Genomic DNA, 144,179 nt, shown 5'->3' with positions numbered 1-144,179 from the left:
CTAGAAATGGTGGCGCCTAACCAGCACTGCTTAAATGCAAGCCTGAGCTGTTACTAGGATAGGGTGTCAGGCTACCTTGAGCAACGGCTCTAGAAATGCTAAGCAATGCTAAACTCTAGCGGTGACGCAAGACGTACCATGGGTAACTCTGCAAGCGCACAGGTACTACTGTAGCACTTCAACCGTGGTGAGTATCCGCGGTGTCGTAATTTATAGTTCGCTCACGGGAAGTGGACTAAGACTCTCTTAATAAATATATGGATGGATATCTGTGGTTTGTGTCTACTCAATCTAAGTTCACTAGTGCTAATAAGGGGGGTAAGAATAGCAAGATAGAATAATAGATAAGTCAGATAAAGGTAAGTAAAGATAACTGGTAGTGAGCTAGCTAGGTGGGAGGACAACGAGTGAGTAAGGACTCCTATGTATCTAACTCTACTTCTGTGTTCTAATCCTAATGAATGTAAATGACTCAACTAGACTAGTATCCAAACAGTCTTGTGTGGTGGGAAGTCGACTGCAATAGGAGGCCGAAACTCCTATCTAAGCAGACCTTTGTCTTATGGGCGCCTACACACCGTACCCGATGTAAATAGAACCTACTAGGAAGCAGAGGCCTATCACACTTCGCCGCCGTCCGCTAACACGTTTGATACGGTGGCATCCACTAATAAGCACTAGCCAAAGCACCTCGCTTACACTAGTCTTATAACTTCAACTATCACGTAAATAGCCAAAGCCCCTAATGGTAGTGGAACACACACAAGGTGTTGAAGACGCTAATCTAACTAAGGCAACTACACTAATAAGACTAAGACAGAACACTACTAAAAGTATAGTAATGCACTAAGCAATACTCAAAGTAAAGACTTGAAGTAAATACTTAGTAAAGTAAAGAAATACTATATTAATATAAAGAATGTAATACAAGAGAAAAGGTAAAAGAGCTATACCAGACTCTCCAGAAGATAGCTCCGAAGACCCGAGCTTCGCTCGACTCGACTCGACTCGACTCTAACTCTCACTCTAGACTAGACTACACTACACTTGATCTCCCAAGTGGGATGTGGAAATGAAATGATAGATGGAAGATATGAGAGATGTCTCTTGGGAGATGGAGGACCCTCCTTATATAGGGGTGAGAGAGGGGGTGCCACGTCAGCGATCCGCGTGCTCCTTCCTTCTCGACCCTTGGATGCACCGACTTTCCAACCGCCTTAGATGGACGGTTGGAGCATTGCCACACATGAGGAAGGTCAGTGGGAGTGAACCGACTCCAAATGGGGCCCACATGTCGGTCAGGCGACCTGCCCTTTGGCTGACAGTGGGTCCCACTGACCTTCTAGAAGATCCTTAAGTCGGTGGGAGGTTGGGCCAGGTGGCATAACCCCATTGGTCGGTCGGCCGACTAACCTTTGGAGCCCCTGGCCCACGTTTGGCCTCCTGGTGGTGTCCCCACTTGTCATGTGAAGTGTTGTCCAAAATTGAGTCTAGTTGCACACTTGCTTGCTTCCATGTAGGCCCAAGGATCCATGTACTAAGTGTTTCAACCGTTGAGAGCAAGCACACTTGGATCCAAGGGTTGGGATTGACTCCTTGGAGTATGCCATGACTCATGCCATGGAGGGGTGCCCCTAGTGGGCCCATACCATGGTCGGCCGACCAAGGTTATGGGGCCCACAGGGCTCATTTCCTTCTTCCCTGCATTGAACAAGCTAAGAGTATAAGTGGAACTTTATTAGTGATAAATATGTTCATGTGATTCTTATCTTCCTTCAATCAAGGACTGTTGACTGGCTTTCAAGTATATAGAACTGGGTCTTATTTCCCGTCAATAGCCATGTGGAAAGAGGAAGAAGAAGATCCCCTCGAAGAAAAGCCGCCAAAAGACGAACCTCCGACCGAGGAAGAACCCCGGTGGTTTTAAGGTATGTTTTACTCTCTCTGCATTTAAATTCTGCATTTTCATTCTGCATTTTTGCTTTTAAATCGTGCATTGCATTTAGATTATGTTTATCCTTCCACTGCATTTAGAACTAGGGTCATTTTAAATCATTGCATGTAAACAAATGATTAAAAAAAATAAAAGTTTAGTATGCAATTAAAAAATATTATATATATATATATTTATAATAATAATATAATAAAGAAATAAATAACAATGAAATAAAAAAACAAAGTCCATAAAACAATCATGAAGGGAGTAAGGGACTTTATGTTATCTCATTTTGTTTCAAATACAATATTAATAGCCTTAAGCTATATCAATAAGTAGTAGTTAGGTTTCCCTCATAATCTAATAAATAAAAACAAAGGATATTAGTCTGAGAGAAGAAACTCTATACCCAGCAACAAGCTAGCTTGGGGGAGGTCATCTCCCGACTAAGGTACATTCTTATTATTGCTCCTTTACTTTCCTACCTTTACACTCATTGTTATATCTCAGTAAGGACATGGTTAGCTTGATCATATATATTGTCATTTATTATGCTTAACCAAAAAGGTAATCTTGATTTAATTCATGTTGAACCCATGTTAATAAGTTGGAAATGATGAATTATTGCTCTAAAAACGATGCACAAGTCTGCTATGTAGTCCCTGCTACTATAGTTTTGGAGTGAATAAAGTCCGCTATAAATCTAAGTTTTGTGGGTTGCATATGCTTGATCATAATTATGCTTGGTAAGATTAGGTGTAGTAGAGTCAGAGTAAATCTTTTGACTTGCTTGAAGAAGAAGTTAAGGTAAAGTTTGGAGTTTTATTTTAAAAAAATCACAAACCCTGCCAAAGTTCCTCTATGGTGTTATTTTTCTGTCCTACCACTAGCCATATTTACACTCATTAGGTAGGGAGCCACCATAAAAAGTTCTTGTTAGTGTGAGTTTTGTTAGACCTTATATTGATCTAAGTAGAGAAATTTGCCATGCCTTTTTTATCAAGATCCCACTTACACCTATCATTATTTCCTACTATCTATTTCAAAAGTTTGCAACCACCAAATTATTGCTTATTCTCTACCCTAGAGATCTGCAAAAGTATCCACATATCTCATTTCTAGCCCATGCTATTTCTACACTGGAAATATGCATTTGTCCTTTCCTTTTTACTCCATATAGTTGAGACATGCAAAAGATTCCTCAATAATCAGTCTTTAAAAGGGAGATGGATATGGCTTGCTAAAAAAGGGGAGAGAAAAAGATATCTATATGAGGTGTATAGCCCAAAAGAAATGTGAGGACACATTTTTGTCCTTATTATTTATCAAAAAAAAAAGAGAGTTATCCATAGCAACCATATCCCCCTTCAAGAGACAGGGGAAGTCTCAAGGAGTATTTTTCCTTCATCCCTTTCCCACCTTTCATTAAACCAACCACCTTCACCATATCTTGATCATTTCTGCATGACCTGTTGCTCCTAGCGATCTAAGTGTCTAGCTTAACAATATACACCACACAAGTTTGCTTAGTTTTTGCCTCCCATAGCTCCACATATCATCCCATTAGATGTAGGTAATAAAGGCTATCACTTCTGGCCTTGGTGAGGTTTACAAAACACCACTGAGTGATCAAGTGAGCCATTTCAGAAACTAAAGCAAGCTTTGTTTTTCAAATTTTCAAAACCCTCCAGACGTAGTCTTAGCTTAACTAAAGCAAGGTAAGAAGTTTTTGCCTATTATCCTTGAATACTTCATGAGGTTGGCTGGCTAGCGAAATCGAGCCTCAAACCTAGCCCTGCAGATCACCTCGTGGAAGACGCGGGGACCTAGGGGCTTGGGTGATGGGCTGCGGTCCTGCTCAGGGTCGTACCTTCCACCTTGTCGTGGTCAGTACCTCCAAGAATCGCCCTCATCCTTATCACGACGTCGAGCATCAAGGATGGCTTGTGCATCATTGTTTGTTCCAACGCATTCATGGATAGACTTGCCCTTGTCATGCCCCTGGGGGTTCAGGGGCTCGAGTGAACCGAGGCTGCCCTCTCTGCGCGTGGTTGATTTCTAGGCTATTCGACCCATGAGTCTAGGTGTCATGAGGCAGAACTCTCAGCGTTCTGCATCACGACATGCTCCAAGAGCCCATGGAGCCCCCTTCACGAACCCTCCTCCCCTTGGAAGTCAATGGCTCGAGCATCGCCCTGAGGAGGAGAGCGGCAGCTACCATGTTCTGACTGGCTATGCTAAAGAGGGGAGGATCTTCCCTTGTGTCCTCATTAATGTGGCGGTTAACGTCGTGGGCATGACATCGAGCTGCTCCTCCATCTCCCTGAGTTGGTTGCTCTTGCTCAAGGGTCGTGTGCAACTACTGCAAGCGCCTACGATCTTCCTCGAGTTTGGCCTCGAGCTCTTTTAGCTGTTTGAGCTTAGGGTGGTGGTGTCCCTCAGGGGTCAAGGCTGCCACTTGCGGCTCTTGATGGTCCACAAAGAGCGTTTCTCATGGAGGGATGGCGTCTCTAGGGCCAGCCGGCCCGGCATCCTCATCACCTCCTGAAAGCGCTGCCGCGGCCTCGAGGTGGAAGCACTCTATTGGCGGTCCTTAATGCTCACATTTAACCGTCAACTAATCATGGAAAAGGACCTATACGCAACCAACATCCGAAATTAGGGTTTCATCTGACAGAATTCCATGAGTTTTGGTGTTTGTCTATTTCTGCAGGGGGTTATCAGGAAACATGGAGGAAAGGCCCACACGTCGGGTTTACATAAAGATATTAACGTGTGTGTGCCAATTTTCTATATTCTAGAAGACTCAAGAAGCCACGGGAACGAACGGGAGGCCGAGCGGGCCCGGGGGCTGGGCGCCCGCCCTCCCCCCTTGGGCACCCGCCCTGCCCTGGTGACCAATCAGGGCAGGTCTCGCGGATCGTGCTCCACCGCCTTTGAGGATCAAGGAAAACCGTGCGATTAAGGTCGGTTTTATCCAACGGCCCATGTTCATTTGGAAGGGCTATATAAGCAGGCCCCCTGGCCCCTAGAGAACATACCTCTTCTATAGAATCAAAGCTAGGGTTTCAATTATTCATCCAAGTAGAGCGGATCCCTCTAGTTCACCTAGTTCTAGTTCTAGTTCATCTAGTTCTAGTTCTAGTTAGTTCTAGTTGTAATCTAGAAAATAGGGAGAGAGAAGAGGAGAGCGGAGGAGGAGCCGGATCTGTCAGATCTTCCTCAACATTGTACTTTTGCAGCAACTGGTTCGTTCTTCATCGTTCTCCAAGTTCTTCAATTCATAATTTCTGAGTTCTTTAATTACTTTTATTTACATTCAAGTTATTTATTGGATTCTCGCTTGCATCAAGTGCTCTAGTTTTTGAAACACTAGAGTAGTAATTAATAGAATAGACGTGGTGTTTAGTCTTGCAATTACCTGTAATTGCACCCAATCATGCGGATTATTGTGGTATCCCTAGGGTAGTGACAGCCCTAACGGTCGACGTATTCCACCTCGTTCGGATCGGTGTTTGTAGGACTGTAGTCAGAGCTTCCTAGCCCCCTTCTCATCTCTTTCTGTGGTTAGTGTTCTGATGTCCCGAATTAAATAATCTTTGAAGTAATTCTTGATTCTTAGATCAACTAGAGAACTCTCAGGAAACTTCCTCTCTTCCCACCAAAAATAATTATATAGTTATCCTTGGGCGATCTTGAATCTTAATTAGTACACTCACGTTCCCTGTGGAAAATCGATACTCTAGAATACTCCCGGGTGAAAGCTACATCGATATCCATGCGCTTGCGGATTTTTTCTGTTTGCGTTTAAAATACCCAACAAGCTTTCTGGCGCCGTTGCGAACCAAGTCGTCCGTGCTAGTTTCGAACCAAGTCGTCCGTATATCCTTTTTCTTTTCTTTTTTTACCACACTCACCTTACCATTTTCACCACACCATATGGATTTCACTCCAAACATTAATGAGAATGGAATTTATTTCATAGCCACTTCGTTTACTCCATACTTATATGCAACATCTTCCCAATCTATTGGTCTCTCCAACATCACCACATTCGAGATCTCCAACCCCCTCTTCCTTTCTATTTATAAAATCTTTAAAAGGGCAGTTGTCGATGCATATCTCTATAATAAATATTGTAGATCTCGTTGAGTTGATATAGGTCAGCGTTGGAGGGGAAACCACTTCGCCGACATAAATTGATGGTTTCCCAAGGACAAGCTTAGTGTCCTAAAATAAGCACTGATCAGATCGTAACATGAGCTTTTAATTATTTGCAACATTACCTTGTGTGTTGAGCATATAAGGATAATTGTAAAAAAATTCCTTTGGGTATTCTTGTCACTAACCTTTCCAGGATTGGAGCAAGAAGATCGGATGAATGACAAGCACAAGGTATGTCCACCCAATCATCATACAACATTGAATTAAATTCATCCAAACTTGAATTTTGCAAAATTCAAGCTTTGGGGAGTACTTTACATAAATATATCCTTTGTCATGTTGCTATGTTGGTTGTCCCTACCTTTGAGACATGCTCAATTTGTTAAATACTAATCACACTACTTCATCTCCACTTGAGTAGATCTCTATAAATGCTCTCATGCTACCTTTATTTGCTTTAGTATATGTCTAGGTTTGGAGTAGTTTCATTTATCTCTTAATTAAGCATGGTGCTTAGTTTAGGAATGATGATCTTACTTCTAAGGGATTTTAAATTAAGCTTGGTGCTTAGGTTAAAATGCCCTCCTAAATCAAATTAGACATGGTGTCTAGGTTGATTTTTGAGCCGATAGTATGCTATAGTAGATATTGGATATTTTGTTGGACTAACCCCTACAGGAAAATTTTCAATATCGACCTGGGAAGTCCTGAGATAAACTCACATTGGAGACAAAGAGAGACACATAAAGTTTAACAATTTACACAAAGAAGACATAGCTCATAAGAGATTATCCATGGAGGGTGCCACAAACACGTTGCACAACCACTAAGAAAGGAAAGTTTCCACAAGGTGATACTGTACCATCACTCTTCAAGTAAGGTAACATCTTAAGGTACTTGACTATCACTTTTATAAGCTTCTCCTTGGTTCTGGCGTTCACATGAATAAAAGAGACAAACATGTATGATTTACAACTCTAGATTAACCAACCCAATCGATTCAACATGTTTAGTCCTTCCACCTTTGTGATCCCACACTCCTAATCATATGAGCTAAAATGTTGCACACTCAATATTTGGAAGATATATAAAAAACCATAAGTATAGATAGATTATCTTTCCATTAGGTTGAGCGATCTGATCTGACAAATGTTTTAAATGCTACACTCATGATTTTATTATCCATCAACTTCGTCTTGCTCACTATGCTTAAGGTTAGAGAAGAACAAATACACTTTTGGTTCTGTTGCTGTTTTCCACCAACAGGGCCCATGCACTTGATCTCTGCCTTGTCTCTATGAGCAGGTACACTTCGAGCAAAACATGGAGGAGTTTTACAGCTCTCAGACTCCACCAAGTGAAGGACCTGGATCTATGAGCACAAACATACTGAACAGGATGCTGCCAACGCCGCACTTCGAACTGTTGGGCAAATGAAGAACATGGGTCACACCGTATCAAGAGGTGCAGACGTCAAGGTCCACGCTGTTGGGTATTTTAAACGCAAACAGAAAAATCTGCAAGCGCACGGATACCGATGTAGCTTTCACCCGAGAGTATTCCAGAGTATCGATTTTCCACAGTGAACGTGAGTGTACTAATTAAGATTCAAGATCGCCCAAGGATAACTATATAATTATTTTTGGTGGGAAGAGAGGAAGTTTCGTGAGAGTTCTCTAGTTGATCTAAGAATCAAGAATTACTACAAAGATTATTTATTTCGAGACATCAGAACACTAACCACAGAAAGAGATGGGAAGGGGGCTAGGAAGCTCTGACTACGGTCCTACAAACACCGATCCAAACGAGGTGGAATACGTCGACCGTTAGGGCTGTCACTATCCTAGGGCTACCACAACAATCCGCAGGATTGGGTGCAATTCCAGGTAATTGCAAGACTAAACACCATGTCTAATCTATTAATTACTACTCTAGCATTTCAAAGACTAGAGCAATTGATGCAAGCGGGAATCCAATAAATAACTTGAATGTAAATAAAAGTAATTAAAGAACTTAGGAATTATGAACTGAAGAACTTGGAGAACGATGAAGAACAAACCAGTTGCTACAAAAGTATAATGTTGAGGAAGATCCGACAGATCCGGCTCCTCCTCCTCTCTCCTCTTGTCTCTCCCTATTTTCTAGATTACAACTAGAACTAACTAGAACTAGAACTAGATGAACTAAAACTAGAACTAGATGAACTAGAGGGATCCTCTCTACTTGGATGAATAATTGAAACCCTAGCTTTGATTCTGTAGAAGAGGTATGTTCTCCAGGGGCCAGGGGTCCTGCTTATATAGCCCCTCCAAATAAATGTGGGCCGTCGGATAAAACTGACCTTAATCCTTTAGGTCGGTGGAGCATAATCCGCGAGGCGGAGCCTGATTGGCTCCTGTAGCAGGGTGGGCGCCCAAGGGGGGAGGGCGAGCCTCCTCAATAAATGTTACTCTCTAAGAGGAAGTTCAACATGATAACGACTAAGAGATTTTATGCTAACACTTACCCAGCTCCACAAAGCTTTGTTGTCTATTTGAGCTCCACAAAATTCAAGGATCAAAGAACACTAGCAGACGGAGGACATCCTAATCGCTGTCAGGGTGCTGCCGACATTCAAATACACCTCCGCCACCTGCTAGCAAGATCAGAAGAAATTACATCAAAATCCAGCTTGGGGGAGAGCACCCACATTTATCCAGCTAAGTGTTCTACTCACGTTTATACTTTACTCAAATAATAAAAAGATGCATAATCATAAAAACCCAAATAAAGATTTTGTGCTTATATATATATCTTTGCTTAGTTTGCTAAATAAATAAATAAATAAATAAAGTTTGCTATGAACCCTCATGATAAGCTCTCACATGGAAATGATGAATAGTTGCTCTGCCATGACTAGTTCTCAAAATTGAAATCTCTCTCAAGTTTAGGCATGACTGTTATTAATTAAGATTTGCTCTAAACCTGAACTTGTGGGAAGAGTACTTGATCTAAAGTCTAAGTCGTTAACGGATACGATATGGGAAGGTTGAGCTTCTGTTTATCTGTTCCTAGAGATGCTAGAATTCTGGAGAATTTTATCTTTGAAAATCTTTAAAATGTTGCATAATGAGTTCCTGTATGATGAGAGTTTAAAATCCTACCACAGCCATATATACATGCTTATTAGACTATGAACCATACATTTACTTTTTACTGCTTATGAGCATTGAGTGTGGTCAAGCTGTGTAGACCCTTAGGAGCTTGTCATGTGGTTAAAATCAAGATTCACTTGCACGTTCACTCATACATGCTGCTTCTACTCCGAAAGTACGCATCCACATACATCCACTCATTTCCATATCCAGATTCACCTAAAATTATTCTACTCCTATCTAGGAGAGAATAGCCAAAAACATTATCCTATCCGTGTTATTCCCCATGAAATAAATGCTCAAGATATTTTGGTTACTACCACTTGCTACATTATTCCAGGAGGGTGAGTGCTCTAAAAAAAAGTGAATACGAGGAAATAACAAGGGACAAGTGCCCGAAACCTCGGAAGAAAAAAAAGAGAAAAAAGGAGAGAAGAAAAAGTGAGACGAGAGGTAAAAATGGACAAGTGTGTGACAGTAGAATTAGGGGTACAAGATACCCACCTGAGAGAAAAGAAAAATAAAATATAGAGCATCTCATTCCCCTCAAAAGCCTCAAGTGCAAGGAAGGTATGTACCCCCTCAAAAGAGCAAAAGTAGAATTAGACTTTTACCATTATTTTCACCATTATCACCATTCATTCGCCACACATGCACATCTTGATTTGACTTATTGACTTGTTCTTGTGGATCCATGGTTTGACTATGCAATAAATGTCTTGTAAGTATGTATTAGCTGTCTCTCACCTATGAGCTCCAAGATATCAAAACCTTATTAGAGTAGGGTGAGAGAGAAGGTAATGCCACTATGCCTCATACCAAAAATACCACATACTTTGAGAGAAGGCATACACCATTACTGCCTTGGTAAGGATCTAGAAATACCACAAAAGAGAGACTAGAGAGAGTCATACAAGGAATCTCTGAGTTTTATTTGAAAATCTACAAAAACTCCAGAGCTATAGTTAATCGAAGAACAAGAGACATGGCGCTTGACTAGACCGTTCTATCTTTTAACTGCTCAAGACACAAGTTACGGTTGCAAGCCCCATGGTCGAAGGTAAAATGAGTAAGTTTAAATCTTAACAGTTTACCCTAACCTAGAGATGAGATCTTGTTTGAGCATATGTGTACCTTTAAGGCATGAAACCACTGCAGAAACTCTTGAGTCCATCCTTGCTCAGGGACGAGCAAGAGGTAAGCTTGGGGGAGCTTGTTGACGGTCCTTAATGCTCACATTTAACCGTCAACTAATCATGAAAGAGGACCTATACGCAACTAACATCCAGAATTTGGGTTTCATGTGATAGAATTCCACAAGTTTTGGTGTTTGTCTATTTCTGCAGGGGGTTATCAGGAAACATGGAGGAAAGGCCCACACGTCGGGTTTACATAGAGATATTAATGTGTGCGCCAATTTTCTATATTCTAGAAGACTCCAGAAGCCATGGGAACGAACGGGAGGTCGAGCGGGCCCGGGGGCTGGGCGCCCGCCCTCCCCCCTTGGGCGCCCGCCCTGCCCTGGTGACCAATCAGGGCAGGTCTCGCGGCGATTAAGGTCGGTTTGATCCGACGGCCCATGTTCATTTGGAAGGGCTATATAAGCAGGCCCCCTGGCCCCTGGAGAACATACCTTTTCTACAGAATCAAAGCTAGGGTTTCAATTATTCATCCAAGTAGAGAGGATCCCTCTAGTTCATCTAGTTCTAGTTCTAGTTCATCTAGTTCTAGTTCTAGTTCATCTAGTTCTAGTTCTAGTAGTTCTAGTTGTAATCTAGAAAATAGGGAGAGAGAAGAGGAGAGCGGAGGAGGAGCCGGATCTGTCGGATCTTCATCAACATTGTACTTTTGCAGCAACTGGTTCGTTCTTCATCGTTCTCCAAGTTCTTCATTCATAATTCCTGAGTTCTTTAATTACTTTTATTTATATTCAAGTTATTTATTGGATTCCCAATTGCATCACTGCTCTAGTCTTTGAAACACTAGAGTAGTAATTAATAGATTAGACGTGGTGTTTGTTGACGGTCCTTAAGTACTAAATTTAACCATCAACTAAATATGGAAAGGATCAATATGCACCAAACATCTAGAATTAGGGGTTTATCTGACAGAATTCCACGAGCTTTGGTGTTTGTCTATTTCTGCAGGGGGTTATCCGAAAATATGGAATGAAGGCCCACATGTCATGTTTACAACGAGATAATTACGTGCCGCGCAATTTTCCTTAATCTACAAGAGTCCAGAAGCCACAGGAACGAACAGGAGACCGGACGGGCTCGAGGGCAGGACGCCCGCCCTGGCCTCGGGGCTAATCACAATCAACTTCGTGGATTATGCTCCACCGACCTAAAGGATCAAGGAAAACTATGCGATCAATGTCGGTTTGATCCGATGGCCCAAATTCACTTGAAAGGACTATATAAGCAAGGCCTCTCCACCCCAGGAGAAGAGAGGAGAAATCATTATCAGAGGAAGTCATCAAAGTTAGGGTTTAGAACTTCTCTCCCACAGAGAATTAGAATTAGCTACTCCCTAATCCTTCAAGTTTTAGAGGATTGATTAGATAGAATTAGAGAAGTAGAGCGTAGCGCTCTGGATTCGGATCTTCGTTAATAAAGATTGGTATTATTTCATATCTTTCTCTACTACATTATTCTAATTGCATTATGTCTCTATTTATTATGATCTTAGTTTGCTCTAGTTCTATATTTGATATAGTTATGATTGATAATGAGTTTATGTATAAGTTTGCAAAGCGCTTAGCTCTTGACGCGCGGGAGTTAAGTGGTAGATCATATGTGGGCGTGGTGCTTAGATGTTATTTACCTGCAAATGTATCCTATTGGCCGGGTCGTGTGGTAGTTCGCGATAGTGACAGCTTCGTTGATTCTTATATAGTCCACCCTCCGTTGATAGGACAGGCAAAATTTGTATTGCAGAGTAAGTCTTACGATGTTCTGATTTACTTTAGCAATGTTCTTTATACATGAATGAAGAGTCTTTTATGCTATATATGATCTTGTAGATAACTAGAGTAGATTGTGACTTAGTAGATAGTAGATAACTTAGAATCCATTCTCTAGCTAATCCGACGTCACCTTATATATATGAGGAGTAGTCTATTTTCTAATCGATGTGTTATCTACCCATGAGCTTATATTTCATTATCATTATTATTATGGCTTACCCCCTACCGAAGTAAGTGACTGTGTGACGAGTTCCTCATTAGTAATCATGTTCTTGCAAGCTTATCTCTAGTTTATGCATTGATAGATTTTATTTACCTCCACCGTTCTCTTAAGAAAAATTATAAATAACGATACCTGGAATACTTTTCCTGGTGAAATGCTACAATGAGGTATTTTATCTGTGCGCTTGCGGATAGAATAGATTATTTTCTAGAGAGCCTTTACATTCATAAATACCTTTGTACACTCTGGCACCATGCTGGGGATGACAACCTAGTATTCAAGTGGTGTTAGCTAGTGTCAACAAGCATTTCTAGCGCCGTTACCGGGGAGCTAAGGAAAGTCAGGAAATCAGTCAAGGTTATTCACATAAATATTAGACTAGACTATGGAGAAATAATTGCATAAAGACAGCTACTAAGTGAGAAATCATAACAAAGCACCTCTGCTTTGGCAGGTTCACCCTGTTGTTTTACTATGTTTATATTTTTATACAGGGTATATCAGGATTGACTTTAGTACATTCAACTCTTTATCATCAGAACCAAAGCAATCAAGAAAGAAAGAAGAAGCTACCTACCAATTGCTGAAGCTATGGCACAAAAGACCTTGCAAGAATTCTCTGCTCCAAGTCTTGAGAACATTCCAACTGGTCCATGGTCCAAGATTTGCAGTAGAAGAAGGAGCACCCGAGTTTGAGCTCAAGGCAAGCCTCATCAATCAGGTACAAGCTGCACAATTCAGTGGAAAGGCACATGAAGATGCTAGTGCACACTTGCAAAATTTCTTAGAGATTGGAAGTAGAATCCGCATCAACGGAGTTGACAAAGACGTCATACTACTTCGCCTCTTTCCATTCTCACTAGAAGGGAAAGCAAGGAAGTGGTTTTACACTCATCAAGATAACATCAACAACTGGACGAACTTATCAGATGCCTTTCTATCAAAGTTTTTCCCTATAGGCAAAACAACTGCCTTAAGAGGAAATATTGTCAGTTTCCAACAGCAGAAGACAGAAACCATTCCAGAAGCATGGGAGCGTTTTCAAGGATACATATCAGATTGTCCTCATCATGGAATGGCCAGATGGCTACTTATGCAGACCTTCTACCATGGATTAACCCAAAAGGCTCGTGAGTGCCTAGATGCATCTGCTAAGGGATCATTCTTGGAGCTTACAATTGGAAAAGCAGAGATACTTTTGGATAAGATAGCAGAAAACCAAAGGTGGTTCCAAGATAAAGCTCAACAATGTCATCAAACTGAAGAAATACCAGAAGAAGTAAATTCATTATCAACCAAGATGGAAAATTTGCTCCATTGGATTGACCAGAGGGCCAAGTTCAAAGAAGATCAAAGGGCCATTGAGACAGCATATAAATACCAAACCACTTCGAGTCAACCCAATAGCAAAGGTATGAATTCAGGTAACACTTTCAAGCAACTTTCATTAAAAGAGATAATTGCTCAACAAACCAAAACTAACGATGAAGTTAAACAAAGGCTAGATACAAATAAATCATCTCTAAAAGATATACACAATAAAATGGATTTTCTATTAACTGCCTTTGATGAGCAGAACACTCTCAATAAAAAGGGTAGAGCTTAAATTAATAAAGCTAGCTGCTGCATTGCCTGTTGCCACTAACATTGAGCAGGTAAAGAACATAACTACTAGAGGAGGCAAAGCCACCAGGGATCCCCCATACCCAAAAGAGAAACAAAGAACATCAGCACCAGTGCAACCAACAGTGATAGAAGAAGAAAGCCCAGTTGAAGCAGAAGATCTGCTACAACCACCAAGAACTGTAGAAATAAGGAAAGATTTTTACGACACCAACTATTTGCCATTTCCCAGAAGAAACAGAGGACTGCAGTCGGATGAGCAGTTTGGTAAGTTTGTAGAGGTCATTCAGAAATTATTTGTCAACATACCTCTACTTGATGCCATACAGAGATATTCAAGCTGAGAAAAGAATTTAGTGCAAAGTACATCAGAGATATTCTTAACAAAAAGAGACCACTGCCCACCACTGAGGTTATCAAGCTGAGAGAAGAATGTAGTGCGGCCATCCTCAATAAACCACCAAGGAAGAAGAAGGATCCAGGATGCCCCACCATTAATTGCTCGATCAGAAACCAACACTTCAGCAATGCAATTTGTGATCTCGGAGCAAGTGTCAGTGTGATGCCAACATCAGTCTATAATAAGCTTGAGCATACGACCCTAGAACCAACATCAATGTGCCTACAACTAGCGGATCAATCAGTTCGACACCCGTTGGGCATCGCTGAAAACATTCCAGTCAAGATCAGAGATTTCCTTGTGCTAGTAGACTTCATGGTACTGGACATAAGTCCCGACTCAAAAGTGTCCATCATCCTTGGAAGGCCATTTCTAAGCACTGCCAATGCCCACATCGATGTTGGAAAGGGAGAAATCAAGTTCAACATAAACGGAAAAGAAGAACATTTCACATTCAAGCCCAGACCAGAGAGAGACTCTACAGTGAAGGAAGTTCATGAAGAAGAACCACTGGAGACACCATCTCCGGAGGAAGGTAATTCAGAAGATTAAAAGATTTGGAGGTCCAGCTTGGGGGACCTAAAAATCCCAAACCCTGGCCGGGAGGTAAATCGGTATTTATCCGCATCATTAATTCCTGCATTATCCATATTTATTCATAGCATTATTATAATAATTAACAGCCCCATATAAATAATATTTATGGTGTGTGACAACCCATATTTATTAATTATTGTGGAGGCACCAAAAAAATTATTTTCCATTATCATTTTAATAAGTTTCAATTCTCACAGATTTTCCTGCATTATATTTAATTATAGCAACCTTCTAGAAGCATGACCCACACTCTTGGGTCCCACTTGTCATACACCACACCTCACACACATCCCATCACATTATTTGATCCACCATCATAACTCCAGTCACCAACACTTTTCCACCGACCAACCACCACCCATGAACTATTATTCTACGTAAGAGTTAAGCAAAGGAGGGGATAGAAAAATTGCAGCCAGGATGGCCTACAAAGGTGGGCGCCCGCCCACCTACAGAGGGCGCCCGCCCTGTCCCCCCTTCCTCCTATAAATTGCCACTTTCTGCCTCCAACTTCTTCACACAAGCATTCCAGAAAACCACGCAAGTTTCAGTTTCCAAAAAAGAAGCTCTTGTAGTGAAGTAAGAAGGAGAGTAGAGAGGAAGAGAAGAGTGGAAGAGAGGTTGGTAGTCTTTGAGTGAGAGAGTAAGGTTCACCCAGTAAGTAGTGATCCCGCTGTCTAGAGCGGAAGTAAAAATTGTTTAGGGGGAGGTGCTGCCAAAATAAAAACTTGTCTTGAATGACTAACCCCTAGACTACTGACATTTCGGACAGCTGATCACTAACATTTTTCTCTCACATTTTCCACTAGTTGTGTTTGTGTCAACTTTTGTTTGCAGGATGTTCAAAAAGGTAAAGAACGCGGGCAAGGCCTTCAAGAACATAGGTACGAGGAGTTCGTCCCGACACTCCTCGCACTAGTCAGAGATGAGTATTGACCCAACGCCCACACAAGCTCCGTCATCTTCATCTGATCAGCAAGTCAAGGTCCTCCTCAAGATAGGAGACCTTGGACTGAAGACCCGCAGGGAGAAGGAAGTTTACCAGTAGCTAAAGAATAAGGATTTCATTCACGCACCCACTCTTGATCCTATCTTGCTACAAGAAACAGGTATGGATACTGAATTCGATTTGATTTTCCAGATGGTGGGATGGACAAATTTTTGGAACATAACTGAGTTGGGTTTCCGTCTTCTCACCCTTGAATTTCTTTGCACTTTACAATATTATGAGGGGGGAATCGCATTTTGGATGTTCAAACAGGACATTATGTTGTCTTAGAGAGAACTGAGCGACCATCTCGGTTTCTCTTCAAGATGCATCCTGGACATTGACTCCGACTTACCCAATTTTGAGAGACACCAGTTCTGGAGAGAGATATCTAGAGATGAGTTTTATAGCCAAGCCCGAACCAGCGACATGGAACACCCCACTCTTAGGATGTTCCACAAATGGCTTGGGTACAATCTTTTCCATCGTGATGATATTAGAAAAGTAAGAATAGGAGATTTGCAACTTCTATATGCTGCTATAAATAAAGTACCCACTTCACCTGTTACACTTTTGGTTTCTCATTGGCTTAGTATACCTAGTCTTTAGGGACCTGTCGGTTGTACTTCACTCGTCACTCGTCTAGCCTCTAATCTTAATTTGCTAAAAAACTCATCATTGGAATTCATTGACGAGTTACGAATTTATCATGGCTATGACACATTTAGGCAAGCTCGGATGTTGAAAAAAGAGGGGAACATAATGTATATGTTATATGATAATAAAGGCAAGATTCGGTTATCTAACCCGAACCTTGGCCTCTATGTTGTTCAAAACTATTTGATTGAGATTGCAGTGACACCGGTAAACCAGAGAGCTCCACAACGAGTGGCATCTAAAAGGATGACCACCCATCAAGAACGCACCTGGTATGGAGCTGATCCCGGGCCAGAAGAAGCAGCGCACCTGCATTATTGCGACTACAACCCCCGAGTCCTTCGAGACCCATGGGTTCGACATGCTCAACCACAAGAGCCAACACAGGAGACATGGCCGGAGAGCCAAGATCACCAGTGGACAAACTCGCCTTTCCATACGGGCAGGTACTCCACTGATCCATATGGAGCTTCAGGGTCCAGACCTCCGCCCCAATTCGATGCAGGACGATGCTCTGATGCCTCTTATTCTTTCACGAACGACTACTACCAAGAGGCCGGCGCTTTCTTCACCCGTACCGACAACACCCTCCTCGACATCCAGAATACGCAAGCGGAACATGGACGACTCCTGGAATAGCAACAAAAGTGGAACCAGGACCACGCCACTGCAGAACAAGACTGAGACAAGACACCACAACAATGAACGACAACATCACCCCCATGATGCGATTCTGGAACATTGGGTAAGACCGACAACAACATTCAGCTTGGGGGAGTTCCTCCCCACTTTATGAAGTAAGTTTTTATTTGCTCTTCTTATTTATTCTTTTCTGTTTTAGTGTTTTATTTATCTTAAAGAGAAAAACTTAGAAAATCCAATAAATATTTTCTTGCTTTACTTTACTACATTCTATAAACATGAAAACAAAATAAAAAGAGTGTGTAGATAAGTGTGCTTTATTTTTCCTGCTAAGTGTTAATCTCTAGAAAAATAAAAGACAAAAAAAGATGCATGATGGAAATAATGAACAGTTGCTCTGTTTGCTTACTTTCGAGTACCTAGCTTTTGTATTAGAGTTCTTCCAGGAATTACTAAAACAAAAATTTACTATCTATGGGAAGCATGAACCTAAAACTAAAGTCTAAGTAAGAGAAAGGCATGATATAAAGTTTGAGCTATTGTTCCTACTACACTAAGTTCTGGAGATTTATTTTGAAAACTTGCAAATTACATGATGAGTTCCTAGCATGACAAAATTCCTACCACAGCCATACTTGCTATAACATCTTTTGCTACTTATATTCACATTGAGTTTGATCGAGCTGTGTAGACCCTTAGGAGCTTTTCATGTGGTTAAATTAAGATATTCGCTTGCACACATCTACTACACCATCCACCACCATTCATTAAAATTTTATCACTCACTATCCCGAGTGTTGTTATTCTCTCTCTCCAAAAAGATTCAATGCAGAAGAGGCATGGGTTATGAAAAAATATGCGAGGAAATAAAAAGGGGCAAGTGCCCGGAACCTCGAAAAGGAAAGAAAAAGAGTGAGACGAGAGGTAAAAATAGACAAGTGTCCGGAGTAGAATTAGAGGTACAAAGATGCCCACCTGAGCGGAAAAAATGGACAAGTGTCCGACAGTAGAATTAGGGGTATCTACTACCCAACTAAAAAAGAGAAAAAAGAGAGATAGCCCATGTTCTCCCAAAGCAAAGATCAAAGAAGAGGAGAGATAGCAATATGAGGAGCAATGAGAAGTAAGTTTCATCATTACTTATATTTCCACCATTACTATCATTTACTCCACCACACATGCACATCTTGATTTAATTATATGCTGAGTTCCTTTGGATCCATGGCTCGATTAGACAACATATGTATGAGCTGTTTCTCACACCTATGAGCTCCACTTAAATATTCTATTAGCTATAGGTAAGTAACATTTTTGGTAAGGATCCACAAATACCACATATAGAGAGACTTGAGAGAATTATTGCTGGGAACTTTGAGTTATATTTTTGAAAACTTATGCAAAACTCTGGAACAAAGGTGAAGTACAAACAGGAGGAATAGTGCTTGACTTAATTATTTTGTCTTTCAATTACTTAAGACTTAAGCGCAGGTACTAAGCTTCATGACACTTCACTCTAATCTGGAAGAATTTTTATGTGAAAGCATATGTGCCTGTCAGGAAAGAAAACATCGAAGCAACTCCTGATCCATCTGAGTTTAGCTGTTTGCTCAGGGACGAGCAAAGGGTAAGCTTGGGGAGTTTGTTGACGGTCCTTAAGTACTAAATTTAACCATCAACTAAACATGGAAAAGTATCAATATGCACCAAACATCTAGAATTAGGGGTTTATCTGACAGAATTCCACGAGCTTTGGTGTTTGTCTATTTCTGCAGGGGGTTATCAGAAAATATGGAAAGAAGGCCCACATGTCATGTTTACAACGAGATAATTACGTGCCGCGTAATTTTCCTTGATCCAGAAGAGTAGAAGAGTCCAGAAGCCACGGGAACGAACGGGAGACCGGACGGGCTCGGAGGCAGGGCGCCCGCCCTCCCCCCTTGGGCGCCCGCCCTGGCCTCAGGGCCAATCACAATCAACTTCGTGGATTATGCTCCACCGACCTAAAGGATAAAGGAAAATCGTGCGATCAATGTCGGTTTGATCCGACGGCCCAAATTCACTTGAAAGGACTATATAAGCAAGGCCTCTCCACCCTAGGAGGAGAGAGGAGAAATCATTATCAGAGGAAGCCATCAAAGTTAGGGTTTAGAACTTCTCTCCCACAGAGAATTAGAATTAGCTACTCCCTAATCCTTCAAGTTTTAGAGGATTGATTATATAGAATTAGAGAAGTAGAGCCTAGCGCTCTGGATTCGGATCTTCGTTAATAAAGATTGGTATTATTTCATATCTTTCTCTGCTACTTTATTCTAATTGCATTATGTCTCTATTTATTATGATCTTAGTTTGCTCTAGTTTTATATTTGGTATAGTTATGATTGATAATGAGTTTATGTATGAGTTTGCAAAGCGCTTAGCCTTGACGCGCGGGAGTTAAGTGGTAGATCATATGTGGGCGTGGTGCTTAGATGGTCGGGTCGTGTGGTAGTTCGTGATAGTGACAGCTTCGTTGATTCTTATATAGTCCACCCTCCGTTGATAGGACAGGCAGAATTTGTATTGCGGAGTAAGTCTTACGATGTTCTGATTTACTTTAGCAATGTTCCTTATACATGAATGAAGAGTCTTTTATGCTATATATGATCTTGTAGATAACTAGAGTATATTGTGACTTAGTAGATAGTAGATAACTTAGAATCCATTCTCTAGCTAATCCGACGTCACCTTACATATATGAGGAGTAGTCTATTTTCTAATCGCTGTGTTATCTACCCATGAGCTTATATTTCATTATCATTATTATTATGGCTTACCCCCTGTCGAAGTAAGTGACTGTGTGACGAGTTTCTCATTAGTAATCATGTTCTTGCAAGTTTATCTCTAGTTTATGCCTTGGTAGATTTTATTTACCTCCACCGTTCTCTTAAGCAAAATTATAAATAACGATACCTAGAATACTTTTCTTGGTGAAATGCTACAATGAGGTATTTTATATATGCGCTTGCGGATAGAATAGATTATTTTCTAGAGAGCCTTTACATTCATAAATACCTTTGTACACTCTGGCACTATGCTGGGGATGACAACCTAGTATTCAAGTGGTGTTAGCTAGTGTCAACAGTGTTTAGTCTTGCAATTACCTGGAATTGCACCCAATCCTGCGGATTGTTGTGGTAGCCCTAGGGTAGTGACAGCCCTAACGGTCGACGTATTCCACCTCGTTCGGATCGGTGTTTGTAGGACTATAGTCTGAGCTTCCTAGCCCCCTTCTCATCTCTTTCTGTGGTTAGTGTTCTGATGTCCTGAAATAAATAATCTTTGAAGTAATTCTTGATTCTTAGATCAACTAGAGAACTCTCAGGAAACTTCCTCTCTTCCCACCAAAAATAATTATATAGTTATCCTTGGGCGATCTTGAATCTTAATTAGTACACTCACGTTCCCTGTGGAAAATCGATACTCTAGAATACTCCCGGGTGAAAGCTACATCGGTATCCGTGCGCTTGCGGATTTTTTCTGTTTGCGTTTAAAATACCCAACACACTCCCAAGAGGGATCGTAATCACCTTCGTCAGAGTCGAAGTAGCCAAAGAAGTAGTTGCTTGTAGCGAGGAATCGACAGAGAGTCCTTGGGTCACCAAGCCCAGAAAAATCTGCACCAGCCCAAGTGTCGTCCTTCGAGGAGCTAACCACGAGGTATGTGGACGTTGGTGGTGTGGCAATGAGGTCGAGGGTAGACCTCAGGTGGTGGCCAGGAAGATCTGCATACGCACTGAAGGAAGTGCTTGCAGAGGAGGCATAAGTCGTGGCGGCATTCCTCAGTCCATACAGATGTGAGGATGGCATGTTTGCCTGCTCCCTTGGCATCAGGTTCGGTCCCAAACGCGACGATGGTGGGGCTCTAGGCCATGACGTCGACGCTCCCAATGTCCCTTTCCCAAGGTGTGGCGGGTCGAGTCGACTGACTACCAACCGAGGTGGACTGGGAGGTCGTGCTAGGCCCCTTCTAGGACCTAAGGCGGAACTAGTGGCCCCTCGAGGTTTCCCTTTGGCCTACCATGGACTAGGGGTGCCGATCGTCACTCGAGGAGGAACAATAGGGTGTGTTGGAGCGCTCTTAGCCCCAGTGGTGGGGCTAGAGTGCCCGGTCTCTGTCTCGCCCGTCGGGCATGTTGAGAATGATGTCTCGAGCACCTCTCGTGCACTGGCTAGGGGGGAGAGGCTCTGGCTAAGGCTCGGGCTCGGTACATGGTGAGAGGACCATTTCATACCTAGAGCCGAGTGACATGAACTCCAAACTCCCAAACCTCATAATTGTACCGAGACAAAGTGGGTGGAAACCGTCACCCATCTAGGCTTTCCCAAAGGAAAAGGTGTGACACGCAGAAGGCCCCTACCTGGCGCGCCAACTGTCGGTGTCTGGACCTGCGGTCTAGGCACTAACGAGTAATACGAGTATGCATGCCTTGGAACCTAGATGGTGATACAAGAAGAACACAAGAGGTTTATACTGGTTTGGGCTAACGATGCCCTACGTCTAGTGTGAAGGCAGAGACTTGTATTATACTGCACCTGAGGTGCTTGTAGTAGTGGTTACAAGTGAGCTGCGAGAGAGGATACATAGCCCAGGTCTCGGCTGAAGGTGTGGTTATATGTAGGTGTGTCCGAGTGTCTTCATGTGTTCGTGTGAACCGTCGTCCCTTTGTAACGGTCCCTGCCTCCCCTTTTATAGTTACAAGGGGAGGTTGGGTTTACATGTGCAGTGTTATAGTTTATTCCTAGAGTACATGTTGGGGGATGGTGTCGGTGCAGTGGCGGTAGGGTGCCCCATTCTTGGAGTTGTAGCCTCGGCGTGGTCATCCCTGTTGATTATGCCGGACCATCCCTGATACTTTGGACTCGATGTTTGGCCCTGTTTTTGTCTTGCTGAGCCCTTTTTAGTGTCCTGGCCTGCTTTTCTAGGGCCTCTTCCCTGACCCGTTCTTCAAATACAGTGGTGGTCGTCATGGCTGCAGTGCTTAAGACTTGATCTCGCCCATTCCTGTGTCAGTGTCGTACGTACAACGACAGGTGTCAGATGCTGCAGTGATGGGAGTAGGTAGCTAGCACAGCGTGCGCCATCCTCTGCAGTGGTATGGGCAAAGGCGTGCCCCATGTTCCATCCACCGTTTGGTTATCGTGCGCGTGGAATCCAGGAACAGGGGATGTAGCCCAAGACCAGAGCTCGGGCGAGGCGGAGAAATCGCCCGAGGCTAAGGCTCGGATGAGGCCCAAGACCCAGAGTAAGTCTCGGGTGAGTTGAGGAGGAGTCTCCTTCACTCGGGGCCTGTCTTGGGCCAAAAGAGAGTAGCTTTGGCCCAGCCTGGGGACGCTTCGTTGGATGCTTGGGCCTTAAGAAGGCAACTTTGAGTTTTTTATGCTGTTGTTGCATGAAGAAATAGAATGATACATCAGCCTGAACAATTAGATTACATTTGAAGATGATAATGCATGCAGTACATAAATAGGAAATTTGCGACCAGGTGAGCATATATCAGCGGACTTTTTTCAGGTGGGTCTAAGATCAGAAAGTCGAGGTGGGCTTCAAATGTTGTATCATTTTTCTGTTGACCAGCAGCATCCATCCATCTAATCTCTTGCATCATATTTAGCAACCTTTGCCTCTTACACAATGAGGCATAAAAGATGAAGCCATTGTCATATAACAATAAAATATTTTTTTATCTTCATATCCACAAACTCATCCAAACTAATACGATTTTCCATTTTACGAAGTTCTCATCTCAGTACTGTTTGTTGAGCCTCATCAATTCCAAGAATCTATATACTACATTTGTCTTTATTATGCTAGTAACTAGCATAGTACAATCTATATCCATTTGTCCTTATCAGTTAACAGCAGACAATCAATATATAGATTGAGATTATTTGGATTTGCTTGTTTCGCTTGTAATACCAGAAAATAACAGCTTAGTTTGATTTGGTAATCTGTATATAACACCAGCTGACTTACATTTAAGAGAAAGCTTAAAGTGTTTCCCTACTGGGGGTCAAACACAATGGTTAATCTTTTTGCCCTTACTAAAATTGCAATATTTTTAACATGCCTTTTGCAATTGGCACATCGATCTCATAGACTAAAGTGCAGTAGTTAATGTTTTCTTAAGGTACTAGCAGTACTTTTAACATTCCTGGTCCGTTACAAATCTTTGATGGACATCGAGCAGGACTCATGTTGATCTCTTCGCAGCAAGCTCTACCATCCGTCCACGCCGACAATTCATAGGTTGCACCTTTGATGCAGGATCTCCACTGGCTTACATTAAACAGTTAAATTGGCGCTGCGTTAACTTGATATGGGCTCGCCTCTCCACTGGGCAAGCTCCCGCGCAAGTTTTCTAGTGGGAAGGAAGAGGCACTCACGGTTTAATTCATCGAGGTGGAGAGAACTAGAGAAGCTGTAGTCCTTTGGTGATGTGGCTTCACTAAATTTTAGAGAATTCGGCTAGTGAGGTTCTCCTATTTAGGTATAGAAAATTGGCGAATCAATATGAAACTTCATTTATTTCTGTATCGATGTCAGTACATCATGGCACCCTACCGGCTACCACCATGGCCAGTCAGTACCCATTTTGTTGTTAAAGGGATGGAGGGTCTACGTAGACTGCGCACACGATGCGCTGGCAACCTCCAGCAACGCAATGGCCCTGCACGTAGCAAGACGAATGATCCGGGCACCGAGCTCCACCAGCGGTGAAATCTTTCTTAGCATTTTCATGGCAAGTTTTGGGGTCACATGCTTTACCCTGTGGCGGGATCTTCTTAGACGTACAAACTTTCTTGAGCGCGACAGCATCTGTAAAGAACACCAGTGGAAATAATAGAGAACAACATTCAGTATGCTATATATATATATTCGATTCAAGTTGCTGAAACAATGAACTATATATAGGAGAACAAGAAATTAGTGGGCACCGGAAGCCAGCATGAGGAAGCCAACAGCCAGGAGCAGAACCATATTAGCCCTCCTCATCTTATTCTATCTAGATGTGTTGCTCTAATAACTGTGGTTGGCTAGTTAACTTGTGATTATTTGTGATGGAGAATAATAAACGGAATGACAAACATTTATACTATATAATGTGTCGTAACGAGTTGCCCAATAGATTAGTTCTAAAACTGGGCCAGAGGAGTTCAAACCGTATTAATAATAATCATTAAGTGCATTGATTTGTAGATAGATATAAAGACATGGATTGTAGAAGAGTAAGGTTTTGACCAGGATTCTAAACTTACATATCGGAAGATGAACTAGTAAATAATTGTGTCAATTTTAGAATAATAGAATAGAATTGGTAAAAATTAATTGTGTTAATTTTGTGGGGAATCTTTTTTGAGCTTTGTTATAGTGTTGGAAGAGTGTTACTTTCAAATAGTTTTTGCTGACCGTTGATTTCACACAAGCAAATAAAAAAATAAATTTATACAATTAAGAGTATTTTAGAAATTAATACCTCCCACATATTCTTGGCATGTTGCCGACGGCTCACCATATATAGATTTCCAAATGGGCTAGGCACGATGGACCAACATGAGGCTAGCCTAAAAAAGCAAGACACTAGCATGGCACGGCATGATCTAGGGCCGTAGGTTCGGCCCGCAATGTCAGCACGGACACAATACAATTAATGGCCTGACATGATAGTGGTCTGATTATTTTAGATCGTTGGATTGATTTATAGTATTTTTTATTGAGAAATTGAGTTGCAACAAATATGACCATAAAAGCAACTTTCACTCATTTCTTCCCCAACTGCAGAATCCTCTCGAGGCCTCTCCACCTCTCACTCCCTAGCCTACGGTTGTCGGTCCCAGCCCTCCCCCACTCTGTCTTCTCCTCAAGGCACGGCTGGCAGCGGCGCGAGACACAGCTGCAGCTGCACAATGGCGTTCTCACAAGGCATGGCTACCACGACGCGAGAGTGCAACGGGGTCGAGTGGCTCGATAATGGCGCCTTCATCGTGCTGGCAACGAGGCGCGGCGCAACGAGATACGGTGAGTCACCAGCACGGCAATGCTAAGGAGCCATAGTGTCATGCCTGACCTAGAGTTCAACACGGTGGTCCGAGACGGTACGGCACGGTAGAACATTGAGCCGCATATTGCAGTGCACCACTAGTGTCATGTTGCATAGTGCAGTGCACTAATAATGTCGTGTCACATAGTGCTAGGGCCGGGCTAATGCTGGGTGGCTCGTTTGGCCATGTATATTTGGATTTGGATGTCCATAATCATTTGACCTAACAAAATTTACAATTTATTAGGAATTAATTCAAAATCCAAAAATTGCGAACAATTTTGATAAACTTTTTTAAAGTAAAATGCATGGATAGTTCATTAACTTGTGAGGGTGTGTCGATTTTGGTCCATCAACTTTGAAAGTGCATTTTTTGTTACAAAACCTTGATCATCGGTGCATAAAGAGTCCATACCCTTTCATTTTATGTCTATCTCTATTATAATAGAACACTCATTAAAATGTCATCCGCTGAGAGTCTCCTACCCTTATGCATCCAGAAAAATGTACACAAGAAATCATATCCATTAAAGTCAAGGGCTACAAAACATCTTTCCTAGGCATCAACCTAATCATGCGGCCACCATCGCTCCCAGTCTTCAACGCGCGTCCACCTGCAATTCAACGGGGTAGCCCACGATTGAATCCACTAATCTTCGAATAAAAAAACACTGTTAAGATCACTCATGACCACACCCTTCGCGGAGGGGAATCACCGGCGACCATGCCGAAGCCGCGGTGCCTGTTGTCGGCGCCTCGAAGGCGGCCATCGCAAATGCCCGCGTCAACTAGAACAAGACCTCCCCGGTGTGAAGGAGCAGGTCATGTACCGCCGCCGTGCCGATAGCAGGCCAAAACCCTAGCAGCACGAGCGACTGTCGGCCACCGATCGCTCATGCTGATGCCATGTCCCAGGGGTGGATGTACAGTAGTAGCATGGGGGTACAGCTATCTCTCCAAAATTTCTTGAAAAACATCTAGTATATATTACCCTTTAATAACATGTACATGTATGATATATTATAATATATAATTGCCAGTCTGCTCAGCCCATACAATAATCTTAAACTCTACATTCACAACTATTTTATTACTGTTTAGTGATCTAATTATGTTATGTCTATATTAATAAACTATATCGTTTTCATCTATATCCCTATGATTAAAATCGTACATCCGCCACTGCCATGTCCATCGCCCGCATCCGCATCCATCGTGCCGCCACCGCGCCCATCGAGTAAATCTACTGCCCGCTGTGCCATGCTGATCACAAGCCAAGAACCCTACCGGCCATAGCGGCATGACCGTCTGCTGGCCGCGCGGCCATAACCCCGACACCGTGACGAACGCACAGGCAAACAATTCTACGCTTTTCTCTTGCATCGCCTTGCTGAAATTTTGAGTACTCCCGCTACCTTAATTGGGATGATGTTGTGTGTTTCTGATGTGTCTTATTCTAACAGCTAATTTGCCTGCTTGTACCTAGGTTCGCTCATGCATCGAATGGTGAAGGCGAGGATCGACATTTATTTAGTCCTCCAGCGTGGCCCTGAAACATCCATGTATGTTGCCAAGCTTGCTTCAAATAAAATCTCTCTTTCATCAAAAGATAAAATAAAATCTCTCTTGACGTCATGTTTTCGTGAGTACAGTTGCATTTCGGAGTTATTAATAGATATAGTCACTTCTTTTCCCTAACTAATTCTGTTCCTTAGAACTGTTCTATAATTTCATATATGCATATTCTTTTGGGTGCCATACTATTCTTAGCTTCAACTCCATTGTCCTCAGCATCTTACATGTTGCTTTGTTCATGTTAGATTTACCTTTTATTGCTGCTCTCACCTGCTCTTTTCTTTCTATATTATTTTTATGCCAAAAGCTATGCTATTTATTTATAACTCTACAAACTAGGTGAGGTTCTCTAATGGAAGCCATGTCCACGTCACCTGAATTTTTTTTGGTTCTTTGGATTTCCTGATCTTACGGTTCAGGTTAACCCCGCATGATTCGGATTATGTTTGCTTCTGATTCTACTGTTCCAATCGTCTGCTTCCGGCCTACTTCCATTTATCGGTGGCGTGTAAGTATGGATTCTCGACGTTACATACGGTACAACTAGATACACTTCCGAATCTACTTTTTGTCGCCTCCTATCCATTCCCGTTGTTGGGTCTGTCTTCCTCCAGTTCCCCATTCTCCTCGCTGCTTCCGTTCTCACGCAGACTCGCCTCCTCGTCACTGTCGCCTGCCTTTGCTTGCCGCCCTTCATTTTGGCGGCTCTATGTCCACGCCGACCTTTGGTTCCTGTCCTTCCTCCTGATGCCGGCCTCAACGCCCTCCTGCACCAACACGCTTTGCCGCCTTCGGCACCTCCTCGTCTCCTGCGGTCCAACCCTAGCTCGATTTGCCCAGAGCCCTCTTCCTCTCTCATCCCGACTGCCGTAGCTCCAGGTGCTGCGCACGCAGCGTGGTCCTGACGGCGTCCGGCGGGGGTAGCGTGGCCCTTCGATGGCGAGGACCACACCAGGTGGGCCTGTCCCTTCTCTTTTTTTTTAGATAATGCCTGTCCCATCTCTTGCTTCTCTGTTGTGCGAGAGTGATATATGGGTTGCTCTACTTCGAGATTTTCCCTTCGATTTTGGCTTTCTATATTTGATTTGCGATTCACGTTCACAGATCTGATGTATCTACATAGAGATTTGACCATTTAGGCCTTCAGATGTGGAGCGACAAACCCTTATCTACACTTTTTGTCTTCATTTCCTAATCTTACCCCTATTTGATTTGCCCAGGTTTTTCCTGGCTGCGGATGGATGAAACTGATGTCTGATCTTTGCCTTTCTGATTTGATCGTTGGGTCAGTATTTTTTTCTTGTGCACGAACACTTTTTTTCTTGTGCCCATGTTCGTGCTGTACTGTTTCAGTTTGTCAGCTTCCTAATATTTTTCTTCTTTACTCTTGCTAACTGCACTTCTAACTTTTTTTTTGTTGTGCAGGGTATAGACTTAAAGGAAGCTAGGTTCCTCTGTAGAAATTGACCTACGCTCAAAAATCTGGAGCTAGAAGTAATCCATTCATAGTTGCACGGAGTTGACGTTAACAGTTCTTAGTTACAACGTAGGTCACTGTCTTAGTCTACTTTTGTAGAAATTGTGTTTTTGGGTTCAACAAGTTCAAAAAGCTTAGGATTGTTGTTAACCAAATCAGTCTTCATCTATTGCAGGGGTGTGGTGCTTGTGACATGATTAATGCTACAATGATTTTGTGATCCTACCATGTACTCCTGGAGGTAATGGTCCTTCCATTAGTTTGTGATGTTTCATAAGTCAGTTCTCTCATATTTCATAGGTCAGTTCTCCCATGTCTCCTACTGTAATAGGCCTTTCTCCAATTATGAAAATGATGATAGGCTTCGAATCATGTATTTGTTTACTTTATGGAAACAGAAGAGCAGAAACCTATGAAACTTTTGACTTTTATCTTTCTAAATTGCATTTCACCTTGTTGATTAGAGGTGCTAATGCAAGATTCTAACTCCAGAATGCAATTTCATCCAGGCTATTCCAAAAAAGGTGAAAATCCATCCTTGTTGGTCCAGTTTTTCCTTGTCTGCTAGTGCATTTTAGTTTGCTCCTATTAAATCTGATACATTCCTGCCTCATGTTCTAAGGTTGGAAACTATTGCATGATGTGTTTCCACCAAGTGAATGGAATTTAGGATTTTGGTAATTAGATCTCATGCACAATTTCTATCAGTACAAATTGAAGCCGGACCAGCTGGACAAAGATCTTCTGATGGCCAAACCTTCACCCAAGAAACGAGCAGTGGGCCGGCCCAAGAAGCCAATGGAAAAAAAAAAGACTCCCCCCAAAGATCGGCGTGACAGTGGGGATAAAGGGAAACAACCCAAGAAGTAGTCTTCTACTTTTCGCTCTTTTGCTACTTTGGTTATCTAAAGCAGCTTTCTAATCCTTTAGGCTATCATACTTAGTTTTATGGCTGTTAAACACTAGAGAATACTTAGTTGGAATATCAGGGGTATCAACTCAGAGAAAAAGTGGAATGCTATTAGAGATAGAGCTATGGAGACAAATTGTGATGTAATTTGTCTTCAAGAGACAAAACGTGAATCTTTTGATCAGACATATCTTAGATTCTTCTGCCCCCCCCCCCTCTTTTGACTCTTTTGACTTCCTTCCATCAATTGGGGCCTCTGGAGGGTCTATCATCATTTGGAAAAGTTCCATCTTTCATGGACAATGTGTTTTCCAAAATGCATATGCATCCTCTATCATGTTCACCTCTATGATCAATAACTCTTGCTGGATCTTAACTAATATTTATGTGCCTTGCACTGATCCAGGAAAAGCTGAGTTTATTCATTAGTTCAAACACATATCTATGCCTGATATAATTGACTGGATAATAGTAGGAGACTTCAATCTTTACCGTAATCTAGAAGACAGAAATCGAGATGGAGCTAATTATCCTACTATGCTTATGTTTAATGATGCAATCAGCTCTTTAGGTCAAATAGAACTTCCCCTTAAAGGGCAACGCTTTACCTGGTCTAATAAGCAACATCCTCTTCTTCTTGAACATTTAGATTGGTTTTTCACTTCTGTTAGTTGGACTATATCATACCCCAACACCTCAGTCAGCACTCTTACCATGGAAACATCAGATCATGTCCCTTGTCTCATTTCAGTTTCTACTGCCATTCCAAAGGGTTCCATCTTTCGTTTTGAAAATTATTGGCTCAATCATGATGACTTTCTTACCCAAGTTCAACAGGGGTGGTTTACTAATATCCATCATTCCGATGCGGCTAAAAACATTACTGCAAGATTCAAAAACCTAAGAGGTGTTCTTAAATCTTGGAAACAAACCCTCTCTAACCTGAACACTAATATCAGTAATGTCAAACTCCTCCTTTCCCTTCTCAACTTCCTAGAAGAGCATAGGGATCTGAGTATCGTAGAGTGGAATTTCAGGAATTTATTGGAGCAAAAACTCATATCTCTCCTTCAACAGCAAAAAACCTATTGGAAGGAGAGAGGAGCTATAAAGTGGGTCACCCTAGGAGATGCCAACACCAAATTCTTTCATGCCCATGCCACTATCAAATTCAGGAAAAACTATATTTCTTCTCTTCAGGATGACAGTGGTTTGGTTTGGACTGAGCATCAAGACAAGGCTAACCTCATTTGGAATTCCTTTAAAGAAAGATTAGGATCTTCTAATTTAACCTCTATTGGTTTTGACCATTCTGCTTATCTATCTCCTAACCCTCATCTAGAATCTCTATCTTACCCCTTTTCTAAGGAAGAAATTGACTCTGTGGTTAAAGCCCTCCCTTCTGATAAATCCCCAGGTCCAGATGGATTCAATACTGACTTTATTAAAAAATGTTGGCCAATCATTTGAACTGACTTCTATAATCTCTATTCTAATTTTCACTCTAACCCTGAATCAATCTGTTTACAGAGTATTGATGGATCTTACATAACCCTTATTCCTAAGAAAGATGGTGCCTCCAAAGTTAATGACTATAGACCCATCTCTCTTCTAAACTCTTCTATAAAAATCCTCACTAAAATCCTGGCTAACAGACTCCAGAGTGTGTTGCCCTCTCTCCTTCATAAAAATCAATATGGATTCATTAAAAATAGATCAATTCAAGATTGTATAGCCTGGGCCCTTGAATATCTACATTCTTGTCATCAATCAAAAAAATGAACTACTCATCCTCAAACTTGATTTTGAGAAAGCCTTTGATAAAGTTGAACATGAGTTCATGATCCAAATTATGACCCACAAGGGTCTTCCAGCCAAATGGATTCAATGGATGTCATCTATTTTCAATTCTGGTACCTCATCTGTTATCCTCAATGGACTACCTGGGAAAGTCTTTCATTGTAAAAGAGGGGTTAGGCAAGGGGACCCTCTCTCTCCTCTTCTGTTTGTTTTACCTGCTGATTTCTTACAAACTCTTCTCAATCATGCGGTTTCTTCTGATACTCTCTCTTTGCCCATCTCTATTACTGATCATGAGTTCCCTATTCTACAATATGCGGATGACACCCTCATTTTTATTAAAGCCTGTCCCATTGAACTTGCGCAATTAAAAGATATTCTCTCTTCCTTTGCTAAATCTTCAGGCCTTAAAGTAAACTACTACAAATCTATGATGGTACCCCTCAATGTTTCCCCTGCTACATCTCAATCTCTTGCCCAAATTCTAGGTTGCTCCATTGGTGATCTTCCCTTCACCTACTTAGGGCTCCCCCTTTCCCTTTATAAACCTTCAGTAGCTGATTTCTGGCCTTTAACCACTAAGTGTGAGAGGAGGCTTGTTGCTTTTTCATCCTTTCTCAATGAAGCAGGAAGATTACAACTCACTAACTCTATTCTAACTGCCTTGCCTATGTTTGTAATGAGCAGCTATCTCCTTCCTAAAACCATAGTTGAAGAGATTGATAAATTCAGAAGACATTGCCTTTGGAGGGGTTATGACACTAGTAGCAAAAAACCTCCCAAAGCTGCTTGGCCCAAGTGTTGCTTGCCAAAAAAAGAAGGAGGTTTGGGCATCATTAATATCAACAAGCAAAATGAAAGTCTTCTTTTCAAACATCTCCATAAATTCTTTAATAAAGACACTACTCCCTTGGTTCAACTTGTCTGGGACAAGTATTACTCTAGATCCAAACTTCTATCTTCAGATGTCCCCTTCAGAGGATCCTTTTGGTGGTGTGATATTCTAAAATCTTTGGACTCTTTTAAAAATCTTGCCACAATCACGATCAGGAGTGGATCTACCTGTCTCCTTTGGTACGACTCCTAGACTAATGTTCCTTTAAAACAACAATACCCTAAGCTTTTTTCTTTTGCAATTAACCCAAAAATCTCTTTGGCCACTGCTTCCTCCTACGCTAATCTCCACTCCCTTTTCCATCTCCCCCTCTCCTCTGAGGCTTACCTTCAATATCTTAACCTGTCAACAATCCTTCAAAATTTACAGCTCACAAATGAGTGTGACATCTAGTCTTATAACAATGGTCATACAACCTTTTCATCCCATAATGCATATCTCCACCTTGTTGGTCACCATAACCCTCACCCTGTCTTTCACTGGCTTTGGAATTCTTTTAGTCAAAATAAAAGGAAAATCTTCTTCTGGCTTCTTCTTAATGACCGTCTTAATACTAGATCCCTCCTTTGCACAAAGAATATGCACCTCCCTTCCTATTGTTGTGTCCTTTGCCATCTAAATGTTGAAGAAGATCTTACTCACCTTTTTCTTCATTGCCCTTTTTCAATTGCATGCTGGTGGAGTCTTTAGGTAACAGTGCCAAATAGTACTAATGTTTCCAAATTATGGAAAGTATTAAATCTCAGCTTCCTGCACCTTTTTTCATGGATGTAATTATAACAATGTGTTGGGCAATCTGGTCCTCGCGCAATGACAAAATTTTCAGAGGCTTTGACAATTCTATTCGCTGCTGCAAGGAGATCTTTAAGAAAGAGTTTGCTCAGGTTATCCTAAGAGCAAAGATTGATATAAAATCAATGTTGATGACATGGCTACAAGCTTATGTATAATTTATTTTATCTTTTTCTACTCTTTCTTCGTCTCCTAAACGAGGCTTGTAACTCTCTGTACTGTTTATTTATTGTTTTAATAAAATCTAGTAGGGGGTAAAACCCCTCCTGTTCCCTCAAAAAAGAACAGTTTTGGCTCCTAATTACTTCTTTGTTCTTTGGATGGCCCTCGCATGTGCATTGATGATGGCTGTGTTGTCAGTGACTTTGTTGCTCAAGTAAACATGCCCACTGGCTGTTTATTCTAGCTATAGAACCCAAAAGATATGACAATTGGTCTTGTATCACTGAAATTAAGTACACACGATTATGGTTATAGGTACTGAGAGGAAGGATCCCTTGACAGTTTATTGGCGTCGTGGATGTTGGGGTCAGCGGAGAAGGTGACGTTGCCGCCGGCTTCATTGACAAACTGGTGGAAGGTTGTGCCCAACGACTGCATGGTGGACCTGATATATGGCCCGCGTGTGGACACGCGCGCTCATCGGGAGTATGTTGAGGGCTGAGCAGTGACGAAGCTAGAGCAAATTAGAGGGTAGTTTTCTAATAGATATAAAATTTTAAGGTATGACAATGGTGAAATTTTGATTGTAATAGTAGGTTTTTAAATTTTTATAGGTGCATGTGCACCCACAACCATGAACCTAGCTTCGCCACTGGGGCTGAGGTAGTCGTGCTGCGGCGAGGTCGTGCTCGACCTCGATGGCTGGCGGGTGAGTGCGCACTAGAGCGCTTCCTGCTCGGATGGGTCCCGCTGCGTTGACACGTGGAAGAAGATGTCCATTCACGCGCCGCGCGTACACACATTTCATGCTTGGCTTGTAAACGAGCTCGATCGGTTCCATCATGGCCGCCTTTCACGCAGCTAGTCGTGATGCCATCAAGATGTACATATGTGGTGCCTCTAATTCTCTATTGTCTATTCACTAACTATAATATATTGATTTCATACCATGCCTGTAATCCCTCTTTACTGGCTTATGTGTTGATTTCTGCTCATTTCAGGTTCATGCATGCTGCACCCCAGCGGGAACACGGCCTACTTGGCGCGCGTGGCCTGCAGCACGTCGGAGGACCGACAGTCAAAGCAGAAGACTTCTGAGCAACTAGACTTTGGAGAAAAAGACAAGTACAGACACCATTTGATCATTTTGCTCCTATACCTTTAATGTTATTTACTTTCATTGTATGTGTCTAATTAATGCAAACTCTAAGGATCCGACTAGTTTTCATTTATCATTCCTTGAACACCTAGGGTTATGTGTATGGGTAGACTAGGGTATATTAGTTATGCTTAACTGTTGTACTCACCTAGTACACAAGTTTAATAAAGAATAATCTCTACTTAACTTGATGCTTAATACATGCTGGATAATGGTCACTGCGGTGATGGATATGTTGGATGCTTGCGAGCATCATGATGGTGGTTGTGACAGGGGAGCGGGTATTAGTGGTTGGCCTAGTTGCCGGACGTACCCGTCTGCCCTCCATAAGGACTTAGTCATAGAGCGGCCACCTAGGACATACATTGCAACTCCAAGCTATATGGCTCTGGCTTGACTAACTATCAGGACCTCCACTAGTGGAGTGTTACTTTTCGGGTAGGCGTAAGGAAGTAACTTGGGTAATGGATATTAAGTTGTCGGTTGTCCGGCGCGCCATGGCTATGGACACGGCCACCGAGCGCCCCGGCCAAAACTTACGAGTGGCATCCTATTAGTTGGACCCTGTGAAAGGTCTCGTAGTAAAACCCTGCCTGCTCACCTTGGTAGTGTTTTGGAAAATTATGAATCTGGGCAAATGGGAATCACGACTTGAAATAAAAGTGCACACCTCTGGAGAGTATAAAACTGATATATCAGTTGTGCTCACGGTCACGAGCGGCCGAGACTCATATGATGAGCAAATTGGATTCACATAAAACTTGGAGAATGATACTTGGTTGAGGTGGCTACCTCATGTTTGGCAGGATTGCTATCCTGTGTTCTTATTTAGGATTGCTATCCCATGACCTTAATAAGGTTACTATCCTGAGTTACTGTCTGAGGTTGCTACCTCGGTAATAATAATACTGACAATGATTAATAATATTGTTAATTTACTTCCATCTAATTAAGGCTTGGAATGCTTCACCCATAAATAGTAATAGGTTGTTTTAATAAAATATTTGTTACAATAAAAGTTTACCAACTTAAAAGCTCATCCGTAGTCAAATAGTGTCAGCTATTTTCTTGTTTTAAGCTTTGCATGTCATTACTTTCTATCTGTGCTTGCTGAGTTCGACATGAGCTCACCCTTGCTATTTCCCCTCACACCCTCGGTGTGTAGTAAAGTACTGCTCAGAAGAAAGACAAAGATGTCATGGAGTTTTCTAGAAGCATATCAGAAGTGCTTGGCATATGGAGCCCTCAGTCAGTCGTCCCTGAGAAGAATGGAGCCTAAGGAAAAAAGTTCAGTACACATTCCGCGATACTCTGATAATTGTAAGTGTTAATATAAATATGAATTCTGTTATATATTACATTGTTTCTGATATTTCTATTCTTTTATTGTATGTGTGGACTTCCTAGGCACACATATACCAGGGTGTTATAACCACCACTAGGAGGGTCACGCGACCAAGAGAAAAGCTTACAAGTGGCCATGGGCAAGAAGTTGTGTGTGTGTGCGAGAGGAGAGAACATAAAAACATTGGTAGCCACATTTGTTGGGCCAACAGATGTTAGAGCAACTCTAACAGTTTTGTAAATAGGTTAGGCATTCTTGTTTTTTTTGCCAAAACCCTTAAAATCTCCTATCCAATAGTTTGACAATTGGGCTTGGCATATATAGCAAGTTAGCAAATTCTCCTCCTTTCTTGGCATTTATGCACGCCTAGAATAGGCTTGGCATACTACATGCGTGTGTTTTTTTAGCAAGATGACAACCTGATGCTTCTTCATTGATCTCCAAAACCAACAGATATTTTTTGCCAAGTCAAAATTGCCAAACATTTGGAGATGCCCTTTTTGTTATCTCCCCATATCATTTTGGGAGTTGGCAAATAACAACATTTGCCAAACAAAATTTGCAAAACTATTGGAGTTTCTTAGTGGGAGGGAAAATCCAACAAATTTAGGTAGACTGATAGGTAGCCTGCTAGAGTGTATTTTGTGTCATCCACTACCCCAAATATAGGATAAGTAGTCTGTTTAGGTAGTCTATTGGAGATGCTCTTAACAAGGCCCCACTCGTTAGGTCCTTCTCCCACCTCTATCTAACCCATTCCTCTCTAGATGCAGAAGACGCTTGTCTAGGGCTCCACGATCGAGCCTTCCCTCATACCACTGTGATCTCCGCGCATCCTGACCCAACCATGCCCCTCCTTTTCCTTCCTGATGTAGTTTAATGCCCCCTCGCCCACCGCCTTTTCATGGCATGCAACAGAGCTTTGTGATCCTACCCTCTTCTTCCTTGTTGTCCCTATAAAAGCCACCCAGAGCTTCATAGAAGAGCACCACAACCACTTTGCCCCTCCCTGAGCCCTCTCCCTCTCTCCATCGGCTACATTTGCCATGGCCGCCACCATGGCCAAGCACAGCTTGACCTCGTTGATCTCCCCTTACACACCACCTTTCTCCACCTTGTTTCCTTCTTTGGCACTGCAAGGACACTAAGTGTAATACAAACCCCTCAAAGGCACCAAGTTGCACCTACATCGCCATTCTCGAGCTCCATTGCAAGTCTCCATGGTTGTCGAGCCCCGCTGCTCTCCGTAGACCTGCCACCCCGGCTTGCCCAATCGACAAAGAACAACACTACCGACTTTGTCATGGACTCCTCCCCTTTCTTGCCACTCATCGGAGCACCATCCTAGCTACCCAAAGCCAACGACGACGCTACCTTCGGGTGTTCCATCCTAGCCTGTAACGCCCTGATGGATGCAGTCACTCCCTTAGCCATCAGTTCCAAGATGAATGGCTAGGATCGTCTGTTGATCTCAGTCAACCAAGTCAACTCCTTGCACCAAGTTAGCACCTCCAACCAGTCCTAGGCTGCCACATCATCAGTCCATGTCCATCTCAGCAAGTGAAGACCCTAGTCAATAGACTTCTTGCGTTCTTGTCCCTAAGTTAACCGGAATTATTTACTATTATATGAGTCTACACAATCTCTTTTGATCGAGCCTCTGAAAGCTATGTTTAATCCTGGTTTTGGCCCTGGCAGAAAATGAAATGAGCTTGTTTTGTTTAAAAATGTGTTTATTTGTTTCATTTTATTTAAAATGGTTAATAATGTTAGAAAAAATTCTGAAATAATAACATAAGATGGAGCTTGGTTAAAGTTTTTGAGAAGTGCTAGGCGTGTATACCCTAGTCAACCATCCCTATGGTATTTGGAGGCTTCAATTGAAGATTAATGTTAAGTTTCTAATATTCTGGTAAATATCTTGTCTCTATGTAACATTGTTGTTTATTATATACTTCATCTCAAATTATAAGATGTTTGACTTTTTGATCTCAAGTTTGACCACTCATCTTATTTAAAAAAAATTTGTACAAACATAGTCTTAAGTCATTCTTGAAGAACTTTTTATTAATAAACCAAGCCATGATAAAAGAAGTGATAATTTGCACAAATTTTTGAAAAAGATGAATGGTCAAAGTTGATGTCAAAAAAGTCAAACGTCTTATAATTTGTAATGAATTGAGTAATAAATTGTCTCTTGATAATATTGTAATTTGTTGTCTTATCTGTGTGATTGATATGTGGACACATATAAGATATTAAACTTGATTTTATTCTTAGGCTATCCTCAACGGAGGACCTAGTTTCCAATACATGCGTATTTTAGAAATAGTGCAGAAGAGTTTCATCCCTATGAAACTCCCTCTACTCCTATAAATATCTTATCACCTCTCTCTTCATTAATATAATGTCATATCAACATATTTAATATTTATAAAATTCTGATAAAACATCATTGAGACTAGCCTTCAAATCAGTTGTGACAGCTATATTATTATTTAATAATTATTAGATGATGCTATGATCAAATGTGGTGGACCAAATTCGTATAGCCTCATAATTGTCAATTTTTTTTCTTTCCAACAGAAGTACTCCCTCTGTCTCTTATTATATGTCATCAGAGGCTCAGCCCATTTATCAATGAGGAAGGCAAAAGACCATGACCCCTCGTAAATACACTATGCAGTTGGATAGACATACCATCAATGCTACTCACTGTATCATTTTTTATAATAAATAAATTAACACTGACATCACCTTTTTCACAGTTAAACATGCAATACAGATAATAATGTATTTGTCGGCTCTCTGGTGCGGTACAAAGACACAACTAAAGTCTAATGGGTTAATAAGCAACGACAAATATTTTAAGACACGCTACTGTCACCCTGACAACCCATAATATGGGACGGAGGAAGTACAATCAATTAAGTTTGCACACGGCACAGGCAAATTTGGTCGCCACATAGGTGGAATCTGTAAGCCCAGGTAAAAAGTTCCGCAGTTCCGCTCCTGCTGCATCGGTGGAAGCTGGGGCACGCTGAACACGGCATGGACGCAGGAGGTCCGCGCCCTTCCTCCGGCCGCTCCGCGAGGCAAAGCGCGCTGATTCGACCCCAACGTGATTCTTGCACGCCGCTGCGCCGATTCCAGCCGGCTTGAGGGGTGAGGAATCTGACAGGTGGGGTGGGGCGGCAAACTTCTTTGACCCTTTGAGCTTCTCCTCGTTTTTTCCCATTCATCAAAACCCTACCTCACTCACTCCAGTTACTCCCATCGTTTCCTCTTCGCATAACTCCTCCGCCTCTTCGTTTTCTCCTCTCGCATCAACACCGCACCGGCACCGCCTTCTCAGTCCTCACATTGCAGAAACTTTCTTTACTCTCAGTTCCAAAGAAACCAATTTCCTCTCCCTGCGTTTGGGATAGCAGTCGTTTCCGTGTTCTGAGCGAGAGCCGCGGCGGCGGAAGCAGCTTCTCACGCAGGTGACTATGATCTTCCTCTCTTTTTTTTTTCCTTTTTTGTCGACTTCCTTTTTCTCCTGCTGGGAATTTGAAGTCGATCGAAGCGAAAATATTTGTTTCTTTGATCCTCCTCAGCGGGGTTTTCTTACCTTCGTTCGATTACTGTGCGTGGAATTTTTGTTCTCGCTGCGCTCTGTGTTTGGGGTTTTCGTCCCTCTTCCTGCAATAGATAGCTCTTGTGTCGCGAATATGATCGAAGCGAATTTTTTTTGGTTTTTTTTATCTTGCTCGGCGGGGTTTCCTTACCTTCATTCGATTACGGTGTGTGGAATTTTTGTTCTCGCTGCGCTCTGTTTTTGGGGTTTTCCCCCTCTTCCTGCAATGGATAGCTCTTGTCTCAGAATTCAGAAATATTTATGATTGAAACGAAAATATTTGTTTTTTTAATCCTGCTTTGCGGGGTATCCTTACATTCCTTCGATTGTGGTGCGTGGAATTCTTGTTCCGGCTGCCTCTGTTTTGGAGATTTTCGCCCCTCTTCCTGCAAGGATAGCTCATGTTTTGGAAATATTTGTCATTGAAGCGAAAATATTTCTTTTTTATACTGCTCGGCGGGGTTTCCATATTGCCTTGTTGGTTTGGCTGATATGTACTGTTTGTTTGCTGCTGATTTATCGTGAGAGAAAAACACTGCTGAATGCTGCTTGGAATTCTTGCTGTCGCTGCGCTCTGTTTTGGAGCTTTTCGCCCCTCTTCCTGGAATGGATAGGTCTTGTGTCGAAATATTTGTGCTAGAAGAGAAAATATTTGTTTTTTATTTTGCTCCGCAGGGTTTCCTTACCTTCGTTCGATTACTGTGCGTGGAATTGTTGTTCTTACAGCGCTCTATTCTTACTCCTCAGGTTTTGCTGTGGGATGGCAAATGCAAGCAATGTGTACAGGTTTCAGGTCTTGCTGCCAAGTGGCTTGAGCAGTATGCTCACGTTCCATAACCCTGGTTATGAAATATCTGTTTCTGATCTCTTGCTTAAGGTTAAGGGGGAGTTGGGCAATACACAATGGGATGTCAATGGCAAAGTTTATCTAACAGACTTGCTTGACCGAATAATAACAGACAAAATCAAGTTGAGCAACTTTGACACCAAGAGTGTCAATATATTAAAACTCCATGTAAGCCCATAGCCTTTTTTTTTGTTATAACAATGTGTTATGTTTTGATTAATGAGATGGCTCGGCATACTATCGCACACTTTATTTGATAATATATCTGTTTGTTTTACCAGGATGGAAAAGGAGGATCAGCCAGTATATATGAGGTGAGTTATTTATGCAATGCTATTCTGCACTTTAAACTTGATTTACCTATTCTTCATACAAAGTACTGATCAGTATAAACTTCTTTAAGAAATAATGCACACATCTGATCATGCTAAGATACAATTTCTGCATAATCATATCGTCGAGATCCCAAGATCCGTTTTTCTTTTTCAATAAGGCTCAAGATTCTTGTGTTCGTGTTGTGTCACAAATATTCATTATTCAGTTGAGTAGATCAAGCTGTAGCATAGATAATCCATATAATATTTCTTTTGAAAAGTTGTTGCATTGTCTGCAGAATATGTGGGACCTTACCCCTCAGACTGATCTGCTTGAGGAGCTTCCAGCAGAATATAGCACTGAGAGTGCTCTTGCTGATCTTACTGTTAGTTTTCTTATTAGAATCCTATATATTCTGATTTTTGGCTCTTTCTGATGGTGTCCCTTCCATTTGCCTTTCTTATTCCTTTCCCTTACCACAGGATAATGCACTACAAGCTTTGTGGTCAAATGGCCATGGAGAAAGAAAGCTGATCAAGTTAGTACCCATGCATTTGTATATTACCATATTAGGGTCTAAAAGAATAAACCATTGTTTCCTTTATCTCTATCTATATCCTCTTGTAGTTATTAAGCTGCTTTTAGCATGTAATGCTAAAAGAAAAGGCTAATTGATACACCAGCACCACCATCTTAATACAGTTAGAAAGGATGAGTTGAACAGTTAGAAAGAATGAGTTGAACATTATAAAAGCTACTACTGCTGGTAGAAGTAGTGTGCAAGGTTCTCTTACTGTGTTAGGTTAACAGATAAAAAAGTGTTGCTGTGCTGCACTTTGTTTTTAGCTTGTTTTGTTTTTCCATTGAGTACTCAACATGAAGGGAGTGAGTTGAATGTTAGTTTTAATGTTATCCTCAAGTAAAGTTAATAGGGCATGATGCTCTTTGCTGTCAGTGTTTATGGGTAAAGTTTTGTGACTTTACATTATTCAGAGTTTTGTCCTCAAGTTTACATACAGTTACACTACGCATTTTCTCCACCTTGTTTGTGAACTTTATTACTTGCTCTGCAGTGCTATTATTTATTTTCTTGAGCATACATGTCTTTTGGACTGCAGACTTGGTATTGTTACTGAAATTTGAACCTTATTGTAGGATAACTCTTGACAAAGAAAAGATCGTGATTTTTGACACTGGTAGGGGCATGGATGGTTCAGATGGGAACTCTATCTCTAAATGGTAACTTGGGTAGCTCAATCACCATATAATTTGATTGGTATTTTTTCATTTTGTGAACCATGGTGGGAGTTCTAGGGTGGTGTAGTAAGTGTCATTGAATAATATTGGGATACAAGCTCAGACTTCTTAGTAAACGCTCCAATTTTGGATTGGATATCTAGATTACACACTTCTATGATTTTTTCTGCCCAATTGACACGAATAATAGCTAATATACATGAGCACTTCACTCCTTTTCCTTTATTTGCTTCTCAACAGATCTAGATTACACACTTCTGTGATTTTTTCTGCCCAATTGACATGAATAATAGCTAATATACATGAGCGTCACTCCTTTTCCTTTATTTGATTCTCAACAGATCTATGTTTGTTGGAAGTATCCTTGAGAAGAAAAAGATTTTCGTCCATGTTATGGACATTTTTGTAGCATTCTTCCAAGTTCCAATACATGAAATATATGAACCTCACTAGTACTTGCATTTATGTTTATTCATACATTCTCACATATTGTGCAGGGGGACAATGGGTTCTTCAAACCATAGAGTATTTCGGCGAAAAGGTATTGGCCAGAAAGCGCCATACTTAGTGGTGAGAACACTTCACTGATGGCACATTGATTTATTTCAGTTGCATTGCATTGTATATGAAAAAATAAGGCTATTATTGTTTGGATAGCATCCTGGCAGTGCAAATGTGCAGATTTGAAGGTGACCAAATTGGTGGACAGTAGACTTACATCCACATTTGGTTGTTTGGGTTAGGGTTCTGGAAATCGGAATAGGAACAAAACCAGATACTGGCAACCTCACTGTAGAAAGCAGAATGAGGTTGGAGGAATCACCGCACTCCCATTGTGGGGGTTATAGCCTTCTGTTGTACCATCCCTGTACATGGCAATATATATGAAAGGCACCCCCACAATGGCAGTGGTCTCCAATTTCATTCTATTTTCTACATGGTATCAAGATCCCAGGACTAGGTCCCCTCGCCAACCCCAAAGCCTAGCGCCCCCCCCCCCCCCCCCCTTGAGCATGCCCCTCCTCCCTCTTGCCGCCACTGCCAACTATCCTAATACTCACCCCTAGACTATGTTTGAGGCTCTTCTAGAGTTGTAGCATTGATCATATTTTCTTGTTTCTCTGCTAGTGTGAACTCAATTAAAAATCCTTCGTGGTGGCAGTTGATTTGGTGGTGGGTGGTTGTGCCACTAGTGTGTTTGAGGGAGGATACGGTGCTTGGGCAGTGGGTGTTGACACCCCTATAGCTAGCAAACTGAGTCCAAACATGATGCATAATGGGCCGTGAGCTGTGAGAGATACATGGATGAGGAATGCGGACATGGATTTTCATGTGGACACCAGATGGGCATGTTGTTGCCATGTTAGGCAAAACCATGGTGGATTAGCATGATACGCGATGGTTTGGAAATGTGGTTGCCTTTTGGACTTGGTCAGTTGGGCAACAGTTGAAGGTTGAGCATTGAACTTGGTAAAATTGGTGCATGTATGGTACAAACGCTGCTAGTGTGATAAAATATATACTCACATATTAGACGCAAGGGTTAATAGTGTGTTTGTGGGTTAATAGTGTGTTTGTGGCACGTGCGTTATGTGTGGTGGAACTGTTTAAGATGATTTTGGCGACTATAAGACAGACATTATCACGAAGTAGGTGCTCCACAATGTCGATCACCTAAGCCACTAGCGATAGAGCCTCATCACAGAGAATCTGGTGTCACTTCTCGTGAATATAGTTAGCGTCTTCTGTTCTTGAACTTTAATCGTCTATCTAATCATGCCAAGGTAGTTTTTTCACATGAGGATGATTGCTGGTTTACAACATAAATCTTGTTTACTAGTATTAGTTCATAAGCTTGTAGGACTGGAACCATGGTGTTTCTCTGTTTTTGCAGCAAGTACTTTGTTCTTGGCCGATATTATGACTGTATAAGTTTGTATTTGCACTGAATGGTGATCAACAGTTTGTTGTCAGATGCTGGAGTGATAGAATAGGGTATTGATAGGATTGTGGACTTGTGGTCATGGTTTATCGTATGAATATTGCTACTCAATTTTATCAACAAGTAGGCCAGATGGAAATAATATATCTTCTCTGTCCAAAATAGAAGGTTGGAAATTTATAGTGCGAATGTGATAATCTTTTGTAGATTGCAACCATTCTACTATTGTTCAGGTTTTATTTGGGATGTTCATTCTGGTTGGATTATTGTTAATTCTAGCACCTAACTGATGAGTATGTATTTTGCTATATTAGCAATGTTTGGACCTTATATGCATCAATTTACTAAGTTGTACCTATTTGACTGATTTACAAGTTGTTTGACCAGTTGCACCCACCTGTCAAGTTGTTGTATGGTGGATGCAATTTACTCTTTAAATATATCCAAATTATGTCCTGTAGGGAAAAAGAATATTGGTAGTCCAACCTTTTTTAAACAGGGTATAATATACTTGTTCTCTACATTTCATATTATTTGGCTGTTGAAAGATGGATGCATTGCAGTCCTTGTTGATCCTGTTTAGCATTACATATTTCATGGCAACGGCTTGAGTTAAAGAAATTGCTTGGCTCCGTATTTTACAATTTCCTTTTTAATATGCCTTTTCATATGTAAATATACTTAAATCTTTTTAATTTTTGTAGATAAAACTTAATGAATATTTTATAACTTGAAAAAAATGTGATACAGTTAAAGAATCCAATGTGTAGGCTGCTCATGTATTAATTAAACCAGTTATCCTCGTACCTACACCAGGCTTTTAGATCCCCTGATATTTCTTATATTGATGCCTTTTGTATTTTTATATGTTGTTCCTTTTTCTGTCGTATTAATTGCTCATGTTGGGTTTCATCTCTAGTGTAACCAGCTTGCTTGGACTAAATGGCTTTGTTACTGTTGTACTTATGTATTGATTTTGTTACATATTTGCAGCCCTTCTTTGGCATGTTTGGTTATGGTGGAACTATTGCCTCAATGCATCTTGGAAGGTATGCATTTGTCACATAATCTTAGATAGTTTTTCTTTTATGCTTCATGAGCTTGTTCTGTTTCTTCTCTGCAACAGAATTGCTATAGTTTCCTCTAAAACCAAGGAATCAAAAAAAGTGTTTACCTTGCACCTTTCAAAGGAAGCCTTGCTGAAAAACCCATCGTCTAAGAATTCCGAGCACACTTGGAAGGTTTCTGTCTCTCTCCAATTTTTACTTTTTTGCTATTGTACTTGCTGTAAGTTGCAAAGTAGATTAGATCGGTACCCTCTGGATTGCAGACTGCTGGTGGACTTAGGGATCCATCTAAAGAGGAGATCTTGTTGTCACCACATCAAAGTTTTACCCAGGTGAACTACTTTCTGAATTTCTGGTGTCCTCAAACAGTGTCATGCATTGAATATGTTCTCAAAAGAAATTGTTGCGATAATTCAGTCTTAAATAGGAAATTCCAATACCAATTTTCTAAGATATATGTGCTCACTTAATATTTCATGGAGAAGTGTCCTTTCTCTGTGACATTCATCTTCTAGTGAACTCGTTAATTGATATATATTGTGATATACAATATTTAAACACCGTCATGACTGGTTGGTAAAGTATTTTAGAGCGTGTGTGTTGTGTGTGTGTGTGTGATCCTATGATTGTCTCACGCCCTCCTATGTAGTAGAAATGAGTGAACCTTCCCCTACTGTTAGAATACTTTGATATTAATTATTTAAACACTGTCATGACTGGTTGGTAAAGTATTTTACTCAATAGTGTACTAGTCATATATACTTCTCCAAGTGTCTGTTTTGCAACCCGTTTTCACCATTGTGTTCTATATATCAAGTTTCAAGAAATTGTTAGAATGTCTGATTTCCATCATTGGGCTAACCCTAATCAGGGTGGCCATATAGTTAGGGATACATGGGCCTCATAGGCCTAGCCTCATGGGCCTAATACTCATATACTCTAACATCCCCCCGCAGTCTGAACTACCGTCGCAGCGGAGTTTGCAGACTGGACACGAAAGAAAAGAGGTACAACACACGAGCCCCCCACAGACACAACTAGCCACTGGTGATGTTGAGGCTGGAGCGGAACTCGGTGAAGGTCGAGGACGGGAGACCCTTGGTGAAGATGTCGGCGAACTGGGAGGTGGTCGGGACGTGGAGGACCCGAACATCGCCGACAGCGACCCGGTCCCGGACGAAGTGTAGATCGATCTCCACATGCTTGGTCCTCTGGTGCTGCACAGGGTTGGTGGAGAGGTACACCGCACTGACGTTGTCACAGTAGACCAACGCACTCCGGGAGAGAGGGCTGTGGAGCTCGGCGAGGAGCTGCCGGAGCCAGGAAGCCTCAGCCAGGCCGTTGGCGACAGCACGGTACTCCGCCTCGGCACTGGAGCGGGAGACGACCGGCTGGCGCTTGGACGACCAAGACACCAGGTTGCCGCCTAAGAAGATGGCGTAGCCGGAGGTGGAGCGGCGGGTGTCCGGGCACCCGGCCCAGTCGGCGTCGGTGTAGACGACGAGCTCGGTGGAAGACGACCGTCGGTGAAGGAGAAGACCAAAGTCGACTGTGCCGCGGAGGTACCGTAGGATCCGTTTGAGAGCGGTGAGGTGTGGCTCCCTGGGATCATGCATATGGAGGCAGATCTGCTGAACTGCATACGTGATATCTGGCCAGGTGAAGGTGAGGTACTGAAGTGCCCCGGCAAGACTCCGATATGCAGTGGGATCTGTCACTGGTATACCCTCAGCCTCCGAGATCTTGCCCTGGGTGTCAACTGGAGTGGAGCAGGGCTTGCAGTCAGTCATCCCAGCTCTCTCCAAGATGTCAAGAGTGTACTGCCGCTGGTGAAGGAGTAATCCAGCAGGGTGAGGCTCTACAGTGACCCCGAGGAAGTGATGTAGTGCACCCAGATCCTTCATAGCAAACTCCTGCTGAAGAGAGGCGATGATCCGCCGAAGGAGTGACTCAGTGGAGGCTGTGAGGACAATGTCATCAACATATAGCAGCAGATATGCAGTCTCAGCCCCATAGTGATAGATGAACAAAGAGGTATCTGACTTGGCCTCCACGAACCCCAGAGTCAGGAGAAAAGCAGCAAATCGATGGTTCCACGCCCGGGGGGCCTGCTTGAGGCCGTAGAGAGACTTCTTGAGCCGACACACCATGTCGGGACAAGAGTCAACAAACCCCGCCGGCTGACTGCAGTAGACTGTCTCAGTAAGAACGCCATGTAGGAAGGCATTCTTGACATCCAGCTGATGCACGGGCCACCCGCGCGTGAGAGCCAGCGAGAGCACCGTGCGGACGGTGGCCGGCTTCACCACCGGGCTGAAGGTCTCGTCGTAGTCGACACCGGGCCGCTGAGTGAAGCCCCGGAGAACCCAGCGAGCCTTGTACCGCTCAAGGGTGCCGTCAGCCCGGCGTTTATTGGGTCCAGATCCACTTGCCGGTGACGATGTTGGAGCCCGGCGGTCGTGGCACCAGATCCCATGTCTGGTTGGCGAGGAGGGCCGCGTACTCCTCTTCCATCGCGCGGCGCCAGTGAGGGTCCAGCAAGGCCTCGCGGACGGAAGAGGGTACCGGTGAGACCTGCAAGTCCCCGGGCATCGCCGCAAGAGCCCGGGGCTGCAGGGTCCCAGCCGCGTGTCGCGTCACCATCGGGTGAACATGACGCGGGTGTCGGTGAAGGAGCGGAGGGTGGTACACTGGCGTCACGGCACGAGTAGCTGGGTGCCGCGGTGGCGGGGTCGGTGTCGCCGGCGGTGAAGACATCGCCGGTGGCGCAGGTGACCCCGGCGAAGAGGGGGCCACCGGCGCCAGCGGCGCCAGCCGGGCACGTCGCTGGTAGACGCGCACCGGCTGGGCGAAGCGTACCGGTGGGGCCGGTGTCGAAGGTGCCGACCCGGGACCCGCGTCAGGCGCAGGGGCCGGGCCGGAAGGTGACCCCTCGGGACCCGGGAAGGGTAGAGGCCCCGAGGTGTCACGGGCGACAGGCGACGTAGAAGTACCTGCAGGAAACACCGTCACAGGTGGCTCGACCACCGGGTCAGTAGGAAACACAGAGGAGAGGTCAAGCTCCGAGGTGGAAGCAGGAGTGGTAGTGGTGGAAAAGGGAAAGATCGACTCATCGAACACCACATGGCGAGATATGAGGACTCGACGAGAGGTAAGGTCGTAGCATCGGTACCCCTTGTGATCCGTGGAGTACCCAAGGAAGACACAGAGAGTCGAACGGGGTGCCAGCTTGTGAGGAGCGCTGGCGGTGGTGTTTGGGTAACACGCACACCCAAAGACTCGAAGGTGATCATAGCGAGGAGGGGTACTAAAGAGAGCATGGTGTGGTGTGGGAGCTGGACAAGCAGCGGAAGGAAGGCGGTTAAGGAGGTAAGTGGAGTTGTGCAAGCTCTCGGCCCAGAAGCGAGCAGGAAGAGAGGCCTGGAGCAGGAGAGTGCGCAGGGTGTCGTTGGTGGTGCGAATCATGCGCTCAGCCTTGCCGTTTTGGGAGGAGGTATACGGGCAAGACATGCGCAAATGGACACCGAGAGAGTAAGAAGGCGCGGGAGGTGGAGTTGTCGAACTCCCGACCATTGTCACACTGGACAGCCTTGACAGTGAGGCCAAACTGTGTGGACACTCAAGCGAAAAAGTGGACAAGCGCGGGGAAAGCATCAGACTTTGCACGTAAAGAAAAAGTCCAGGAATAATGAGAATAATCATCCACCACCACAAGATAGTATTTGTATCCAGAAATACTGAGGACTGGAGAGGTCCATAAGTCACAATGTACAAGGTCAAAAATGCGGGCCGCATGAGAAGAACTATGAAAAGGAAGACGAACATGACGGCCCAGTTGGCACGCATGACACAAATGCTCATCGTGAGCCCGAGTACATCGAATATCGGAACTACGACTAAGCTGCATCAAAGCATCACGTCCAGGATGGCCGAGACGCCGGTACCAGGTGGCAAAGGCAGCTGACAAAACTGGCGAAGGAGGCGAGGCAGGTGCCGGAAAGCGAAGAGTGTAAAGGGGCCCCGTGCTGTCACATTGGAGCAGTGGACGCCGGGAAGCCAAATCCTTCACAGTAAGACCAGAAGAGTCAAACTCCACAGAACAAGAATTGTCACCTGTAAAACGACGAATAGAAAGAAGATTGTGAGCTATAGAAGGAGCAACAAGAACATCAGGAAGATGAAAGGAACCATGGGGGTCGGCGGCACCCACAGAGGTGACAGGAAGACAAGACCCATTTGCGACCAAAATGGATGAAGGGAGAGAGGAAGATGGAGGGTGAACAGAAGAAAGTATACCGGGGTTAGGAGTGGTGTGGTAAGTAGCCCCAGAGTCGGCGACCCACTCCGGCCCAACTGGAGGTGTCAGGGCCATGGTGCTGAAGGAGTGCGCCAAGGCCGCCTGGTCCCAGCCGGCCGACCCGGGCAAGGCTGCGGGTGGAGGAGCCCACGAGGACGCGGGAAATGGGGCCGCCCACGGGGTCACTGAGGGGAGCCCCGGGGGAGCACCCGCGAACATGGCCGCCGGCGGGCGAGGCTCGCCACCGGAGGCCTGGAACGGCCACATGGAGATGCGCCCTGACCATGGGTTGTTGTAGGATGGCCAGGGTGCACCTCGTGGAGGTGGCGGCGTCGTGGTGCCCCCACGACCTGCTCCACGTCCCCTGCCACGACGACGGCGGCCGCCACGGCCCCCCCCACCCCTGCTCGGCCCGGGGGGAAGAGGACCCAGAAGTGACGACTGTGGTGGTGTGGCATGACGGGGCGGAGGAGTGGCAGCCAGAGCAGTCGAGGAGGACGAGGACCCCGGAGCGGCGGTGGACCCAGGCTGTAGGCCCTGAGTGAGCTCCTCCATGACTAGATCGTCACGGACCTGCAGGAAGGTGGGGAAGGGCCGCTGCCGGTTGATCCATGTCCGGAGGTAGGAGTAACGATCACTGAGCCCGCGGAGAACGTTGAGGACCAAGATGCGGTCCTCCACGGGCCAGCCGAGGTCGTCGAGGGAGTCCGCCATACCCTTAATCTGGCGGCAGAACTCACTGACGGAGAGGTCGCCCTGGACGCAGGTGCGGAAGCTCGCGTCGAGCCGCAGAGCTCGAGCCTCGGCGTTGCCCAGGAACTGGCCCTCGAGCGCCAGCCAGGCCCCGCGAGCGCTCGGGGTGTTGCGGACGAGGTCGTGGAGGTCCAGGGAGATCGTCCCCAGGATCCAGGAGAGGACGATGCTGTCGAGACGGAGCCATGAAGCGGTCTGGACCGTGGCCACGGCGTCGAGGAGGACGTGGTCGTCGAGGGCGTAGCGGTGGAGGGTGAGGAGGACCAGGTCCCGCCAACGAGCGTAGGAAGGCGACTTCGGCTCGAGTACGACAGGGACCAGGAGCTGGATGTTCTGAACACCCCCAGCCTGGTAGTGAAGCTGGGTCACGAGCGGGTCGGCCAGATCGTGCTAGAGAACCGCCGCGGTGTTAGCCACGCGGTGGCCGGCCGAGCCAGAGGACGTGGCCCCGACGTCGGCCGAGGCAGGAAGGCCTAGGAGCTGCTCCGTTTCGGTGATCTGGCGGGCCAAGGCATCAGCCGCATCTCGCTCGCGCTCCCAGGCGATGGCAGCCTCACGCACGCGGGCCATGCCCTCTTGCGCCGCGGCTCGGGCAGCATCAAGGGCGGCAGCGAGGACGGAGTTTGTGGTGTGGGCAGCTGGAGGAGGGGCAGGGATGACAGGCGGGCGCAGGAGGGCGTTGGTGCCCGCGCCCGGCATCCCCAGCCCAGCAGACATGGCTGCAGCAGCCCCAGCAGCCATGGCCGCGGGCCCCATGGCCGCAGCCAGGGCATCGACTCCGGACAGGGCACCTGGTGCGTCCTCTGCTGCGACCGTGGCGTCCTCTGCCGCCGCAGGATCGGTGGTCCTGCCCACAGCCATGGCGGCTTGGGCAACGGAGGTCTGCAGGCCATGGCTCCCTGCGGGCGCAGGGCAGGGGCGGTCGACCCCGGCGGGCGCAGGCCGACCAGCTCGCTCCCTGCGGCCGCAAGGCAGGGGCGGGCGATCCCTGCGTGCGTCCCCTGCGGGCGCAAGCCGCGCGCGTCCCCTGCAGGTGCCCCCTGCGCGAGCACGCCAGACGGCGGGAGGGGGCCAAGGACGGGCGGCGCCATCCCGCGCGCACCAGCCGCCGGCGGGCGAGGAGCCATGGCGGCGGCGGCGGCAGCGAGCTGCGCCCAGGTTTGGGTGGTAGAGAGAGGTGGAAACTGGTGGAAATAGGAGGGGGGAGGAGGGGGAGGAGGAGGCCGGCCGGCCATGGTGGTCCGGCGGCGGCGCACGCCGGCCAGGCAGTGGCTGGCGGCGGCGGCTGGTGAGGGAGGAGGAAGGGAGAAACCCTAAGCTGATACCATGTTAGAATGTCTGATTTCCATCATTGGGCTAACCCTAATCAGGGTGGCCATATAGTTAGGGATACATGGGCCTCATGGGTCTAGCCTCATGGGCCTAATACTCATATACTCTAACAGAAATAAGTCTGCATTGGAGCCTATGTAGTTTGCTAATGTTTTGTAAAGTTGTTCACATAAACATATTTAGTGGGATTATAGAGAAAATGGATTGATCTCTTGTCTTCGATTCTGCAAACATATAATTCTTCCTGCACTTATGTTTTAATTCACCTTCACAGGTCGAGATCTGTGGGCTCAAAGCACACTTGGAAGAAGCTAGACTTCGTGGTTTTTTGAAGGACATATATTTTCCATACATACAGGTTCTGATGTAAAATCATTCCATATTATAATCTAGTGACTTAATAATATCTTTATTTTATCTTACCAAGGTTAAGTTTGAAGTTTCCATTTTTTCACTATATTTGGGCATGAATAGGTGTGCTTGTTCTTTGAATTTATTATGAACTCAGATTTTCAGGCCAAGTTTTTATGATACCAGCAAGATCTAGATAGTCAACTGTTTAATTGTTTGTAGAGTATTAAAATTAAAGCCAGAGGCACAAAGCTATTGAACCTTTTGAATAGCTTCAGGAAACTAATCTGTTAAATGAGGGCATTGTAATTAAATTGAAACAATAGTACTCATTTGTGCATCTTCCCTGACATAATTTGACTGTGCAAGGACTTGTACAATGTGGCTAATCAATCTTAATTGGTGTGTTTCTCAAGATCCAATTAAAGTAGGTCCAAGATTGAAACTAAGCTTTTGATCAGGTATCCAGTTAATCACCTGTTACCAGCCTTACTGGCTTGGTGGCCCATAACTCTCTTTTCAAAATAATGTTTTCAGAGTTTTTTTTTTTAAAAAACAGTAATATTACCACTGGTCTCAAAATGTGGCTTAGCTGCAAGTTGAATTTCTGAATTCAAGATGCACTTCACTTTTACATGTTTTAAGTGGTTGACTACATCTGTGGAGGGTTTGGTAATATTCTGTTTGCAAATTAGGATTATATCCTAATCAGTGCAGTTATAGTAATGATATATGTTTTTAATTGTTCAGTATGATGAGGATAGTGAATGGAGAAATACAAGGAACCCAGTGGAATTCGAGGTTTGTCTAGCGTTCCTTGATAGTGCTACAAGTCTTAGTATCTGCTGATTAGTTAAATCTGAAAGAGGAAAATGCACTAGTGGTCCTTAAACTTGTTCGGCATTGTCACATGTGTCCCCAAACTATTAGTTTGCAGTTTTAGGTCCATGAACTTTGCTAATTAGGCCTTGTTTAGATCCGAAATTTTTTTGAATTGTGACACTGTAGCACTTTCGTTTTTATTTGACAAAAATTATCCAATCATAGAGTAACTAGGTTTGAAAGATTCATCTCGCGATTTACAAACAAACTGTGTAATTAGATTTTGTTTTCATCTATATTTAAGACAAATTTTGTAATTAGTTTTTGTTTTCATCTATATTTAATACTCCATGTGACGGGGAATCTTGAAAAGTTTTTGGTTTTGGGGGTGAACTAAACAAGGCCTTAGTTCACTCGAGCAGTGGCGGAGCTTGGCCATAAATGGAGGGCCAATATGATGTAAAATACAAGAAGAGAGGATATATTAATATTTGATTAGCAACTAAAGTAGTAAATCTAAGACCTTCATTAAAAATTGATCTAGCTTAGGGGGCCCATGGCCCATTATGGCCCTTACTAAGCTGCTCCAGTGAACTCGAGGTCCAAATCCCCAATAATCTTTTCCCGATATACATGTATTGGGGTAGCCCAATATTATCTTTGCCAATATTGGGGGAGTTGTTGCAGCAGTACCCCAATATATCTCCCTCAATACCCATATGGAAGGTGGGTCCCACAGGAGTGTAAGAGAAAATATGGCTTAAAAGTGGTAGTTGAGATGGTCCCTATGGTATTGGGGGAGTTGTATCTCCCCCTTTGTTTGAGGGGAGATGGGAGAAATTTGGTGGCCACCAAAAAAAAGGAGAGGTATTGGGGAAGTGCTGGAGCAAGAAAAAGGCATAGCTGTCCCCAATATGACAGTTTTATGGTGCTAGGGGAGGTATTGGGGAAGTGCTGGAGATGCTCTATGAATGCTGATGGTGATGGGCCTACATGGTGTTGATGTCACCCAATTTTTTCCATCATCGTTCATATCCTGTTTTGCCGCACATGGCAGAAAATGGAAAATAAAAAACAATGTAGAACCTACATGCAATCCCCTAGAATCATCTTTCTCATTCCTCATATGCACCACAGAGGCATGCATATGCTCATTAAACATTTGGACCTTGTGTGGCGCAATAAATGATGATCTTGGCCACCCAGAAGCCTACCCAATTCTCATCAAATAGTCCACATGAAAAGTTGGCATAGTTGATGTTAGAGTAGTGATGTAGGCCCATGTGGCTAGGCCCATGAGGCCCATGTATGGCAACTAAAATTGCCACCCTGCTTAGGGTTGGTCCAAGTAATGAAAACCTAATTCTAACATGGTATCAGGCTAGCTTCTCTCCCTCCTCCCAGCCGCCTGGACTCTCCCAACACTGCTGCCGGTCGGTGAGCTTCTCTGGGCCGCCGCCGCGGGTGCCATGGCTGGCCGGTCTCCTCCCCCTCCACCTCTCCCAACTTATTTTGCTCAGTTTCCAACTCTCTAGCTGACGCGGGCACAGCTGGCGAGCGCTGCTGCTCTGGCCTAGTCTAGCGCCGCCGCCGGCCATCCACGGGCGGGCGCGGGACGGACTAGCTGTCGGCGGAGCCCGGCCCCCTCCTCCCAGCATGGGTGCGCCCTCCCTCATGGCCCCTCTTCCAGGCATGGGCATGGCCCCTTCTCCAGGCGCCGGCGCGCCCTCCCTCCGGCCCGCAGCTCTGGGAGGCGGCGTGGACAGAGGGGCTCACCCTCCCGGCGCGGCGACCTCCCTCATGGCTGCAGCCCTGGGAGGCGGCGCGGAGCACCAACCCAACCCTCCCTTGCAGCCGGCCGCTGGTGGCCCTCCCCTGCAGCAGAACGCGGTCGCAGGGGGGCAGCTGCGTGCAGGCGTAGGGGGCTCTGAGGACGCTGTAGTGGAGGACACCGTCGTCGACCCCACCTCTAATGCCACTGGCGGCCTGGTCGTGCGCGCCAGGGCTCCTCCCTTGCCCTTCGGCATGCCGTCGTGGACTCCTACACCTAGCACCTTGGTGGTGGGTGCAGGGGCTGGCATCAACCCTTTCCCTACTCCACCACCCCCTCCGCGCACCTCGGTGCGACCCAACTCCGCTCTCGCCACCGCCCTTGTCGCTGCCCAGGCGGAGTACGTGGTAGGGCAGGCCCGTCTGCGGGAGGCCGCCCTCGCTTGGGAGCACGAGCGCGATGCGACCGATGCCCTGGCAAAGCAGAATGTCGACGCGGAGCAGCTCCTCACCTCTCCTGCCTCCCTCGACGCTGTGGGCATGGTCCAGACTGCCTCGTGGCTGCGCCACGACAACATCATCCTCTCCTAGATCCTGGGGACGATCTCCTTGGACCTCCACGACCTCGTCCGCAACACTCTGCACGCTCGCGGGGCCTAGCTGGCACTCGAGGGCCAGTTTCTGGGCAACGCCGAGGCCCGGGCTCTGCGTCTCGATTCGAGCTTCCGGACGTTCGTCCAGGGCAACCTCTCCGTCAACAAGTTCTGCCTCAAGATGAAGGGCATGGCAGACTCTCTCGGCGACCTTGGCTGGCCTGTGGAGGAACATATCCTGGTCCTCAACGTCCTCCGCGGGCTCAACAATCGCTACGATCACCTCCGGTCGTGGATCACCCGTCAGGAGCCCTTCCCCACCTTCCTGCAAGTCTGTGACGACCTCGTCATGGAGCTCCAGCAAGGACTTTAGGTCGCATCGGCCTCCGTGTCGGGGTCTTCGACCTCCTCGACCGCTCTCGCCGCTACACCCCCACCGCTTCCGTCTACTCCGTCGTCGTTGTCTCTTCTTGGTCCTCCTCCCGGGCCGAGCGGGGGTGGGGGGGGGGGACGTGGTGGCCGACGTCGTCGCGGCGGGGGACGTGGTGCAGGCCGTGGGGGCAACACGGTGCCAACACCTCCACGGGTTGCACCCTGGCCATCCTTTCACAACCCATGGTCAGGGCGCATCTCCATGTGGCCGTTCCAGGCTCCCGGTGGTGAGCCTTGCCCGCCGGCGGCCATGCTCGCTGGTGCTCCCCCATGGGTCCCCTCAGCGACCCCGTGGGCGGCACCTCCCGGTTGGGACCAGGCAGCCTTGGCCCAACTTCTTCAGCACCATGGCCCTGACACCACTTGTTGGGCCAGAGTGGGTCACCGACTTTGGGGCTACTTACCACACCACTCCTAACCTCGGTATACTTTTTTTTTGTTCACCCTCCGTCTTTCTCTCTTCCTTCGTCCATTATGGTCGCAAATGGGTCGTGTCTTCGTGTCACATCTGTGGGTGCCGCCGGCCCCATGGCTCTTTTTGTCTTCCTGACGTTTTTGTTACACCTTCTATGGTTCACAACCTTCTTTCAATTTGTCATTTTACAGCTGACAATTCCTGTTCTTTGGAGTTTGACTCTTTTGGTCCTACTATGAAGAATTTGGCTTCCCGGTGTCCTGTGCTCTGATGTGACAACACGAGGCCCCTTTACACTCTTCGCTTTCCGGCATCTGCCTCGCCTTCTTCTCATGTTTTGTCAGCTGCCTTCGCCGCTACTACTTCCTCCACTACTTGGCACCGGCGCCTCAGCCATCTTGGACGTGATGCCCTGATGCAGCTCAGTCGTAGTTCTGATATTCGATGTACTCGGCCTCACGATGAGCATTTGTGTCATGCATGCCAATTGGGCCGTCATGTTCGTCTTCCTTTTCATAGTTCTTCTCATGCGGCCCGCATTTTTGACCTTGTACATTGCGACTTATGGACATATCCTATCATCAGTATTTCTTGATACAAGTACTATCTTGTGGTGGTTGATGATTATTCGCATTATTCCTGGACTTTTCCTTTACGTGCAAAGTCTGATGCTTTCCCCGCGATCCTCCACTTCTTCACTTGGGTGTCCACATAGTTTGGCCTCACCATCAAGGTCGTCTAGTGTGACAATGGTTGGAGTTCGATAACTCTACCTCCCGTACCTTCTTCCTCTCTCACGGTGTCCAGTTGCACATGTCTTGCTCGTATACCTCCTCTCAGAACGGCAAGGTTGAGCGCATGATTCGCACCACCAATGACACCGTGCGCACTCTTCTCCTTCAGGCCTCGCTTCCTGCTCGTTTCTGGGCTGAGGGCTTGCACAACTCCACCTACCTCCTGAATCGCCTTCCTTCCGCTGCCTGTCCAGCTCCCAGGCCACACCACGCTCTTTTCGGCACCCGTCCTCGCTATGATCACCTTTGGGTCTAAGGGTGTGCGTGTTACCCAAACACCACCGCCACCGCTCCCCACAAGTTGGCTCCCCGTTCGACCCTCTGTGTTTTCCTCAGATATTCACCGGATCACAAGGGGTACCGATGCTACGACCTTACCTCTCGTCACATCCTCATCTCTCGCCATGTGGTGTTCGATGAGTCTGTCTTCCTCTTCTCCACCACCACCACTCCTACCTCCACCCCGGACCTTGACCTATCCTCTATGTTTCCCACAGGCCCGGTGATCAAGCCACCTTTGTCGTTGTTTTGTGCAGGTACTGCTACGCCATGCCTCTTGCCGCGGCCGTGCCCAAGCCCGCCGGTCGCCCGTGACACCACGGGGCCTGTACCCAGCCCGGGCCTCGAGGGGTCACCTTTCAGGCCGGTCCCTGCGCATTACACGGGTCCCGGGTCGGTGACACCGACTCTGGCCCCACCGGCACGCTTCGCTCAGCCGGTGCTCGTCTACTAGCGACGTGCCCACGCCGCGGGTCCCGGACAGGCGACTCTGGCCCCACCAGCACGCTTCGCCCAGGCCAGCCGGTGCGCGCTTACCGGCGACGTGCCCGGCTAGCGCCGCTGTCTCTGTCGGCAACGGTGGCCCCCTCTTCACCGGGGTCACCTACGCCATCGGCGGTGTCTTCTCCGCCGGCGACACCGACACCGCCGCCGAGGCCCCCAGCTACCCGTATCGCGACGTCGGTGTACCACCCTCCGCTTCTTCACACGACACCCGCGTCATGTTCACCCGATGGTGACGCGACACGCGGCCAGCCCCGGGCTCTTGCGGCGATGCCCGAGGACTCGCCCTGGTACCCTCTTCCGTCCATGAGGCCTTGCTGCACCCTCACTGGCGCCGCGCGATCGAAGAGGAGTACGAGGCCCTCCTCGCCAACCAGACCTGGGATCTAGTGCCTCGTTCATCGGGCTCCAACGTCGTCACCAGCAAGTGGATCTAGACTCACAAGTGCCGGGCTGACGACACTCTTGAGTGGTACAAGACTCGCTGGGTTCTCCGGGGCTTTACTCAGCGCCTCGGTGTCGACTACGACGAGACTTCCAACCCGTTGGTGAAGCCAGCTACCGTCTGCATGGTGCTCTCGCTGGCTCTCACACGCGTGTGGCCCATGCATCAGCTGGACGTCAAGAATGCCTTCCTGCATGGCGTTCTCACTGAGATAGTCTATTGCAGCCAGCTGGTGTGTCGGCTCAACAAGTCTCTCTACGGCTTCAAGCAGGCCCCCAGGCGTGGAACCATCGGTTTGCTGCTTTCCTACTGACCTTGGGCTTTGTGGAGGCAAAGTCAGATACTTCTCTTTTCATCCATCACCATGGCGCTGAGACTTGCGTACCTGCTGCTCTATGTTGATGACATTGTCCTCATAGCCTCCAGTGAGTCCCTCCTTCGCTGGATCATCGCCTCTCTTCAGCAGGAGTTTGCTATGAAGGAGCTGGGTGCACTCCATCACTTCCTTGGGGTCACTGTTGACCCTCATCCTGGCGGGTTACTCCTTCACCAGTGGCAGTACACTCTTGATATCCTAGAGAGAGCTGGGATGATTGACAATAAGCCCTGCTTCACTCCGGTCGACACACATGGCAAGTTCTCAGAGGCCGGGGGCACCTCAGTGACCGATCCCACTGCATATCGGAGTCTTGACGGTCACTTCAGTACCTCACCTTCACCCGGCCCGACATCACCTATGCAGTTCAACAGATATGCTTACATATGCATGATCCTCGGGAGCCACACCTCACTACTCTCAAGTGGATCCTTCGCTACCTCCGTGGGATTGTTGACTTCGGCCTCCTCCTTCATCGGTGGTCGTCCTCCACCGAGCTCGCCGTCTACACTGACGCCGACTAGGTCGGGCATCAGGACACTCATCGCTCCACCTCCGACTACGCCGTCTTCCTAGGCAGCAACCTGGTGTCCTAGTCGTCCAAGCGCTAGCCGGTCGTCTCCCGCTCCAGTGCCGAGGCGGAGTACTGCGCTGTTGCTAACGGCGTGGCTGAGGCTTCCTAGCCCCGGTAGCTACTCGCCGAGCTCCATAGCTCTCTGAAATGTCCAAATGGCTAGAGGGGGGGGGGTGAATAGCCTATTTAAAATTCTCTACAAACTCCACTAGACAAGTTGATTAGTAAAACAAATGGCGACGCTATTCTAGCACTAGCTCAACTAAACTATGCAAGCCAATTAAACAAGTCTAGCAAGAAGGCTAAACACTAAGTCACAACAACAAAGCACAGCTAAAGTTAACTACACTCCTATGTAAGAAGACTAAGCTACAAAAGCTAGAAGTGCAAGTAAGTAATGGAGTGGAGAGAGATTGCTATACCAACGTTGTAGAGTAGAGATATCCAATCAATCACTCACAATCACAAAGAGAATCCTCGGCAAGAGATGACACAAGATTTTTTACCGAGGTTCACTTGCTTTCCGGCAAGCTAGTCCTCGTTGTGGCGATACACTCACTTGATGGATCACAAGCTAATTGGCAATCCAAAGCCAAACCCTCAGTGGGTGCTGCACATCCACTCACAAGATGGGGATGCTCCTAGCCATCAGCAATCCACTAGAGTAGCCAATTGTGATCTCCCGCGGGGAAGGCTCAAGAACCCCACACAAATCACTTGGTGAGGCTCAAAACAATCTCCAATCTTGAGCTCAACACCTCCGCTGCTCCAAGCCGTCTAGGGCGTCGAGAAACACCCAAGAGTAAGAAGAAATCCACAGCAAACTCAAAGATCAAGTGCCACTAGATGCAACTCTCAATGCAATGCACTTGAATCTCACTTAATCTCACTAGGATTAGCAATCAAACAAGGAGATGAGTGGAGGGAGTATTGTCTAGCTCAAAGTATGTCTCAAGTATGCCAAGTGCAAGAGAGAACCCCCAAAGGCCGGCCACCTTCTATTTATAAGCCCCCTCAACAAATAGAGCCGTTGGCTCCTTTACTGGGCTGAACTTGGGGTCACCGGATGCTCAACAGGGAGCCACCGGACGCACAGACCTTGCGTCTGGTGCCCTGATGACGGCCATGTGTCGTCCTTTTGACTTTCGCGGATCGATCTCTAACGGTCACCTGCAGAGCACCAGACGCGGTCAAGTGAGCACCGGACGCGTCCTGTGCTCACCGCACACGTACGCAGAGAGTTTGTCAAACTCACGACCTCACCGGACACGGGGCACCGGACGCGTCCGGTACACACCGGACCCATACGCAGAGAGGGTTGCAAAACCTTTCACAGACCGGACTCACACCATCGGACGCACCCTGAGCGTTCGGTGCTCTTAGTCAGAGACCCCCTGCTGAAGTCATGGCACACCGGACGCATGAACAGGGAACACCCTGTGTCCGGTGCAGTGCGTCCGGTGCTCAACCCTAACAGAGCCAGACACTGACACACACCGGACGCTAAAGCTAGCGTCTGGTGCCTCCGCGTACTGCGTCCGGAAACACTCTCGCGACTTTTCAAAAATTTTCCACTAACGTAATAGAAAATATACACTTAATCTTCTCAAAAGCGTCGACCCTAGGAACTCTACCTCCTTTGCAAATGTGCTAACACCACCAAGTGTCCAAACCAAAGTGCATGTGTGTTAGCTTTTCACAAACATTTTCATCAAAGGAGTTAGGTTAACACTTTACTAGATCCTAATGCATATGCTCAAGATATGAACCTAATAGCACTTGATTCGAGAGATGACCGTGATTTCCCCTCTTGATAGTCGGCTATCTATCCTAAACCCGGTCAATTACTTCTCTACTTAACTTAGACCGGCAAAAGCAAAACCCTATGTTTATACCTTTGCCTTGATCATTTAATTCTTTGTCCACCACCGTGATCTCTACTCCATGCTTCATCTCTTTGTAATTATGTGGCCACCTTTCCATGCCACCTTGCTCCTTCATCACATGTGTTGCTATGCCTATCTCAATTCACTTAAACACAAAGCATTAGCAACTTGGTGTCATTAATTACCAAAACCAAACTTGGGCCAACATCTTCACCAAGGGTCTCCCGTCCTCGACCTTCACCGAGTTTCGCTCCAGCCTCAACATCACCAGTGGCTAGTTGCATCTGTGGGGGGGCTCGTGTGTTGTACTTCTTTTCGTGTTCAGTCTACAAACTCCGCTGCGCTGCTGCGGGGGGTGTTAGAGTATGAGTTATGAGTGATGCAGGCCCATGTGGCTAGACCCATGAGGCCCATGTATGGCAACTATATTGCCACCCTGGTTAGGGTTGGCCCAAGTAATGAAAACCTAATTCTAACAGTTGCATTGGAATGATCTGCATGGCCACAAAATGTGCTACTTTTATGTACCATTGTATTTTGTTGAGAGATGCCTTTTTGTGGATGTATTCCAGGTTAATGGAGTAAATTTATCAGAGGTACCAGAGGGTGAAGTCACAGTAACTAATATGCACTCTTCAAATGGTCCTGATTTCATTGTGCACATGAAATTTACACAAAAAGCAACAGGTAATTTATCCTCTTCCATTAAAACTAGGATATGATTTTTTTCTATCGCCTTAATTTGTTTTTATGTTGCATCCACAGCTTCTTGTATAGCCCATGCGCGGTTGAGGTGTGTGTATTTTCCAATCATACAGGTATTATAGAATTTGTTATGATCTATGGATATATGTTGTAGTGCATCTATAATAACTTTCTATTCTCCAGGGAAAAGAATCTATAGATTCTATCTTGGAGAAGTTAAGATTTGAAGGCTGTGAAATAAAAGAAAATTTTGATAACTTCTCTCGTGTATCAATCCGGAGGCTTGGACGTTTACTTCCTGATGCTAGATGGGTACACTATTGAATATCCACTCTAATTTAGTCATGAGTTATGATGTGTTCTTTCTGACTCTCATGTTCTGATTTTGCATAGCTAGTTAATAAGCCATGCAAACCATTCTGCTTCATGATGTGCAATCATGTTTTCCCTTGCTAGTATTGCTTTTCCTTCTACTCTTGTAGCATTCTAGCATTTCCTTATTTGTCTTGGTTGAAGCGTAATGGAATCTTACTATTTCTCACAAGCCGCTAGCAGTGAATATCTTACCTTCAATCAGTCTATAATATTTTCATACTGAAACCATCAGTACCAATTTTATTGAACCCTGATTTGGGTTATTCCATATAACTTTTGCACAATTTATCACGTACTGAATTAGGTTATCATGTATGGTCAGCCTGCGTGCTTATTACAGCCCTTGTTGTGGATTGTTTACAACCCATTTGGTTAACTGATTGGCTTGGTGTTATGGCAGCGGCTCAGGTTGAGTGGGAGAGAGGGGGTCGGCCGAGGGCCTTGGCACGGACGAGCAAGAGAGAAGGCTTTTCCTTCTAATTCTTGCTTGATTAGATTGATACATCTCATCAACTTGTATAGAAAGACTTACTTGACCCCTATGCAAGCAATCCTTATCGATAGCCCATGACATAGCCCAATCACCCCTTATTTCTTTCCCAACTCTTGGTAAGCTTCTGTATTAGTACCCGCTAATGGTGCACCCAGGCTTAGGGGGCCCAGATTTGCTGTCCCCCCTCCCCGGCCACCTCGCCCCCCCCCCCCCCGGCCACCTCGACCCCAGCTGCCAGCCCTAGGGGGCCCAGATTTGTGTAGCTGGCTGCCCCATCTCGCAGGAGCCCTAGAGGGAGAGCACTGGGGGTGGGGAGGGAGGGGTCTATGAATGGGAACCCGCTTTTCAAGGCATTGCAGGCTGCCACCGCCACACGCCGGAGGGCGGCAACGTCCTCGTCTTGTGTAGATCCGGGCTTTGTGAACGGGAGGTTGGAGGTTGGCAGTAACACAACGGGGCCTCTATCAGGAGGCCAGAGCTTCTATATTAGTCGAGAAATAAAATTTGCTGCCTCTAACACTCGGTAACTTCAAATCTTGTACAACCCATTTGGTTAACACAATGGCTTGGTAACATAAAATCCGGTACCACGTCAAGAGAGAATTTCTTGCAGAACCTCTCTGTTGCCTGATTTATTCAGTAACTTTTGATAATGCTGTCCAGCCCAAAACGTTCCTCATTTACCAATATCTGATGCTTTCATTACTTGCCAGAGCCTGCTGAACTGATTAAGTTTTGATTTGACTTCAGGGATTTTCTTCTCAAACTCAAGTACTATGTCCTGTTGTTGCAGATCCTAAGGAAGATTCATCTTGGGAAAATTACTAGTGGGAGGAAATTGTTAACATGATAATGCTAAACTCCCTATACTGAAAACTGACTACATTATATTTCCAGCACAATACATACCAATTTAGTCAAATAATTCCTCTTTTATGTTCGGAGAAATTATTTTGTGCGGATGTTGGCAGACTTATTGCAGATGAAACTCAGAGCCCCTCAAACCAGATTACTTTTGCGTAAGAGTACATCATTTTTCTTTTTCATCAATCTCTTGACATCATCATTTATTCACTGTAGGGTTCTCTTCCATTCATGGTACCTAAACAAAAAAAAGGCCAAAAGGCTGAGTTTTTTAGGCGATGCTGCAAGAGGGTGAAATGCTTTGTAGGTAAGCTCAAGATACTGCTTCTACTTGTTACCAGACCAAAAAGTTTCCTGAGGTGAGGTGGTACTTGGATAGTTTTTGAAATTGGTTTTCACTCGCAACCAGTTTTAGCTGAAAAATCAGGAAAAATTGTATTGGATATTTACAAACTTGTGTTTAACTACACATGACCTTCAATGTTTATTGTTTGGTTTTATATATTTAAGTACTTGTATTTTTGCAATCAACAAACTTACCTCCCATGCTGGAAAGCTGTTTTTGGTAGATTCCCATGTTATGTTGTTGCATGCTTGTTTTAGTAGACCCAACGTGGCAGTTTTTTGGCAGTATGGATATTATTGTTTTAAGATCATGATGAACCTCACGCTCATAGTAGTTACAATTATCTGATACGGCGTGGGCGGTGAGGTGAGCACAGAGGAGATTGGAGGAAGAGATGAGACTGAGAATTTGAACGCAGAGGGTAGCGAGGAATCTCGGTGGTGGGAACTTCTCCGATGACGGCGGCTGAATCGCCTGACGCCACCGTCGAAGGGTAAAACCCCACCCCGATAACAGGGAGGTTTATTCCTTCTTCGATACCTATTACAATCTACTAAGGTGCCCCTTTATAGACAGGTGCACTTCCATAACTAAGCCAATCTACTAATCTCCTCCCTGTCCTTCCTTTTCTAAACAACCAGCAACTAGGCCTATTAGCCACGACCTGGGCAGGTGCCCTGTTTGGGCCGACGCCTATACTGGCGACCCACAAACGAGTCCACAACATTTCCCCCCTCCCGGACAAACAGCTCGTCCGCGAGCGGAAACTCAGGATAGCGATCTTTGAAATCTTCTACAGCCTCCCAAGTAGCATCAGCAGAAGTACGGCCAGCCCAGTGAACCAAAACCTGCCAGCTGCCCCGGTTGATGCGGAGTACAGCAGTTGGAGTAGGAACCACCCGGCCATGAAGGATGGAAGGTAATGGAACCAAAACAGTGGGCCCCCACAAATTTCTTCAAGAGAGCAACATGGAACACGTCATGAATGCGTGCCTTAGGAGGAAGCTGCAGGCGATAAGCCACTGTTCCAATGCGCTCAATCACTTGATATGGTCCAAAGAAGCGAGGCCCAAGCTTGGATGATGTAGCAGTAGTGATGCCCACAGCATTGCGGTGATGGAGGCGCAACCAGACCCAATCACCTACTTCAAACTCAACTGACCGGCGCTTCTGGTCTTGATGATCTTTCATCACATCCTGAGCTAACTGCAGCCTTTCGCGTATCTCAGCCAAGAAGACATCTCGATCACGAAGCTGCTGATCCACTGCCGCCACTCTAGAAGATCCAGGAATATAAGACAACAGAGGCGGTGGTGGCCTGCCATAGACAACTTCGAAGGGAGTGGTACGGAGAGCAGACTGGAATGAAGTATTATAACAAAACTCTGCCCAAGATAACCACTGAAGTCAAGAACGCGGTCGATCACCAGCTAAACAGCGCAAGTACAACACGATAATGCGGTTAGTCACCTCAGACTGTCCATCAGTTTGTGGATGAAATGCCGAACTGCGGAGTAACCGGACATTGGCCAATTTGAAGAGCTCTTCCCAAAAATTGCTGGTAAACACTGTGTCACGGTCACTCACAATGGAATAGGGAAACCCGTGAAGGCGCACAATATTGTCGAAGAAGCCACGAGCTACCGAGCTTGCTGAATATGGATGACTTAAGGCAATAAAATGAGCCATCTTGGAAAAACGATCGACCACAGTAAGAATTACTGACTTTCCGCCAACCCGAGGAAATCCCTCCACGAAATCCATGGCAATGTCTTGCCACACATGGTCTGGAATGGGCAAAGGTTGCAGCAACCCAGCCGGATGTAGATGCTCTGTCTTGTTCCTTTGACAAATAGCACAACCCCGAACATATTCTCGGACCAAGCAATGAGCATGAGCATTGTAGAAGGATGCCCGAAACCGATGAAGAGTTTTCTGAGCACCCTCATGGCTGCCATGCGCCTCCTGCAGCAAACGTGGCCAAAGCAATGAGGCATCAGGGACAAAAAGACGCCCCCTGAACTACATGTCGTCCACCAATGTCATCCAATGGGCGCTGTACCCGCTGTCAATTGCACCCGCAACTCCTGAGCCTGTGGATCACTCAATTGCTCCACCCGCAGGTCATCATAGAGTGCGAAAGTTGGGGCTGAAACTGCACGAACAGCAGGCATGTCGGAGTCACGTCAGGACAGAGCATCCGCCACTGTGTTAAGCTTCCCTGGACGGTACTCCACTGTGAGATCATAACCAAAGAGCTTAGTCACCCACGTGTGCTGCGGAATCGTCGTAAGGCGCTGATCAAGGATGTACTTAAGACTCCAATGGTTTGTACGGACTGTGAAGGAACGACCCCATAAATATGGGCGCCAATGACGTACGGCTTTGACCAATCCGATGAGCTCCCTCTCATAAGCTGGTAGCTTAGCATGATGCGCTGCCACTGCTCGACTGAAATAAGCCACTGCGCCATCGCCCTGATGAAGCACTGCACCAAATCCGGCTCCTGAAGCATCACAGTCAACAATAAAACGCTTGCTGAAATCTGGAAGCTGCAGCAGTGGAGCCGACACCAGCGCCTCCTTGAGTTGGAGAAAGGCTGCCTCTGCCTCATTGGACCAAGAAAATGCCTCCCGCTTGAGTAGGGCTGTTAATGGCGCAGCCACACCACCATAACCGGCAATGAATTTGCGATCGTAGCCGGTAAGTCCCAGAAAACCACGAAGAGCCTGTGCTGAACGGGGACGTGGCCAAGCCTCCACCGCAGCCACCTTGTCGCTGTCCATGGAGACCCCATCAGCCGATATGATATGGCCAAGGTAGGCGACCGATGGCTCACCGAAGAAACACTTAGAACGCTTGGCGAAGAGGTGGTGATCACGGAGTTGCTGCAGCACAGTTCGAACATGTTGTAAATGTTCAGCTCACGTGGGACTGAAGATCAATATATCATCAAAGAAAACCAGTACAAAGCGTCGAAGGAAGGACTTCAACACATCATTCATTAAGGCCTGAAATGTCGCCGGTGCATTGGTCAATCCGAATGGCATGACCAAGAACTCGAAGTGGCCACGGTGCGTCCAAAACGCGGTCTTGGCGACATCCTCCGGGTGCATACGTACCTGATGATACCCACTACGAAGATCAATCTTGGTGAAAAAGCGGGCACCCTTGAGCTCGTCGAGAAGCTCATCCACGACCGGAATAGGAAACTTGTCCTTGACAGTGCAATCATTGAGTGCCCGGTAGTCGACACAAAAACGCCATGTGTCGTCCTGCTTGCGAACCAGGAGCACCAGGGAGGAAAAAGGCGAGGTCGACTCCCGAATGATCCCTTGGGTTAGCATACTGTCGCACTGGCGCTCAATTTCGTCTTTGAGCAGTTGTGGATACCGATATGGCCGTACCGCCACTGGAGGAGAGCCTGGCAACAAGTGTATGCGGTGGTCCTGGCGGCGGACTGGAGGCAATCCATGGGGCTCGTCGAAGACGTCCTTGTAGGACAGTAGGAAATCTTCCAAGACAGTGTGGGGACCTGTTACAGCAGTGACAGTCATGCCCCGACTGCCTAAGCCACGCCATTGATGATGTTGGCCATTAAACCAAAAGGCCATCAAAAGGGCGTCAAAGTCCCAAACAATGGGCCCCAAAGTTCGCAGCCACTGAACACCAAGGACGAGATCGAACCCACCCAAGTCGAGAGCAAAGCAGTCAATGGAGAAGCGTAAGTCCTGGATGAGAACGTCCGTGGCGAGGCATACACCTGGGCTGCGCACTTGATCACCGTTGGCTACCATCACGGACAGACCAGCACGCTTGGTGATCGATAATCCCAAACGAGCAGCCACCTCAGAATGAATGAAACTGTGCGTGGAGCCTGTGTCAACCAAAGCTCTGAGCTGAACACCACCAATCACCACCTGTAGCATCATGGAGTTAGCCGAACCCAGGCCAGTTAAAGCGTGCAAGGATATCTCTAGATTGGTGACTTCGTCGCCAAGTGGGTCATCCTCGCCCTCAGCAAGCTCCATGAGGAAAACTCCCTTGGCGGCGCACTTGTGGTCCTTGGAATAAGGCTCCGGACAGAAGTAGCATTGCCCGTTCTGTCGCTTCTCTTGCATCTCCGCTTGTGTCAGGCGGTGAAAGCGAGAGCGCGTCCCCTCCTGCTTGCTGTCTTGCAGAGTAGCACCAGAACCTGCAGCACTGGACGAAGCAGTGGCACGGCGTGTAGAAGAATTTGGTGCTGCGGAACTGTTAACAGTAGAAGCCTCAATTTGTCGCTGCTCGTACTTCCGTGCTAGGCTCATAGCTTGCTGCAGATTGACTGGGTGTTGGATTTCCACATCGGAAGCCAGGGGCTGTCCCAAACCGCTTGTATAAAGATCGATTGCCGTGCGTGTGGACAGGTCATCACACCTCGAGAGCAGGGCGAGGAAGCGTCGCGAATACTCCTCCACGGTGCCGGTGCGGATCAAAGCCTTGATCTCCCCAACGGAGTTGGAGCGAATGGGTGGCCCGAAGCGAAGGTTGATGAACTCCACGAAGCGCGGCCAAGAGACCATCCCAAAATCGCGCTCCATCTGGTAATACCACTCGGCAGCGGTGTCTTCCAGACGCAGGGACGCCTGCCACACCTTCAGATCCTCTGACACCAGATGACCCCAGAAATAATTGTCACACTTGTTAAGCCATGTCAACGGATCAGACTCCCCGTTGAAGGAAGGGAAGGGTATCTTGGGGGGTCGGTGAAGTTCGCGGCGGCCATCCAAGCGGCGGCCGCAGTCGAAGTCGCGGCCTGGACGAGGGAAGTCGTGGCCTCCGTGGGTGAAGTCGCGGCCTCCGCGGTCGAAGTCGCGGCCCCTGCGGTTGAAGTCGCGGTCTGCGCCTCTGCGGTCGAACTCCCAGCCGCCGCAGTCGAAGTCCCGATCTCCGTAATGAAATTCGCGATGATCTGCGGCGCCGCGCGAGACGTAGTCGCGTCCTCCGCGATCGTAGAAGTCTGGCTCGTAACGCGCGGGCCCGCGGCGGACATCGTAGCGCGCACGGTCACGCAGGGCCCGCTCGCGAAATTCAGCCCAGGCGCAGTCGCGATCAGTCTCGTGCGCGCCGTAGGGGTCGCGGTCTTCGTGCGAATCTTCCCCGTCGGCCCGGTTGAAAGCTGCGCCGCCATGAGTAGCGTCCTCGCCTCCAGCCCCACCCTTGCTGGCGTCAGGCTTGCCCGATTCAATCCGCGCAAGCCGAGCGTCATGGGAATTGAGGCGATTGGTGATAGTGGTGAGCTGACCCAAGATGCGATCAAGCTTGGCTTCCACAGGATCGGGAGTGCCGGCTATGGTTGGCGATGCACTCGTAGAGGTCTCCGGCATGGGCGGTGAGGTGAGCGCAGAGGAGATTGGAGGAAGAGATGAGACTGAGAATTGGAACGCAAAGGGTAGCGAGGAATCTCGGTGGTGGGAACTTCTCCGATGACGGCGGCTGAATCGCCTGACGCCACCGTCGAAGGGTAAAACCCCACCCCGATAACAGGGAGGTTTATTCCTTCTTCGATACCTATTACAATCTACTAAGGTGCCCCTTTATAGACAGGTGCACTTCCATAACTAAACCAATCTACTAATCTCCTCCCTGTCCTTCCTTTTCTAAACAACCAGCAACTAGGCCTATTAGCCACGACCTGGGCAGGTGCCCTGTTTGGGCCGACGCCTATACTGGCGACCCACAAACGAGTCCACAACATTATCATGCTGGTTATCTCTAACTAAATAAGTACCTCCTGCTAAACAATAAGGTACATGACATATTGTCTCAAGTTCCACTAAGAGCTGTGCTGGTGAGCCTGGTGTGTTTGCCTGCATTGAAGTAACTTATGTAGGTACAAGTTAGATTGCACAGCGACTCAGTTGGTGACCCACATGTAGAGATGGTAGGAGGGATGGCACATTGATTTAACATGTTGGTACTCTGGTTTGAGTGCCATTTGCCATTGCAGCATCAACATTGCTCATGGTTGCGCGATTAGCTTGATGGCCACTTTTATATATGCGTGTTGTGCTCAGCGTGGAGATTGACGTAGTGGCAACTGGCCAACACAATTTGATGCTATGTGTCACTGGCCTAGCCTGTTTTGCTTTGTGTCAAGTCAACACTCACTGCTGCTACCAGGATTAATGGGCAAGTGCAAGTAGGCAGATCTTGGTGGCAAGTATAAACTTAAAAAGGAATGACAGTCATTCTCATTTGTTATATGTTTGAACGCTACCAAACATAAGGTCATTAAAAGCTGGCTTAATTATCTAGGATCGAACAAGTAATATCTACCTGTTTTGAAAGTATAACCACAAAATTTAAAGGATTTTTTCTCTAAACAGTCTACTTTTTTTCTGAAAACTATTAGTGACCCATCTTTTCCAAACAATTATCAAATTTTATTATTTAATTGCATGCATTATTTATTGTTTTTGGTTTATCTGTTTTTGCAGAAACAGATGCAGGGCTTTATCCAACGCGGTCAAAGGTAAGTTGCCATATTTCAGTCCTTATCTGCTATGTTACACTGTTTCTACTTTCCTTTTCATTTCCTATGTTACCAGGATGTACGAAAGAATTGTTGGCCTTTACTGGAGCTAGGCTATATAAGACGTGTTTTTTCTACACGCGCGTGTAGTTACTCTCATGTCTATGCCTCTAGATTTAAGGTGTATATGACCGGACGAAATGTATATAGACAAAATATATGATCACACTAGACCATCTAGGGTGATATGTATGTTAAGTATACATGCATATATAGAGTATGTGGTTATACTTATTGTGTATAATATAGTAGTGGCATTTTAGTAATATATTAAAAATATGAATTCCTTTGAAATTTTTTTGCGTGGTAAGATCTAGAGTATCTTAATATGAGTATATAAACATACTCAAACCGATAAACAAGTATGAACACAAACACAATGTGGTTTATTGAAGATGAGAGTAACTACACGTACATGTAGAAAGGAATAGAAAGGAATTTTCCTATATATATATATATGGGCACACTAATTTGAAGGTGTTTACTGTTTAGAACAGTGCATGCATACTAAAATAAGCTGTCACTGTAAAAACCTATTTTTTCTACAGTGTTAAATATTTGAGTCAAATATTCTCATTGTCTTTCATACACCCACCCTGATGTTCACAAAGTTATTTGTCAAAGCAGAACTTATTTAACTGCATATGTTGGAGTAGAACATCACATGTTTTACATGAGGTAAAATTACATATTTTGCAAAAGTAGTTTGAACTTTGAACCAAGCAATATAATATAAATATGTGTTCCAAGTGGAGCTTGATGTCTTGTGAAAAGGAAAAAGCCAATCAGCTGTCTGTCTATAAGTGTCAAATTGCTACAATGAAATATTTCCACTGAACTACTGTTTCAGAAAGGAGACAGAATGTATGTGTATTACATTGATATTTAATTATTTATGGTATGCAGTCTACAGTTACCACATTGACTCATATTCCATGAGCTAGGCACTTGTTCCTTAGATAAGCACACAACAATGCTATGTTACTTACTGTGGTTATGTTAAATTTGCAGACTGACTTAGCACAACACGATCCGTTTACGAAGGCACTTCGTAATTGGGGTAGCAATTACTTGAACAGTAGCTCAGGTATGTTTTTTATCGGCCTATCTGATTTACTTCTCCAGTCACCTTCTAACAGTGCATTTAGTTGCTAAATCCACTTTTAGTTATTCTAATATTTGTGGTCTAAATCTTTTGCTAACTAGCTGAGGAGGTTGATATTGAAGCACATGGTAAAGATGGAAAATTACTAAGTCATAAGCAGTTCGAGAAACAGTATTATGATTGGATCACGGAAATGCATGAAAAGTATGATGCGGAAATGGATGGTGGAGATGATGAACCCACCCTTATTATCAATCCAAGTTGCAAGGAGCGACTTGGAATATCCATTGATGGTGAGGGTTATGGATGCAATACCATTGTGCATACTGTGTCCTTATTCAACTAACAAAGCATTAATCCAGTAGCTGCATTATTTCTTATCTTTTATTACGATCCTGCAGTTGAAGTCGTTAGAGTTCATACGTCAATTAGCAGAAGAGGGCAAACGTGGAGGAGAGGAGATCATCTTAAAATACTTAAGGGAGCAATTGGGCAGGTGAAAACTAGTTTCTATACACTGAAAAATTCTTTGTGTACCACTTTGGAGTACATTGTCGTTGAGGGACTGCAAGGAGACATTTGTGGTGAGTTCACTCACGCTCTACTGTGAATCCTGTATCCTAATTATCCAAGAGGTTAGTGTATTTTCCATTTCTAATGTGTAGCCATCTTATTCACAGGTGAAGCCCGCCTTATATGCAGGTCTTTTTTATCCCATTTATTATAGTAAACAATTTGCTTCCCTTTTCCTGTTCTTTTTGTAAAGATAAAGTTTTGTAAAATTTCAGGCCTATTGAGTACCCTGATGGGCAAGGATGCTATATTAGTAAAGCTGAAGACACAAGTCCCGATATCTATATCCAAGAGTCAGTGTCCTTTCCTGTCAGCATTATAGATGATGGAAAGGTAACATTTTTGTAAAATGCATGCAAATGCCTGGGCATTTTCTGTTTGTTTAATTGCTATACATGCAGTGCAAAATAATGGATGATGGTTCTTGGAATCAAATGCTGAAAAAGAGAAAGGAGAAGGCTCCTGCATCAATAGAAGTTATAAGAAATATTCATGGACTAGGAGGGGTCAGTGATTTAATAGACTTGAGCTCATGTCTTTAAACTGCGTTTGTTTACGTGATGTTTTCATTTTGCGTGTACCTACTACTTTGACAGGATCTACCATACGAAGATGTCATGGCTGGTTATCAACAACCACATGAGATCATAGCTGTTTTGCGGCCAGGAAATTATAAGCCTAGCTCCACTAATCTTCCTGACCAGAAGAATATTGTGAAGGATGATGATCTGGAGATGGTAATGGAGGTTAGATATTTGATGAGTAAAGATGGTCCTGCAAAATTAATACATAAAAGGGTGAAGCCCTCATCACATAATGATATAGATGGCCTGTATGTATTTCCATTGAGGGGAGATTCACTTATCTTTAGCAAATCTGGAGTTTACCAGTTTATTTTCTCTGTGGTAAGTATAGTACTGTTTAAATATGGAATTAGCTGCAAAAACATGTGTTTTAAACCTTATGCTGTATGTTCCTTTTGGCAGGATTGCAGAGACTCAAGTGTCATTCATCATAAGAGTACTTTAACAGTTTGTCCAGACACAAACTCTAGGCAATTTATTTTCAGTGTTGCGGACTTTTCCACTGATAAAACTTTTGTGGATATAAGGTTTGCTCCAGGTTGCATATGTACTTGCTTTTTGTCTCATGAACATTAAATCAGATGTTATTCCCTTCCTTATTCTAATTCCTTAATATCGAAGATTAGATACTTAGTGAACTACTCCCTCCGTCCCAAAAAGATTGACACTATAGGAATAGCAGCAGTAGAGGGGGGATCGCTCTCCCAGGGAGGCTCTGATTGGCTAACTCTACTTCTGCTCACCCTTCTTGAGAGCAATTAGCCTCGGAATTAGATAATTGATCAAGGGGGTACAGGGGTACATATATAGGCAAGGATCCCTAAGGGTTTATAGAAACACCCAATCAATGGTGATCCTTGCCTTATCAATCTATCTTAATCCCTACGGTGCTTAACCACACCAGCCCATACAGCCCATTAGGGCGCCTATTGCTAACACTCCCCCGCAGTCCAAACGTCAGCCACTTTGCACGTTTAGACTGGACCTAAACTCCGTGAACACTGAGGCAGGCAGGCCCTTGGTGAAGATATCAGCATACTGCAGGGCAGTAGGAACATGCTGGACTCGTAGATGTGCTTGGTGCGCTGATGTTGCACCGGATTGGAGGTCATGTAGACAGCACTGATGTTGTCGCAGTACACCAGTGTGGCGCGCCGAAGGGGGGCATGTAGCTCCAAGAGAAGCTGACGCAGCCAGGTTGCCTCTGCAACTCCATTCGCTACTGCACGATACTCGGCTTCAGCACTTGACCTTGAAACTGTGTTCTGACGCTTGGAGGACCAGGAAACGAGATTGTCACCGAGGAACACTGCATAACCTGAGGTGGATCGGCGAGTGTCGGGACAACCAACCCAATCAGCATCAGTGTAGACAACAAGATCAGTCGAAGTAGACGGTCGCAGCAGGAGACCAAGATGAAGTGTGCCCTGAACATAGCGAAGAATCCGCTTTAGAGCAGCAAGATGAGGCTCTCGAGGGTCATGCATGTGGAGGCAGATCTGCTGAACAGCATAAGCAATGTCTGGGCGAGTGAATGTCAAGTACTGAAGAGCTCCAGCAAGACTGCGGAAGTCTGTTGCATCAGACACAGGGGTCCCCTCAGCTGCAGCAACCTTGGAGTTGGTGTCAACTGGTGTAGAGCACGGCTTGCACTCAGTCATTCCGGCACGATCTAAGATATCCAGCATGTACTGTCGCTATGAAAGGAGCCGCCCATCGCCTCGTCGCTGAACATGCATACCAAGGAAGTGATGAAGTTCACCAAGATCTTTCATGGCGAACTCCCGCTGAAGCGCTGAGATAATTCGCCGAAGAAAATCTGCGGACGAGGCTGTAAGGACAATATCATCGACATAGAGCAACAGATAAGCTGTGTCGGAACCGCGCTGGTAGATGAAGAGTGAGGTGTCTGACTTGGCTTCAACAAACCCAATAGACAGCAAGTAGGAAGCCATCCGGCTGTACCAAGCACGAGGGGCGGGGCCTGCTTCAGGCCATAGAGCGACTTCTTCAGAAGGCATACAAAATCCGGATGAGCTGAATCTTCGAACCCGGACGGCTGCTGGAAGTAAAATGTCTCAGTCAGGTTGCCATGAAGAAAGGCGTTCTTCACATCTAGCTGGTGAATGGGCCAGTGGCGTGTGAGTGCTAGGGAGAGAACCGTGCGAACAGTAGCGGGCTTCACCACAGGACTGAAGGTCTCATCAAAGTCCACACCAGGCCGTTGGGTAAAACCACGGAGAACCCAACGCGCCTTGTACCGCTCGAGGGAACCATCAGACTGAAGCTTGTGCTTGAAGATCCACTTCCCAGTGACAACATTGGCCCGAGGAGGGCGAGGCACAAGATCCCAGGTGTGATTCTGAAGAAGAGCACTGTGTTCGTCCTCCATAGCGGCTCGCCAATTGGGATCAGCAAGAGCGCTACGGAAGGTCTTCGGCACCGGAGAGAGAGGCACGGCGTGGTAGATAGAGGGCATCCTGTAGCCGCTCTTCGATCGAGTGGCCATGTAGTGCTGGTTGGTCCTCGGAGGGACTGCAACCGCACCCTTGGGCAGCGAGGCTGCTGCAGCAGGGGCGGGGACGACCGGTGCAGGAGGAGGCTGCGAAGTTGCTGCAGCAGGGGCGGGGGCGACCGGTGCAGCAGAGATGGCCGGGGCAGCCGTCAGTGGCTCACGTGGTCGTCGCTCGTAGACGTGCGTGAAGTAGCGAGCCGGCCGGAGAGGAGGGAATCCTGGTGGTGGCCCGCGTGGCGCCTCGGGGGGTGTTGAAGGGGGAGCTGATCCATGACGCAGGGCGTCAGGCAGCTCCAGGGCCGCGCATGGCACAGATGGGCTCCTGGTGGCCGCGCATGGCGCGGAAGTCGGTGGAGATGGTCCTGACACCCACAGCGCAGGAGGACGTAGAGCGCGAGCGTCAGGATGTCCTCAGCATCAACATCCTCAGAGGGCGCCCCAAGCACAGCCTCACATGGACCGGCAGGGGCGCAAGCGACGGCGTCGGAGGTGCTGGGCGAATTTCCTGCAGGCAAAGACTTGTGCGATGGTCCAATAGGAGCAGGCACGACATCAGTAGTATCTGTAAGAAACTCGAGGTCTGCTGGAGTACTAGAACCATAGCGCTCAGCAAAGGGAAAGGCCGTTTCATCGAAGATGACGTGCCGAGAGGTGATGACTCTGTTGGAAGAGAGGTCGAGGCAGCGGTACCCTTTATGATGAGCGGAATAGCCTAGGAAGACACACAGGACAGACCTAGGAGCAAGCTTGTGAATGGCGGTGGCAGATATATTGGGGTAACATTTGCAACCAAAAACTCGCAGATGATCATATGTGGCAGGCTTACCAAATAAGGCAAGATGAGGCGTGGAGAACTCTAGAGTTTTGGTGGGCAATATGTTGAGGAGAACAGTCGCCGTGGAGAGGGTCTCCACCCAGTACTGGGGAGGCATGGACACCTGAAAGAGCAGGGAGCGAACAACATTATTGATGGAGCGAATAATGCGTTCAGCTTTACCATTCTGGGATGAGGTGTAGGGGCAGGACATGCGGAGGTGAATGCCCTGGGAGAGAAGAAAATGGCGGGTGCTGGAGTTGTCAAACTCTTTCCCGTTGTCGCACTGAACGGCTTTGACGCGAGCGCCAAACTGAGTGGAGACATGGGCAATGAATTGAGCGAGCGTGCTGAAAGTGTCAAATTTAAGTCGTAAAGGAAAAGTCCACAAATAATGGGTGCAATCATCAAGAATGACCAAATAGTATTTATAACCAGAGATGCTAACAACTGGAGAGGTCCATAAATCACAATGAATGAGATCATACTTGCTAGTCGCACGAGATGTGGACACATGAAAGGGCAAACGAACATGACGCCCTAGCTGACAAGCATGACATAAATCTGAACAATCCTGAATAGGAGAAGAAACACTAGACGTAGACGCAAGCTTTGACAAGGTCTCATGACCAGGATGCCCAAGACGCCGATGCCACAGTGGAGAGGAGCCCTGAGCGGCAAAGGAGAGTGCTGGTGGAAGGCGAAGCGGGTACAAGGGCCTGGAGCTATTACACCTGACGATCTCTCTCCGAGACGGAAGAACCTTCACAGAACAACCAGCGGGGTCAAACTCAACAGAGCAATTATTGTCGAGAGTAAACTGGCGAACAAAGATTAGATTCTTAATAATTTGTGGCGACACAAGGACATTATTACGACGTAAATTTGAGGCTAACTCTGTGGAACCAGTGGCAGTGACAGGAATAAGAGAGTCATTACCGACAATAATAGATGAAGGAGTAGGGTACCGCGGGAGAAGAACATGTGAAAGAGAGGAGGGTTGAGATGTCATATGTGAAGTAGCACCTGAGTCGAAGTACCACTCGTTGGACGGAGGAGGCGTCAGCGAGGTCGTGCTAAAGGAGGCAGCGAGATCCATCGAGTCCCAGGAGGGCAGGCCGGTCATGGGGTTGTAAAACCCCGGAGCGACCCACGGTGCAGCATGCTGCTGGGGAGCAACAAGTGCCTGCTGCTGCTGCTGCTGAGCGAGCAGGGCCTGCTGCTGTGCCTGTTGCTGCGTGTGCTGCTGTGCCTGGTGCTGCGCCTGGAGGTGAGGAGGCACCGGGATGGGCGCCAGGGGCGGACGAGGACCCCCCGGCCACATTTGGATGGAGCCGGACCAGGGGTTGAAGAAGCTGGGCCAAGGGCGCCCTCCTCCAGGTTGCTGGGCAGCAGTGTGCTGCTGCTGTGCGCCGCCGGCAGGCGGCCGGGAGCCCTGTCCTGAAGCGCTGCTGTTGCCTTGCCCCTTGTTGCCGCCACCGCGCTTGCTACGGCGGTTGTTGGGGGCCTTAGAACCCCCGCCGGAACCTGCAGAAGGTGGAGGCGTCGCGGCGGGAGTAGTGGAGGCGGCGAGGGCAGCTGCTGGAGTTTCCCTACGATCCGTCATGGTGAGTTCCTCAAGAATGAGGTCTTCACGAGCTTCCAGGAACGTGGGGAAGGGCTTGGCGCGGCGAAGGAGGGTGCCGACGTGGGCGAAGCGCTCGTTGAGGCCGTGGATGAGGTTGAGGACGAGGGTGCGGTCGGTGATGACCTCGCCGAGGGCCATGAGATCATCAGCCATCTTCTTCAATCTCCGGCTGTAGTCGGTGATGGAGAGGTCCCCTTGCACGAAGTTGCAAAACTTCGTCTCCAGCTGAATGGAGCGAGCCTCCCGATTGCCGAGGAACTGCGACTCCACCGCGAGCCAGGCGTGCCGGGCTGTGGAGCCCTGGGCGCGGATGATCTCACCCAGATCGTCCGTGAGGGTGGCGAGATCGGGACCGGAGGTTCGTCACGAACGTGATCGTGGAGGGTGAATTTGCCGAGGATGAGGAGGAACTGATCACACCAGCGATTGAAGTTACCGGAGTCGACGTCGAGGACGGTGGTGACGTGGTTCCGGATGTTGCTGACGGCGACAGCCTGGGAGTGAAGTTGAAGCAGGGCCATGGCTTCGTGATGAAGCATGGCGGCGCGGAGATCAGGTGGGGCGCTGTCGTGTGGTGCAGCAGCACCACCGGGTGGAGTCCCAGACGAGGAAGGAGCCTCGGCGGCAGCAGCTGCCGCCCGCTCCAGGGCTGCGCGCGCGAGGGCGTCGGAGGCACGTTTGGCGGCGGCGTCGCGCTCCTGGGCCGCGGCCGCGGCCTCCTGTTCCGCCGCGAGGGCGCGGGCCAAAGCAGCATCGCGGGTCGCGGCGCGTTCGCGCTCTAGCTGCTGGGCGGCGGCGGCGGCGGCGGCGTTGGCCTGCTCCTGGGCGGTTCGCTGGGTGATCTCGTCGTCTTGGACGGAACCGGAGGAGGCAGTGTGGTCCTGCCCGTCGTTGGGAGGGGAGGGCGACATGGCAGGGGTGCGCAGCACAGCAGGGCAGGGCGCGCAGCGAGGGGAAGAGGCGCTGCACGGCGAGAGGCCGGCGCGCGGGATACGGCGTGGCGAGGGGCCGGCGCACGTGATGCAGCGGAAGTTGACCTAACCTAGGCGTGATACCATGATAGCAATTAGCCTCGGGATTAGATAATTGATCAAGGGGGTACAGGGGTACATATATAGGCAAGGATCCCTAAGGGTTTATAGAAACACCCAATCAACGGTGATCCTTGCCTTATCAATCTATCTTAATCCCTACGGTGCTTAACCGCACCGGCCCATACAGCCCATTAGGGCGCCTATTGCTAACACTTCTCAATCAGCTGGCTCTTAGTTATACCCCCCTAATGTCCGGCTGTGCACTAGCATGCACTCACAATCTGCTGACTGAATCTCCTATATATTCCTACTCACAATCTGCTTTCTCAAGTTTAACTAGCTTTATAGAAAATTTGTATCACTAGATAAATTTATTATGACAATATATTTCACAATTTATCTAATGGTACTAATTGTGCATTATAAATATTAATATTCTTTTACATATAATTGGTGGAAATGAGAATGACATTCTTTGGGGGACGGAGGCTCTTGATTGATTTATGTTCAGTCAACTAAATTACTTTGCACATTCTCATATGCTCTCATGTGATTTGACTGTTACCAAGATTTTCTTTACATCTTCATTCGTACAAAAGAAAAATGCTTTATGATGGACTTGAAGTCCTGAATTGCTATCTTGGTGTCCGTACAGCTCCCTTATCCTTAATATATAGACATATAGGGCCAATATTACCATTAGAATATGGAATCAGTAGACTACTCCAGCACTGCCCTCAAAATTGCCCAAAAATTTCGATGGGTGTCAGTCATGTGGAATTCTACACAGAACTTTAATGTTGCTTCATTTGTTATGTCTGTTCTTGGTACAGTTACTCTTTGCCTTTCCAGTTTGATAAGAATAGATATTACAGGGTTGGGTGTCCAATTAGATGTCTTGCTGTTAGAAGCCATGACAAGTATGGGAACAGAATTCCTTTTCTTGATACATCTAGCGTTATTGCAACTATACTCTATGGTGATGATGTTCTTGCACAAGTTGATAATATTGAGGTGGAACTTTCGTCAGATTCATTAACTTTGAATATCATGGTATGCCGAATGAACATTCTTTTTACAATGCTGACAGTATCTGGTAATTTTAATGTTTCGTTGTTAATTATATTTGATGCCACGCTGGGCAGGAAGGATTTTCGGTTCAAAACCAGCAATTTGGATCTGCTACGGCCAAAGTATGAAGCCAAATTGAAGATTTCTTCATCTGCTGATGAGTTTTCTGGTATCTGTCGATGTGAAGGTTAGATAGCAAGCTTGTTTATCTTATCTTTTACATTCATCTTTTACAATTTAATAGTTACATTTATATGTATTTCACGAGGAATTTTTCATATTGTTCATTAAGTACCAAGTCTTGTTCTCACTCAGAGTTAATATGTTTCTGTGCAGTTAAACCAGGCCATCCATCAACCATTAACATCGACATGTCCCTTTTCCCAGAAAAGAATTTAACTCCTGGAAGATTGATTGATAATTTCTTTCTGGAGGTACGTGATTATGATGACAACTTGTACACAACTATTTTACTTAAACTTACATAATTGGTTATGTTGTTGATGACTAGTAAAGGATCCAACATAGCTTACAAATCCTTATAAACCACCATAACTTATTGAGTATTAATAGCGTCTTATTTTAATAGGAAAGTAGGTCTTGACATTGCATTAATGTACCAAAAGATTAATTCTCTTTTCGTCTAAACACAAAAAAAATAGAAGGTAATTTTGTGATGGGCAAGAAAAGTGTTTCAGAGGAACAAACTACACTTAAATGCTTGCTTTTCAGTGGTAGTCACTTTCCAGATCTTTGCTGTCTACTGATTTGTACAATAAAAAAATGTTTACTCTTGAGCTAAAATCTGGAAACATGAATATTGATTTTCAATCTTAGTGTACATCTGAAATTTGGGGGGTGTATGAAGTATAATATTAATTCTGGTTCAGTAACTCCTTACACGGTGTTTGTTTATCTTAGACCTTCAATCCACTTGATGTGGCAGGTGTTCGATCAATTCAGCAATCATGTTGAAGAAGAAACAAAACTCAATGTCCATGTTGATGGAATGTGTTTTCTAGACAAACAATTCTCTGTTCAGAAGGTAATTGTTTGACATAATATGATTATCCAGAAGTACCTAGTGCATGACAACAGGGCCTAAACAGATCTGTTAGTCATCATATTTATGTATGGTTCCTGTTAGAGTAAATAGGAGTAGTACCACATTGTGTACCCATGTGAGGAGTTGGTCCTATGTATTCTATATAAACAACCATGAGGCTCAATGCAATATATCTAATATTCCACCAATTATATTCTCCATCACGGTATCTTTCGCTAGGTTTAGATCCTAACCCTAGTCGTCGCCGCTTCCGCATGGCTCGCCCCTGTTTAGGTGCCTGATCCTATTGATCTGACTGCCATCATGGATCTCCCCTACGTCATTGCTAGGCCATTGCCGCCTTGTCCTTGGGCTCGTTGTTGCCTATCGCCGTCAACACCAGGCCTGACCACACACCCTGACCCTGCACTGCCATGGAGGCAGCAAAATCTGGCGTGTCGATCTACCCATCTCCACCACGTCGATCCGCGTCGTCGCCTTTGACCCTGCGCGTCGATCTGGTTCAATGTTTTCTGGTCGGCTGGTCGATCCTGGTCGACCTGGGACCGACCAGGCGATTAATCGCGATTAATCAGCGACCAGGTCGATTAATCGACCCTGGTCGTCCCTGGTCGTCCAGGCATATCAGCTGGTCGACCTATATATATACCTCTATATATACACTATATTATACACAATAAAGGAAGCATCAAGACTGCATTAGTGTAAACCAACATTCCTCTTCATTTTCAACTTGTGCTGGCGCCTCTAGAACAATCCTTGAACTCTTTTTGATGTAAACCAACATCTCCTTCTTAACTATTTCTGGAGAACTGGGACAACAAACATCTCCATACCCCCCACATATCTGCCCAGTCAAAAAAGACCAAAAAGAACACAAAACCTGGTCGTCCATGTCCTAATCGGATGATTAATCGCGATAAGTGGACGACTAATCGGATGACCAGGTTTCTGGTCGACCTGGTCGGGTCGGACCTCCTAATCGAGCACTCCTGACCGACCAGGACGATTAATCACGATTAATCGTGATTAATCGGACGACCTGAAAACATTGATCTGGTTGCACTGTCATTGTCATGCCATCGAGAGGGGTACATCGATCCCCTGCTGCGGTATCCTTTTGGTTTGCCCGATCACTGATTGGATTGCCTCTTGACCTCGTGCGTACTGCTCTGGCATTAGCATCGACTGGGCCTATCGGCTAGGCCATCGCCTGTGCATTGGCCGTCCCAGCATGGGCGCACGCCTTATCGGCTCATCATCATCACCATCGTTGAGTACTACGCACACCTTCTCTGAGCAACACTCATCGGGCCACAACACCGCTGCACGTGTGTACCGACGACTGTGTTGCGCAATCACTGTCACGTGTGCACCGATGACTGTGTTGCGCAATCCATGCTGCGCCATTCGTTTACACAAGGTCTTTGTCCTGTTGATTGGGTCTTTGTCATCGAGCTACTGCTACCCACGTTGTCGCTGAGACTTGCTCGCTAATGCATCTTCTCCCACATTGCTTCTTCGTCCAGCACAACCACAAGGTTGGGGCCCTCTCCCTTGTACACCTGGTATTGGCAACACCGACGCATTTGTGGATCTGGCAAATTCAGCTACGCCTCGGTGCTCAGGAGGCTTGACTACATTGACTTTGGCATCGACCCCCCTGTTCCTACCTGTCTGCCTCGATTGCGTCATCGTCTTTCTTCTACGTCTATGGCGGCCCTAACTGTAGACTTCATCATCGCCTCCTCCCACGATGACTGCCTCGACGCGTCTTTGTCATTACCATGGCGCTCCTTGTGCACTTGTAGCTTCATCGACATGGCAACCTGACCACAAATACGTCGACCTCAGCCATCTTCAGCCTGGCTTCTTTGGGCTACTGCGCCCTCACGCTCGGCTATCTTGACATTGCCACAAAGGGCTACCGTCTTGCATGAGGACTCATCGCCTTTTTCTCTGGTCACAGCATACGCGGTGCATGAGGCTTAGTACCACATTGTGTACCCACGTGAGGTGTTAGTCTTATGTACTCTATATAGTCAACCAATGAGGCCCAATGCAATATATCCAATATTTTGTAGCCGTAAGCCCTGCTTCCCAGGCACATTTAGTGTATTTAAGTTTTTAGTTAATCTATGTCATTAAGTCCTTGGGTAGCCCAAGAGTTGTGCGGGTACCCAGGCAGCTATTCTGTCTAGTTCTAGTGAGCTGTATGTAATCAATGCTATGTTTGTCTTTCCCTATATATATTGAAGGAGTCGCCTGGGGTCAGTTGCCTCAAGGCTAATCATTTTCTCTGTTACCTCCAACATTTGGTACCAGAGCTAGGTTAGACACCAGAGAGCCACGAGGCCAACTCCTCACCTCCTCCACCCATGTCGACCTCTGCTGAGCGCGTTGCCAGGCTCAAGGCCGCGCGCTTGAAGGCTGCAGAGGAAGCAGCAGCGCTGGCAGTCCAGGCAGCACAGCAGGCGGCGGCTGCTGCAGAGGCGGCAGCAAGGACGGCGCAAGAGCTGCGGGCCGAAATTGCTGCTGAGAAGGGAGAAGAAGAGGAGGAAGAGGAGGAGGACTTGAGGAGCCAGAGGACTCCATCGCGGGACAAGCGCCGTTCGCAGTCACCACTGCGTAACAGAAGGCGTCGTGGCGGTGGCCGCTATGAATCACCGCAAGGCAGGGTGGTTTACCGCGACTCCGGCAGCGGCACATCATGGCCAATGCTGGACAAGACAAATTACTATGAGTGGAGCCAGACGATGAAGCTCAGGATGCAGGCGCGCGATCTCTGGGAAGCTGTCGAAGGAGGCCCAGTGCAGTATCGCGACGACAGGCGAGCCTTGGAGGTAATTGTCGCGTCTGTGCCCAAGGAGTTGGGGCTCCCGCTCCTTGACAAGGCGACAGCAAAGGAGGCATGGGATGCCATCGCTGCGACTCGAATCGGTGTGGACAGGGTCCGCCGAGCGACGTTGCAGCGGCTGCGTCGGGAGTGGGAGAACGTGGATGTCAAGCCTGGCGAGCCGGTGGAGGTTTTTGCCCTGCGGCTGTCAACTCTGCACCAGCAGCTTGTTCTTCATGGTGACAGGGACGTCGACGAGAAGCGTGTTGTGGAGAAGTTTCTGCGCACGGTGCCTGCCAAGTACGTGCAGATTGTCGTCGCCATCGAGCAGTTCCTCGATTTCGAGGCGCTCTCGCTTGAGGAGGTGACAGGAAGGCTCAAGGCGGTGGATGAACGTGAAGCGCAAGCTGTGACAGAGCCGGTGTCCATCAACGGCAAGCTGCTGTACACCGAGGAGCAGTGGCGTGCGCGTTTGAAGAAGGAGAAGCAAGGCGCAGAAGAAGCTGGCGGTTCTGGTTTCAAGAACCAGCATGGCGGTGGCGGCAGAGGTGCTGGCCGTGGTGGCGGACGTGGAGAAGGCAAAGGCGCTGGCCGTGTTGGCCCCAACACGTGCCTCAATTGCCATCAGGAAGGGCATTGGGCGCGTGAATGTCCCCAGCCGCGCCGTGATGGAGCAGAGCGCGGCGGTGTGGGAGGAAACAGAGGTGGACGCGGCGGCGGAAACCGTGGAGGAGGCCGTGGCGGCAGAAACCAAGCTGGGCAGCAAGGAGATCATGAAGGGCGTGTCCAGTTTGCTGCGTATGAGGAGGATGGGGCTCTGTTTCTGTCTCACGGCTCCATTGAGATGAAGCAGAGCACGCCGGAGCTCAACCATACAATGCAGCGCGCTGAGCTCTTTGAGCCGCGTGCGCGTGCTTATCTGGGAGCAGATGATGAAGAGATGGCTGGCGGCTGGTACCTTGATTCAGGCGCAACACACCACATGACTGGGCGGCGTGACCTGTTTTCAGACCTGAACACGGACGTTCAAGGCACGGTTCGGTTCGGGGACGCGTCCAAGGTGGAAATCAAGGGCGTTGGCTCAATTGTTTTTGAAGCAAAGACCGGTGAGCATCGTGTTCTTCATGGAGTTTATTTCATTCCGGCGTTGAAGAACTCGATCATGAGCCTCGGTCAACTTGATGAGAATGGCTCAAAGGTGGTGATTGATGATGGAGTACTGCGGATTTGGGAACACAGCAGCGGCCGCCTACTCGTCAAGGTGAGGCGTGGCGCGAACCGGCTGTATGTACTGCATATGAAGACAGCACAGCCAGTGTGTCTTGCTGCGCACAGGGATGAGGAGGCGTGGCAATGGCATGAGCGTTTTGGGCATCTGAATTTTGAGGCCCTGCGGAGGCTTAGCAAGGAGGAAATGGCAAGAGGGATGCCAAAGATTGATCATGTTGAGCAAGTGTGTGATACTTGTGTCACCACCAAACAAAGAAGGCGATCATTTCTTGCTGCAGCAACATATCGTGCTCAGGATCACCTTGAATTGGTGCATGGTGATCTCTGTGGGCCAGTTACACCAGCAACTTCGGCAGGTAATCGCTATATTCTGCTGCTTGTAGATGATGCCACACGATTCATGTGGGCAGTGCTGCTACCATCTAAGGATGCTGCAGCAGATGCTATCAAGAAGGTGAAAGCTGCTGCAGAGGTGGAGAGTGGGCGTAAACTGAAAGTTCTGCGCACAGATAATGGAGGAGAGTTTACTGTTGCAGAATTTGCTGCTTATTGTGCCAATGAAGGAGTCAAAAGGCATTACAGTGCTCCTCATTTACCACAACAGAATGGCGTAGTGGAGCGTAGAAATCAAACCGTGGTGGCCATGGCACGTGCCTTGCTCAAGCAGCGCCAGATGCCAGCCAAGTTTTGGGGGGAGGCAGTGATGACTGCTGTGCATATTCTGAATCGGTCACCAACCAAGGCTCTAGGTGATGTCACTCCCTATGAAGCATGGCATGGCCGAGCACCCACTGTTGGCCATCTGAAGGTGTTTGGTTGTGTGGCATATACTCGCCGTTTGTCTCAGCTCAGGAAACTTGATGATCGTGGTGAAGCTGGAGTATTTATTGGCTATGCTGAAGGAGCCAAAGCCTATCGAATTTTTGATCCAACATCTCAGCGTGTACGTGTCAGCCGAGATGTGGTTTTTGATGAAGGAAGAGGGTGGGATTGGACCTCACCAGCAGCAGGCACGTCTGGGGCAGCTGGTAGTGATTTTGTGGTGGAGTTTCCTTGGGAGGAAGAGGTCCCTGGAGCTGGAGGTTCAATGCAGTCACACTCATCTCCTCAGCCCCATTCTGCCTCACCTAAAGCTTCCCCAACAGCAGAATCAGTGCTTGATGCAGGAGAAGAGGTGTCTGAGACACCCAGAACGTCTTCACCACCACCAGCTCCAGCCAGCCCACAAGTAGAGCACGTGACTCCCTTGGAAAATGATGAGGAACGGCTGGACGCTTATCACAACGACGAGCAGCTGCGCTATCGTACCATAGATGGCATATTGGGCGGGGAACAGGAAGCTCCGCCGCCGGCACAGCGCTTGCTCGTAGAGCTCCACCTCACTCTGGCGAACCCATTTCTTATGCAGAGGCAAAAGATGATCCTGCATGGCAGGCAGCAATGAAAGAGGAGCTGCGCGCTGTTGAGCGCAATGGCACCTGGGAGCTTGTGTCTCCCCGAGCTAGCCATCGGCCAATTTCTCTAAAATGGGTCTACAAGCTGAAGAAAGATGAGAAAGGAGATGTGATCAAGCACAAGGCTCGGCTTGTTGCTCGTGGGTTTGTGCAGCAAGAGGGTGTTGATTATGAGGATGTGTTCGCTCCTGTTGCGCGCATGGAATCAGTGAGACTGCTACTTGCTCTAGCTGCCCAGGAAGGATGGACTGTTCATCATATGGATGTCAAGTCAGCTTTTCTCAATGGAGAGCTCAAGGAAGAAGTATATGTCCAGCAGCCACCTGGTTTTGCTATTCCTGGGGAAGAAAGCAAGGTATATCGCCTGCACAAAGCTTTGTATGGGCTGAAGCAGGCACCCAGGGCGTGGAACGCTAAGTTGGACTCTACTCTGAAGGAAATGGGGTTCAAACAGAGTAAACATGAAGCAGCAATTTACAGGAAAGGTTCAGAGGGCTCAGTGTTGCTGGTTGGGGTCTATGTTGATGATCTGATCATCACTGGAGCAGTAAAAGATGAAGTAAAGGCTTTCAAGGAAAGGATGAGATCCACCTTTGAGATGAGTGACTTGGGTTTGCTCAGTTTCTATCTTGGCATTGAAGTGCAGCAAGACAAGAATGGGACCACCATGAGGCAGACTCACTATGCCAAGAAAATTCTAGAACTGGGAGGCATGTCTGATTGCAATCCAGCAGCTACACCAATGGAAGAGCGCCTGAAGCTCAGCAAACATAGCACTGCCAAGGAGGTGGATCCAACTCAGTACAGGAGGCTGGTTGGAAGCTTGAGATACCTAGTTCATACCAGGCCTGATTTGGCTTTCTCAGTGGGCTATGTGAGCAGATTCTTGGAGAAACCGACCACTGAGCACCAGCAAGCAGTCAAGAGGGTGCTGAGGTACTTGGCTGGAACATTGGACTATGGTCTGCAGTTCAAAAGAGCCCCAAATTCTGCTAGGTTTGTGGGCTACTGTGATTCAGATCTAGCCGGTGATATTGACTCCAGCAAAAGCACAACAGGTTGTCTGTTCTTCTTTGGCAACAGCTTGGTCAGCTGGCAATCTATCAAGCAGAGGGTGGTGGCTTTGTCTAGTTGTGAGGCTGAATATGTGGCTATGACTTCAGCAGCCACACAAGCCTTGTGGCTGTCAAGATTGTTGGCTGATTTGTTGGGAAGAAAGGTGGAGACTGTGGAACTGAGGGTTGACAACAAGTCTGCAATTGCACTTGCTAAGAATCCTGTCTTCCATGACAGGAGCAAACATATCAGAGTTAAGGAACATTTTATCAGGGCTTGCATTGAAGAAGGCAGCATCAAAACTGAGTACATCCCTACAGCTGATCAATTGGCGGACATTCTCACTAAGGCTTTGGGCAAGGCCAAGCTTGAAGATATGAGAAGCAGAATTGGCATCAAGCAGATCAAGAAGGGTTGAAGCAGGTCTTAGGGGGAGAACTGTAGCCGTAAGCCCTGCTTCCCAGGCACATTTAGTGTATTTAAGTTTTTAGTTAATCTATGTCATTAAGTCTTTGGGTAGCCCAAGAGTTGTGCGGGTACCCAGGCAGCTATTCTGTCTAGTTAAAGCTCTAGTGAGCTGTATGTAATCAATGCTATGTTTGTCTTTCCCTATATATATTGAAGGAGTCGCCTGGGGTCAGTTGCCTCAAGGCTAATCATTTTCTCTGTTACCTCCAACATATTTCACCAATTATATTCTCCCTTAGTTCTGATTCATCTTTCAATTTTTTTAAAGTACAATGATGTTTTCGACTAGTCAACACAATGCGTCGATGCCAAGACTTTAAATTTACAAAATTAAACATTTTAATGCATTCTGACCTTAGATTTACCTTTCTTTTTGACTAACCACATTACTTTTAGTATTGTTTACTGGCCAGCCTGAGCATAACCAGAAGTACTGACCCAGCCAAGCCAGAGAGTTCCAATTCCTATAAAAGCCCAAGCCTTCCTATGCCCACTGACCCATGCAGAAGCCCGCAAAGATAAATTGCAGCTTAGAACTCTGTTTGAACTTCATAGAAATAGGGACATGCAATCCGATAGCTAGTGGCACAGTAGTTGATCTGGTTTTTTGATTTTTTCAACTCAACTGCATTTATGCAGAAGGAACATCTCATTCATCACAAAAAAAGGAAAATCATAATAGTGTGTTGCACAGCACTTGATCCTTAAAGCGCTCAGGTATAGTTAGAAGAAGAAATCCATACCACTGCTGTTACTATTCAGATAGTCAGTTTTGGACCCTAGTTTGAAACATGATAGTTTACTGCCAACCCCATCAAATTGAATTTGAAGGAGAGGAGGCCTGGGTGAAGGAGAAAGTTTGGATCAGTTCGCATATATGCCATGTGGGGATTTTTTCCACAGTTGCAACTAATGTGGTATAAAATGTTGATCACAATTCAATGGTGTTTTTTACTGGATGACACATGAACTTTACTGTATGCTTGAAGGAATTTGATATGTTGTTAGAGATAAAGTTACATTAACTGATCCCCTGTTTCAAACTCACGTTTTGACCAGCATGGAATCCATTATGTTGATTAATAGTTCTGCAGTTATGCATCTGCCAACATTTACACTGAAGTGAGAATTTTCCAGGTAAATAGTACAGGTTTTATTGACCTTTGTGGGAAACTAAGAGTTGTCTGGGGCTTTGGTTCAGAAGGTCAGTTGTTTTGCATATGCTTATGTCAGAATTTTATACCAAGTTTTAATTCAATTTATAGTGTTTATTACTATCATGTACAGCTTGTATAACAATTTTTCACAATGACAAGGAGATCTTCACGAAAATATTTCAAATAGCCACAAGAGAATTAAAAGCAGTAAATGTAAGATACTTTTTTCCCCTCAAATGCTTTTTCTATGATTTTGACCCTTATTTTTTAGGTAGGGTTTGGGGTTTGTGTGTTTATTTATCGTTATTTGATTCGGCAGGTTCCAGAAAGTTGTCGGGCAGGATCCTTCTTGGAGAACATCACATTTGAAGTTTATGATAGTGACGGTCTCATTGATGAATCCATTGATGGACCTCTTCATACACTCAACATCACATCAAATGAGTTAGCACTAGTGGAAGGAGCACAGTATGCTATTAAACATGGAAGGTGTGTTCTTTCTCGTGTGCAGCTTCCTCATGAACAAGGAACAGTCACTATTATGGCATATCACACATATTATCCTGATGATCTGCATATAGAGATTCAGGTATCAATTACTTGTAACATTTCTGGCATTTTTTATTTCAATGTTTCAACTGTACTGCTGAATTGTTTACCTTTATAGCTTCAAGTTCAATCTTTTGATTTGGCGTTGACCACCTTGGAGGATGGATCTGAACCTATTTTGAGCTGTCCAATCTCATTTATAGAATGTTCAAATCTTTCACTTCCTAGTCAACTTGCTCCTGGTCAACCTAGCCATCTTATCACATATGTGAAAGATGTTGTTAAGGTATGAAATTGCCATTCTTAGAAGGACAAAGCACTACACCTTTCTGTGTTGCACTTAATATTATTAGAGAAGGTGAAGCCTGTTTGATTTAAAGTTTAATTCAATAAGTACTTAGCTTGATCAACTTAGAAGCAAGGTTGAAAAGAAAACTCAAGCATGAAGTCGCTTGATCTCAGTCAATTACTATTTCGCGCCTTCTGCAGAAAACTAAAAATAAAGTTGGAGATACCCTCTCGAAGATAAAGTCTACAGAAGAGACACTGAAAAGTCTTTGTTCTCGTAAGGGCTCACTGGAGAAACAAATTGACACTATAAAAGGTGATTTTTCTATGTCCTGAAATATTCCTATTTTCATACTGGCACAGTGTTGGTTATAATCATAACTTGAGCTTGGAGTCCAGCTGCACTGGTCCATCTGTTTTATGGAGTCTGCTTCCATTTTTATGATTACCACAACTGGCTTTTGGTTTCGCTTCTTTATATAACTTCAAAGTTTTTTACCAGATGAGATTCGGTTCATGGTTGGGTCATTCATTGATGCAAAGGAGTTGGTTCGTGATAAAATTAGAGAAAATATTGGCACTGCTGCTTGTGTCGTATGTTCCAGTGGTGATTTTTTTGTGGATGACGTTGTTGGTATTGTTGCCCTACTTGGAACTGTGCCTGATGGCAAAATTAGCAGGTAATTTTTTTTTTCAAAACAAAATAACAGTATGTAAATTTATCTATGGACACTTGTAATGGATGTGTACTTCATCATTTATAGGATGCTTGCTGTGTATCTTGGCAAAGATGACATGCTCTCAGTAGTTTGCAAGACACAGGAAGCTGCTAATTACATTGAGAAATACAACACTGATGGAGGAGTGGATGTTGACTTTGGTATTCACCGTGAAGCATCTGCTTTGGGTGTTCCCATAAAGAGAAGATTTGCTATCATTTGCTTAGAAGATATTGAGTAAGATCCACATTTTCTAGTTCCTGATATAAAGTTGTTTCCATGGTTCTCCATTTGAGTGCTAAGTAATTTTGACCAAGGCAAAGTGTATACACGCGCGCGCGCGTTTTTGTGTGTGTGCACTCCAGAATGCTTTGAAAGAACATACCCAGAAATCTGATATACCTTTTGGGTTTTGCAAATAAAACATACCACACTTCTTGATTATTATTTGCTATGGCTTGGGGAGTATGCGCTAGGATAGTAGCAGTTGGCATCCACCCTCTCAGGGAGCCCCCCTGAGAAGCTGATTAGATGGAGAGTTAGGTTTAATCTTGTTTTATTTCCATGGTGTTCACCTAGTATAGTGCTGGCTTAACACATTTGCCTAACAAAACTGATGCTATTAGCATCATCTAACTAACATAATCTTGACTAAAGATCATTTAACATGATAGCTAGGAACTAAGCTTGACAGTGTGGTTATCTCTAAGCAGTACTAAGCCTTTCGTTGACAGCACCTCTCTTTGACAGGCCCTACAAAGGAGGCGTTTTGCTGAACAGTCCACAAAAGGAATTAAATCTAGCTTGGCCTTCTCCACATGCTAGTAAACCTAAGGGATTCAGAGGATTTGCTGTCAATATGATAAATCTTTCTGATGATAATCTGAACATAACCACAAGTAGAGGGCATGGACTCCGTGAAACTTTATTTTATAGTCTCTTTGGAGAGCTTCAAGTTTATGAAACCCGAAACGATATGCTCCAAGCGATGCCTTATTTGAATGGTGGAGCGATATCATTGGATGGTGGTGTAATGAAAGGAAAAGGGAAACTACTTCTTGGTTACAGGTCAGTATTTTTACTGCCATAATCAACTCTACAGTTATCAGCTTGTTGCAGCATGCAGGCGTCTTTGTGGCCTCGTCAACCTCCATGGTTATCAGTATTTTTCAAGCATTTGCATCATAACCATTCTTTATTTTGATTATGCATTTATTCCATAACTCCATCGTGTTAAATTAGTCTGGTCCTTTTTCAGTGATCCGAAGATAACGTTTCCAGTCGTCTCTGGCTTGCCCAATACCATCACGAGCGAGTCAAACGACCATCTGGATGTCGTCACAAGAACAAGAAATCTTGATAGTAAAATGAAGCTTTTGGAAGTAATCGAGACCAAGATAAGCGAACAGAAAAGGTTGCATGAGGAACTTGTGAAGGAATTCAACAAGAGAAAACGCAAGTTTGAGGAGATAGAAGAGAGAATAACCCAGCCCTGTGGTAATGAGCTTGTGCTGCGCGACCTTCAGCAGGTGAAGGTGGAGGAGCCTGATCCGTAACTCATGTACGCTGCACGCAGCAGACCTATGACATAGTTTAGGACATCTCTTGGTTGTGTGGTTTCCCGCCAAGGGACATGCCTGCCTAACATGGCAAGATATGTAGTAGACCCAGAGCAAAGCATATCTTAATTACTAGTAGCTTATATATGCATGAATTGAATGCTTTTGATCAAAAATTTTCATCGCGTCGAGAGGCTGGTGGCCTATTACTTCCAATAGCTCGTTTACTTCCAAAGCATATCTTAATTATCTGGATGTCGTCACAAGAATAAGAACTGCACGCTGGAGCCGCCCTCCTAGCTGCTGCGTCAACGCCATTCATGCCTTGGCGGCTTAGCCAATTCGCTTGCTAGGACGCCGCGGAACGGAAAAGAATACGATTTGGGATGGGAATGTCATGGCGAGACGGGTCATGTACTTATGTGGCAATTCAGATTCTCTGCAGCTCCGTAGTTCTTCAATAAAAGCACAGGTGACTTTACTTTTCAAAAAAAAAGGCACAGGTGACTTTAGGCATGTCTGACGTCATCCATTCATGATCTACTGCACAGGCCAAAAGTTTTTCCTTTTTTATTTTTCTCTTATCTAGTTTTATTTTGGGCCAGTCCATTAGTATTTCTCCTATCTAGATTATGGGTCAATGGGCTGATTCTATATTCTGCGAGCTTTTCTTTTTCTCTTTTAGAACAGCAGGTTTGTGGGTGATCAAAAGGACGGAGGAATGATTTCACATCTAAAATAACTATAAAACTATTATTTTCATGATTCATATATCTTGTGTTTCATAATAATTTATACGAGGTTAACAATTCAAAAAACTATTAAAAACAAAAACTTTGTCATAATGTCTTAAAAAATTTGAGAAAAATGTGTACGATGCGAAATAGCTAAATATATATAAAAAAATACATCAGCGTTCTTTCTTATGTACAAAGAAGTAATTGCCACAAATATCCGAAAAAAACAAAAAAATGTAAACAGATTAAAAAATACGTGATGTTATAAAATTCATAGTATATTTAAAACTTTGAACTAACATAATATAAACTTTGAAATTTGTAAGATAAAAAACTTACATTCAGAATTTATAAAAAACCTAGCTTTATAATGCTAGGTTGAGAACTTTGAACTCATAATTAATAAACTTTCAACTACCACATTAGAAGCTAGAAATGTAAAAAACTTTGGGCTACGACATTGTAAACTTTTATGATGCTAGGTTATAAAAAGTTTAATCTATCTGTCACACCCATATTTCAAGAATGAAGCAGGATGCATAAAAGACTCATGTACGTCCCAGAAACAGTCGAAACATAAATAGACAAATATCAAATAGTATCATCACAATGTTTATTACATAGCGGAATAATAATCATCAAATAGTCTTATACAATAAAGGTACATATACTAAAGAAAACTCTCGACGGAAGCACCACACAGGGACAACGGTTGACTGGTTGACTCCAAACCTAGTACTCATATCGATAATCCTCATTCCAATCATCGTCATTTGCATAACCTGATGTGTTGAGAAATTGCAAGAGTGAGCACATATCGTACTCAACAAGTATAACCAGGGGTTCACGAGGCTCAATTAGCTGACACTGATTTGACTGCATTTAGCTTTTATATGTAGATAGCATATTCATAATTAGATAGCAAATGTCAAGGTAGCATATATAAAACTCATAACCACATGATCAAATGTAAGCGTAATTAATTCAAAGCATAAATGATAAACAAATGAATATAGTAACTTAATAAGCGTCATCATCTTTAATATAAATGTCCCCAAGGCCGCTCCTGGCCGTGAGCTCGGATAGTATACTAGTTTTTAACATTTTGTATCGGCAAAGTTACAAAGAAATGTCAATAGCTTTACTTAGAATTTTGTATCGGAATGGCGAGGCCGAAGCAGCAAACAAAGCAAGCTTGGATGCAGCGCTTTGATCACTCTGACTACCTGTTAGATATAAAGCCCGTCTCTGCCATGAGTCATGATTTATCCTTTCGCCGAGGCCCGTCGACCTCTTAACCCACTACCAAGGAAGGTCGGCAGGGATCACTATGAAGCCTTTCAAAAGTTCTTCTAACATGTTAGGGCCGCAAGGTTTTTAATTAGGGAGCAGATGTAGAGCTCTCCTTCCAAACGGCACAATGATGCGCAACCTATACACATAAGGACATAAGGACAGAGGCTCGCACTATACCCGTGTCGGCAAGCCCCTCTAGCGCCCTTACGGGTAACCTCTAACAAGCTAGAAAAGGTCTCCAGAATGAGCTAAAGCCATAGTCATTATAGCCCTCATGGCTGCACAGTTATCCCGGATGATCACGTACAATCAAGATCTCATACTAACTATATGTCATCTTTTACGTTCATTGCATAGTCATTAATTACCTTACAGAATCATGGATTACATCAAGCACTAGTAATAACTATCCCAAATGCATATCAAATACGTAACAAGGAATTCAAGGTAACAATCATCTATGATTTTGCTAAGGTTGTCAAGGTGGACACATGCATATGATAAATTGTATTAAATGTGTATAGGTAACAAGGATAGTCTCAAGTTATACTTGCCTTGATCAAAGCTCTCCTGAGACTCCTGGTGGTCAAAGACTTGGTCCTACTCACCAACATACGACTCACCGTCTAAACTCGATCATCAATCAACAACACGCATTCCAATGGGACAGTCATACACAAAGTAAACAGGCTATAATTAAAACAATACACCAACAGTGGTAAAACAAATATAAAAGTTTACAAAACATTCTACGCAGCGCTACGATCACACAAACGTAAAGATCACAAAAATCGGAATTAAAACATAGAAGTTATGAATTTTCTAAGATTTCCTATACAAATATAATTATTAAATAGGACCACGAAAAATAAAAAGTTGTAAACTGGTGAAACAGTACCACTAACATGTAGATCTCGCAAAGATGAATCTAACGAAATTTGAATGGGACAAATCAGAGTTAAAATAAGCATTTTATGAACAAATCAATTTTAGTGGCAAAACTGTAATTACCAGAAAATGTATTTTGATTTAATCCGATAAGAAATACATATTCTAAACTGAAAAGCGGAAACCCGAGATTACGCCAGGGACTGTGGGTTGATTCCTAGAAAAGTCCAGGGACTCTTTAGTAAAACTGCCGGCCGAAGGGTTATGTTCTAATCTGGGCCGTAGATCTCAAATCGGGTGGCTTGGAATTGATCTGGCTGAGCTGACGATGCTGGCGATGCCAGAAGCGCCATGGACGGAGGCCACAAGAGCTCATTGGAGCTTGGGGTTTTGGCGATTCTAGGCACCTTGAGATGAAAGAAAAGCATCGGGGGACAGAAAAACTCACCGCGAACTCGCCTAGTGCCGAGAGGGAGCAGAGAGGGCGTGCAGGGTGGCGGCTCAATTTAGAATTCGGCGAGATCTCAACTAGTGTCGGGGAGCAGCGAGGTTGGCCTCGGTCTCTTGCAGATGGAAAATGGGTTTGAAGGGGGGAGAGCCAAGGGATAAATAGGGCTTGGTTGGGCGACCTACTCGTCAAATCCCAAGAAATTTGGGATTGAGAAGCGCCGGGCTCGGGTCCTGCTCAGTTACAACGGTGGAGAAGGAAGGTGGAGGTCGCTATTATGCGGTGCTGGGTCGTCATTGAGGGAAAAGAGAGGGAGGGCGCACAAGTGCGGCCAAACCAAATCGGAAGCTAGGCCGACTGCGCTGGGCCGAAAGGTGGCTGAGAGAGATAGGTAAGCTCTGTTTCCTTTTTTTCCTATTTCTTTTCCAAAATGTTTCCATTTAGCTTTATCTACCTCTGTATCTCTTTATGACACTATGTGTCCTAACTCTATTCCTTCTCTAACCATAAAATGACACTTCTCACAATTGAGGACTAAGTGTTTTTCTTCACATCTCTGCAAAACCTTATCTAAATTTTCTAGACAATCATCAAAAGTTTTTCTATAAACTGAAAAATTATCCAAAAAAACTTCTATGATTTCTTCTATCATATCAGAAAATATAGACACCATGCATCTTTGAAAAGAAGCGGGTACATTACATATTCCAAAAGACATTCTACGTTAAGTATAAGTTCCATAAGGACATGTAAATGTGGTTTTGCTTTGATAATCAGGGTGGATAGAGATTTGGTGATATCCTGAATAACCATCAAGGAAACAAAAGAAAGAATGATTGGCTAAACACTCTAGCATCTCATCAATAAAAGGTAGAGGAAAATGATCTTTCTTTGTTGGCTTGTTGAGTTTTCTATAATCTATGCACATTTGCCATCTAGTGACAGTTCTTTGGGGTATTAATTCATTTTTATCATTTTGGACAACTATCATTCCTCCCTTTTTAGGTACAACTTACACAGGACTTACCCACTCACTATGCGGTACAGGATATATAATCCCTGCATGCAAAAGCTTTAAGACCTCTTTCTTTACTACCTCTCTCATCGTATTCTGGAGTCTATGCTAAGGCTCTCTTGAAGGTGTAATTTCTGGATTGGTTGGTATATGATGAGTACAAAGAACAGGGCTAATCCCTTTTAGGTCTTGGAGTGAATAAACAAAAGCAGCTCGATGTTTTTCTAAAATAGTTATTAGTTTATAAGTCTCTTCATCTAAGAGTTTACCACTTATAATCATAGGATATTTTTCATCATTATTTAGAAAAATATATTTAAACCGAGAAAGTAGTGGTTTAAGGTCAATAAGAGATTTAAGTGCCTCTAGTAATTCATCAAGAGGTTCAGGATCAATAGGGTCATCTTCCTCTTCATCGATGAAAAACTAGGTATCATCTTCTAAATCTGGTTGAATAAAATTATTGAATTCAGATATCTTAACCTCTTCAATTGGATCTAATTGAGGAAGGGGTTATGTTTTAACTTTTACTGCATGAGTTATAGGCATTGAAAAACTAAATCCTTTCCCAAATTTAATGTTTAATTTACCATTACAACCTTCTGGAAGAAGTTTTATTATGGGTACTCCAATCATTACATCAAAATCCCACGCATCAAATATATAGAAATTTAGCAAAATGCGGAAATCATTATTAATAATAGGAAGTGCACTCAAAACTCCTAAGCTAGGAATAATGTGTCCTGAACAATTCTTTAATAATTTATTTGTAGGAATTAATGGTATTTCTCTCAAAAATTCTTTAGCAAAAGTATACGACATAATGTTGACTCCTACAACTAGGCTGTATAAAGCTTAAAAAGGATATGAATCTAATTGCAACTTTATAGCAACTGAGGGTGAATTAAAGCGAATTACTTCAGGGGATTGCTCAGATTCTATTAACCAATCATCACCCAAAATAAAGATTAATTCTCTTATAATTTCTCTAAGAAATTTTAAATCATAAGGATGTGAGAAATTAGGATTAAAATCCCTAGATTGCTGGGGTTGAATAATCTTACGATAAAATGTAGTATTACCATAATCATTAAACAAATCAATTTCAAGCATCCATTCAGAATTTGGAGTTATCTCTTTCTCATTAGCTAGTTCAACTCTAGATTGAGATGAATCAGGTAAAAGTTTATTTTCAGCTAACAGAGATTCTTCTTCAAACAATTTTTTTTTTCTTCGAGGAGATCATTTAAAATATTAGTGAGAATAGTTTTAGCATGATCAACAGTAATATGCATAAATGCTCCTCCCGAGACCAAATTAAGGTATTTTTTATTTCTATCATTAAGGCCTAAAAAGAAATGTTGTAAAAGCATGGGTTCTGGTAAAGCAAGATTAGGTCCAGAATTTACAAAGCCATCAAAATAATCCCAAGCCTTGCTTAGCGATTCATTGTCTAATTGTTTGCCGAAGTTTAACGACCTTTTCTTCTGGGAAGAATTTAAGGCAAAAGTCTTTTCGTAATATATCCCTGTCTCCTTGACTATTCCCAACATGGCAATTATACCATTTCTTAGTTCGATCCATTAATGAAAATGGAAAGAGTTTTCATCTTAAAGTCTCATTGGCCATACCCTTAATACTCAGACATGAACATGTCTGCTCAAAATCAGCTAAGTGGGAATAGGGGTTTTCGCTAGAATTACTAGAAAAAATATGTTCTTGAACTAATTTGATTAGTCCTAGGCGTAGCTCATAGCCAGATGACGTGATAGGTTTAGAAGATTCCTTTGGCTGGAGGTACGATCCCAATGGTGCTCCGTTGAAAGGTCCTAATATGACTAGAGGGGGTGAATAGCCTATTTAAAAAATCTACAAAGCACTAGAGCAAAGGATTAATATAACAAAAGGCGTAAAGCAATTTTGCTCTAGCTCTACAAGAGTTGCAAGCCACCTATATGATAATTCTAGTTGTTATGATCCCTAGTCACAAGCAATGGCTATGTCGCTACTCTCTACAACTAGTTACAACTAGCTGAAACTATGAACTACTAGTTACAACTAATTTGCAAGAAAGTAAAGAGGTGAGTGATAATTATACCGATATGTAGAGGATGAACCAATCACAATGTATATCAATATATTCACCGAAAGAATACCAATCACAATATTGACACCAATATTTTTCTCCCGAGGTTCACATGCTTGCCGGCACGTTAGTCCCTGTTGTGTGGACCAACCCTTGGTGGTTCGGTGGCTAATAGGTGTTTCACAAACCTAGCCAAACAAATGGGCACCACAAGAACCTACACACAAGTGAGGTAGCTCAATGACATGAGCAATCCACTAGAGTGGCTTTTGGCGCTCCACCGGGGAATAAGCCCAAGAACCCCTCACAAATATCACCTTGATTAGGGGCGGACACAATCACCAAATCTCCTCACCAATCAACAAATCCACAACCGTCTAGGTGACGGCAATCACCAAGAGTAATAAGAAATCCACATTTGCAATCACAACCTAGTGCCACAAATATGAATCACAAATGCATGAACACTAGGGTTTCCTCAACTCCTCTCACCAAAGAGAACCAACCATGGAAATGGAGAGGAGAGGGATGAGATCCTCTTGGAGCTCTCAAATCGATCTCTAGAGCTTGCTCTCTCTTCTTGAATGGAGTACAAATCCTTAGGAGTGAGAGAGGAGAGGGGAGCTTTTGCTTCTGTGTTATTGCCAAAAAGAAAAGGAGAGGGGCATTCTTTTCTGGTTTAGAGAGGGAGAGAGGAAGGGGAGTGCTGGGTCTTAATACAGAAGCCAAGCGGCCAAGCGCTCACACGGACTCACCAACGGGTAGGAGCAACTGCAGCAGCACAGACCACTCACATGCGTGGGCCCCAGCAGACCCTGCTCTCTCCTTTCTACACGCGTGACAACGGTTTGCACATGCATTTTTTTATTTGTCAACGAGTAGCACAGCTACCTCCTATAAAAAGGACATGGACCCCAACAGCACCTGTACCTTCTCACGTGAACACTTGCATGCATGCAAGCAGATGGGCCCCACGCTGGCTCTCTCTCACGAAGTCAAATCGATGCATGCAAATGCCAAAAGCAGGAAGCTTCCGCGAAGCTCACTTCCTGGCCAACAGCACCTGCATGCACTCGCCCAAAAATAGCTCCACGCACACAACAACATGTAAGTGAAATTCCAGTTGGGGCAGCATATAATTCCAAAGACATGCTCTCTATCTAGCACAATAAATATAGCAAGAAGCTGCTCCCAAACAGAGGACGTTCGGCTGGAAATATTTCCGAGTCAACCGGAAATTCAGTCAGCAGCTCACACTTTTATTTTTTCATCCCTATTTAGGTGCTAACTTCACCCATATATATCAAAAATAAGATGGGCAATTAAGTTAGCTTTTCATAAATATTTTTAGGGTTAATTCTCATGCATCTCACCACGTCACTAATAAGCGTATTAGTATATGCAAATGAGACTCACACTTAGTGGCTCTAGATAACAATTGCAATTAAAGATTTCCTCTCTTTATAGTACGGTTATCTATCCTAAATCCACTCACACCCACTTGGTGTTTTGAGTGGCAAAACAAAATGGCCCTATTAAAAATACCTTTGCCTTGAGCCCATTTTATTTTTCTCTTTCTTCCTTTTCAAGTTGGAGCACTTGAATATCATCTTTTGGTCACCTCCATCACCATAACCATCATCTAGCTCTATCACTTGGTGTGTACCAACCTATCTTTGTATTTTACTCATGACAAAGGTTAGTACACATAGATTTCATCAATTATCCAAAACCAAACTAGGGCTTTCAATCTCCCCCTTTTTGGTAATTGATGACAACCTTTTCACAAAGATATTCAATAAAATCTTTTTAGATTCATGTTGCTTGCCCAAGCATTTACCATGTGTAAAGGATATGGACAAGTTTCATAAACCCAAATTGGTAGCATTGGCTCCCCCCTACATATGTGCTAAGAGTTTGGATTTGAAAGCTTGCACATATGCTTAGATAGGAAACATAGGAGACAATGTGATATGACCATGCCACCAAGCAAGATGTCATAAGCTCCAAGTCAAGCTACACCCACTCAAGTTTCACCTATAGCGACACCAGCCCAAGTCATCGATGGACCGATTACACGTAGTTGTGCAAAGAAGCTACAACAAGAGGTCCACGCGCTACTTTGTAAGATTCATCTTAATATTAATGAGAATTATATACTACCTAAGTGTTGTACCTTGATTGTACTCAGGTATATAGAAGAAGAGAAGGAGGAATCAGGCCCTAAAGATGGACTAGCAAATCGGACCACTAGAGTGAAGAACGGACCAGTGCAAGATCGGACCAGTAGAGTCAAGAACGGACCAGTGCAAAGAAATCTTCATAACTTTTTACTCACAAAAGCTATGAAGGTCCATAAGGACTTGTTGGAAAGCTTGTCGAGTCTACATTCCAAGAATCTAGTGGTGACCAGTTTGGATACTCCATATTGCTTGCAGACTAGAATTAGTACAGACTGCTCAGAAGGTCAACAGTCTGTCGTGACAGAATGTTGGTACAACTTGCTAAGTAAAACTGTACCAATCTACAATGTTTCGTGCTGGTTGACATACATTGCTGGAAAGTCCTTTGAGTCTAGTTTCACACCCAAGAAACGGTTCATTATTTGGACTCCCCAATAAGAAGTTATGGTCAGTTTATTTGAAACTGCTCTAAAGGCCAATAGTCACGCGAAGCCAGTTCGGGAATCCATTTCGAGGGGACCTTTCACATTGCCTTCCCTCAGAAACTCTATTTCATTTTCATACCTATCTAGTAGGGCTATTGCTAGTATAAATACCCCCTAAGACTCTTTGTAATGAAAGACTTTTGATAATTGAAATATAGAACCCCTTTTGTTTAGCTGTGTGCTAGCAAATATTCAGAGAGTGATCTCTACCCCTTGCTCTTGTGATTTCCTCGCGGGATTGCAGAAGCGGTGGCTTCATCCGCTCCCAATTGGTGCTCCTACTCCCTTTAAGGTATTCCTTGATTGATTGTAGGCTGTGTTGGTTGGTTCCTTGAGAGTGTGGTTGGGCGAATCCTCGATTCAGGTTCCCGGTTAAAGACGGTGGTTGGCTTCGAGTTTTATTTGCCAGGTTGCACTAGTTATCGTTGCTTGCAGCAAGTTATCCGGCTGTTCTTCAGCTAGTTATCGGTGTTCAGCCTATGTTGTGAAGATCGGGACAACGTGTCGCATCACAATGACTACCAAATGATGCTAAGGTGTAAAGAATGGACTTTTGAAGCGTGATACCAATCGGAGTTGCCATTTGAACACCACCCTTAGCACCATGGTTAGTTAGATAGCACTTGCAAAAATAAACACTAGATACCTCATGAGATCAACATTATAAACAAGGCTCTAGTATCACTTGTAAAAACAAAACATGCAAGGCACATCTAACTACCATCCTATGCATGCTAGTATTTTATTTCAACAAACAATTTTACAACTAGCATAGACCACACAAGCAAGTATCAGAGAAAAAATGTGCTATGCAAGCAAACATATGTAATGCACATCCAAATGCAACACACAAGTTTATGAGCTTGCTCCCCCTACTTGTGTGGTTCAAAATAATTTGATCCCCTTCTTTTTATCAAAACCTATCTTTGTGAATTACTTCTCCCCCTTTGTCATCTATGACCACAAAAGGTGAGCTCAAATTGTAGATAGGTTGCATGAAACCATGTTATGTGAGGAACATTTTCCCAAAATTTGGTTCAATCTAAATTACTTTCCTAAGATATTTAACTCGGTTTGATCCAATGACAAGCTTTTTCACACCTCATTTCAAGGGTTATCTTGACAATGTTGAGTTAAACACTTATAGCTCATTTTCTAGATCAAACACTAGGATTGCAAGTCCACAAACATGTCATATGCTACCACTAGATCATTTCAAACATAGAAGCAATAGTGGTACCATACAAGCATCAAATTCATTTTATTTTCATAAATGAGCCTAGGACATGTGAGGAATGACTAGATGCACTAAACAAATCCTTAGCAAAGGATGGATGACATGTCAATCATTTTTATCTTACTTTGCTCAAAGGAGAGGCATGTCATATAAGTGGGGGTGCATCAACACATATTTGAGAAATCCAATATGTTCAATTCATTCCTTAGCTTGCGAAACCTCTTCTCATCAAGTGGCTTGGTGAATATATCGGCAAGTTGATCTTCGGTGCCCACACTCTCAATACAAATGTCCCCTTTTTGTTGATGATCTCTTATGAAATGATGACGGACATCTATATGCTTTGTTCTTGAATGTTGAACTAGGTTGTTGGTGAGCTTCACGGCACTCTCATTATCACATAGCAATGGCACTTGTTTGAACTTGATTCCAAAATCATTCAAAGTAGCCTTCATCCAAAGTAATTGAGCACAACAACTACTAGCTGAAATATACTCTGCTTTGGCGGTTGAAAGTGCTACACTATTTTGCTTCTTTGATGACCATGACACAAGTGATCTTCCCAATAATTGACATGTGCCCGATGTGCTCTTTCTCTCAACTTTACATCCCGCATAGTCGGAGTCAGAATAACCAATCAACTCAAAATTTGCTCCTTTGGGACACCACAATCCAACATTTTGTGTATGCTTTAAGTACCTCAATGTTCTTTTTGTTGCCTTCAAATATCTTTCTCTTGGAGAGGCTTGAAATCTAGCACACATGCATACACTAAACATCACATCCGGCCTCGATGCAGTCACATGGAGTAGGCTTCCAATCATAGACTAATATAACTTTTGATCCACCATGTTGCCACTAGCATCACTATCCAAGTTTCCATTTGTCCTCATAGGTGTACTAATAGCTTTAGCATCATCCATTCCAAACTTTTTGAGCATATCTTTGATGTACTTGCCATGACTCACAAATGTACCATTCTTCATTTGCTTAATTTGAAGACCAAGGAAGTAACTAAGCTCTCCAATCATGGACATCTCAAACTCATTTGCCATCATATTTTCAAATTCTTTAGAAAATTCTTGATTGGTTGATCCAAATATAATATCATCAACATAGATTTGCAACACAAACAAGTCCTTGCCTATCTTTTTAGTGAAGAGAGTGGTGTCAACCTTACCCATAACAAATCCTTTAGAGAGTAGGAAATCCCTTAATCTCTCATACCATGCTCTAGGTGCTTGTTTCAAACCATACAAAGCTTTCTTTAACTTGTAAACATGGTTGGGCTTCTTGTCATCTTCAAAACTGGGAGGTTGCTCAACATAAACCAACTCATTTATGTACCCATTCAAGAATGCACTCTTCACATCCATTTGATATAACTTTATGTTGTGAGCACAAACATAGGCTAACAAGATCCTAATTGCTTCTAATCTAGCAACCGGGGCATATGTTTCTCCAAAGTCAAGACCTTCAATTTGTGTGTATCCTTGTGCCACCAATTTTGCTTTGTTCCTTATTAATATCCCATCTTGATCTTGCTTGTTTCGAAAGACCCATTTGGTTCCAATCACATTATGATCCTTAGGCCTCTCTACTAACTACCATACTTGATTTCTAGTAAAATTGTTTAGCTCTTCATGCATAGCATTTACCCAATCAACATCTATCAAAGTTTCTTCTATCTTCTTTAGTTCAATGGATGATACAAATGAGAAATGTTCACAAAATGATGCCAATCTTGATCTAGTTTGCACACCTCTTGATATATCACCAATGATATGATCCAATGGATGATGTCTTGCAATATTGGTTGGTTGGAGTATTTGAACTTGATTGCTTACACTTGGTTGGTCATTTGATTGAGATGATGAACTAGTCACTTGTTGATCTTTCACTTGAGCACCACTTGTACTAGCTTGAGATATATCATGAGAACCACTAGCTTGCACATTAGAGTTAGAGAGCACTTGATTTGTCATCTTCAACATAAATCATCTCTCTAGGCCTTATATCACCAACATCCATATTCTTCATAGCATTGACCAATTGAGTACCTCTCACATCATCTAGATTCTCATCTTCATCTTGGGAACCATTTGTTTCATCAAATTCAACATCATGAACTTCCTCAAGAGTACCATTAGCCAAATTCCAAACTCTATAAGCCTTACTAGTAGTGGAGTAACCAAGCAAGAAGCCTTCATCACATTTCTTCTCAAATTTGCTCAATCTAGTGCCTTTCTTCAATATATAGCATTTGCAACCAAAAACCCGAAAGTATGCAATATTGGGTTTTCTACCATTCAAGATCTCATATGGGGTTTTCTCCAACATAGGATGACAATATAGGCAGTTGCTATAGTAGCAAGCCGTGTTGATAGCTTCGGCCCAAAAAGAATGACTAACATTGTATTCACTAAGCATAGACCATGCCATATCAATTAAAGTTCTATTCTTCCTCTCAACAAGGCCATTTGATTGTGGAGTATATTTAGCCGAGAATTAATGCTTAATTCCAAACTCATCACATAACTCATCAATTCTTGTATTCTTAAATTCACTACCATTGTCACTTCTCACTCTCTTGATGGTTGTTTCAAACTCATTATGTACTCTCTTGACAAATGATTTAAATGTTGCAAATACATCACTCTTATCAACAAGAAAGAACACCCATGTATATCTTGTAAAATCATCCACAATCACAAAGACATATTTGTTTCCACCAATACTAGTGTATGTTGTTGGCCCAAATAAATCTATGTGCAATAACTCAAATGCCTTAGATGTGCTCATGATCCTCTTCTTAGGATGAGTGTTACCAACTTGCTTTCCGGCTTGACATGTACTACATAGCTTATCTTTCTCAAATGTGACATCTTTCAAGCCTCTAACTAGATCATGCTTTATCAACTTATTCAATTGTTTCATTCCAACATGACCAAGCCTTCTATGCCATAACCAGCCCATGCTAGATTTAGTGAGCAAACATGTTGATAATTGAGTTTCACTAGCATTGATATCAACCAAGTATAGATTCTCATATCTAAATCCTTTGAATATCAAGTTAGAGACATCTACACTTATGATCTCTACATCATCCACACCAAATATGCACTTGAAGCCAAGATCACAAAGTTGAGCTACTGACAATAGGTTGAAGTTCAAGCTCTCTACTAGTAGCACATTGGAAATGCTCAAATCATTAGATATTGCAATCTTACCAAGCCCTTTGACCTTGCCTTTGCCATTATCACCAAATGTTATACTATGAATTCCATCATTATCAATTGTGTTGATTGAATTGAACATTCTTGAATCACCGGTCATGGGTTGAGTGCACCCACTATCAAGAACCCAATGCCTTCCTCCGGCTTTATAATTCACCTACAAAAGAGAATTAATTCTTTTTAGGTACCCAAACTTTCTTGGGTCCTTGAAGGTTAGTGACTAAGCTCTTTGGTACCCAAATAGCTTTCTTCTTTGAGCCCACAATTGTTGCATGTTGACGGTCCTTAAGTATCAAATATAATCAATAAATAAATAGAGAAAAGGACCCAAATGCAACCGACACCTAGACTTAGGGTTTTATCTGACAGAATTCCACGAATTTTGGTGTTTGTCTATTTGTGCAGGGGGTTATCAGGAAATATGGAGGAACGGTCCACACGGCGGGTTTACATAGAGATAATTATGTGCCGCGCAATTTTCCCTAAACTAGAAGAGTCCAGAAGCCATAGGAACGAGCGGGAGGCCGAGCGGGCCCGGGGACAGGGCGCCCGCCCTCCCCCCTTGGGCGCCCACCCTACTGCCTGGTCCAATGAGGCTCCGTCTCATGGATAATGCTCCACCGACCTAGAGGATTAAGGAAAACCGTGCGATTAAGGTCGGTTTGATCCGACGGCCCATATTCATTTGGAGGGACTATATAAGCAGGCCCCCTGGCCCCTGGAGGAGGCACCTCTGAAACCCTAATTCATTCATTCATCTCAGGAGAAGAAGTCTCTGATCAAGCCCTAGAGCCACCACATCAACTAGATCTCTTGTTTAGCATAGCTACATAGGATTAGAACTAGGAGTCAATCTTCGATTGGTTTCCGGACCTATCAAGAGGATTCTTGGTAATTCCTCTACTGTTCTTCATTTGTTCATCATTGTTCTTCATATTATGAATATGACTTTGTTCTACTTCAATATATTGATTATGACTTTGCTCTACTTGTTTATATTTGCAATTATATCATTCTTAGTTTATCATACTTATATGCTTGGCTTAGTTAGATAGGAATTATATACATGTTTAGGATCGTATAGCGTTTATCCATGTGTACAGTGGGTAAATGATAAGTATTGTGTAGGCGTGGTGCCTATACCATATTTATCTACGATTGTACTCTATATGCCGGATCGCGGGGTAGTTCATGGTGGTGACAGCTCCATTGATTCTTATATAGTCCCCCTCCCGTGTATAGGGCAGGCAGAGCAACATTATTATAGGGGAGTGATTGCTATGTTTCTCATCTTCCTTGATAATATCACTATGCATGGGCGTAGTCCCGTCTCGCAATGATTGCCAAGTATAATTGCACTAACTATGATATGCTAAACTTTATAGTTAAGAATAACTTAGGAAATATTCTTGTACTTCATCCTAATTCCATACTAATGACTTGCTAGAATATCTATTGAGGTGCTTATCATTATTATATGTGGCTAGTTATGCTAATCAGATTAATTATCTTTGTCACCATTCATACTTTATCTATATTTTATGTGACATTTATCCCTATATGAAAGAGATAGATAAATGCTCCCTATTATACATGCAATGATAGATACTCAATTTCATATTTCATTCCATGATCAACATTGATGATTAGCAATCCCTTCCCAGTGGTAAAAATATAAATAACGATACCTGGAATACTTCCCGGTTAAAATGCTACATCGGTATTAATCTGTGCGCTTGTAGATCTCATTTATTATTCATTCAGAAGAGCAATTGCATATTTCATTACCGCGTCTCTCATGTCATGCTGGGGATGACAACTTGGCTTAAGTGGCATGAGGGATAGGTTCGACATTTTTGACGCCGTTATTAAAATTAGAAAACTAAGTCTACTTTTGGTAATGACGTTAAGAATGCCCAACAAGCATTTTTGGTGCCATTGCCGGGGAAGGTTCATTACTAATAAGGAATGAATACGGAATTTTGAGTCATCATTCGCATCACTAATATGATTGAGATTATAAATTCTCTCATAAAGCTTTACCCCTGTATTTTTCTATTTTGATTATTTTATGTAGGGTGATGTATGAATAGAAGACACCTTCCAGAAAATTTTGTTGACGACCCCAAAACATTATTCAGAAAAACTAGAGCCAAGCTCAGATCGTCAACACTTCAGCGCAAAGCTTCGCCCAAACCAGAAGACCGCCGAAGTTTCATCCGGAACTTGTCGACCGAGTTCGAAGCCATGGCGAGCAAGTCGATCCGCGAGTTCTCAGCTCCCACTACGGACAACATCCGCACGGGACCTGCTGTGGAGATCGACCGCAACTTTGAGCTCAAGCCTGGGCTCATCAACATGGTGCAAGCCAACCAGTTCTGTGGGAAGGCACACGAAGACGCTAGTGCTCATCTCCAACACTTCCTGGAGATTTGCAGCACATTCACCATGTCAGAAGTCCCTAGAGATGCTATACTACTTCGCCTCTTCCCATTCTCACTATTGGGGAGAGCGAAGCAGTGGTTCTACGCTACAAAGGAGAAGAACACTATGTGGGCACTCTGCTCGAGAACTTTCTGGCTAAGTTCTTTCCCATGGGCAAGACCAATGCTCTCTGTGGGAAAATTACAAGTTTTCAGCAACAACATGATGAATCTGTTCCAGAAGCATGGGAGCGCTTCTAAGACTACATCCTAGAATGTCCCCATCATGGAATGGAGAGCTGGCTACTGATGCAGACGTTTTATCATGGGCTTGGCAATAGCGCCCGTGAAACCATGGATGCTGCAGCTGGAGGAGCATTCCTGTCACTCACCATACCACAAGCCACAACTCTTGTGGAGAAGATGGCGTCCAACCAAGGCTGGAACGAAGAGAGGACCCAGACACGCAAGAAAGGTGGAGGTATGCACCAGCTCAAGGAGGTAGACATGGTGTCTGCCAAGCTAGACCTGCTCATGAAGAAGCTCAATGATAGAGCTGGAGATAAGAAAGAAGTCATGTACGTCTATCTCACATGACTTGTGAGGAGTGTGGAGATACTGGACACTCAGGCAATCACTGCCTTGAAATGCTTGAGGACGTGAACTACATCAACAACAACAACTACTACTACTACTACCGTTCTCAACAAAATCAAGGTTGGAATGGCCTAACTACTCAGGCAATTATCAAGGTAATAATTCTTATAATAATAATAATTTTCGACCTCTGAGAGAGTTAGTGTCTAATCAAGGAAAGCTAATGGATAACCTATCTAAGAAATTGGCATCTAATGATAAAATGTTAGAAAATATAAATAATAGAATGGATAATTTCTCTACTGCCATCAAAAATCAAATTAGCTTTAATAAAATGATTGAATCTCAGTTAAATCAAATAGCTGTTGTTGTTCCTGCTACTAACCCCGGTATACCATCACAACCGGAAGGATTAGAATCTGCAAATCTTGTAGACATGTTTGATGCAGGTAACTACTGGAGTAACCCCGTTGTGGAAGTAACTACTGACCTTCTGCCGGTCAAGAGAGGCGATCTAGGACGCCTCGTCATCCTGATCTCCATCGGCATGGTGGACTTCCCACAAGCACTCTGTGACTTTGGCTCTAGCGTCAACATTATGCCCAGGGTACTCTACGAAAAATTCTTTACACGTCCTTTATTAGAAACAACCATGTGTTTACAACTTGCAGATCGGACACTGAGTTTCCCAAGGGGAATATTGAAGAACCTCTATGTCCGAGTTTGTACCTTGTACGCCCTAGTAAACTTCGTGGTGATAGAAACCGGTACTGATGAGGGGGCACCCGTCATCCTAGAGAGGCCATTCCTGAACACCTCGGGAGCTGTCATCTATGCTAGTGCTGCCAAGATCATTTTTTACATCAAGGGGATGAAGAAGACATTTTCCTTCAAAAACAAGACTGCACAAATCCCAGAGCAATCCTGACATGAACCAAGGAAGAGGACCAACAGGAGGAACCGGAACAAGCAAGTGTGGACCGAGTCAGCTAAGATGGTCACTGCAGTTCACAGAGGTCAAGATCGTTGACTCAAGTCACCGTTCCTGACCAAGAAGGATGACCTAGGTATGCCAAGCATCCAGTGCTCCATTAATGGATACAACTTCCAGAAGACGCTTTGCGACACCAGGTCGAGCGTCAACATAATGGCCGCAGTCATCTATCAGCTCCTGTTCGGAACCATGCCCCTAAAACCGATATACATTTAGCCCCAGATGGCAGATCAGACATTTCAAAAGGTTGAAGGTATCGTAACTGATGTCCCTGTCAAAATAGACGATCATTTTGCCCATACATATTTTTAGGTTATTGACATGGGAGAAGACGAGTACAATCCACCCATCATCCTTGGGAGACCGTTCCTCAGCACCGTTAAAGCAATCATCTACATTGGAACCGGAGAATCCACATGCACTTCCCCTCTGAGAAGGTACGCCGCTATTTTACTGACCCTAACTATATAGTTGAAGGCTCTAAGCAGGTCAGGACAAGAAGAAGATGACGCAACCGCAACCAGAGGAGAAAAATCATCAAGGACAAATGGGCAGACTACGAAGGAGAAGTGGTAAGGTCTGAAGACATACAGCTTGAACAGAACTGTCCTGAGGAGACCGTAGCACCGAGTCTGGTGTGGAGAGAGAAGATAGTTATACACGAAGAGGAGGCGCCGCCGGAACCACCGACTACGCCATCCAGCGAATCCTTGGACGACTGAGAGAGAGTCCTGTTCGGAGGACTTAAAAACACCGAACGCCTTGCAATAGGTAAACTTGGTAGTTATCCCTTTCCTTTTAAATCATTTACTTTTTCTTAAAAATAGCTAGTTCAGTTAATCAGGTTCATATCATCTTGAAAAGAAAAATAAAAATGTTAAAACCAGTAAGCCCCATATTAGTCTACAACTGGCATAAAACCCATAAGTACATTCACTGTGGTGGCATAAAAAAATAATAAAAATATTCTTCTGCTCTATAAAAATGAAAATATAAAAAATAAAATTGTGATCCTACCAAAGAAAGTAGCATTTATTGAGGAGGCTCAACATGATAAAGGCTAGATATTTATGCTAACACCTAATCAGTTCCACAAAGCTTTGTTGTCTATTTGAGCTCCACAGAATTCAAGGATCAAAAAGACTAGCAGACGGAGGACATTCTAATCGCTGTCAGGGTGCTGCCGACTTTCAAATACACCTCCACCACCTGCTATACATCAGAAGAAATTACGTCAAAATCCAGCTTAGGGGAGAGCACCCCCATTTATCCCGCTAAGTATTTCTATCTACATTTATACTTATACTATACTAAAATAAAAAAATATACATAACCATGAAAAATCAAATAAAGATTTTGTGCTTTTATATATATATATATATATCTTTTGCTTAGTGTGCTTAATAAATAAATAAAGTGGCTATGCTAAACTAAATCTTAATAAAACTCTAGCATGGATATGATGAATAGTTGCTCTGCCTAATTTTCAAATTTGAAGTTCTCTCTCTAGTTTAGACATAACTGTTATAATTTAAAGCTTGCTCTAAAACCTGAACTTGTGGGAAGAGAACTTGATCTGAAGTCTAAGTTGTTAACGGATATGATATGGGAAGGTTGAGTTGCTGTTTATCTATTCCTAGAGATAATAGAAATCTGGATGTTGACACCGTTTTTGGAAACGTACCCAGGATCGGTAGAGTGTAGATCGACAAGATAGAGTAACAGTAACTAGTCTGCAGGGGAGTTGCCGATGAGGGTGGTTGCCGATGAAGGGACAGCTGAATGAGACTAAGTCCATGGGTGGTGACGCGTTCATGCCGATGGTCAAGCGTTAGCTTTTGCCGATGGCTACGATGAGGAATCTGCCGATGATTCGGATGGAGGACCTGAAGGTTGCCGATTGGTCCATGGTGGTGTCCCAGTATGTCACGGGAGGATAGTTTTGTGTTTTCCTTAGTTATTTAAATTGTTTTGTATATGGATTCTGTTTAATTTGGAATTCGAGTTCTAGTCGTGTCTGATTGTAGCTCTTTGAGCAGGGTATAAATGTAGACCCTGGGGCCTTCTAAAAATATCTATCAATCAATGTAGCCAGGGTATGTCAATTCAATGATGATGCCCAATTACCAGTCATCGGCAGGACCTATGCCGATGAATGCTAATAGTGGATGGCTTGGGCAGCAAGTCTTTCCACAAATGCCCCAACAGAATCATCAGGTTACAGGGTTTCAACAAGGCCAGATCTACCCTGGATTCCAGAACCAAGGGTGGTCAATCAGCCGATAAATCTTGGCCAGCAGGTTGGTGGTCAGCAGATCGGTGGTCAGTAATTTGGTGGTCAACATCTTGGTGGTCAGCAGGTTGGTGGCCAAATGATTAACCCAATGTTCCATGCAGATCGTGCACCGCACAGACACGTGGAAGCTTACCAGCAGGTGCCAGATCCACAACTGCCTCATCGGCAAGATGCCGATGCTTATTGGGCCGATAAGATTGCTGAAGTAATGAGAGATCAGTTTGGGATAAAACCCAAAGTCAATACTTATTCTTATCGGACACCGTATCCTCCTGCATATGATTTAATCCCGCTTCCAAATTGGTACAAAGTGCCGGATTTTACTAAGTTTTCTGGGCAGGATGATACATTGACCATGGAGCACGTCAACAGGTTCATCATTCAGTGTGGAGAAGCCGATAAGAGGGACGAGTTAAGGGTTCGCTTGTTCTCGTCATCATTATCTGGATCGGCTTTCACTTGGTTTATATCATTACCTCCTAACTCAGTGATTACTTGGGCCAATCTAGAGAAACAATTCCACAAATACTTCTTTTCTGGTGTCCACGTGAAGAAGATCACCGATTTGGTCAAATTGAAGCAACGCAATGATGAATTGGTTGAAAGTTTCGTGCAGAGAATACGGGAAGTCAAGAACAAATGCTATAGCCTGGTTTTGGATGATCGGCAGCTAGCCGATTTGGTTTTCTAGGGTTTGTTGCCACATATCAGGGACAAGTATGCATCTCAAGAGTTTAAAGCTTAAGTCATTTGATGTAGAGAATTTCTGATCAAGATATCAAGCCTTTTGAGCCCAAGAGAGCATGGAAGAAAAAAGTATCATTTGTGGATGAAGCAACAAGCTCGGACTCTGATGAGGAACCAGTCATCGGCTTGGCAGAGTGGGTAAAGAATAAGAAGCCGATGTCTTGTCCTTTTGGGCACAAAGAGCCAGAGAAGTTCGCATTTGACATCACCAAAGCCGATAGGATATTTGACTTTCTACTTCAGGAAGGTCAGATCAAATTGTCACCCAATCATGTAATCCCATCGGTTGAAGAGTTAAAGAAGATGAAGTACTGCAAATGGCACAATGCAACTTCTCACAGCACCAATGAGTGCAAAGTTTTTAGACAACAGTTGCAATCGGCTATAGAGTCTGGGAGGATCAAATTTGACAGCTCCAAAACTCAAAAGCCTATGAAGATTGATCAACATCCTTTCCCAACAAACATGCTGGATGCTAAGGGAAAGGCCAAGGTCTTGACATCAGAAGCAGCTGAAAGAAGTGCATCGGTGGATCCTCAGCATCAGATCACTACTGCCGATGCAAATGGGAAAGGCTTAATCCAGGAAGGAAATAGCTCAGGAAGACCTCCCCGATCTAGTATTGTCATAACTCATAGGAGGCCTCGAGAAACTTGGCAGCAACGTGAGGATCGGTATCGGCGCCAGCAAGAAGACTATCATTGGGAAGAAGAAAGACGCCGACAAGAGTGGAATCGGCATAGGGATCACTGGAATTGTCCATTATTCATTCATTATTGGGAGGAAAATATCAAGCTTCCTACTGTCAGAGACTGCCCGGAATGTAATGCTTATGATCGGTATGATAGATCAAATTGGCAGTATCAGAACAATAACCACCGGTTTGATGGGCCGATTAGGGGAAGAGCATCGGTTCATGATCGGCTGGGGGGCAGGCTCAGCGTGCATGATAGGCTTGGTGACCGTGTTGAATACTTTCCCAGGAACCAAGAAGAACTGGAGGAGATGGCTAATGCACGGGTTTCCGATGAGTTCATCTTCTGCAGGGATGCCAATACTTATCGGATGGAGTCAAGGGAAAATCGTCGCCCATCGGTAAAGCAGCAACAACTTCCTCCATGGTGTCTAGAGGGGTTGACTAGGACACAGAAAAGGAGGCTGCAGCGTGAAAGACGAGAAGAGTTGAATAAGGGCGAGAACTCTGGCCAGTCTGGGGATCAGCAACAATCAGATCCTAAGGGAAAAGGTCCATCGGCAGATATCAACATGGTATTTATGTTGCCGATGGAATTCCTTGCACCGTCCAGTGATGATGAGTTGGATTTTTCTGACCAGATAGCTCAGTTGGCTCTGGATCCGATGACAGCCGTCTTCGAAAAGCCTGTCGATGATGAAAGGCAACATCTTAAGGCTCTGTTTGTCAAAGGAAGAGTGGATGGTCAGCCGATGACTAAGATTTTGATTGATGGTGGAGCTGCTATCAATATCATGCCATATGCAGTGTATCAGAAGCTTGGAAAAGGAGATCAGGATTTGACCAAGACCGATATGATGCTTAAAGACTTTGAAGGGAATGTGTCTCCGGTTAAGGGAGCCATTTTTGTTGAATTGACTATCGGCAGCAAGGCCTTACCGACAACTTTCTTTGTGATTAGTGGAAAAGGTGCTTATAATCTGCTGCTAGGGAGAGATAGGATTCATGCCAATTGTTGCATACCATCAACAATGCACCAGTGCTTGGTCCAGTGGGTAGGTGACAAGATTGAAATTGTCCCGGGAGATTCTTCCTATGTTATTGCATCGGCAGAGGTAGACACCTACGAAAGAACTAGGTGTATTTCAGGAGAAGTTTGGGAAAAGGATTTTCTCAAAGTTGCCGATTACGAAATTCCACCGATCCAAGCAGTTGGTTCTGATGAAGGTTTTTAATGGATAGGTTCGCCGATGATGGAAAATTAGGCCAGAAATTCACATCGGCCGATGATCTAGTAGAAGTAGATATAGGTAGTGGTGATAAACCTAGGTCTACTTTTATTAGTGCTAAGTTAAATTCTGAGTGTAAGCAGCTTTTAACCGATTTGTTAAAGGAATATAAAGATTGCTTTGCTTGGGATTATACTGAGATGCCTGGTTTAGACCGATCAATTGTTGAACATCGGTTACCCATTAAGTCTGGATTTCGGCCACATCAACAGCCAGCTCGCCGATGTAATCCTAATATTCTTCCTGACATCAAGGCCGAAATAACTAAACTTATCGAGGCTAGATTTATTCGGCAGTGTCGGTATGCCGAGTGGATCTCCAATGTTGTTCCAGTCTACAAGAAAAATGGGAAGCTTCGGGTCTGCATTGATTTCAGAAATCTTAATAAAGCTACACCGATGGATGGCTACCCAATGCCGATTGCCGATCTACTAGTTGATGCTGCGGCTGGGCATCGGATCATCAGCTTTATGGATGGCAATGCAGGATACAATTAGATATTCATGGCTGAAGAAGATATTCCAAAAACTGCATTTAGATGTCCTGGTCATGTTGGGTTGTTTGAATGGATAGTTATGACCTTTGGCTTGAAAAATGCTGGTGCTACTTATCAGAGGGCTATGAATTTTATATTTCATGAGTTCATCGGCAAGCTGGTGGAGATTTATATTGATGATGTGGTGGTTAAGTCTGGAGACTTCACAAAGCATCTTGCCGATCTGCGAAAGGTGTTGGAATGCACAAGGAAGCATGGTTTAAAGATGAATCCCAATAAGTGTGCATTTGGTGTATCGACAGGACAATTTCTTGGCTTCATGGTGCATCAAAGGGGAATTGAAATTATTCGGAGATCCATTGATGCTATCAACAAGATAGTTGCCCCTACCAACAAGACTGAGCTCCAATCCTTGATCGGCAAGGTAAATGTTATCAGGAGGTTTATATCTAATTTATCTGGTAAAATTCGTGCTTTCAGTCCTTTACTTAAGTTGAAAGCCGATCAAGAGTTTGTCTGGGGGAAAGAGCAACAATTGGCCTTGGATGAAATCAAGAATTATTTGGTAAATCCTCCAGTTCTGATTCCACCTCAACAAGGGAAGCCCTTCAGATTGTATTTGTCTACCGATGGGATGGTCATCGGTTCGGCTTTAATTCAAGAATTTGAAGAAAAGGAACGTGTGATTTACTATTTAAGCAGGAGATTGGTTGATGCTGAGACTAGGTATTCGGCCATTGAAAAGTTATGTTTGTGTCATTATTTCTCGTGTATTAAGCTGAGACACTATTTGTTATCGGCCGAATGCACTGTCATATGCAAAGATGACGTGGTCCGGTATATGCTGTCTATACCGATTATGAGTGGCAGAATCAGTAAGTGGATTTTGGCCCTGTCGGAGTTTGATTTGCGTTACGAATCGGCTAAAGCGGTTAAGGGACAGATTATGGCCGATTTTGTTACTCAACATTGCGGTACAGTGGAGACTTTGGAAATTATACCTTGGACGCTCTTCTTTGATGGATCCACGTGTGACCGGGGGGCAGGAATCGGCATAGTGTTAATTTCCCCTCGGGGAAGGAAGTATGAATTCTCCTTGCCGATTGTTGCCACGTCAACAAATAATCAAGCTGAGTATCAAGCTTTGATAAAGGGGTTGGAATTACTAAGGGAAGTTCATGCTGATGCTGTTGAAATCTTCGGGGATTCTATGCTAGTTATAAATCAATTGGCTGGAAGCTATGAATGCCGAAGTGAAGTCCTCATAGCTTATTACGAAAGGAGTATGCAACTGTTAAAGGAATTCAAGGATTTCCGATTAGAGCATATTCCTCGATTGCATAATGAAGAGGCCAATCGGTTGGCTCAGCATGCCTCGGGATATCAGCCCATGATAAATGCAATATCGGCAATCGGTGTCGATGATTGGAGAAAAGAAATCATTGATTATTTAAAGGATCCATCCAAGAAAGTTGAGAGACGTGTTCGGTTTCAAGCCACCAAGTATGTGCTCCTCGAAGATGAATTATATTATCGAACTATTGATGGGATTCTTCTCAGGTGCTTAGGTGATGATGAGGCTAGAAGTTTGATGGGGGAAATCCATGAAGGGGTATGTGGAGCACATCAGTCGGCTTTCAAGATGAAGTGGATGATTAGGAGGAATGGGTATTATTGGCTGGCCATACTTGAAGATTGCTTTAGATATTTCAAGGGGTGTCGAGAATGTCAGAAATTTGGCAATGTTCAAAGAGCACCCACATCGACCATGAATCCTATCATCAAACCTTGGCCGTTTCGAGGATGGGATATTGACTTGATCGGCCAGATTTACCCGCCATCCAGCAAAGGACATAAATTCATCTTGGTTGCCACCGATTATTTTACTAAGTGGGTTGAAGCTATTCCTTTGAAGAAAGTTACATCGGCCAATATGATTGATTTCGTGAAAGAACATATTATTTACCGATTTGGAGTTCCTCAAACGATCACTACCGATCAGGGTACTATGTTCACATCGGGGGAGTTTGATGAATTCGCAATGGGTATGGGAATTAAAGTATTAAACTCTTCTCCTAATTATGCTCAAGCTAATGGACAGGCTGGGGCATCTAACAAAGGAATTATCAAGCTTATTAAACGGAAGATTGAAGAAAATCCTAGGAAGTGGCACACGTTGTTAAATGAAGCTTTATGGTCGTATCGGATGGCTTGTCATGGATCGACCAAAGTTTCACCCTATCAGTTGGTGTATGGGCATGATGCAGTGTTACCTTGGGAAATTAAGACTGGGTCTAGGCGACTATCTTTTCAAGATCAATTGGCTGCCGATGATTATGCTACTTTGATGACAGACGAGTCGGATGATCTAGCAGGGCATCGGCTAAGGGCTTTGATGAGTATAGAAGAGAATAAGAATAGAGTTGCCAGATGGTATGATAAGAAAGTGAAGGCTAAGGAGTTTGCTGATGGAGACTTAGTATGGAAACTGATCTTACCGATCGGGACTAAAAGTTCAAAATTTGGGAAGTGGTCTCCCAATTGGGAGGGTCCCTATCGGATAAGTCGATCGGCTTCTGGTAACGCCTTATATTTTGGAAACTCTTGAAGGAGTTGAATTTCCCAGAGCATTAAATAGCAAATATCTAAAGAAGTATTACCCAAGCATATGGGTTGATGCATAAAAGTTTAAATGTCGATAACATTCCTATCGGCTGGATCAAAATGTATATGGGGCCAGACTTAATGTTTTAAAAGGTGCCGATAATAGTCCTATCGGCTAGACCAACACATTAGGAGTGTTCAAAAGAAAGGAGCAAGTATGTTGCCGATGAAGAGTTCACATATTCAACAATGCCAGGATCGCCGATATAGCACGCAGACGGATCTGGTTGGCTTCTTCTATTACTTTCACATCATCATCGGCAGGGCCTTCCACCGGCTTCAGCTTCTTCTTCATCTGCAGTGCCGTGCGGGCTTGGATATTTCGCTCTTGCTCAAGAAGCTTGATTGTCTCAGGCAGTTGGCTTTCTTCTTGTTAGGCTTGGGACAAGGCTTCTTCTACCTGTTTGAGTTCTGCCAACAGAACTTCTCTTCTCGCCGATAGATCAGAAATCTTTTGTTTCAATACATCTCCTGAGGATGTCAGAATGCCGATGCTCTTGTGTTTCTCATCGGCAAGGAGTTTTACCTTCATCATCTCCTCAAAGAGCTGGGCATGAGCAGCTCTATCGGCAAGACGTTGGGCAGCCCTCTGGTACTGCAGCTGACAGCTCTCTAGATGTGCAGCTTGAAAAAGAACTTCTTCGGCATCGGCGGGGATTTGGCCTCTGAGGGTCTTGAACAAAGCCTTGGTCGGATCGAAATCATCAACCAGTTGGGCTGTATCTTGATGAAGGAGGGCTGATAATTCTTCTAACCTTGCCCTCATTTCTGCCGATGTAATTCCAACTGCTCGAGAAGAGCTTGCCTCCTCACCTTCATCTTCGGAGATGTCGATGGCAAAGGAGAACAGACTGTCGGGGGAGTCCTGTTCCTAAAAAGGAAATGGAATAAGTTATTCTATGGTTAAGTATTGATAAATGATACAAATAAAGATTGGATAACTTACTTGTTTCAAGGCAATTTCTCGCCTCTGACTAGATGATGCCAATGGAACTACGGGCTGATCGGCTGAAATTGCCGATGAGACTATGTCAGCTGGAAGGATCACAGAAATACTTATGAGTTGGAAAAATAGGTTCATCGGTAATGGTTTCATGGAGAATATGTTACCTTGAGGAGGTGCAGTGCTTGTCTGGATCGAGGAAACTACCGATGTTATGATCAAGCTTGCCGGATCGGTAGTCTGCTCGCGCACATCAGCCGATGTTTCTTCTGGCCGAGCCTCTTCTGGTTGGAGTTCTTCCACTTGGGGTGCTTCCTGTGGTTGAGAAGGAGGTGGTACCTGCTGTGTCTGGGTTTCTAGAGAAGAAGGAGAAGATTCCACCGAGATTGGAGATACTGGGGGAGGAGAAGGCGTTGCTGTTCTTTGACGCTTTGCTTGTGATCTGGTACTCTTGGCACCTTTTCTCTTCGGCTGACTGGACTGGGGGGCATCGGCACTTGTGCTTCTGGTCCTTGCCGATGCGCCGGTGTGCTGTACCAAGAATGAGAATTCGTGAGTACAAGTGTAACAGATGTAAGAATGGAATCGGTAAAGAAATTTGAAGATTTACCTTGAAGGCTTGCGCCAAAGCAGAGGCAGCTACCGATGGAGATGTTTTTGTCCGCTTGGTAGTGACTTTCTTGAGACGTACACCCTGATGCATTATAGCAGCCAAGGTGGGAGCATTGTTGCCGATCGAAGAGATTGGACCTGATGGAAAAAGCTCGATCGGCTTGCCGCTCCTGCTGACCGATGGGGGGATGTTATCAACCTGTAATGTAACACAGAAAGTGAGTTACCGATGGAAGTAAAAGTGAAAGGATTGAGACATCAGATTGGAAATACTTATAGTATTATTGGGGACTTTGTACTGGCAGTCGATCATGCCACGGTACGTAAGAGCCGATTTGCAGAACAAATGCTCCTTCCATTCTTCCCACCATTGTTTGTACGCCTGAGTGATGAAGAGGGCCGGGACCCACTCTGATAAATCTGCATCGGTATCGGCACTCGGGGGCAGTTGAGCTACCTGGTCCACTCGAGGAGGCTGGTGATGGTTTCCCTGGGTTTTATCACATCGGCATAACAAAGTGCAATCGGCAGCTGACCGAAAGCTATTTGACGGGCTAATGCCGATGGGTTGTAAAATTCATAGGTTTGGTTGGAAGCTTTCCCACTGCCGAAGAAGTTTACTGGTATGGCTCTTGGAGTGATAAGTGCCATCATCACATCATGATCTTTATTAAGAGCGTCGTTGAACGGATGGAAGATCAAAGGAAACATGGTGTCTGGATCTTCATAAGGCATCCATGCTCGCTGTTCTCTGGTCAGGCCTTCGTACAGGGTCTGGAAGAATCGGCTAACCTGGTCTACATTACCACCTGTACCAGGTAGAACTATGGTAGCCTCGCCAAAGTTCAGAGGAGGACGAGTTGCCGATTCTTCTTCATCAAATTCATAATCCTCGGCTATGTCCCTAGGGAAGCGTTGTGCGAAGAGGTTGAACTCAAGATGCTTGTGCATATGGAGGCTAAGCCACATATTGATGAACCACGAGGGGCCCCCTAAATTGCCGATGGACTCGCCGAGCAGAAGTTTCCTAGACACTTGGTGGAGGAGATGATAGGCAGAGCCAAGAAGGTATCGGCCGAGGGGAAATCGGCCACCATTAGCTAATCTCTATGCTGCCGATAGGTAGACAGAGGTTGGTCCCGCCGATCGACCATAGAACACAAATTTGTCCAGCCACATGTTCAGAAAGGTGGTCTGTTCCTTTATGTTGACAGGCCCCATTCTACGGTACTTCTGAATGTACCCAGACCAGCCGCCAATAGAGCGGGTTTCCACTTTAGCACTAGGTGTGGTGTCAAAGATGTGACTACTATCGGCAGTGGATACTCTAAGCCAGTGAGCATGAGCACATCGGCAAGAGTGGGAGAAGCAGGGTCATGGCCGAAAACAAAGGCATTAAGTGTGTCTGACCAAAAATATGATGCAGCAATCAGCAGAGACTCATTCCTATGCATATCGGCATGGGACAATCTGATGCATTGGTCCAGTTTTCGCTCGCCCCACTGAACCTCATTAGAATGGCTGACTCTCAAGAACCAATCCTTCCATCCCTTGGTAGGACTGGGCCAGGAATGGAAGGCGTCTTTCCACAGATCTAGAGAAAAGTTCTCGGCTCTAAACGGGATTCTGTTGGTTTCTGCGTTGATTAGATCGGTAGGATCTGGGTTCCCTAGCGGACCGAGACATTGGAGGTGTGGCTGATCGGTAGGAATGACAATTTTATTGGACAAATCCTAGAGGTTTTTAAGGATAAAAAGAAGAACAAAAGAAGAAGAAGAAGAATGTTCAGTAAAATAAATTGCGAATGAACAAGGGTATGGTAAAAGTACAAGAGGTAGAAACTGACCTCGGGAACAGCAAAGTTGATGGCCATCTCCTCGCGAGGAAGATGATCGAAGACTTTGAGGTTGGTGAAGAAAGGTCTTCGTTGGAGTTCTTGGAGCTCTCGAACAGCGCCACCGCCAGAAAAGTAAAGTTGGGGCTATAGAATGATGCGATGGGGAAGGAGTACCCGAGAAGGAACTATTTATAGGACAAAACGGGCAAGGGCAAATCTGACTTATCTCTTCACCGTATCCGTGAAATCCGAGAGTACTCAGGTGGATATGGTAACTGTTCGCACGGTAATCAAGGGATTGCACAGGTGATTTGACAGGAAGCGGTCATAATCTAAAGATATTTCACTGTGCGGGATTTCCTGGTTGGTCCATCGGCAGCTCCTTCTAACGGTAATATTGCCGATGGGCGAATATGGTGGAGATGTCCAGTTCGGAAGGTTGAGAAATTCGAGGAATCTGCGGAAGAATCAGGCCAGAGTTGTTTGGCTTCAACGGTCGGTTACCAAATTGAGAGGATTAATTGCGGAAAGGCATCATTATTGCAGAGAATTTCGGAGCATTAATGATTTTATACTCTGAAATTGGGGGGCATGTGTTGACACCGTTTTTGGACACGTACCCAGGATCGGTAGAGTGTAGATCGGCAAGATAGGGTAACAGTAACTGGTCTACAGGGGAGTTGCCGATGAGGGTGGTTGCCGATGAAGGGACAGCTGAATGAGACTAAGTCCATGGGTGGTGACGCGTTCATGCCGATGGTCAAGCGTTAGCTTTTGCCGATGGCTACGATGAGGAATCTGCCGATGATTTGGAAGGACCTGAAGGTTGCCGATTGGTCCATGGTGGTGTCCCAGTATGTCACGGGAGGATAGTTTTGTGTTGTCCTTAGTTATTTAAATCGTTTTGTATACGGATTCTGTTTAATTTGGAATTCGAGTTCTAGTTGTGTCTGATTGTAGCTCTTTGAGCAGGGTATAAATGTAGACCCTGGGGCCTTGCAAAAAATATCTATCAATCAATCAAACACAAGTTTTTACTCATATTCCAGCATCTACTTTTTCGACGACTTCGTCATATTTTCCTTTTTACTACGAGTTCTTAGGAGTTCGTCGACTTAAGCTCGGTGTATTCTCAAGTTCCGTGTGAATACCTCTTGGCCGTGGCATCCGGGCGCATCGCTGTTGTTGGGACAAAAGTATTCAAGTTATCACCTTTGCCGATAGTAAGGTCAAATCGGCTGGCACGCCTTAACGTTTGAATCGGGTATTAGCCCTTTGTGTTTGCAGATCAGCTTTTTCATCAACACTGGAGAATTTTATCTTTGAAAATCTTTAAAATATCACATGATGAGTTCCTGTATGATGAGAGTTTAAATTCCTACCACAGCCATACATACATGCTTGCTAGATTTTGAGCCACACATTTACTTTTTACTGCTTATGAGCATTGAGTGTGGTCAAGCTGTGTAGACCCTGAGGAACTTGTCATGTGATTAAAATCAAGATTCACTTGCACGTTCACTCACACATGCTGTTTGTACTCTGGAAGTACGCATCCACATATATCCACTCATTTCCATCTCCAGAGCCACCCAAAAGTATTCTACTCCTAATCCGGGAGAGAAGAGCCAAAAACATTCTCCTATTTCTGTTTTTCCCTGTGAAATAAATGCTCAAGTTATCTTGGTTACCACCATTTGCTGTATTATTTCAGGAGATGAGTGCTCTAAAAAAAAGAAAAAAAAGAGAAAGTATACAAGGAAATAAAAAGGGGCAAGTGCCCGGAACCTCGAAAGAAAAGAAAAAGTGAGGCGAGAGGTAAAAATGGACAAGTGTCTGACAGTAGAATTAGGGGTACAAGATACCCACTTGAGAGGAAAGAAAAAGAAAATGTAGAGCATCTCATTCTCCTCAAAAAGTTTCAAAAGAGCAAGAACGGTATGTATCCCCTCAAAAGAGCAAAAAGTAGAATTAGACTTTCACCATTGTTATCACCATCATCACCATACACCATTCATTCGCCACACATGCACATCTTGATTTGACTTATTGACTTGTTCCTCTGGATCCATGGTTTGACTATGCAATAAATGTCTTGTAAGTATGTATACTCTATCTCCAACCTATAAGCTCCAGATATCAAAAGCCTTATTAAAGTAGGGTGAGAGAGAAGGCAAGGTCACTATGCTTCATACCACAAATACTACATACTTTGAGAGAAGGCATATACCATCACTGCCTTGGTAAGGATCCAGAAATACCACAAAAGAGAGATCTGAGAGAGTCATACAAGGAATCTCTGAGTTTTATTTGAAAATCTGCAAAAACTCCAGAGCTATAGCTGATCAAAAATAAGAGACATGGCGCTTGACTAGACCATTCTATCTTTTAACTGCTCAAGACAGAAGTGACGGTTACAAGTCCCATGGTGAAAGGTAAAATGAGTAAGTTTTAAGTCATGACAATTTACTCTAACTCAGAGATGAGACCTTATTTGAAAGCATGTGTACCGTCAAAACTCAAAGGCATTACAGCAACTTCTGATCCATCACTGAGATTATCCTTGCTCATGGACGAGCAAGAGGTAAGCTTGGGGGAGTTTGTAGACAGTCCTTAAGTATCAAATATAATCAACAAATAAATAGAGAAAAGGACCCAAATACAACCGACACCCAGACTTAGGGTTTTATCTGACAGAATTCCACGAGTTTTGGTGTTTGTCTATTTCTACAGGGGGTTATCAGGAAATATGAAGGAAAGGCCCACACGTCGGGTTTACATAGAGATAATTACATGCCGTGCAATTTTCCCTAACCTAGAAGAGTCCAGAAGCCATGGGAACGAGCGGAAGGCCGAAAGGGCCTGGGGACAGGGCGCCCGCCCTCCCCCCTTCGGCACCCGCCCTGCTGCCTGGGCCAATCAGGCTCCGTCTCGCGGATAATGCTCCACCGACCTAGAGGATTAAGAAAAACCGTGCGATTAAGGTCGGTTTGATCCGACAGCCCATATTCATTTGGAGGGACTATATAAGCAGGCCCCCTGGCCCCTGGAGGAGGAACCTCTGAAACCCTAATTCAATCATTCATCTCGGGAGAAGAAGTCTCTGATCAAGCCCTAGAGCCACCACATCAACTAGATCTCTTGTTTAGCATAGCTACATAGGATTAGAACTAGGAGTCAATCTTCGATTGGTTTCCAGACCTGTCAAGAAGATTCTTGGTAATTCCTCTACTGTTCTTCATTTGTTCATCATTGTTCTTCAATATTATGAATATGACTTTGTTCTACTTCAATATATTGATTATGACTTTACTCTACTTGTTTATATTTGCAATTATATCGTTCTTATTTTATCATAGTTATATGCTTGACTTAGTTAGATTGGAATTATATACATGTTTAGGATCGTATAGCGTTTATCCATGTGTACAATGGGTAAATGATAAGTATTGTGTAGGCGTGGTGCCTATACAGTATTTATCTACGATTGTACCCTATATGCCGGATCGCGGGGTAGTTCGTGGTGGTGACAGCTCCATTGATTCTTATATAGTCCCCCTCCCGTGTATAGGGCAGGCAGAGCAACATTATTATATGAGAGTGATTGCTATGTTTCTCATCTTCCTTGATAATATCACTCATGGGCGTAGTCCTGTCTCGCAATGATTGCCAAGTATAATTGCACTAACTATGATATGTTAAACTTTATAGTTAAGAATAACTTAGGAAATATTCTTGTAGTTCGTCCTAATTCCATACTAATGACTTGCTAGAATATCTATTGAGGTGCTTATCATTATTATATGTGGCTAGTTATGCTAATCAGATTAATTATCTTTGTCACCATTCATACTTTATCTATATTTTATTTGACATTTATCCCTATATAAAAGAGATAGATAAATGCTCCCTATTACACATGCAATGATAGATACTCAATTCTATATTTCATTCCATGATCAACATTGATGATTAGCAATCCCTTCCCAGTGGTAAAAATATAAATAACGATACCTGGAATACTTCCCGGTTAAAATGCTACATAGGTATTAATCTGTGCGCTTGCAGATCTCATTTATTATTCATTCAGAAGAGCAATTGCATATTTCAATACCGCGTCTCTCATGTCATGCTGGAGATGACAACTTGGCTTAAGTGGCATGAGGGATAGATTCGGCATTTTTGGCGCCGTTATCAGAATTAGAAAACTAAGTCTACCTTTGGTAATGACGTTAAGAATGCCCAACAGTGCACCAATGAACTTAGCTTGCACCCCATTAACAACTTTGGTAAGCATATAACAAGAATCAAATTTAATTGAGGATACATTATTTGGTTTGTTCTTGTTCTTGCAATATTGCTCTATGTGCCCAATTTGCTTGCATCTAGTGTAAAACCGACCATTGCCCTTCACAAAGCTAGCTTTATGAGTAGCAAAGGCCGCCTTGCCTTTCTTGGGGTTATAGCCTAATCCCTCTTTGTTGAGAGAAAATCTTTGGCTACCCAAGCACTTTAGCAAGCGGGCCTCACCACCATAGGAATTGCCTAAGGCGTGAGTGAGCTCATTGACCTTCTTGAGGGTCTCATTTTCATTTATTAATGTGGCATCACAAGTGAAACCATCACTAGTAGATGAGGTAGAAGTGGAAGTGCTACAAGAAGAGTTAGTGGAAGCAATAATAATAGGCTCAATGAAAGATTCATTAATTAAATCATATGTAGAGCCCTTGTCACAAGTCACAATAACTTCCTCTTTCTTAGCTTGCTCGAGGAGAGAGGAGTGAGCCTTTTCAATCTTAGAGTGAGCATTGCCAAGCTCCTCATGGTCTTCCTTTGGACTCTCATGAGAAGCTTGGAGCTCATCAAAGGATTGCTTGAGAGCTTTGAGCTCTTTTCGCAATTCATTGCACTCCTTTCTCTTCATCTCAAGACCTGTGTGAGCATTCTCCAACATGTCCATGAGTTCTTCCTTTGACTCTTCATCATCATCATCACTCCTACAATCATCACTTTCACAATCATCATCACTTTCATCATATTGTACCTTAGTGGGTTTAGCCATGAGGCATGTCGACGGAGTGTCGAAGAGAGCAGGCTTGTTGTTGATGGCGATGCTTGCAAGTGCCTTTTTCTTGGATTTCTTATCATCATAACTAGAATCGTCAATGTCTGAAGAAGCATCACTATCCCAAGTCACCACATAGCCACCACCCTTCTTCTTCTTTTGGAATATCATTTTCTTCTCCTTCTTCTCCTTCTTTACTTTCTTTTCCTTTTTCTTTTCATCCTCATCATTGTCACTATTGTAGGGACAATCCGCTACAATGTGATCCTTGCTCTTGCATTTGTAGCATCTTCTCACATATTCTTTGGTCTTATTTTGATCTCTTCTTTTTCTTGCACCATAGCCCTTTTTCTTCATAAATTTGCCAAACTTGCGCACAAAGAGAGCTAGTGCTTCATCATCAATGTTACTAGCTTCCTCATCTTCACTTGATCCTTCTTTCTTTGCTTTGCCCTTGCTCTTGGATGAACTAGCCTTGAATGCCACACTTTTCTTTTTCTTGTCTTCATCCTTCTTCTCATCTTGGTCAACCCCTTCCCTTTCCACATGATATGTCTCTTGTGTCATGACATCACCTAGTACTTGGTTAGGCGTAAGTTCTTTCAATCCTCCACTTATAATAATGATTAATCTTAGTGTCTCAAATCTTGGAGGTAAGCACATCAAGAACCGATGAGATACATCATCATCACTTATCTTCTCAACCAAGGCCTTTAAATCATTCACAATTACTTGCAATCTATGGAACATCTCCAGAATGCTCTCATCATCCTTCATCTTGAAGCTTGTCAATTTATCTTTGAGAATATACAATTTTGCACTCTTAACCGCCGGTGTGCCCTCATATGTTTCCTCTAATCTCTTCCACACTTCACTTGCTCTATCACAATCCATGATTTGCTCAAACACCTTTGAATCAATTGCATTATATATAGTGTTGAGAGCCATAGTATTGCATTGCTTGTTTGCTTTATCTTGGTTGGTGAGATTAGTGGGATCAAGAATCACAAAATCACTCTCGGTCACATCCCACACTTGATCATTGATTGAACCCAAATACATCTTCATTTTTCTCTTCCAATAATCATAGCATGTACCATCAAAGAACAGTGGTTTGCCCCCCACATGGTTGAACATAATTTGAGCCATCTTTTGACACCGAAGGTTGTTAAGCCTTGATTAAATGGTGACCACGGCTCTGATACCACTTGAAAGGTCCTAATATGGCTAGAGGGGGGTGAATAGCCTATTTAAAAAATTTACAAAGCACTAGAGCAAAGGATTAATATAACAAAAGGCGTAAAGCAATTTTGCTCTAGCTCTACAAGAGTTGCAAGCCACCTATATGATAATTCTAGTTGGTATGATCCCTATTCACAAGCAATGATTATGTCGCTAGTCTCTACAACTAGTTACAACTAGCTGAAACTATGAACTACTAGTTACAACTAATTTGCAAGAAAGTAAAGAGGTGAGTGATAATTATACCGATATGTAGAGGATGAACCAATCACAATGTATATCAATATATTCACCGGGAGAATACCAATCACAATATTGACACCAATATTTTTCTCCCGAGGTTCACGTGCTTGCCGACATGCTAGTCCCTGTTGTGCGGACCAACACTTGGTGGTTCGGTGGCTAATAGGTTTTTCACAAACCTAGCCAAACAAATGGGCACCACAAGAACCTACACACAAGTGAGGTAGCTCAATGACACGAGCAATCCACTAGAGTGGCTTTTGGCACTCCACCGGGGAATAAGCCCAAGAACCCCTCACAAATATCACCTTGATTAGGGGCGGACACAATAACCAAATCTCCTCACCAATCAACAAATCCACAACTATCTAGGTGACGGCAATCACCAAGAGTAATAAGAAATCCACAATTGCAATCACAACCTAGTGCCACAAATATGAATCACAAATGCATGAACACTAGGGTTTCCTCAACTCCTCTCACCAAAGAGAACCAACCATGGAAATGGAGAGGAGAGGGATGAGATCCTCTTGGAGCTCTCAAATCGATCTCTAGAGCTTGCTCTCTCACTTGAATGGAGCACAAATCCTTGGGAGTGAGAGTGGAGAGCGGAGCTTTTGCTTCTCTGTTCTTGCCAAGAAGAAAAGGAGAGGGGCGTTCTTTTTCTGGTTTAGAGAGGGAGAGAGGAAGGGGGGTGCTGGGTCTTAATCTAGAAGCCAAGCAGCCAAGCACTCACACGGACTCACCAACAGGCAGCACAGACCACTCACATGTGTGGGCCCTAGCAGACCCCGCTCTCCCCTTTCTACGCGAGTGACAACGGGCAGGAGCATGGCTCCTTCTAGGAAAAGCACAGACGTTGCACATGCATTTTTTTTATTTGTCAACAAGTAGCACAGCTGCCTCCTATAAAAAGGACATGGGCCCCAACAGCTCCTGTACCTTCTTACGTGAACACTTGCATGCATGCAAGCAGATGGGCCCCACGCTGACTCTTGTTGACGGTTCTTAAGTATCAATTTTAATTATCAAATAAACAAGAGAAAGGACCAATATACAAACAACACCTAGAATTAGGGTTTGATCTGACAGAATTCCACGAGTTTTGTTGTTTATCTGTTTCTACAGGGGGTTATCAGGAAATAAGGAAGAAAGGCCCACATGTCGGGACTACATAGAGATATCAATGCACCGTGCAATTTTCTACCATCTAGAAGACTCCAGAAGCCATGGGAAGAAAGCGGAGGCCGAAAGGGGCCAGGCCTAGGGCGCCCGCCCTAAGGACCTGGGCGCCCGCCCTCTGTTGGATGCCAATCAGGACTCTTTTCGCACACGACGTTCCACCGACCTAAAGGATCAAGGATAACCGTCCAATCAATGTCGGTTTGATCCAATGGCTCACGTTCACTTGAGGGGACTATAAAACCAGACCCCCTGGCCCCTGGAGGAGACAAGTTTATCATAGAGTTGAGGGGAGCCCTCGAAGGAAAACCTCTTCTCTAAATAAAATTTCTTTTTAGGCTTAGCAACCAATGTGAGTAGAAATAGATCTTCTAGTTTCTACTAGATTGAGAGAGATAGAGTGTGTTGACACCGTTTTTGGACACGTATCCAGGATCGGTAGAGTATTGGTTGGCAAGATGCGGTGGCAGTACTTGATCTGCGGAAGAAGCTGCCGATGAGGATGGTTTCCGATGAAGGGGTTGCTGAATATGACTAAGTTCATAGGTGGTGATGTGTTTGTGCCGATGGTCGATGTTAGTTGGTGCAGATAGCTGTGATAAGGGGGTCTACCGATGATGCGGAAGAAAAGCCCGGAGGTTGCCGGTCGGCTAGTGGAGGTATCCTAGTTTGTCACGAAAGGATAGTTTTATGATTTCCTTAGTTATTTAAATCGTTTTGTACACGCATTCTGTTTGGAATTCGAGTTCTAGTCATGTCTAGTTGTAGCTCTTTGAGTAGGGTATAAATGTAGACCCTAGGGCATTGTAATACAGACATCTATCAATCAATCAAACACAAGTTTCTACTCATATTCTAGCATCTACTTTTTCGACGACTTCGTCATATTTTCCTTTTTATTACGAGTTCTTAGGAGTTCGTCGACTTAAGCTCGGCGTATTCTCAAGTTCCGCGTGAATACCTCTTGGCCGTGGCATCCGGGCGCATCGCTGTTGTCGGGACCAAAGTATTCAAGTTATCACCTTTGCCGATAGTAAGGTCAAATCGGCTGGCACGCCTTAACGTTTAAATCGGGTATTAGCCCTTTGTGTTTGCAGATCAGCTTTTGCATCAAGACACATCTTTTCGCATGCCCAGTGGGACCAGATTCAAATCAACATGTCGACTACTGAGTTTGATCAGGAGAACGTCATCCCCGTGATGGAAGCCAATCTCAAGGATGAGCAGAAGCAAGCTATTGCTAAAGCCATGGAGGATTACAAGCAGCAATGCCTGAGGTCCTTCAGCATGAACAGGAGCGGCGAAGTGAGCCAGAAGGATGCGCTGCTGATGTCTCGACAGGTTACTTTTGAAGCCAATCCTGGTAAACTTCAAGAGATGGTCGATAGTGCTATCAACCGTGCCTTGATCAACCAAGCTGGTGTGCTATCCAATACAGTCTTCAATGCCGTGGCTAGAACTTTCAAGGAAGGACAATTGCCACCAGATTATGTGGGCCCCTCTCATCATCAACCAGGATCACCGGTGGTCACAGCTCCATCGGCTGCTACAGCCGCTGCGGGTACACAGACTACCGTTGCTCCAAGCACGTTGGGAGTCACTAATGCACAATCTATGCCGATGACAACTAATCCACCGACTTCAGATGAGCAGATTAAGCTCACTACAGATCTATTGGCATCGGCGATGTCAGGACCAGTCCCTCCTCCTAACTGGTGGGGTTTTGGTATGCCCCTGGAATACTTGAAGACACCTGGCACATCTTAGGCAACTGATATGAGAGGCAAGGCTCCTATGGCATCGGCACCTCCAAATATGCCGATGAATCAGAGTCCCCAGTATACTACAACCACCACTGCGAGACCTTACACTGGGAATTCTCAAGCTCCAACTTTCCAGATGCCTAACGTATCGGCAGACTCAATGCTGATGCAACAGAGGCTTATGACTCAGCCAGGGTATGTCAATTCAATGATGATGCCCAATTACCAGTCATTGGCAGGACCTATGCCGATGAATGCTAATAGTGGATGGCTTGGGCAGCAAGTCTTTCCGCAAACGCCCCAACAGAATCATCAGGCTACAGGGTTCCAGCAAGGCCAGATCTACCCTGGGTTCCATAATCAGGGACTACCTAACCAGCCAATGAATCTTGGGCAGCAAATCAGCGGACAACAGATCAGGGCACAGCACTTTGGTGGTCAGTAGGTGGGTGGCCAAATGATTAACCCAATGTTCCATACAGATCGTGTGCCACACAGACACGTGGAAGCTTACCAGCAGGTGCCGGATCCGCAACTGCCTCATCGGCAAGATGCCGATGCTTATTGGGCCGATAAGATTGCTGAAGTGATGAAAGACCAATTTAGGATAAAACCCAAAGTCAACACTTACTCTTATCGGACACCGTATCCTCCCGCATATGATTTGATCCCACTTCCGAATCGGTACAAGGTACCGGATTTTACTAAGTTTTCTGGGTAGGATGACACGTCAACCATGGAGCACGTCAACAGGTTCATTATCCAGTGCGGAGAAGCTGCTAACAGGGACGAGTTAAGGGTTCGCTTATTCTCGTCATCATTATCTGGATCGGCTTTTACTTGGTTTATATCATTACCTCCCAACTCAGTGGTTACTTGGGCCGATCTAGAGAAGCAGTTCCGCAAATATTTCTTTTCTGGTGTCCATAAGAAGAAGATCACCAATTTGGTCCAATTGAGGCAACGCAATGATGAATCGATTGAAAGTTTTGTGCAAAGGATACGGGAGGTCAAGAACAAATGCTATAGCCTGGTTCTGGATGATCGGCAGCTAGCCGATTTGGCTTTCCAGGGTTTATTGCTGCACATAAGGGACAAGTATGCGTCTCAGGAGTTTGAAAGCTTAAGTCATTTAGTGCAGAGAATTTCTGATCAAGATATCAAGCCTTTCGAGCCCAAAAGAGCATGGAATAAAAAGGTATCATTTGTGGATGAAGCTGCAAGCTCGGACTCTGATGAAGAGCGAGTCATCGGCTCGGCAGAATGGGTGAAAAATAAAAAGCTGATGTCTTGTCCTTTTGGACATAAAGAGCCAGAGAAGTTCACGTTTGACATCACTAAGGCCGATAGGATATTTGACTTTCTACTTCAAGAGGGTCAAATCAAATTGTCACCCAATCATGTGATCCCATCGGCCGAGGAATTGAAAAGGATGAAATATTGTAAGTGGCACAATGCAACTTCTCACGACACTAATGAGTGTAAAGTTTTTAGACAGCAGCTGCAATCGGCTATAGAATCTAGAAGGATCAAATTTGACAGCTCCAAAACTCAGAAGCCGATGAAAATTGATCAACATCCCTTCCCAACAAACATGCTGGATGCTAAGGGAAAGGCCAAAGTCTTGACGTCGGAAGCAGCTGAAAGAGGTGCATCGGTAGATCCCCAGCATCAGGTCACTACTGCAGATGCAAAAGGAAAAGGCTTAATCCAGGAAGGAACTAATTTAGGAAGGCCTCCCCGATCTGGTATCGTGATAACTCACAGAAGGCCTCGGGAAACTTTGCAACAACGTGAGGATCGGTATCGGCGCCAGTAGGAAGATTATCGTCAGGAAGAAGAAAGACGCCGACAAGAGTGGAATCGGCATGGGGATCACTGGAATTGTCCGTTCTTCATCCATTGCTGGGAGGAGAATATTAAGCTTCCAACTATCAGAGATTGTCCTGAGTGCAACGGTTATGATCGGTATGACAGATCCGATCTGCGCTATCACGATGGTAATCGGCGATTTGATGGGCCGATTAGGGGGAGAGCGTCCGTTCATGATCGGCTGGGGGGCAGGCTCAGTGTGCACGGCTTGGCAATCGTGTTCAGGATTTTCCCAGGAACCAGGAGGAACTCGAAGAGATGGCTAATGTGCGGGTTCCCAATGAGTTCGTTTTCTGTCGGGACGCCAATACTTATCGGATGGAGTCAAGAGAATATCATCGCCCATCGGTAAGGCAACAGCAACTCCCTCCATGGTGTCCAGAAGGGTTGACCAGGACACAAAAGAGAAGGCTGCAGCGCGAAAGACGAGAAGAGTTAAGCAATGGTGAGAACTCTGGCCAGTCTGGGGATCATCAACAAGCAGATCCTAAGGGGAAAGGGCCATCGGCAGATGTCAACATGGTATTTATGTTGCCGATGGAATTCCTTGCGCCGTCCAGCGATGACGAATTGGAGTTTTCTGATCAGATAGCTCAGTTGGCCCTAGATCCGATGACAGCTATCTTTGAAAAGCCTGCCGATGATGAAAGGCAACATCTTAAGGCTCTGTTTGTCAAAGGAAGAGTGGATGGTCAGCCGATGACCAAAATTTTGATTGATGGTGGAGCTGCTATCAATATCATGCCATATGCAGTGTATCGGAAGCTTGGGAAAGGAGATCAGGATTTAACCAAGACCGATATGATGCTCAAGGACTTTGAAGGCAACGTGTCTCCAGTCAAGGGAGCCGTATGCGTTGAGTTGACCATCGGCAGTAAAACCTTGCCGACAACCTTCTTCGTGATCAGTGGAAAGGGTGCTTATAACTTACTGTTGGGGAGAGATTGGATTCATTCCAATTGTTGCATCCCGTCTACAATGCACCAGTGCTTGGTTCAGTGGGTAGGTGACAAGATTGAAATTGTCCCGGGAGATTCTTCCTATGTTGTTGCATCGGCAGAGGCAGACACCTATGAAAGAACTAGGTGTATTTTAGGAGAGGTCTGGGAGAGAGATTTTCTCAAGGTTGCCGATTATGAAATTCCACCGATCCAAGCAGTCGGCTCTGATGAAGGTTTTTAATGGATAGGTTCGCCGATGATGGAAAGTTAGGCCAGGGGTTCACATCGGCCGATGATTTGGTAGAAGTAGATATAGGTAGTGGTGATAAACCTAGACCTACTTTTATTAGCGCTAAGTTAAGTCCTGAGTGTAAGCAACAGTTAACTGATTTGTTAAAGGAATATAAAGATTGCTTTGCTTGGGATTATACTGAGATGCTTGGTTTAGACCGATCGATTGTTGAACATCGGTTGCCTATCAAGTCTAGATTTCGGCCACATCAGCAGCCAGCTCGTCGATGTAATCCTAATATTCTTCCTGACATCAAGGCCGAAATAACTAAACTTATTGAAGCCAAATTTATTCGGTAGTGTCGGTATGCCGAGTGGATTTCCAATGTTATTCCGGTTTACAAGAAGAACGGGAAGCTTCGGGTCTGCATTGATTTCAGGAATCTTAACAAAGCTACACCGATGGATGGCTACCCAATGCCAGTTGCTGATCTGCTAGTTGACACTGCGGCTGGGCATCGGATTATTAGCTTTATGGATGGCAATGCAGGATACAACCAAATATTCATGGCTGAAGAGGATATTCCAAAGACTGCATTTAGATGTCCTCGTCATGTCGGGTTGTTTGAATGGATAGTCATGACCTTTGGCTTGAAGAATGCTGGTGCTACTTATCAGAGGGCCATGAATTTTATATTTCATGAATTCATCGGCAAGCTGGTGGAGATTTATATTGATGATGTAGTGGTTAAGTCTGGAGACTTCACAAAGCATCTTGCCGATCTACGAAAGGTGTTGGAATGCACAAGGAAGCATGGTTTGAAAATGAATCCCAATAAGTGTGCATTTGGTGTATCGGCAGGACAGTTTCTTGGTTTCATGGTGCATCAAAGGGGGATTGAAATTAGTCGAAGATCTATTGATGCCATCAACAAAATAGTTGCCCCTACCAACAAGACTGAGCTCCAGTCCTTGATCGGCAAGGTAAATTTTATCAGAAGATTTATATCTAACTTGTCTGGTAAAATTCGTGCTTTCAGTCCTCTTCTTAAATTAAAGGCCGATCAAGAATTTGTTTGGGGAAAGAACAACAGTTGGCTCTGGATGAAATCAAGAATTATTTAGTGAATCCTCCAGTTCTGATTCCACCTCAGCAAGGGAAGCCCTTCAGATTGTATTTGTCTACCGATGGGGCGGTCATCGGTTCGGCTTTGATTCAAGATTTTGAAGGGAAAGAGCGTGTGATTTATTACTTAAGTAGGAGGTTGATTGATGCTGAGACCAGGTATTCGGCTATTGAGAAACTATGCTTGTGCTTGTATTTCTCTTGTATCAAGTTAAGGCACTATTTGCTATCGGCCGAATGCACTGTTATTTGCAAGGATGATGTGGTCCGGTATATGCTATCTATGCCGATTATGAGTGGCAGGATCGGTAAATGGATTTTGGCGCTGTCGGAATTCGATCTGCATTATGAATCGGCTAAAGCAGTTAAGGGACAGATTATGGCCGAATTTGTAACTCAACATTGCGGTGGAGTGAAGGCTCTAGAAATTGTACCTTGGACGCTCTTCTTTGATGGATCCACGTGTGACAGGGGGCAGGAATCGGCATCGTGTTAATTTCCCCTCGAGGGAAGAAGTATGAATTTTCCTTGCCGATTGTTGTCACATCGACAAATAATCAGGCTGAGTATCAAGCTTTAATAAGGGGATTGGAGTTACTAAGAGAAGTTCGTGCTGATGCGGTTGAGGTCTTCGGGGATTCTATGCTAGTTATAAATCAATTTGCTGGAAGCTATGAATGCCGAAGTGAAGTCCTCATAACTTATTACGAAAGGAGTATGCAACTGTTAAAGGAATTCAAGGATTTTCAATTAGGGCATGTTCCTCGATTGCATAATGAAGAGGCCAATCGGTTGGCTCACCATGCCTCGGGATATCAGCCTATGATTAATGCAATATCGGCAATCAGTGCCGATGATTGGAGGAAAGAAATCATTTATTATTTGAAGGATCCATCTAGGAAAGTTGAGAGACGGGTTCGGTTTGAAGACACCAAGTATGTGCTCCTCGAAGATGAATTGTATTATTGAACTATTGATGGGATTCTTCTCCGATGAGTTTGATGGGAGAAATCTATGAAGGGGTATGTGGAGCACATCAGTCGGCTTTTAAGATGAAGTGGATGGTTAGGAGGAATGGGTATTATTGGCCGACTATACTGGAGGATTGCTTTAAGTATTTCAAAGGGTGTCAAGGATGTCAAAAGTTTGGCAATATTCAAAGAGTGCCTGCATCGGCTATGAATCCTATCATAAATCCTTGGCCGTTCCGGGGGTGGGCTATTGATTTGATTGGCCAGATTTATCCACCATCCAGCAAGGGGCATAAGTTTCTCTTGGTTGCCACCGATTATTTCACTAAGTGGGTTGAAGCTATTCCTTTGAAGAAAGTTACATCGGCCAATATGATTGATTTTGTGAAGGAACACATCATTTACCGATTTGGAATTCCTCAGATGATTACTGTCGATCAGGGCACCATGTTCACATCAGGGGAGTTTGATAAATTTGCAATCGGTATGGGAATTAAAGTATTAAATTCTTCTCCTTACTATGCTCCAGCTAATGGGCAGGCCGAGGCATCTAACAAAGGGATTATCAAGCTTATTAAACGAAAGATTGAAGAAAATCCGAGGAGGTGGCATACATTGTTAAGCGAAGCTCTATGGTCGTATCGGATGGCTTGTCATGGATCTACCAAGGTTTCACCTTATCAGTTGGTATATGGGCATGATGCAGTGTTGCCTTGGGAAGTTAAGACTGGGTCTAGGCGGCTATCTTTTCAGGATCAGTTGACTACCGATGACTATGCTACTTTGATGACAGACGAGTTGGATGATCTAGCAGGGTATCGGCTAAGGGCTTTGATGAGTATAGAAGAGAATAAAAAGAGAGTTGCTAGATGGTATGATAAGAAAGTAAAGGCTAAGGAGTTTGCCGATGGAGACTTGGTATGGAAGTTGATCTTACCGATCGGGACTAAAAGTTCAAAATTTGGGAAGTGGTCTCCCAATTGGGAGGGTCCCTATCGGATAAGTCGATCGGCTCCTTGTAATGCCTATATTCTAGAAACTCTCGAAGGAGTTGAATTTCCCAGAGCATTAAATGGCAAATATCTGAAGAAATACTACCTAAGCATATGGGTCGATGCATAAAAGTTTGAATGTCGATAACACTCCTATCGGCTGGATCAAAATATGTCTGGGGCCGGTCTTAATGTTTTAAAAGATGCCGATAATAGTCCTATCGGCTAGACTAAATATCAGGAAAGCAGAAAGAAGTAGGTATATTGCCGATGAAGGGTTCACATGTTCAGCAACGCCTAGATCGCTGATATAGCACGCAGGCGGATCTGGTTGGCTGCTTCTATCTCTTGGATGTCTTCATCGGCAGAGCCCTCCACTGGCTTCAATTTCTTCTTCAACTGCAGCGCTTTGCGGCCATGGACATTTCGATCTTACTCAAGGAGTTTGATCGCCTCGGGCAGCTGGTTTTCCTCTTGTCGAGCTTGGGACAGGGCTTCTTCCACTTGCTTAAGTTCTGCGAGCAGGGCTTCCCTTTTTGCTGACAGATCAGAGATCTTGTGCTTTAGTGCATCTCCCGAGGACTTCAAGGTGCTGATGTTCTTATGCTTTTCATTGGTAAGAAGCTTTTCTTTCATCATCTCCTCAGAAAGCTGAGTCTGAGTGGCTCTATCGGCAAGGCGCTGGGCAGCCCTCTGGTACTGCAGTTGACGGCTCTCCAAATGTGCTGCTTGGAAGAGAACTTCTTCGGCGTCGGCTGGGATTTGGCCTCTCAGGGTCTTGAATAGAGCCTTAGCTGGATCAGAATCATCAACTAATTGGGCTGTATCTTGGTGGAGGAGAGCCGATAGTTCTTCCAGTTTTGCTCTGACCTCTGCTGATGTGATCCCAACTGCCCGAGAAGAGCTTGCTTCTTCACCTTCATCTTCAGAGATGTCAATGGCGAAAGAGAATAGGCTATCGGGAGAGTCCTGTTCCTGAAGAAGAGTTAAAACGAGTTATTCTATGGTCAGGTATTGATAAATAATGTAGACGGGGACTGGATAACTTACTTGTTTTAGGGCAATCTCTCGCCTCTGGCTAGAAGATGCCGATGGGATCACAGGTTGATCGGCTGAGGCTGCCGATTGAGCTATGTCAGCTGAAAGAATAACAGAAGTAGTTGTAAAACAGAAGAGATGAGTTCATCGGCAATGATTGCACAAGAAGTGTATTACCTTGGGGAGATGCAGCACTTGTTTGGATCGAAGAGACTACCGATGATATGATTAATCCTGATGGATCGGTTGCCTGCTCCCCCATGTCAGCCGATGTATCTTCTGGCTGAGGTACTTCTGGCTGAGGTTCTTCTGGGTGGAGTTCTTCCATTTGAGGTGCTTCTTGCGGCTAAAGGGGAGATGGTACTTGCTGTGTCTGTGTTTCTGGAGAAGAAGGAGAGGATTCCACCGGGATTGGAGATACCAGAGGAGGAGGGGGCGTTGCTACTCTCTGGCGCTTTGTTTGGGCTCTGGCACTCTTGGCACCTTTTCTCTTCTGCTGGCTGGACTGGGGGCATCGACACTTGTGCTTCTGGTTCTTGCTGATGCACCGGTATGCTGATATAGAAAAGAAAATTTGTGAGCACAAGTGTGACAGATGTAAGAGTGGAATCGGTATGAATGAAAAGGGGTTCGAATAATTACCTTGAAGGCTTGTGCTAGGGTGGAAGCAGCTACTGATGGAGATGTCTTTGGGTGTTTGGTGGTGACTTTCTTCAGACGCACACCTCGATGCATTTTGGCAGCTAAAGTGGGAGCGTTGTTTCCGATTGAAGAGATCGGGCCTGGTGGAAAAAGATCAATCGGCTTGCCACTCCTACTAACCGATGGAGGGGTGTTGTCAACCTGCAAAACAATATAGAAGTAAGTTACCGATGGAAATAAAATTGAAAGAATTGAAACATCGGTTCGAAGATACTTACAGTATTATCAGGAATTTCATACTGGGAATCGATCATGCCACGGTACGTAAGGGCCGATCTGCAGAACAAATGCTCCTTACATTCTACCCACCATTGTTTGTACGACTGAGTGATGAAGGCGGCCGGGACCCACTCTGACAAATCTGCATCTGTATCGGCACTTGATGGTAGTTGAGCTACTCAAATCCATTCGAGGAGGTTAGTGATGGCTTCCCTGGGTTTTATTACATCGGCATAACAGAGTGCAATCGGTAGCTGGCCGAAAGCTAATTGACGAGCTAGTGCCGATGGGTTATAGAACTCGTAAGTTTGATTGGAGGTTTTCCCACTACCAAAAAAGTTTACTGGTATAGCTCTAGGAGTGATCAATGCCATCATCACTTCATGATCCTTGTTGAGAGCGTCGTTGAATGGATGGAAGACCAAAGGGAACGTAGTGTCTGGATCATCATAAGGCAACGATGCTCGCTGCTCTCTGGTTAGGCCTTCATATAGGGTTTGGAAGAATCAGCTGATTTGGTCTGCATTACCTCCTGTGCTGAGCAGAACTATGACAGCCTCGCCAAAGTTTAGGGGAGGGCATGTTGCCGATTCTTCTTCCTCCAACTCATGGTCCTCGGTTATATCTCTGGGAAAGCGTTGTGTGAAAAGATCAAACTCGAGGCGCTTGTGCATATGGAGGCTAAGCCACATGTTGATAAACCACCAGGGACCCCCCAAGTTGCCGATGGACTGGCCGAGCAGGAGTTTCTTAGCTACTTGGTGGAGGAGGTGGTAAGCTCCGCCAAGCAGGTATCAGACGAGGGGAAATCGGCCACCATTGGCTAATCTTTCTGCCGCTGCTAGATAGACGGAGGTTGGTCCTGCCGATCGACCACAAAACACAAATTTTTCCAACCACATGTTCAAGAAGCTGGTCTGTTCTTTTATGTTAACAGGGCCTGTTCGTTTGTATTTTTGGATGTACCCTGACCAACCGCCGATGGGACGAGTTTCTACCTTAGCACTGGGTTTGGTGTCGAAAAAATGGGTGCTATCGGCAGAGGATACATCTAGGCCGGTGAGCATGACCACATTGGTAAGTGTTGGGGAAGCAGGGCCATGGCCAAACATAAAGGCATTGAGTGTGTCTAACCAAAAATACGATGCAGCTATCAGCAGTGACTCATTCCTATGCATATCGGCAATAGACAGCCTGATGCATTGGTCCAGTTTTCTCTCACCCCATTGGACTTCATTTGAATGGCTAACTCTCAAGAACCAATCCTTCCATCCCACGGTAGGACTGGGCCAGGAACGGAAGGTGTCCTTCCACAGATCCAAAGAAAAATTCTCGGCTCTAAAAGGGATTCTGTTGGTTTCTGCGTTGATAAGGTCGGTGGGATCTGGATTCCCTAACGGACCGAGACATTGGAGATGTGGTTGATCGGTAGGGATGACGATGTTATTGGACAAATCCTAATGGTTTTGAAGGTAAAAGAAGAACAAAGAAAGAAAAAGAAAAATGTTCAGTAAAATAAATTGCGGATGAACAGGGATGCGGGAAAAATACACAAGGTGGAATGAAGAACTAACCTCAGGGATGATGAAGTTGATGGCCATCTCTTCGCGAGGAGGATGATCGAAGGCTTCGGAGTTGGTGAAGAAGGGGCTTCGTTGAGATCTTGGAGTTCTCGAACAGTGCCGCCGCCGGGAAAGTGAAGTTGGAGCTGTAGAATGGTGTGATGGGGAAGGAGTACCCGAGAAGGAACTATTTATAGGACAAAACAGGCAAGGGCAAATCTGACTTATCTCTTCGCCGTATCCGTGAAATCCGAGGGTATTCAGGTAGATATGGTAATTGTTCTCACGGTAATCAAGGGATTGCGCAGGTGATTTGACAGGAAGCGGTCATTATCCAGAGATATTTCACTGTGCGAGATCTCTCGGTCGGTCCATTGGCAGCGCCTTGTAACGGTAATATTGTCCATGGACGAATAACGTGGAGATGTCCGTTGGAGAGGATAAGGCACGTCGCTGTATGGGATATCCTGGTCAGCCCATCGGCAGCTTTCTGTAACGGTAACATTGCCGATGAACGATTGAAGTGGAGATATCCATTTAGGAAGTTGAGGATTTCGAGGAATATGCGGAGAAATAGGATCAGAGTTGTTCAGATTGAGGTTGTCGGTTACCAAATTGGGAGCATTAATTGGGGAAAGGCATCATTACTATAGAGAATTCCGGAGCATTAATGATTTCATACTCCGAAATTGGGGGGCATGTGTTGACACCGTTTTTGGACACGTATCCAGGATTGGTAGAGTATAGGTCGGCAAGATGCGGTGGCAGTACTTGATCTGCGGAAGAAGCTGCCGACGAGGATGGTTGCCGATGAAGGGGTTGCTGAATATGACTAAGTTCATAGGTGGTGATGTGTTTGTGCCGATGGTCGGTGTTAGTTGGTGTCGATAGCTGTGATAAGGGGGTCTGCCGATGATGCGGAAGAAAAGCGTGGAGGTTGCCGGTCGACTAGTGGAGGTATCCTAGTTTGTCACGAAAGGATTGTTTTATGATTTCCTTAGTTATTTAAATCGCTTTGTACACGGAATCTGTTTGGAATTCGAGTTCTAGTCGTGTCTGGTTGTAGCTCTTTGAGCAGGGTATAAATGAAGACCCTAGGGCATTGTAATACAGACATCTATCAATCAATCAAACACAAGTTTCTACTCATATTCTAGCATCTACTTTTTCGACGACTTCGTCATATTTTCCTTTTTATTACGAGTTCTTAGGAGTTCGTCGACTTAAGCTCGGCGTATTCTCAAGTTTCGCGTGAATACCTCTTGGCCGTGGCATCCGGGCGCATCGCTGTTGTCGGGACCAAAGTATTCAAGTTATCACCTTTGCCGATAGTAAGGTCAAATCGGCTGGCACGCCTTAACGTTTAAATCGGGTATTAGCCCTTTGTGTTTGCAGGTCAGCTTTTGCATCAACAGAGTGGAGGTGTAGATCGGAGGAAGCCCGGCCTGTCGGTGTCTACTCCGAGCTTGTACCTGCGGGATCAAGTTCTCCTAACCTGAGGCTTGCTCCTAGGATTCTTCAGTATTTCGACTTCTAAATTCTAGTAAGTTCTTGTTTTATTGTTCTTTGGTTTATGAGTTTACTTTAATCTCTTCGCGTAGAGTTTAGAGTAATCATCTCTAGCTTAGACGTGGTGTTTGGGCTAGGATACTCATAGATATTCCCTAACTAGCTGGACCGTGGTAGTAGCGAGAAACGTGACATTTGCGAGTTACCTTTGCAGACCATATCTCATTAGCAGGAAGGATAGGGTTTATAGGTGCGGGTTGAACATCCTCTGTGCTGTCTAGATTCCGTTAGCCTCCCCAATAGAACAATAGATCATCCTTACCAAGGTTAGAAGGAGATTACGGTTGTAGTCTTCTCTATTTATCACTCACATCAAGAAACATTCTTTGTTGCCTAAAGGGTTAGTAGTAATAGACTGGGTTAGTCAGATGCACTCTTTCTCCTAGTGGTAAAAAAATAAATACGATACTCTGGATAACCTCCCGGGTGAAGTGCTCACCGATATCCGTGCGCTTGCGGATCAATTCCTTATTGCGTTCCCAAATATCAACAAGCATTTCTAGCGCCGTTGCCGGGGAGAAAGACGGTTTGCTGAGATAACCTTGAGTCTTATTACTAGCTTGTATCTATACTTTTATCTTTTCTTATCTTTTATATTCTGTATTTATTTTCTTTACTCTTACCTTATGGAAAACCAAGATTCTAAATCAATCTACCAATTTGCAACACCTTCGGAAACTGACCTTTTACCATGGGAGTCATCACAGCCTATCCAAACATCCCAGTATAGGTTAAGTTCTAGGTTGATTGCCATGATTCAAAACCTATCTTTTTCGGGAAAGGAAGACGAAAACCCTTACCTTCATATTAGAGATTTTGAGCAGACATGTGATTGTCTTCGCATTGACGGCATTTCTGATAAAACTTTATGTTGGAAGCTTTTTCCTTTTTCCTTAAGGGGAGAAGCTAGACAATGGTATAGTCAGAAGGTAAGTCAACAACGAGGTGAATGGGGAGTTTTAAGAGCCAACTTTTGTCTAGATTTCTATTCCCTCGACCGTATCGGCGACCTTAGACTCGAAGTCCTATCTTTTAAACAAAAAGATAATGAAACTTTGGGAAAATCTTAGAAATGTTTTTTCTGATCTTTTAGAATCTGGTCCAAACCTTAATCTTGAAGACCCTATTCTTTTATTTCACTTTTTTCGAGGTCTTCAGAAAAATCACAAACAAATGCTACACACAATGTCTAGAGGTTCTTTCTTTCGCATCCCTACCGATGAAGCTAGAGTGATCCTAGATAGAATCCTAGAAGTTGAGATGGATAATACCCTTCATGATGAAACCTACGAAGCTGAAGTAGACACTCTACCAAATTCTTCATCTACTTTAGCTATCCCAAGTTCTGAGCCACAAAAGGAAGAAATTCCACCATCGGACTTCATGCGGGATATAGAATCCGATCTTTTTGCCGATTTTGGAAACATTTCAAACTACCATTCTATTGACAAACCCCAAAACGGCCAGTTTAGCATTTATTTACCAAGTAAATATCAATTAAGAGAGCTTATCTCAGTCATGAGTAGCGAGTGGTTGGAGGAATCAGAGCTTTCCTCTGATGTGATCCATTTGAACACACCCTCTACAACTATACACTGTGCTTATAATTCTGATCGATTTGATGCTCCCTATAATCCTGTTGTGGGGATCAACATCATGTCTGAATCTTTTGCACTTAAACTATTTAAAAACTTGTTCTTAACCCCCACAACAAAGGTCATAAAGGAATCGTCGGGACGATTAGTCCCCAGTCTTGGAATTATTAATGTCCTACCTCTTACGGTAGAAGGCTCCATGGTTCATTTGAACTTCTATATCTTTGATACATGGGACTTCGACCTATTGATAGGACAACCTTTTAGAAGACTCCTTTATGAAGGTCATACTAGAAAGCTACACATTTCTTTTGGAAAAGCCTTTAAATTTCCAATAACAATTTCACACTCCTTAAATAATAAGGCCGAGTCATATCTTTTTCCTGATCCTATGGAGGAGGTAAAGGCTGCATCTCTTAAGCTTTTAGATGAATCAGACTTAGAAGATGAAACTCCTTTCTTCATAGAAGAAGAGGCCGAACCTTCTGAACCTGAACCCTTAGATGAGTTTGCAGAAACACCTAGACCTCCCATAGAGCTTAAAACTTTACCACCCGGTCTTATCTAAGCAATCCAGAGTTTCCTGTGATCATTAGTGATAAACTCACTCAGGAGCAAACTCTGCGATTGATGACCATTCTTGAGAAACATCACTTAGTTTTTGGCTACTCACTCCAAGATCATACAGGAATCAGTCCTATGATTTGTACCCATCGTATTCCAACAGATCCTTCTGTTTCACCTTCTCGAGAACCCCAACGTAGACTTAACAACACTATGAGAGAGGTAGTTAAAAAGGAAGTTATCAAGTTGCTGCATGCAGGGATTATATATCCTGTGCCGCATAGTGAGTGGGTGAGCCTAGTTCAAGTTGTGCCTAAAAAGGGAGGCATGACTGTTATTATGAATGAAAAGAACGAGCTAATTCCGCAACGCACCGTCACAGGATGGCGGATGTGCATAGAATATAGAAAACTAAACAAAGCCACGAGAAAGGATCATTTTCCTTTACCTTTCATAGATGAGATGCTAGAGCGGTTAGCAAACCATTCGTTCTTTTGTTTCTTAGATGGATATTCAGGGTATCACCAAATCCCGATCCATCCCGATGATCAAAGCAAAACCACTTTTACATGCCCATATGGAACTTATGCTTACCGAAGAATGTCTTTTGGGTTATGTAATGCACCAGCTTCTTTTCAAAGATGCATGATGTCTATATTTTCTGATATGATTGAAGAGATTATGGAAGTTTTCATGGATGATTTCTCTGTTTATGGAAAAACTTTTTATAGTTGTCTTGAAAACTTAGACAAGGTTTTGCAAAGATGTGAAGAAAAGCACTTAGTCCTTAATTGGGAAAATGTCATTTCATGGTTAGGGAAGGAATAGTGTTGGGACACTTA

At 44.6% G+C, this 144,179-nt stretch overlaps 1 protein-coding gene and 2 long non-coding RNA genes across 5 annotated transcripts; 2 read left to right on the top strand and 1 right to left on the bottom strand.

The window, feature by feature from the left end:
• On the bottom strand, positions 23,870–24,421 carry LOC110434443. The gene is made up of 2 exons (XR_002451940.1): positions 24,308–24,421; positions 23,870–24,188 (listed from the first exon to the last, which is right to left on the bottom strand). It is a non-coding gene; the product is annotated as an uncharacterized LOC110434443 (long non-coding RNA).
• On the top strand, positions 27,550–29,174 carry LOC110434889. Of its 2 annotated transcripts, none has more exons than XR_002452412.1 (5): positions 27,550–27,940; positions 28,206–28,270; positions 28,411–28,531; positions 28,638–28,703; positions 28,955–29,174. It is a non-coding gene; the product is annotated as an uncharacterized LOC110434889 (long non-coding RNA). The 2 variants fall into 2 exon arrangements; XR_002452411.1 differs by having other exon boundaries at positions 27,551–27,940; positions 28,927–29,174.
• LOC8081647 lies at positions 38,711–91,473 on the top strand. 2 transcript variants are annotated; one of them, XM_002453693.2, is made up of 38 exons: positions 38,711–39,010; positions 39,892–40,159; positions 40,273–40,305; positions 40,605–40,691; positions 40,789–40,844; positions 41,462–41,545; positions 42,061–42,133; positions 44,499–44,554; positions 44,632–44,746; positions 44,836–44,904; positions 51,229–51,312; positions 52,056–52,106; positions 60,768–60,882; positions 60,961–61,013; positions 61,084–61,212; positions 62,849–62,939; positions 69,458–69,492; positions 70,564–70,639; positions 70,759–70,950; positions 71,059–71,241; positions 71,338–71,359; positions 71,446–71,563; positions 71,632–71,736; positions 71,827–72,135; positions 72,217–72,341; positions 78,638–78,857; positions 78,954–79,062; positions 79,212–79,309; positions 79,822–79,920; positions 88,123–88,189; positions 88,273–88,355; positions 88,462–88,731; positions 88,810–88,977; positions 89,181–89,295; positions 89,482–89,659; positions 89,744–89,935; positions 90,449–90,766; positions 90,957–91,473. In XM_002453693.2, the coding sequence occupies exons 2-38, from the start codon at positions 39,905–39,907 to the stop codon at positions 91,252–91,254; spliced, it is 4,731 nt and encodes a 1,576-aa protein (XP_002453738.2). In that variant the 5' UTR covers positions 38,711–39,010; positions 39,892–39,904; the 3' UTR covers positions 91,255–91,473. The 2 variants fall into 2 exon arrangements, with proteins under 2 accessions (XP_002453738.2, XP_021315431.1); XM_021459756.1 differs by having other exon boundaries at positions 38,712–39,010; positions 78,680–78,857; positions 90,957–91,412.

Source organism: Sorghum bicolor, chromosome 4 (assembly GCF_000003195.3).
Source record: "Sorghum bicolor cultivar BTx623 chromosome 4, Sorghum_bicolor_NCBIv3, whole genome shotgun sequence".
Classification (NCBI taxonomy): Eukaryota; Viridiplantae; Streptophyta; class Magnoliopsida; order Poales; family Poaceae; genus Sorghum; species Sorghum bicolor.
Note: the sequence above shows the minus strand (reverse complement) of the source record. Positions and strands in the feature narration are given on the sequence as shown.

Excerpts from the sequence above, each read along its gene's own strand:
- LOC8081647 (XM_002453693.2), top strand. The coding sequence starts at position 39,905 with ATGGCAAATGCAAGCAATGTGTACAGGTTTCAGGTCTTGCTGCCAAGT. Across the intron at positions 44,555-44,631 it reads GCCTCAATGCATCTTGGAAG|AATTGCTATAGTTTCCTCTA; the intron begins GTATGCATTTGT and ends TCTCTGCAACAG. Across the intron at positions 79,063-79,211 it reads TGGTATCTGTCGATGTGAAG|TTAAACCAGGCCATCCATCA; the intron begins GTTAGATAGCAA and ends GTTTCTGTGCAG.